Here is a 136,910-nt window from a genome sequence, read left to right as displayed (position 1 = left end):
ACAGCCCGGCGACCATATGGGCTTGAACACCGCCACAGCCTGCACTATCGCCATGATGCGCACCAGTCCAGCACGGCCGGCATTACGCAAACAGCTGCTTGCGGTGCGTTACACAGTGAGTGTGGTGTCAGTGTGAAGCAGTACACTACACTCCCTGATTGATGTATACACATGCAAGATGTTTGAAAGTACTTTAGGCCTGCAATTTAGCATTCAATGTGATTTTTGCCCTTAAAACGCTGTTTTGCGCCAAATCCATATTTAATTTTTTTTCTCCGGGACTTTTGGCATCTAACCCACTCATCCCATGCCCCCCTCCAGGTGTTAGACCCCTTGAAACATCTTTTCAATGGGGAGGCGAATTTTGAAAACTAGAAAAATATTATGCTGGCCACAAGTGATGGAAGTCTACTGCAGTTTGCATGTTTGCGGAGATTCGTGCCATCTCTATCCACCACCAAAAAAAAAAAAAAAAAACCTGAGTGTCTACGAGCATTGAGATATAGCTAGTTAGAGATATATATTCCTGTTACTGTAGAAGGCCTTACTGGCAGGATCTGTATTTTTTGAGGTGATTGGAAAGAAAGAGAAGCAGCAATCAATGAACACACACTAGAGATGTCGCGAACCTCCAATTTTTGGTTCGCGAACCTCCGTGAAAGGTTCGGTTCGCGAAAAAGTTCGCGAACCGCAATACACTTCAATGGGGAGGTGAACTTTGTAAAAAAAAGAAAAAAATCTGACACCTAGAAAATTGATGGAAAACATGTTTCAAAGGCTCTAATACCTGGAGGCAGACATGATTAAGTGAAATACACATCAAACATCCCAGGCTAACATGTAGGTTTCACACAGACCCCTATTTTAGCCCTCCTCCCTACCTTCACCCTCCTCCCTTCCTCCACCCTCCTCCCTTCCTCCACCCTCCTCCCTTCCTCCACCCTCCTCCCTTCCTCCACCCTCCTCCCTTCTACCTATTCCCTCTTCCCTCCTCCCTCCTACCGGAGGGAGGAGGGTCTCATCTGCCAGGGAATTCCAGTATTTCAAAAACCAGCTTATATACCATGATAGGGATTTGAACCCAGGCAACTAACATATCCATTGTACCACCAACACTACTAGCTGAAAGTAGCTGAAAGTAGCCTAGCATGTACCATTTATGCTTAATGCAAGAGAAAAATTAGACAAGACAAATAACATTTATATCACACTTTTCTCCTGGCAGACTCAAAGCACCAGAGCTGCAGCCACTAGGGCACATTCTATATAGGCAGTAGCACAGATATGTAGCCAGACATGGCCTTGAATTTTGTGTTCAACAGTTGTCAAGAGAAAAATTAGACAAGATAGCAGTGTTAGGAAGACTTGCCTAAGGTCTCCTACTGAATAGGTGCTGGCTTACTGAACAGACAGAGACAAGATTTGAACTCTGGTCTCCTGTGTCAGAGGCAGAGCCCTTCACCATTACACCATGCATCCACTGCTTACAGATCTGTAGCCAGGCATGGCCTTGTCTTTTGTGTTCAACAGTTGTCCAAAGAGAACCCCAGATAGCCAGGTAGATTCATATCTCTCTCTCTCTCTCTAGTAGGGATGGTCACCACTTTCCGCGGAATTTTTCTCTTGCATTAAGCATAAATGGTACATGCTAGGCTACTTTCAGCTACTAGTGTTGGTGGTACAATGGATATGTTAGTTGCCTACCATACACTGAGGCCTGGTTTCAAATCCCTATCATGGTATATAAGCTGGTTTTTTGAAATACTGGAATTCCCTGGCAGATGAGACCCTCCTCCCTCCGGTAGGAGGGAGGAGGGAATAGGTAGAAGGGTGGAGGGAGGAGGGTGGAGGGAGGAACCCACAAACAGGCTAATTAAAATCTCCCTAGCAGAGTGTGTAGCAGCTGTCCCTTAACTAATTAGTGTAGGCAGTATAAGGACCTTACTTGAGGGAGGGGGGGGGTGGGCCTCCAGCATTGAGAGCAGTGTGTATGGCAATAATGTGTCTGCTGGCTGTGATCTAGAGAGTCAAAGTTTTGATCAATGGGGCGAATCGAACTTCCAGGAAAGTTCGCGTTTGGTAGGCGAATGCGAACCCCCGAAGTTCGCCTGGAACCGTTCGCCGGCGAACAGTTCGCGACATCTCTAACACACACTAGAGACATGCTAGGCTGCCCATGGAAGAGGATCAAAGTGTGAAAGACGAGCTCTAGTCCCGTAAGGAGATCAGAGGCTCAATGAAGGTGCGTACACACGCACTACTAAAGAGAACGACGGGTCCGTCGGATCCTACCACTGGGCCGTCGTTCTCCCGACAGTAGTGCGTGTGTAGTCTCTGCAGACTGATGAGGCTGTTTCTGAACGATCCACTGAGCGGAGCCTTATCAGTCTTTCTGACAGTCTGTACACACGCACTACTGTTGGGAGAGCGACTGCCCAGCGGGAGGGTTTGACGGACCTGTCCTCTTTAGTAGTGCGTGTGTACGCACCTTAAAGGCTCGTACACACGTCTGAAGCCAACGATGGATCCGTCGGCACCTCCCGCTGGGCGGGTTTTCAGCAGACTGTAGTGCGTGTACGCACTGTTGGCGGACTGATAAGGCTGTTCCTGAACAATCCCCCCGGCGGATCGTTCAGAAGCAGCCTTATCAGTCCGCCGACAGACTATACACACGCTGTACTTTGTGCTGAAAACCCGCCCAGCGGCAGGTGCCGTCGGACCCGTAGTTGGCTTCAGTCAGACGTGTGTATGAGCCTTTTGGCAGTGAAAGAGATAAGCCAGATAAGGCTGATAAAGAACACTGGAAATGCACGAGACCAGAGAGCTGTGGTGTCACAAACAAGTAGAAGCTCACCAGCTCTGATCTGGTCTCCCGGGAAGCTGCAGCATGTCAGGGTTGCTGCTCTCTCCAGCACAAGCACCCCTCCTTCTCCACTGGTTAGCATTCAGGAGGAGCTATAGACTGATCTCCTGTGAGCGCTTTACAGCCAATCAAACCATGAAATGTCATGCACATGTGCAGCAGTTAATTCACGGAGAGATGGGATTTTTCTTTTACCGGCACTGAACTTTAATTATGGGTATTACAGACAGCTTAAACTGCCTGACTTTTTCACAGGCAGTCTGTAAATAAACAGGCAACACTCAGGAAGGTGACAAGCAGGCTGCACAGTGTTGGTGTCTGTATGGAGAGGGAGCAAGACAGTCTGGCAGGGGGAAGGAAAGCTGGATTTGACAGGCAGGATCAGGGGGCATAAACTGGGATAGTCCCGCCCAAGTCAGGACTCTTAACTATGCCCTACTGCTGCTGTCTTTTGTGAGTTGTCAGTTGGAAATGAAGTAGCTGATGATGACGATGTGGCACTGGCAGACAGCATGTATCGGCACCTGGGGTCAGCCAGCCAACACACCCTTCAACGCATGCTGTTACCACCACCAGAATGCTGTCATTCTAAAGCTCACTAGTGTGGTATTTTTTTTGTTTGTGTGCCTCTGATACCAGCAATGCCACCTGCAACCTCTGCCAAAAGAAACTGAATCGCGGGAAGCCTAACACCAACCTAGAGATAAGAGCGCTTCCAAGCAGCTCCTGCCTTATAAATAGAGATGGCCCGAACTGTTCGTCGGCAGACAGTTCCCAGCGAAGAATGTGTTTTCACGTCAGCAGGAAACACATGGTGCATTTGACCTGCCCCCTATAGAGCCAAACTTTGACCCCCCCATAAAAAACACCAGCACAGCAGCCATGTACACTCTATCTGTGTGCTGTGTGAAGGAGACTAGGGAGAAAGCTGTGCTGCCGATGGGGATAGCAACAGCGGAGTTTCTTGCCACTAGTACAGCGTCCTGAACACCCAAAAGCCCTTTTAAGGGCTGGTACACTAGTTTTCTTGCTATTGTTATATTGCAATTGTGTGTGTCTACTGACTGTCCACAGTGCACTGACTTTAGCTGTTGGACACAGGCGTGTACACTGCTGCTAGTGGTGGTAAAATACCTTGCATAATAGCCCTCATAAGTGCTGTTTTATTGTTGTTATTGCTATTTTTATATTGCATCCCTCTGTGTCCAGTGCACACATTGGCCATTGGAGACCAGTCTGCTGGTCCTAGTAGTGCACCGACTAGATAACCCAACAAACTTTCACCACCACTACTGGCATTATCTAGTATTTACTACTGCCCCCTGTATAGGGCCTATATTGTAAAGTGATTGTTGCAGATAGTATAAACCCATCTGTCACCTGACCTGCGTGAAGTGACATTTAGTTTCACAAAAAAAAAAAAAAAACAGCTGAGTATCCAGAACCACTACTGGCATCTAGTATCCACTACTGCCCCGTATAAGGCCTCACAGGCAGGGTCTATATTTTTAAAGTGATTGCTGCAGATAGTATTAGCCCATCTGTCATCTGACCTGCGTGAAGTGACAATCAGTTCCTCACTGGCAGGATATTTATTTTTGATATTTTAATATTATGTAGTAAAAAAATGACAGGCAGGGGTCATTTGGGTCGTGCTGGTGTGAATTCCTGTGGCCCTAGAACAAGGGTATGGAAGCCATGGCTCGGGAGCCAGATGTGGCTCTTTTGATGGCTGCATCTGGCTCACAGGCAAATCAGTAGGGGTTGATTCACTAAGCTACACTGCTCAAGCAGCTCAGCTTAGTGTGGCAGCGCAAGTAACATTTTCTGCTGTAGCATGCACTACTAACTTACTTGCGCTACCCCAAAACAAACGGCTGCTCCAATTGTTTCACTCTGGACCCTGTTCGTTCCAGTGACTTTGTAGAGTGAGATCCCCGCACTTTGGCCCAATAGCCTATTGGGGCCATAGTGCGGGGATGTCGTCCTACAAAGCGAATCAACCCCCAAGTCAGCTAGCTAATTGTACAAGCTGTTAGTCTGTATTTCTCCTGTCTGGCTCTCGGGGAAATTGCTGATGTTGCTGAAACCCAAGAGAAGCTGAAGACGTGTCGGACACTTCCGCTGCCCGGAGAATCAACTGTATACACATCACCATGGCAACAGGGATGTGAGCCCTTCTGTCCCAGTTTGAAACATATATTGTATGGCTCTTACAGAATTACATTTTAAAATGTGGCGTTTATGGCTCTCTCAGCCAAAAAGGTTCCTGACCCCTGCCCTAGAATAATGCCCAGTTTTCAAGGGGCACGCAGACGCAGCCTGAACTCCCAAAATGCTGATGACATAGTTAATTGGCTAACACAACAGCACACCCCATTTTCTACTGCTTCCAATCAGAACTTGCCGCACCATCCTCATCCTGCTCTTATTCTGGCACCCCACGACTTACCACTCGCCCCACCACCACTACCACGGGCACCCCACGACTTACCACTCACCCCACCACCACTAGCCACTACCACAGGCACCCCATGACTTACCACTCGCCCGACTGATTACCACTCGCCCCACCACCACTAGCCACTACCACGAACACCCCACGACTTGCCACTCACCCCACCACCACTAGCCACTACCACGGGCACCCCACGACTTACCCCTCACCCCACCTCCACTAGCCACTACCACGAACACCCCACGACTTGCCACTAGCCACTACCACGGGCACCCCACGACTTACCCCTCACCCCACCTCCACTAGCCACTACCACGAACACCCCACGACTTGCCACTCACCCCACCACCACTAGCCACTACCACGAACACCCCACAACTTGCCACTCACCCCACCACCACTAGCCACTACCACGGGCACCCCACGACTTACCCCTCACCCCACCTCCACTAGCCACTACCATGGGCACCCCACGACTTACCACTCGCTCCACCACCATTAGCCACTACCACGGGCACACCACAACTTGCCACTCACCCCACCACCACTAGCCACTACCACGGGCACCCCACGACTTACCACTCGCCCCACCACCACTAGCCACTACCACAGACACCCCACGACTCACCACTCGCCCCACCACCACTAGCCACTACCACGGGCACACCACAACTTACCCCTCGCACCACCACCACAGTCGCTTCACTTGATATGTCAGGAGTTATTTACACATCAGTTTGTGGAAATTAGTGATGCACAAGCATTATTGGATGGATAAGGATGGAGATAAACCTTGTTACTCTTACTGTTAACGTTATTTCTTCAAGTCCCTCAGGATGGGCACAAGAGAGAGAAATGCGATGCTCCTCCCCCAAGGAAACAAGCCGAAAGCATTGAAATAGCCCCTCCTCTTCCCCTTACCTTCAGTTTTACCGAAAAGAGGAACACCAATAACACTAATAAGTGCTAATAAAAATCCTTAAGACAAAAAAACCCATAAAGGTGGGATGTAGTCTGCCACCAAACAAGAGAATTCCTCACTTCTGTTCTTATCTGAATCTTGCAGTCCAATGCTTCCAATATTCTGTTCCAATGTTTCAATATGAATAGCTGGAGGACCCCGGCATGGGATTGAGCCCATTCCAAAGCTGGAATTGCTTACGCCATCAGGCCCACAACAGACATTAAAGCTCGAATCGAAAGTCTGCTTATCCTTTGGACTTGTTCTACTGACAACATTAGTTTTGATACTTTCTCTTGGGTCAGAAGAATTGACTCCAGATTTGTGTCTATCCAGTAACTTGGGAATTTCATCCTTTGGCATTGAACTAGATCCAATTTTTTCGGATTCATGATCCATCCCACAAAATGTATCGCCCTCACACAGAACCAACAATCTTTCTCGACTTGCTCCTTGTCTTGGCCTAAGATCAAGAAGTCGTCCAGATAGGGAATTATATTCACACCTTGAAAATAAAAAAAGGCCACCATCTCTGCCACACTACTAGAGTTGGGCCGAACCTCCGATTTTAGGTTCGCGAACTTTCGCGGAACGTTCGGTTCGCGTTAAAGTTCGCGAACCGCAATAGACTTCAATGGGGATGCGAACTTTGAAAAAAAAAAATTATGCTGGCCACAAAAGTGATGGAAAAGATGTTTCAAGGGGTCTAACACCTGGAGGGGGGCATGGCGGAGTGGGATACACGCCAAAAGTCCCGGGGAAAAATCTGGATTTGACGCAAAGCAGCGTTTTAAGGGCAGAAATCACAATGAATGCTAAATGACAGGCCTAAAGTGCTTTAAAACATCTTGCATGTGTATACATCAATCAGGTAGTGTAATTAAGGTACTGCTTCACACTGACACACCAAACTCACCATGTTACGCACCGCAAACAGCTGTTTGTGTAGTGACGGCCGTGCTGGACTGGTGCGCACCATGGCGAGAGTGCAGGTTTTGGTGGCTTTACAGCCCATATGGTCGCCTGGCTGATGTAGCTGAATGACAGAACAGTGACTGTCCAGCTGATCAAATTTGGTCTGACCACAATGAAGCAACGACCTTATTATCTTTTGTGTGCCCCCCGAGACACTCATCTAGGCGCCGGTCATTGCTTCATTGTGATACGCAAGCCCCTTCACCACGGCAAGGTAATGATCACGAAGGGGAATGGGCGCATGTACATGCCTTTTCTTTTGTTGTTGCAGCTGCCCGCAGTGCAGCCAGAAAAATTAGGCAGTCATGTACACGCACCAGAAAAATTATTACAGCGGCTGCTGCTAGCAGCGGCCTAAAAAATTCAGCAATCCGCCTGGAGTCCCGGACCCTGTTGGTGGTGGCGGAGAAGGTAGTCAAGCAGCCTGCAGGCAGACATGCTGTGTGGAGGGACTGGGAGCGACTTAGTCTTCTTGGGGCAGGCCAGGCAGCCAGTCACACAGCGTGCAGGCAGAGATGCTGTGTGTGCGGGGACTGACTTAGTCTTGGGGCGAGCAGCAGCCCTCCGGGATCCATGCCTCATTCATTTTGATAAAGGTGAGGTACTTAACACTTTTGTGACTTAGGCGACTTCTCTTCTCAGTGACAATGCCTCCAGCTGCGCTGAAGGTCCTTTCTGACAGGACGCTTGCAGCAGGGCAGGAGAGAAGTTGGATGGCAAATTGGGACAGCTCTGGCCACAGGTCAAGCCTGCGCACCCAGTAGTTCAAGGGTTCCTCATCGCTGTTCACAGCAGTGTCTACATCCACACTTAAGGCCAGGTAGTCGACTACCTGCCGTTCCAGGCGTTGGTGGAGGGTGGATCCGGAAGGGCTACGGCGAGGCGTTGGACTAAAGAACGTCCGCATGTCCGACATCACCATGAGATCGCTGGAGCGTCCTGTCTTTGACTGCGTGGACACGGGAGGAGAATTAGTGGCAGTGGTACCTTGCTGGCGTTGTGCTGTCACATCACCCTTAAAGGCATTGTAAAGCATAGTTGACAGCTGGTTCTGCATGTGCTGCATCCTTTCCACCTTCAGGTGAGTTGGTAACAGGTCGGCCACTTTGTGCCTGTACCGAGGGTCTAGTAGTGTGGCCACCCAGTACAGCTCATTCCCCTTGAGGTTTTTTATACGGGGGTCCCTCAACAGGCAGGACAGCATAAAAGACGACATCTGCACAAAGTCGGATCCAGTACCCTCCATCTCCTCTTGCTCTTCCTCAGTGACGTCACGTAAGTCAACCTCCTCCCCCCAGCTGCGAACAATACCACGGGAAGGTTGAGCAGCACAAGCCCCCTGCGAGGCCTGCTGCGGGTGTTCTCCTGCCGCCGTCCCCTCCTCCTCCTCCTCCCCCAAAGAAACACCTTGCTCATCATCCTCTGAGTCTGACTCATCTTCTGCACACGACTTCTCTTCTTCCTCCTCCTCCCCCCTCTGTGCTGCCGCAGGTGTTGAGGAAACAGCTGGGTCTGATGAAGAAGTAAGCGTAGGGAATTAAGTCGCTGATGGTGCCCTCACTGCGGCTCACCAGGTTGGTCACCTCCTCAAATGGCCGCATGAGCCTGCATGCATTTTTCATCAGTGTCCAGTTGTCGGGCCAGAACATCCCCATCTTCCCAGACTGTTTCATTCTACTGTAGTTGTAGAGGTACTGGGTGACGGCTTTCTTCTGTTCTAGCAGGCGGGAGAACATGAGCAGGGTCGAATTCCAGCGAGTCGGGCTATCGCAAATCAGGCGTCTCACCGGCATGTTGTTTTTCCGCTGAATTTCCGCAAAGCGTGCCATGGCTGTGTAAGACCGCCTCAAATGCCCACAGAACTTCCTGGCCTGCTTCAGGACATCCGCTAAGCCAGGGTACTTTGCCACAAATCTTTAAACAACTAGATTCATGACATGTGCCATGCAGGGTATGTGTGTCAGCTTCCCCATATGCAAAGCGGCAAGCAGATTGCTGCCGTTGTCGCACACCACGTTGCCTATCTCCAGGTGGTGCGGGGTCAGCCACTCATCCACCTGTTTCTTAAGAGCAGCCAGGAGATCTGCTCCAGTGTGACTCTCCGCTTTGAGACAAGACATGTCTAAGATGGCGTGACACCGTCGTACCTGGCATGCAGCATAGGCCCTTCGGAGCTGGGGCTGTGTAGCTGGAGAGGAGAACTGCCACTCAGCCAAGGAGGAGGAGGACAGCGAAGAGCATGTAGCAGGAGGAGAGGAGGTGGCAGGAGGCCTGCCTGCAAGCCGTGGAGGTGTCACAATTTGGTCCGCTGCGCCCTGCTTGCCATCGTTCACCACCAGGTTGACCCAATGGGCTGTGTACGTAATGTAGCGGCCCTGCCCGTGCTTGGCAGACCAGGCATCCGTGGTCAGGTGTACCCTTGACCCAACGCTCTTCGCAAGAGATGACACCACTTGCCTCTCAACTTCACGGTGCAGTTGGGGTATGGCCTTTCTCGAAAAATAAGTGCGGCCTGGCATCTTCCGCTGCGGTGTTCCGATGGCCACAAATTTACGGAAGGCCTCAGAGTCCACCAGCCGATATGGTAACAGCTGGCGAGCTAACAGTTCCGCCACGCCAGCTGTCAGACGCCGGGCAAGGGGGTGATTGATCGAAATTGGCTTCTTCCGCTCAAACATTTCCTTCACGGACACCTGACTGCTGCTGTGGGCAGAGGAGCAGGAAGCGCTCAAGGGCAGAGGCGGAGTGGAGGAGGGTGCCTGTGAAGGTGGAAGGGAGAAAGCGGCAGAAGCAGATGATGCACCTGAAGGAGGAAGAGGAGAAGGAGGGTGACTTTTCTTTTGTGTGCTGCTGCTGCTTTTGCTCAGGTGGCCATCCCATTGCTGTTTGTGCCTTTTCTCCAGGTGCCTTCGTAAGGCACTTGTCCCTACGTGAGTGTTGGCCTTTCCACGGCTCAATTTTTGTTGGCAGAGCGAACAGATGGCTTTGGTCCGATCTGAGGCACACACATTAAAAAATTTCCACACCGCTGAGCCACCCTGGGATGTGGGCACTATGGGGACCTCAGCAGCTGATGCTGAAGGGCAAGTTGGCTGGCTGTACATAGGTGGCGATACATGGTGCCGGACACTGCCACCAGCTGTTTCTGACGAAGAGCTGCCCCAGCTTCTTTCAGCAACTTCTCTCCTCCTACTACTCTCTAACTCCCCCTCTGAACTGTCCCCCTCTTCATCTCCTCTATTGGGAACATACAGAGGATCCCTATCATCGTCATCATCGTAATCATCCTGCCCAGCTTCGCTTGCCTCAGACAAATCCAAACATGCACCATCAGTAGGTCCTTCATCCTCCTTACACGTTACATCCATAGTGTTGCCGCGTAACTCAGACATATGAGCTGGTGAAAATTCATCTGGTTGTAACAACAATGGCTGTGCATCAGTGATTTCAACACTAAATAATTCTTGCGAAGTGTCAAATGCAGCGGAAGTGGTGCTAGTAGTAGCGCTGGTGGCTGAGCAAGATGAGGTGTTCTGTGTCGCTAAATACTCAACCACGTCTTGACAATCTTGGGAGGTGATGGGACGTGCCTTCTTCCGAGCACTGTACTGTGGGCCAGGTCCACACGAAATTACATTTACACGACCTCGCGCAGACCTGCCGGGTGGCCTTCCTCTGGCTCTGGCACTACCTCTTCCTCTACCTGTTTTGTCCATATCGGGTATGCACGGAGTGGTATATCACACTGCGTGCACTCACATAGGTAGGTGGGTTCACTTAACTGCACAGGTATGCGCACTGATGCGGTACAGGTATACAGTGGCGGGTTCACAGAACAGGTATGCAGTGGCAGGTTCACTGAACAGAACAGGTATGCAGTGGCGGGTTCACTGAACAGTACAGGTATACAGTGGCGGGTTCACTGAACACAACAAGTATGCAGTGGCGGGTTCACTGAATAGAACAGGTATACAGTAGCGGGTCCACTGAACAGAACAGGTATGCTGTGGCGGGTTCACTGAACACAACAGGTATGCAGTGGCGGGTTCACTGAACAGAACAGGTATACAGTAGTGGGTCCACTGAACAGGTATGCAGTGGCGGGTTCACTGAACAGTACAGGTATACAGTGGCGGGTTCACTGAACACAACAGGTATGCAGTGGCGGGTTCACTGAACACAACAGGTATACAGTAGTGGGTCCACTGAACAGAACTGGTATGCAGTGGCAGGTTCACTGAACAGAACAGGTATACAGTGGCGGGTTCACTGAACAGAACAGGTATACAGTAGCGGGTCCACTGAACAGTACAGGTATACAGTGGCGGGTTCACTGAACAGAACAGGTATACAGTAGTGGGTCCACTGAACAGAACAGGTATGCAGTGGCGGGTTCACTGAACAGAACAGGTATACAGTGGCGGGTTCACTGAACACAACAGGTATGCAGTGGCGGGTTCACTGAACAGAAAAGGTATACAGTAGCGGGTCCACTGAAAAGAACAGGTATGCAGTGGCGGGTTCACTGAACAGTACAGGTATACAGTGGCGGGTTCACTGAACACAACAGGTATGCAGTGGCAGGTTCACTGAACAGAACAGGTATACAGTAGCGGGTCCACTGAACAGAACAGGTATGCAGTGGCGGGTTCACTGAACAGGTATGCAGTGGCGGGTTCACTGAACAGTACAGGTATACAGTGGCGGGTTCACTGAACACAACAGGTATGCAGTGGCGGGTTCACTGAACAGTACAGGTATACAGTGGCGGGTTCACTGAACACAACAGGTATGCAGTGTCGGGTTCACTGAACAGAACAGGTATACAGTAGCGGGTCCACTGAACAGTACAGGTATACAGTGGCGGGTTCACAGAACAGGTATGCAGTGGCGGGTTCACTGAACAGTACAGGTATACAGTGGCGGGTTCACTGAACACAACAGGTATGCAGTGGCGGGTTCACTGAACAGAACAGGTATACAGTGGTGGGTTCAATGAACAGAACAGGTATACAGTAGCGGGTCCACTGAACAGTACAGGTATACAGTGGCGGGTTCACAGAACAGGTATGCAGTGGCGGGTTCACTGAACACAACAGGTATGCAGTGGCGGGTTCACTGAACAGAACAGGTATACAGTAGTGGGTCCACTGAACAGAACAGGTATGCAGTGGCGGGTTCACTGAACAGTACAGGTATACAGTGGCGGGTTCACTGAACACAACAGGTATGCAGTGGCGGGTTCACTGAACAGTACAGGTATGCAGTGGCGGGTTCACTGAACAGAACAGGTATACAGTGGCGGGTTCACTGAACAAAACAGGTATACAGTAGCGGGTCCACTGAACAGTACAGGTATACAGTGGCGGGTTCACTGAACAGAACAGGTATGCAGTGGCGGGTTCACTGAACAGAACAGGTATACAGTGGCGGGTTCACTGAACACAACAGGTATGCAGAGGCGGGTTCACTGAACAGAACAGGTATACAGTAGCGGGTCCACTGAACAGTACAGCTATACAGTGGCGGGTTCACTGAACACAACAGGTATGCAGTGGCGGGTTCACTGAACAGAACAGGTATACAGTAGCGGGTCCACTGAACAGAACAGGTATGCAGTGGCGGGTTCACTGAACAGTACAGGTATACAGTGGTGGGTTCACAGAACAGGTATGCAGTGGCAGGTTCACTGAACAGGTATGCAGTGGTGGGTTCACTGAACAGGTATGCAGTGGTGGGTTCACTGAACAGGTATGCAGTGGTGGGTTCACTGAACAGGTATGCAGTGGTGGGTTCACAGTACAGGTATGCAGTGGTGGGTTCACAGAACAGGTATGCAGTGGTGGGTTCACTGAACAGGTATGCAGTGGTGGGTTCACAGTACAGGTATGCAGTGGTGGGTTCACAGAACAGGTATGCAGCCAGGAACAAGCTAAGCCTAACTAATCTTTCCCTATGAGAGACAGTCTGCAGCAGCTCGCCCTACTCTCACTAATGCAGGCACACGAGTGACCATAATGGCCGCCGCTGCCTGCCTTATATAAGGGGGGTGAGGCTCTAATTGGCTACACTGGGCCTGCTGACTGTGATGTAGAGGGTCAAAGTTGACCCTCCATGTGCATTATGGGGCGAACCGAACTTCCGCAAAGGTTCGCCTGCGGGACGCGAACGCGAATCACGGAAGTTCGCATGGAACCGTTTGCAGGCGAACCGTTCGGCCCAACTCTACACACTACCTTCGTAAAAATTATTGGCGCTGAAGTCAAACCAAAAGGTAGTGCTCTGGTAGTAAACTACTGACCTTCCCTTCTTGTGGCAAATCTGAAATACTTTTGATGCCTCAAGTGAATGAAATATGCATCTTGAAGATCTATTGAAGCCATGAAAATCCCTCTTCACAGTACATTCCTCACTGAATAAATGTTTTCCATATTACATTTTTCTTTTCTTTTAGAAAGGGGTTCAACCTTATAAAATGTAGAATCAACCTGTGATCCCCTGACAATTTTTGGACCAGAAAAACATGGGAGCAAAGGCCTCTGGTTACCTCTTTTGGGGTCACTCTGCAAATCACCTCCTATTGTAATCTTGCTACAGCTGTCCACACATTGTTTGCTTTCACAGGATCCCTGGGCAGGTTTGTGATTAACCTTGTGTGGGGTGGAAGTTCCCGAAACCCATAAGCCCCATTTACACGATACGATTCTTTGTACGATTCGATTACGATTCTATTTATGATCCGATTAAATGCGCCATGTCCGATCGGGATTCGATTCAGATCGATTTGCCATTGCAAAACAATGGCAAATCAAATTGAATTGAATCCCAATCTGACATATCGGATTTAATCGAATTGTAAATAGAAGCGTAATTGAAATCAAAGATTTGTATCGTGTAGATGGGGCTTAACGTTCTTAGATCAATCTTAAAATAAATTTGCTTCCTGTAATCTTTTCCCACTGGTGAAATTTTTTTTTCAGTCTGCCCCCAAATGGACTTGGATAGTCATTTATCTTCTGAAGGTTTAGTGGATTTTGGTTTCCCAACCCCAATGGGTCCTCTTCCTCTACCTCTGGAGAAGGCCCATCTACTTCTGACTCTCAGCTGGACCCCTCTCACTCTGGTCTTTGGGTAAAAACTGGTCTTGGTCAGAAAGGACTTTTTAGTAGTTACCTTTTTTCTTGTCTGGAAGCTTCTTGCCTTTCTCGGTAGACCTCGTTAAGACAGACTCGGAGTTTTTTCCAAACAGAAGATTTCCCTGAAACGGCATAGCATACAATCTTTGCTTGGAAGTAATGCCACCTTCCCAGGTCTTTAACCAGATGGAACTAGTAGGAACATCTAGTTGCATTGTCTAAAGCTGCAGCTTTTGCAGAATACCTCATGGCTTCAGCTGCCGCATCTGCCAAAAAACAGCTTTCATAATCAAAGGAATACCTTAAAAAATGTTCTCATAAGGAAACCCCATAATTAAATCCTCTTCAACAGCTTCCACCCAGGACATGAGATTCCTAGCAACACAACAGATGAGATTTCAGGTTTGAAACAGAATGTAGCAGCCTCCAAAGCTCTTTTAATAACATCCACCTAACCCTTCAAAAGAAAAGATCTGCATCTTTCAAATACTGGGAAATGGCTGCATCAATCTTAGGAAATTTAACCCAACAAGCCTCGTCCTCTTCTGAGAATGGAAATTGATGCTTAAAAGTTTTCTGGATAAACAGCCTACATTCTGGTAGAGATGTCCCGAACGGTTCGCCGGCGAACTCCGGGTGGTTCGCCTTCGCAGAGAACCGGGAACCTTTTTTCAAAGTTCGGTTCGCCCATAGACTTTAATGTCCACCGACATTAGCGGTTAATAGCAAAGTCACCTTACATAGTAAAAACACCAAAATTGTTGGGAATGTTAAGTGGAATAGTGGGAACAAGAGGAAAAACATTTTTTTCAAAAAGACCTTATACTTTTGGAGAAAATCAGTTTTAACGTTTCAAAGTAAAATGAGCCGTATCATAAAAAAAGAACAGATTCATTAAAAAGAACCAGATGATTCATGAACTGTTAGTATAGCACAGAATGCGTCCTGAGCAGGATGTGAAGCTGCCGGCTCTGCTGCTGTCTCTCCCCACCTGCCCGCACCTGTCACCTTCACCTATCCTGGCACCCGGTGCAGCCATGGGTAAAAAAATTTTTTTAAGGACTTCCGAGGCCACAAATGTGAAAAAAAGTTAAATACCTTTTCATAATCCAGATCCATTGAGGACGTCATCTGCGTCCTCCCATTCATTCCGCCATGGCTCCCACACTAATAACGGCCCCAGTCGAGTCTCGACCCCTCTGAACGGGTCGGATTCTCATTCCCCCCACAATATGGCCGCCACAGATTGCCGTGGCTGCGCAGTCTGCATAGACACGATTGCGGCTGCGCAGCTCTAGGACCTCCTCCCGATGCGTCCGATGTATGCACGCATATTGATGACGTGGCGAGAGGAGGGCCTAGAGCTCCGCAGCCGCAATCCGCACCATTGAAGAGCTTATATTGAGGTTGAAAGGCCTACTAGTGGACCCCTTGGATAAGGTTAGGTGTGGGATGGGTTAAGTGTGGGGTGGGACAGATAACGATAGGTGTGGGGCAGAAATGGTTAGGGGGGGGGGGTGGATAAGGTTAGGTGTGGTCTGGATAAGGTTATTAATATTTATTGTATTTATAAAGCACCAACATATTACACAGCACTGGACAATAAATAGGGATACATACAATGTAAACAAGCGTGACAAACAGAGAGGTATCAAACAGTTATACATGCAAACGGTGTAAGATGCATGATCATGTGATTTTACAAAGACCCAGCAAATCAAGTCCGAGTTAGTCCATGAGAAGGGTGTCATTGCTGGGGTTGCAAGATTACGAAGGACACACTAAGGAGGGGCGGGGGGAGACCCTGCCAAAGGCTCACAATCTAAAGGGTGGGAAAAAGGACCCATAGGGTAGGGCTGTGGAAAAGGTGCTTGACTGAGAGAGTTAAAGTGTGGTAGATGGGGGGGTAGGCCATTTTAAAGAAATGTTTTTTGAGGGCTTGCTTGAAGGTGTTGAAGGAAGGAGCGAGTCTGAGAGGGGGTGAAAGGGAGTTCCATAGGGTGGGGGCAACTCTTGAGATGTCTTGTAGGCATGCATGAGACTAAGAAATGTGCAGGGAGGTGAGGCGGAGATCATTGGAGCACTGGAGGTGGGCAGGTATAAATCTGTGGACGAGCTCAGAAATGTAGGCTGGGCAGGTCTTGTGCACAGATTTGTAGGTAAGGCACAGAATATTAAAAATGATCCTGAAGCAGATAGGGAGCCAGTGTAGGGCTTCACAGAAGGGAGAAGTGTAAGCATATCAGCTGGAATAATAGAGACTAGCTGCTGCATTCATGACTGATTGAAGAGGTGCAATGCGTTTCAAGGAGAGGCCAGACAGTAGGTCATTGCAGTAGTCAAGGCGGGAGATGATGAGGTCATGGATGAGCAGCTTGGTAGGTTAGGCATGGGGTGGAGTGGATAAGGTTAGGCATGGGGTTGGATGGATAAGGTTAGGCATGGGGTGGGGCAGATAAGGTTAGGAGCAGTGTGAAGTGGATAAGGTTAGGAGTGGGGTGGGGCAGATAAGGTTAGGTATGGGGGTGGATGAGGTTAGGAGTGGTGTGAGGTGGATAAGGTTAGGCATGGGGTGAGGTGGATGAGAATAGGCATTGGGTGAGGTGGATGAGAATAGGCATGGGGTGCAGGGGATAGGCATGGGGTGGGATGGATAAGGTTCGGCATGGAGTGGGGCAGATAAGGTTAGGCGTGGTGTAAGGTGGAAAAGTTAGGAGTGGTGTGAGATGGAGAAGGTTAGGAGTGGGGTGGGAAAGATAAGGTTAGGAGTAGTGTGAGGTGAATAAGGTTAGGCATGGAGTGGATAAGGTTAGGCATGGGGTGGGGTGGATAAGCTGTAATAAAATATTGGTATTTATTACGGATATCATCATTAGCATGGCAGGAGTAGAGTTGTAATGAATAGCGGAGATACATGTCACTGGTTCGCCTGGTCCTTCTAGTGCACACAGATAGAGAGCTACGCGCACACGCGCCAGGCGACAGGACCTTTATGCCAGCAGAAGGGGAGTCAGCTGATCAGGCCGATCAGCTGATCCCAGCTGGACTCCGGATTGGCTGAGTGGCTGGGGCGGCGCTGCGGAGCGCTGCAAGTATAAATAGGACTTGCTTGTCAGTTGCAGGTTGTCTGCCGTTGCGAATACTCACGTGTGAGCACTCAGACCTCAGTCAGATCTTACAGTGTGTTAGAACCAGCCGGAGCTGGGAATTCACACTTAGTCAGATTCCGCTTTAGCCTCTATTGTATTATTGTAAAGTTATACTCTAGACTAGTTCCCAGGTGTTGAGACCAAGGACCTCACACCTAAGACTAGGATATTGCTGTATTGCTACTGTTATACTCTAGACTAGTTCCCAGGTGTCGAGACCAAGGACCTCACACCTAAGACTAGGATATTGCTGTGTTGCTACTGTTATACTCTAGACCAGCCTATCTCAACCTTTTTACCCTGGAGGAACCCTGCAAATAACTCTTAGATCGCAAGGAACCCCTGTAAACAATTTTTGATCCCGAGGAAGCCCTGCATTTATTTTGCAGGAGGCATGGTCTTCAAAAGTATGTGTAGCTGTTTATTTCACTACTCCCTATTACACTGCCACTCATTATACTGTCTCCTAAGCCCCTAATTTAGTGCTTCTTGTTACAGTACCACCTATTATAGTGCGCTCTATTATACTTCCCCCACGATAGGGGAAAATGCCAAGGAATCCCTGCAGAGTGCTCAAGGAACCCTGGGGTTCCTGGGAACCCTGGTTGAGAAAGCCTGCTCTAGACTAGTTCCCAGGTGTTGAGACCAAGGACCTCACACCTAAGGCTAGGATATTGCTGTGTTACTACTGTTATACTCTAGACTAGTTCCCAGGTGTTGAGACCACGGACCTCATGCCTCAGACTAGGATTGTGCTATACTATTACCTGTTAAGATCTCTGGCTTTCCTGACCACTCTCCTGCTTACTGATTCGGTACCTTGCCTATCTGTCTACCCGTTGCCAACCTTGCCTGCACCCGGATACCGTATCAGTCTCCTGTCTCTGTACTTTATCTACTCGTGTGTTGCCGACCTGGCCTGTCTGACCCTTCTGGCTGTCACTCGTCCCTTGGGTGAGCAGCCTCACTGTACTCCTTGCGACACCAGCTCTCTAGGTGTCCATTAGCTGTAAAGGCTACCTGCTCCGCAGGAAGACCTCTCTACAGTCCAGTCAGTGGACTCTACCCCATAGGGGTCCACTGGCTGCAGTACAGTCTGATTCCCAGCCCATCAGGGAATCCTTGGCTGCAGTACAGTCTGATTCCCAATCCATCAGGGAATCCCTGGCTGCAGTACAGTCTCCATCTCCTCCTCTTAAAGAGGTTAGTTTCTACACAGTCACAGGCCACCTGCACCTCAGGGGTCCACTGGCTGCGGTGCAGTCCAATTCCCTGCTCTTCAGGGAATCCTTAGCTGCAGTAGTGTCTGTATCTCCCGCTCCTCTGGAGATAACCATTCTTACTGTTGCACCAAACACTCACACTACATTAGGTGTCCTGTGTCAAGCTATACTTGTATTATTGGTGATTCTGCAGATCACCATATAATCAGGTATAACATCTGTATTATTGGTGATACTGCAGATCATCAGTAATCAGATATACTCTGTGTGCTGACACCATTCGTTACAAGAGTATTGGTAAATTTACTGATATTCTACTATGGGCTATTTCTGGGTGCCCTTTTTTCATATCTGTCAGTTACCCACCTCCAGACACATCCTGACATCAGTGCTGACACTTCAGGTATTTAGGGAAGTGAATGGAAGAGGGAGAGGAGTTATCTGAGGCTGTGTAACCTGCCTGATTACTGCTGGTATAGCAATACCATGCTCCATATCTTCTGCTAGGAAGCTGCAGTAGATGAATCATTCATTGGCCTCAGGTGCCTTTTCCAGTCCAGGCCCGTTTATGTTGGGAGTTGTAGTTCTACAGGAAGGGATTCTGTTGGACATGATGAAGGCTACAAGCTTTACCATGAGCAAGTCTCAGGCTAGGTGCACACTTAGCAGAAACGCTACCGTTGCGGAGCCCTTAAAGTGTTTTTATTGAGAGATTTTTACACACAAGGTCATTTATAAATTCATGACAATTCACAAAGATGTTTTACCTCATGCAGTATTTCATTTGGGCTTTGATGGATTATTGCAGTGGACTGAAAATGGAAGCTAGAAAGTGGTGGTGCTACATGGGAAATCCCTGCCCCTCAGTCCCCGTGATGGCTGTGCCCAGAGGTGAAGGGTTTTCACAGGAATTACCCAGTGCACGATCCGCAATACCAGTAAATGTGTGCCAGAGGATACAGAGCCAGTTCAAGTCACACAGAGCCCCCTACCCCCCTCAATGTCAGCTCCTGGGGCCTCCCCCACACTGCTCTCTCCTGTCCCGGTGGCGGCTCCGTTCCGATCTCCGTCTACAGCCCTGTTGCCTGTGTCTTCTCCATCTAGCACATGTTATGTGTAAATAACATGCACCGGCATAGAGAAGAGGCAGCTTGGCTGAAGACGGAGATCGGAACGGAGCCACCACCGGGACAGGTGAGATATTGCAAGGCAGCTGAACTACCAAATAAAATATGCGGGGGCCACAGGGAGAAGTGTGGGGGGTTACATCTGCTGAGTCCGGCAGCACGGGGACCCCGGTAGCTGACATTAATGGGGAGGTAGGGGCCCCCAAGTTACTTTTGCCTTTAGATAGTACAGCAAGATAAGCCGGGCAACTGTCTCTTTAAATGCTTTAATCCATCTTCATGCCACACATTATATGTACATCTCTGTAACATTTAGATACGTCAGACCTGTTCCAGATATCGGTGTTGGGGTGCTCAGGGTCCAGGGGAGTGAGAGAGGACGGCACTACAGCAGTTTCACGCCTAACTGGCGCTTGTTCACGTGCTCGTGTCCTGGGTACTGATGGGTATAGGGATTTTCTATGCGAATGCCTGAGGTTCGTCCTGACGCACAATGCATTTATGTTCGATGGAAGGCGGTACCACCAGACCTCTGGGACTGCCATGGGGACCTCTATGGCATGTACCTACGTTGGCCTTTTCTTGGGAGCCTGGGAGGAGGATTACATGATGGGCCCAAAAAATCTGTTCAGACAGAACATCAAAACCTGGGCCCGGTATGTGGATGGCGTGCTGGTCGTGTGGCAGGGAGGCATGGAGGAGTTTCATACTTTCATGGACTTTCTCAATAAAAATCAGGTGAACATGAGATTCACCTCAGAAAAAAAAACAGGACACAAGCACGTGAACAAGCGCCAGTTAGACGTGAAACAGCTGTAGTGCCGTCCTCTCTCACTCCCCTGGTCACCTGGACCCTGAGCACCCCAACACCGACATCTGGAACAGGTCTGATGTTTCTAAATGTTTCAGAGATGTACATACAACGTGTGGCATGAAGATGGGTTAAATCATTTAAAGAGACAGTTGCTCGGCTTATCTTGCTGTACTATTTGTATGCCAGTTCATTCGGAGTGATTTTTACTGGTGCACGTTCCTTCGCTTTTGTTGTGGAAGCCACAGTACAGGTGTGTTTTGGGTGTGAAGATTTCTTTATTGCAGGTGGCTCTGCTGATTTTTACTTCCCCCCCCCCCCCCCCCCAAAAAAAAATAGGTAAGTTAAATAGGTAAAAATAGCTAAGTACCGAGTGGTTGCAACCTTCTACAGTGTATTACTTTTGTCTTTGATGGGGGGAGCAGTCAAAGGGAGGCCACCTGTGGGGTCCATGGGGCTAGGAGGACACTTGAGCAGTAAGGGCCCTGGTGCAATGGCCCCCTTTGCTACAATGGCAGTGCCTGCCCTGAATGGATAGCAAAAAGCAGAGAGAAGCAATGGTGTGCGGTGCAGCAGGGAGGAAGAAAATGTTGGTGGCTGACATGGCAAAGCTGCTTATGGAGGAGCAGCACAGGATCAGATCGTCAGGATTCTGGGGATGAAAGTGAGTTTATTGTCACGGATGATGATGTATATAACAGGAATGACACGGATATTGATGAGGCTTCTGAAAGGGAGGAGCTTTCCCAAAGTGTGGAGGTTGCTCTTTCTCCAAGTGATCATAGAAAATGGGCAAGTTGCTCTCCTTCCAGCGATGGAGAGATGTTGTTCAAAGCATTACTGTATAAAAAACTCAGAGTAGAAGCTACTGACTTTACAAAACGGCTCCTTGTGAAAAGGATTAAGACTGTAACTATCTATATCATTCTTGAGTGTTTTTCCCTGGCAGGAGGCAAGTTCATATCTACCTCCTCTTTTTAGCATTCAAAATACACTTTATTAATAAGCATTCAGTAAAAAAAAAACACTCTTGTAAAGTTACAGACATAAAACATAAACAACAGGACTGAAAACATACTCTGGGAATACAGGTGATTTTATCTCAAGACTTAACAGTGACAGAAAATTAGTACCAGTTTCTGTAGCATACGTAAGACAACGGCAGGATCCATACCACATGTGGAGAAAAAAGTGCAAGCAAGCCTTACCCACCATTAAAGTGGACCTGAACTCTTGCACTTGACAGAAGGAAAACCTAGAGAAATGCACCCTGTATGTATTTAGAGAGATTGTAATTTAATCTCTCAACTGTGTCAGCTCAGGAATCTCCTCTGCCACGGCAGAGCAGCTAATTTGAAAACACAGGACATTAAACCTATGTCTACTTCCATGAAAGCAGGAAGAAGACACACAACAGAATTATTGCAGGATTTGTATCAGCTGTAACAAAGAAATGTTTTTCTTTAACAGTTATTATGCTCTTGCTTATCTTTTATAGCAGAGAGGAAGTTCTGAGTTCAGGTCCGCTTTAAAAGGGATAAGAATAATCTCTCAAATGTATGCCCATCCACTGAGATCATGCACAGTAGGACCCCTCTGTAATTTACCCATGGTCCCCACACACATTTCTTGTCAATTCTGTCCAAGACAGCATCAAGCATTGTTGCTTCCACTGTGAAGCAGTGTAGACTTTTGTGGAAGACACAGGGGCCCGTATGCAATTCACTTTTTCTCCTGAGTTATCGCCTATGTGATAATTTTTAGCTTCTCTTTAAAATAACTTGTCTGCGTTTTACAATTGAAAAAGTACCAAAGAGTAATGGAAAAAAAGTTCCATCAAAATTATTTTGAGTATATTCTTGCTTACTGGTGGCATAAAAGGTATTTTATTAACAAGGTGTGACAATATCCCCTAGGAGAAAACTCAGGAGAAAAAGTGAATCACATATGGGCCAATATGCTGATTCAGTTGCTGGGTGGCATGCTTCATAGTGTCAGGCTTACGCCCAACTATGAATATTTGGGGGTCTTTGGTGAAGGGACCATGGGTGATATTAGATTTCAGAATCATTTTATTCGCCAAGTATAACAGGAGTCATACTCAGAATTATTTGTGGTACACATGGCATAGGCAAACTACATAAGACAGGCAAAACAGATGTGCATGACGGACATTTACAGGTGTGCTGTGGTACATATAACAATTACATTTCCAGGAAGTCATTGTGGCCTACAAAAACACAGAAGTTAAAGACAGTTCAGATTCCGACCAAGGTGGTAGCGGCTGGGAGATTATGCTCAGCTAATCAGAGTCCCCCACTAGTTTAGATGAAGAACTGCTTGTGGGAAGGAGTTTCTGCACCTGGTAGTTTTGGATGGGATAGTTCTATAGCGGCGACCCGACGGGAGAAGCTCGAAGTACCTGCTGCCAGGGTGGGAGGGGTCGTGAGAGATCCTAGTGGCCCTCGACTTCATCCTAGCAGAGTGGAGGAGATCAAGAGGTGGCAGTGGAGATCCGATGATCTTCTCTGCGTCATTTATGACCCTTTGCAGTTTATACCTGTCGCTGGCCGTCGCACCAGCATACCAGACAATGAATGAGGAGCAGGGGATTGATTCAATGGTTGCGGTGTAGAAGATGGTCAGCAGCTCCCGCGGCATGCCAAATTTTTTAAGTTGGCGCAGAAAGAACAGTCTCTGCTGCGATTTCTTCTGAATTTTGGTGGTGTTCTGCCCCCATTTTAGGTCATTTGTGAGGGTCGTACCAAGGAACCGAACCGATGGTACTCTAGAGGCCTCGGATTCGCCTATGGTGGGAGAGGAGGGGGGGGGTGCCTCCTGAAGTCTACAATCAGTTCAACTGTCTTTGCAGCGTTAAGTACTAGGTTGTTATCCTTGCACCAGTTGCAGATTCTCTCCACTTCATGCGGGACTCTTGCTCTCCATTGCTGCCGATTAGACCTATGATGGTGGTGTCATCTGCAAATTTGATGACCTTCACAGAGCCCGCAGTTGAGGTGCAGTTGTTGGTGTATAAGGAGAACAGGAGTGGGGACAGTACACATCCTTGCGGGGCTCCAGTAGCTGCCCACCTTGACCTGTTGCGTTCTTTCCGACAGGAAGTCCTTGACCCACCAGCGGAGAGTGGGTTCGACTCCGAGCTGCGCCAGGTTGACAAGCAGGATGTCAGGGCAGATCGTGTTGAATGCTGAGCTAAAATCCAAGAACAAGATCCTTGCGTAGGAGCCGGGACTGTCCAGGTGCTCTGTGATGTATGCCAGGCTAACATTTATAGCGTCCTCAACAGACCTGTTTGCCCTATATGCAAATTGATGTGGGTCAAGGAGGGCGTTTGTGGAGCTCTTAAGGTTGGCAAGGACCAGTCTCTCAAGGATCTTAATGATGTGTGAGGTTAGGGCCACGGGTCTGAAGTTGTTGGGATCTGTGCTGCCTGATTTTTTGGGAACCGGTATAATTGTGGACCTCTTGAAGCAGGAGGAGACTGTACCTGATGTAAGAGGTGACATTCTCTGCCCATTCGTCGAGAGTGGGTGCCTCCAGGGTTGACCAGTCGGTAGAATCAAAGCAAGCTTGAAGCTCCAGTTTGGCCTCTGCAGTCCATTTCTTGACAGTTCTGGTGATGGGCTTAGCAGTCTCCAGGCGTCTCCTGTACATGGGGATCAGATGGATTGTGTTGTGGTTGGAGTTCCCCGGGGCGGCTCCTTGAGTGGCCTTGTAAGCATTCATGTGTTGGTATTTATGCACCAGGCCATGTTTATGTAGAAGCCAATGCCCCCACCTCTCTTTTTCCCAGTGAGAGCTGAGTCGCGGTCTGCGCGCAGGAGGTCGTAGCCTGGCACTTGTAAAGAGTTGTCGGGGATGCTGTCGTTCAGCCAGGTCTCAGTAAAGCAGAGAATTGGGGTGTTCTTGCCAATCAGGGGTTTGCTGCTGAGTAGTAGGAGCAGTTTGTCCACCTTGTTAGGAAGGGAGCAAACATTTGCTAGCAGGATGGCAGGGACAGGAGAGCGCAGGCCTTTCCTCTTGAGCCGCAACTGAGCCCCCGCCCTTCTCCCTCTATGGTGGCGTTTCCTCGGAGCTTGCTCTGTGGTCAGGAGCTTGATGTGGGCAGCGACTGAATCCCACAGGGGGGTTCCCACATGCGACTGGAGGCCAACTGGGGGTTTCCACTTAAGGAGGTCTTCTCGAGACAGGGTAGCAAATTGCTGTGTTGCCCGTTCCGCACCCATAGCAAGAGTACCGTAGGTAGGAGGAGGTGGAACAGAGTACTAGCAGATAATGGTGGAGCAAGGAGCATGCAGGCAGTGGCACCTACCCCAGGACAGGGGCAGTGCCAGCTAGCAGTATCTTTAAGGGCCAGGACAACCGTCCGCTCAAGCAATGCAGGGCAGACAGGCGGGCAGAGCCCTGAAAAGCAAAGCATCCTGGTCTGGCAGGTAGCAGAACACATAGAAGTGTGTTGCACACTGTTCTAGGATGGCACAGCAAGCAGGACAGTACAGTGGGTGGTACAAACTACTATGGAGCATAGGCAGCAGCAGCAGAGCAGAGACAGTAGATCTCCCATGTGTGGGCAGGCAGAACTCTGGTACATTTTATCTACAGTAGAGCCCAATACACAGTCTTAGTCCAGAGGATCAGGCAAGCAAGCCTGCTATAACCATGGGTGCCTCTAGCCATTTTGTCACTCCAGGCAAGAAAATCTGTGGCGTCTACCCCCCCTTCCCTCAAAAATAATCGTAATGTAGCCGCATTTCACCAGAAAATACACGTATTGCAGAAGCGTTTCACCAGAAAATAATCATACTGCGGCAGTGTTTCACCAGAAATTACACTTATTGTGGCAGCGGAAAAATACGTGTAAAGGCTGCAGCATTTCACCAGAAATACACAATGCAGGCAGCGTTTCACCAGAAAACACACATAGGCAGGGCTCAACTTTCATGAGGAACAAAGAGAAACAGAAGGAGGCACAGGGGGACTGAATAAGGCACACAGGATGACATAGGGAGGCACAGGGGGACAGAAGGAGGCATGAGGGTCAGAAGTCACAAAGGAGGACAGAAGGAGGCACAAGGGAACAGGAGGCACACAGGGGGGCACAAGGAGGCACAATGGGCAAAAAAAGGAGGCACAATGGGGGACAGAATGACACACAAAGGAGGACAGAAGGAGGTACACAGAGGGGCAGCGGGCGGTACAGGGGGACAGAAGAAGGCACAAAAAAGGTCAGAAGGAGGCACAAAGTGGGGCAGAAGGAGGCACAATGGGGGACAGATTAAGACACAATGGGGGACAGATTGAGGCACAAAGGGAGACAAAAGGAGGCACAGGAGGAAATAAGGAAGCACAAAGGGGGCAGAAGGAGGCACGATGGGGGACAGAAAAAAGCACAACGGGGGCAAAGGGAGGCACAGGGAGACAGTAGGAGGCACAAAGGGGAAAGGAATGATGCACAAAGGGGGACAGAAGGGGGCACAAAAGGATGACGGAGAAAGGCAGAGGGGATGTAAGAAGGCACAGGGAGACAGACAAAGCCACAGGGAGACAGAAGAAGGAACAAAGGGGCACAGAAGGAGGCACAGGGCGACAGAGGAAGGCGCAGGGGGCAGAGGTAGCACATGGGGGCAGAAGGAGGCACATGGAGACAGAATGAGGCACAAAGGGAGACAGAAGGAGGCACATGAGGACAGAAGGAGGTGTGGGACTGCAGGAGGAACAGGGGGGCAGTAGTAGCACAGGGGGACAAAGAAAGGCACAAGGGGACATAAGGAGGCACAGGGGGACAGAAGGAGGCTGAGGTGGCACAGGGGGACTGAAGGAGGCACATGAGGATAGAAGGAGGCACAAAGGGAGTCAGGAGGCAGAGAGGGAGACAGAAGAACAAACAGGGGGTCAGACATGGCACAAGGGACTGAAGGAGGCACAAGGAGACACAAAAGGGACAGAAGGAGGCACAAAGGGGGGGGGGGATGTACAAGGCACAGAAGGACACAGTGGCAGCTGCCTGCAACTTATGCTAAGCAGATGCAGCAGAAGCAAGTAATAAAACACCCGTGAGGGCAGGACTTAGTCAGCAGGCATGGTTTCAGTCAGGGGGCGTGGCTTAGGTCAGGGGGCGTGGCTTAATCCAGCAACATGGCGCCCCCAGGACCAATGGCACTCCAGGCAATGGCCTGTACTGCCTATGCCTAGAGGCTCCCCTGGCTATAACAGAACAATGGCAGTGGGTGGTAGAACTGTGGAGCATAGGCAGCAGGCAGTGGGGCATAGGCAGCAAGCAAGCAGAGGCAATGTATCTCACCGTGTGTGGTCAGGCTGGGAGAGGGTCAGCAGTTGCCTTGAAGCATGTGGCAGGCTGGGAAGCTCGTCTTGGAGGCAGATCATGGGGGCTTGCAGCACGGAAGACTTCCTCCGGTTGGTGATGGCAGCAGCATAGCAGGCTGTGCTGGGCCCCCCAAAGTCGCATCAGGCGGAGGCAGCAGACCCAGGCATGCGGGGCACGTGGAGCGGAGGCTGGTGACCGGAGGCCCCTTTAAGTATGCGCTGAGCGGCGGGGCGCAATCCGGGGTGGTGCGGAAGTTGCGCCTAGGATCTAGAGATGCTGTGTCCTGGAGCTGCCCTGATTCGCGTACCGAGGATCGGGCTGGCTGTTGGGATGGTGGAAGTTCTTGAGGAGGAGCGGCAGAGGCTGAGCGATGAGGGAGCAAAGCGGCCAGGAGCGATGAGGGTTCAGAGCGCTGAGGGCTCCAAGCGCCGTGCCTTTCCAGGATCCTGGTGGGGATCCTTGGATTCTTTTTCACCTCTCTCACTATCCTCCTGGCCAGCACAAGTGTCACTTTGGCTTCCGACCACATCCGTCTTAGCCATGACTGTCCACAAGCCAACTGCAGAGAGCTGCTGTTTTTTACCTGTTGCGTGGATTAAAACAGCTGTTCCCAATTAATCAGGGTAATTAGGATACTTTAGAACAGCTTGGACTATTTGGAATGGTATAGAACTTTGAATTTTCCCACAGGCTGTGGCTGTGACAGTTTGTGAAGGGTATGAATAATCTTGGACTGGACACTTTTTGCTCAAATGTAAATAAAAGCTGTGAACTTTTTTTCCCCCACAAGAATGCCTCTTGTACGTTGTCTTATTATCTTTTGGGAAACACCTATGTCATTTCAAGTCAAAAAATATTTGCTGGTTGAATAAAAGTAACTACCGTATTTTTCGGACTATAAGACGCTCCGGACCATAAGACGCACCTAGGTTTAGAGGACAAAAACCAAGGAAAAAAAGAATATACTAAGCCTCCATGGTGCAGGGGCATCTTATAGACTTTTCCCCCACAATTATTATGTCTCCCTTGTGCCTTCCTTGTTTCCCTGTGTTCTCCTCTGTCCCTCTGCTGCCTTTGTGTCCCCCTTGTGTCCAGTGTCTCCCTGTGCCCTCTGGTATCTTCCTGTGTCCTCTTTCCCCCTTCCTCTGACCCCATGTCATCTGTCCCCCTTCCTCTGTCTCCAATGTCCTGTTTCCTCCATATCCAGTGTCTTCTAAACCTGTTAGCCCAGTGTCTGCTATCCCTGTCCTCCGTGTTCCAGTGTCTGCATGTCCCCCTGTGTCTGTTGTTCTCCGTCTCCAGCCTGTCCTAAGGTCTGCGTGTCCCCCTGTATTAAATATATTCACGCAGCTGCAGCTGTCCTCAGGCTGTCCTGTCTTAAATACATTTTGTCTGCAATGCCCCCAGGTACTACCGTCTACAGCAACTGGAAGTCCGCACAACATACCGTACATGCTGCTAGCCTCAGGCTGTCCCCGGTTATACCTCCGCGCTGTCCCCGCTTTTATCTCCGCGCACATTCAAGTCCGTGACGTCCCCGGTATTACCGATACGTTCTTAATCAGGAAATGTCCCGCTCAGCGTTGTGGATAAATGGACCAATCAGACGGGGGACGCTGGCCCCAACCGCCAATCACGCCGCACACTGCTCCTAGCACTTCCGTTAATAGGATGAGATGGGCTAGAGGGCGGGACAGCCTCTCCGTCATTGGGACCAACCACGGAGAGTGCACAGTGATTGGTCCCAATGACGGAGAGGCTGTCCCGCCCTCTAGCCCATCTCATCCTATTAATGGAAGTGCTAGGAGCAGTGTGCGGCGTGATTGGCGGTTGGGGCCAGCGTCCCCCATCTGATTGGTCCATTTATCCACAACGCTGAGCGGGACACTTCCTGATTAAGAACGCATCGGTAATTCCGGGGACGTCACTGACTTGAATGTGCTCGGAGATAAAAGCGGGGACAGCGCGGAGGTATAACCGGGGACAGCCTGAGGCTAGCAGCATGTACGGTATGTTGTGCGGACTTCCAGTTGCTGTAGACGGTAGTACCTGGGGGCATTGCAGACAAGATATATTTAAGACATGAAGCTGCAGCTGCGTGAATATATTTAATACACGGGGACACGCAGACATTAGGACGGGAAGGAGGCGCAGGTCCCAAAATTTAGTATTCGGACTATAAGACGCACTGACTTTTCCCCCCCACTTTTGGGGGAGAAAAAGTGCGTCTTATAGTCCGAAAAATACGGTAAGTCAAAATTTGTCTTGAATAATTATGCGCAGCACTGTAGCTTGTTGCAGAGAGTGGAGGTCAGGAGGGAGAATTAATTGCTTTAGGCAGTACCCGGAAAAAGTAGGTAATACATGGAAGTGAAATTATTTTTTCTGTGGTTATTCTGCTAGATCCATTTCGGCCTCAGATCGAACTCCATTTCAACTTCCTATAAACCATCACTTCCTGTAATATAAGCACCACTTCCAGGTTCCTTTGGCTTTCTGACATTAAATGTCTATTAAACGCCAAGTAAACGTTTAACAAACACACAATGTATATTAGCAGAGTGTTCAACCAGCCAATGACACAACCTGGAAAATACCTGAGGTACCCTAGGGTTCAGCAAATACCTGCAAATCCACAGAACTTCTGGAGGAGTTTGATATAGACAGTCAAAAGCAGAAACAATCCAATGCACTGATCAGCATGAAAGAGTCCTCAAGATTCAATGTAAAAATGGTCTTGTAAGCGCGTTGCAAGAAGTAAAATGAACATTGAAAAAAAAAAACGTATGGCCAAAACATTTTTCACACTTAACACAAATGTCTCACAATCAGTGATTTATGCTCAAAACATTTCCTACACTCAGCACATGATTAGGGCTTCTCAACAGTGTGACATCTCTCATATTTGACAAGGCTTACTTTCCGTCCAAAACATTTCCCACACTCAGCACATGAATAGGGTTTTTCACCAGTGTGAAATCTCTCATGAGTGATAAGGGTTCCTTTCCGCACAAAAGATTTTCCACACTTAGCACATGAAAAGGGCTTCTCACCAGTGTGAGATCTCTCATGTGTGACAAGGTTTCCTTTATGTCCAAAACATTTCCCACACTCAGCACATGAATAGGGCTTCTCACCAGTGTGAGATCTCTTATGTCTGACAAGGCTTCCTTTCTCTCCAAAACATTTCCCACACACAGCACATGAATAGGGCTTTTCACCAGTGTGATATCTCTCATGAATGCTAAGGTATGACTTCTGAGCAAAACATTTCCCACACTGAGTGCATGAATAGGGCTTCTCACCAGTGTGAGATCTCTCGTGTATGACAAGGGTTCCTTTCCGTCCAAAAGATTTCCCACACCTAGCACATGAAAAGGGTTTCTCACCAGTGTGAGATCTTTCATGTTTGACAAGGCTTCCTTTCTCTCCAAAACATTTCCCACACTCAGCACATGAATAGGGTTTCTCACCAGTGTGAGATCTCTCATGTTTGACAAGGCTTCCTTTCTCTCCAAAACATTTCCCACACTCAGCACATGAATAGGGCTTCTCACCAGTGTGAGATCTTTTATGAGTTAAAAATTGTCCCTTCTGCCAAAAACACTTCCCACACTCAGCACATGTATAAGGCTTCTCATCAGTGTGAGCTCTCTCATGTTTGGCAAGGCTTCCTTTATGTCCAAAATATTGCCCACACTCAGCACATGAATTGGGCTTCTCACCAGTGTAAGAGCTCTCATGTTTGACAAGGTGTGATTTCCCAACAAAATCTTTCCCACATGTGGAACAGGAATAAGATCCTCCAGCAGGGGGAGAGCTGTACTGGTTAGGAGGCCCCTCGGGGTTAGACAGGTGAGTGGAGTCTGGGGGAATATTTCGGGTAACCAGGATATCTGCAGAAGACTCTTGTCCAATGACATCATCATCCATTGTACAGTCTGTGGACACAGAGGGCCGAGTCTCTGAGAGGTTCCTGATGCCAGGACTCCACCCTGCAAATAGAGAAACATCATCACTTCCTGTTAGAGAATTCTGAGGGGAGGAATTATCATTAGGGATGGTCAGTGAGCTGCTGATAATGCCAAAATAATGCAAAAATTATGCAAATTGGAAATGGACCAGATGCAGCATCTGCATAACTCTGCATATAATTAGCATATAATTTTCACCATCTCAGAGTTATTGGCATGTCATTGATCATGGCTAGTTATCAGCCTGACAGAGAACTGCAGAAGGTTGTGCTCTTTACAGGCGGCAAATCACATGACAATAACTTTGCATGCAAATTTTCTGTAAGTTGGAATCTAGACAATCAAATGAATTTCCTGAAAATATGTGATTAGCTGCATACAATTTGCATCATATTTGCATACAAGTACAGAGTTATTTGCCTCCCTACATTGACCTCCCTACATATAAAGCATTGTCCACACATTGAAAAGCAGTAAATTGTAGAGCTTGATGAGACAATGGAAGCAATGTATTAACTCTTGTGGCAACAGACCTATATGTACTTATAGCAATAAATCTGTGTTATGTTTGTAGAGCAATGTGGTGTCACTTACACATTCTTATTACCACATTATCCTCCTGTCACCCATATGCCCCTTGAAATGTACCCTTTTCTCTCTCTTGTTCCCAATTGGGCAAAAAAAGATATTGTGATATTACACAACACTAAATTATGGGAGCAGCGAGGTACATATATCTATATCTCCTACCCTCCTTCTGTCCAATGAGTAACCAAACTGCTGCATACTGCAGCTCCTATTGGACAGATCAGTGAAGGTGCAGAAGGGGGCGTGGCTAGAAATCACTGGGCCCCCTGCAAAACTTGGGATAACCCGTCCACCTTAGTAACAAACCTTTTTATATTATAGCAAAGTCCATAGAGTTGTGTGGAAGGTATTACTGCTCTGGCTGCATCCTTTGCCCATCCCATTCCCGGTTGGTGCAGAGGTCATGAATTCTGTATACAGGAAGCAGATGTGGCTGCGCATGCACAAGCTCATAACCCCTAACAGGAATGACTCATGCATGTCTTCCTTCCTTCATACACAAGCAGCTCCTGTTACTGGGCATGTACGGCTTATGAAGTCACAGGAAATGCACACACTCCCAATGTCTCCCTGTATAAAAGGATATGACTGCCTTCTACAGTACAAGTAAGGAAGTGAAAGTGTAACAGCTTCCGCACTCATCTATAAAGACAATTATTTCATTTAACAATGCCCTATGCTTTATAGTTTCCTCTGCACCTCCTGTGTGCTTCCTCTCCACCTTCTGTGTGCCCCCTTCAGTGCCTCCTCTGTACCTCATGTGTGCCCTTCTCTGCCCCTCCTGTTTGCTCCCTTCAGTGCCTTCTCTGCACCTCCTGTGTCCCCCCTTCAGTGCCCCCTCTGCACTTTCTCTGTGCTCCCTTCATTACCTCTTTTTCACCTCCTGTGTGCCCACCACAGTGCCTCCTCTGTCCCACCAGTGTGCCTCCTTCAGTGTCTTCTCTGCCTCTCCTGTGTGCCCCCTTCTGTACCTTCTCTGCACCTCCTGGGTGACCCCTTCTGTACCTTCTCTGCACCTCCTGGGTGCCCCCTTCTGTACCTTCTCTGCACCTCCTGGGTGCCCCCTTCTGTACCTTCTCTGCACCTCCTGGGTGCCCCCTTCTGTACCTTCTCTGCACCTCCTGGGTGCCCCCTTCACTACCTCCTTTGCACCTCCTGGGTGCTCCCTTTAGCGCCTCCTCTGCACCTAATGTGTGCCCAGTTCAATGCCTCCTCTGTCCCTCCTGTGTGCTCCCTTCTGTACCTCCTCTGCACCTTGTGTGTGCTTCCTTCAGTGCCTTCTTTGCACATCTTGTGTACTCCCTTCAGTGCCTCCTCTGCACCTCCTGTGTGTCCCCTTCAGTGTTTCCTCTGCACTTCCTGTGTACCCCCTTCAGTGCTTCCTCTGCCCCTCCTGTGTGACCCCTTCAGTGCCTCCTCTGCACCTTTGTCCTTCAGTGCTTCCTCTGCCCCTCCTGTGTGCCCCCTTCAGTGCCTCCTCTGCACTTCCTGTGTGCCCCCTTCAGTGCTTCCTATGCCCCTCCTGTGTGACCCCTTCAGTGCCTCCTCTGCACCTGTGTGCTTCAGTGCCTCCTCTGCACATCCTCTGTGCCCCCTTCAGTGCTTCCTCCTCACCTCCTTTGTGCCCCTTCAGTGCCGCCTCTAAACCTTCTGTGTGCCCCTTCAGTGCTTCCACTGCACCTCTTGTGTTCTCCCTTCAGTGCTTCCTCTGTACCTCCTGTGTACCCACTTAAGTGCCTCCTCTGTACCTCCTGTGTGCCCCCTTCAGTGCCGCCTCTGCCCCTCCTGTGTGTCCCTTCAGTGCCTCCTTCAGTGCCTCCTCTGCCCCCCCCCCCACTTATTTTAGTGTATCCTCTTTACCTGTGTGAGAGTCCCCTTACAAACCTCCTGTGTGAATGCCAGACTTTCGACTCCTCTTTAAAAAAAAAAAAACCAACAACCTTATTTTTGTAATCATGTCACACAGGTATTGCCATAAGAAGCTCTTCGGCTGGGCCACATTTGAGCTGGAGCATACATCTGCCTTCTCAAAACAGAAGGTATTTGCGATTATTCAGGTTGGATTGAGCATATGATGTCTCCACAATGCATCTGTAACGATTGTGGAATTATCTCCAAGGTCAGCGCACAACATGTGCGCTGACTAGGGCTGCACGATTTTAGGTAAAAAATGAAATTGCGATTTTTCTCTCAAAAATTGCGATTTCGATTTTTTCACGATTTTTTTTCAAATCGAGCTTTGGCACTAAATTCACTATGCCCCCAGTTTAGTTTAGCCAGATACTGCGGGCGGACGATTGCTTTAAGAGAAACTCCGACTCTTGAACTTTATTCCAATCAGTAGCTGATACCCCATCACAAATGGATCATCAGGGGGCTCTATATGGCTGATATTGTGGTGAAACCCCTCCCACAAGAACAAGAAAAGAACGTACTCTTGGCAGTTTGCTGTCTGTGACCTTGCTGCATTGTGGGAAATAGCCGTTACCAACTGTCAAAAACCATGCAGCAGCTACTGTCAGCAGTGTTCACTGGTGTTCCTTTTTAAGAGCCGGGCAGCGGGGGGCGGTTCACGTGAAGACGATATAGTTATTGTCACTATCTGCAGTTTTCAGAGATCCCGCCCGCTGCCCGCACGCTTGTCTGGCTGCACCGCTGTGCGCCGATTTTCCAGAGCCGCCAGAAGCAGTGAAAATGTATTGTGGTTAATGAGCGGGGGGGCGGGTCCACTCGAGAGCGGCACACACAGCTTTACCAATCGCTGGATAGCGATAGAATGACGGCAGCGGTAGGCGGAGCTGTACAGAGCGTACAGCTCCGCCTACCACTGCCGTCATTCCATCGCTATCCAGCGATTGGTAAAGCTGTGTGCCGCTCGCTCGAGTGGACCCGCCCCCCCCCCCCCCCGCTCATTAACCACAATACATATTCACTGCTTCTGGCGGCTCTGGCCAATCGGTGCACAGCGGAAGGCGGGCTAGACAAGCGTGCAGGCAGCGGGTGGGCACTCAGTGAAAACCGAGGATACTGACGATCACCAGATCGTCTTGGCACGAACCGCGGTTTCGGTTTTGAACCGAAAAAACGTGCAGCCCTAGCGCTGACACTGCGGAAACCCTCCACAATCGCTTGGAAAGGGAACCCAGCTTTGGTGCAAGTGCACCTGTAGAGTGGAATTCCAACCGGCAGATGGAGCTGTGGAGTGCAGAGGAATAAACCCTCTGCACAGCCACAGATGCCAGATAGAAATTTTGCGAATTGAAGCAATACAGGGTAAGATAGCCTCTCGAGAGAGAGTGATCACAGAGACAGAATTTATGTATGTCCGCCAATCTAGTCGCCACCCGGCGATGGTTGACATACAACAGCGAAGACCAAGTGAGAAAGCAAGCGCAAGAATGGCGATTGCTAATAGAGACACCAGACTGAGTAAAGACCGATCATAGGAAGAATAAAGACAGAACCAATTAACAAACTGTAATCCAACACGAAGGAACAGACAGGACTAGCTACACGCGGTCACCACACGTTAAGCGCAATAGCGACAAAGCGTGTGCAAGCCACGGTCACCGCACGTTAAGCGCAACAGCGTACCAAACCCTGACTAACAAATGAAACACAGAAAATGACGACAGACAAATAACGCAAATGCTTGCTAATCGGTTGCCTCACACCAGATAACAGCAAGCATTCGTGCTAGACAAGACAGACTGAAAGAGTAACCAGTAGCAACCGCTGCTCTGGCTACACTCCAAGACAGAGTACCGAGAGATCCACCACCTCTACCACTAGGGTGAATGCAATCCCAACAGACAGACAGATGGAGCAACCAGTAGCAACCGCTGCTCTGGCTTACACTCCAAGACAGAATACAGAAAGATCCACCGCCTCTACCGCTAGGGTGAATGCGTTCCAAACAGACAAAGCGATTCACTGTCAGCCGCCGTTGGAGAAAGTGCAATCGCAACAGATAAGACAGAACTAGGCAATACAGATAATAAACAACCTGACTGCGCTAGAAGGAATGCTAGTGCACTCCAGAGGATAACTACTCTAAGACAATATTTAGCAAACAATTAGCAGAGGGGCTGTAACTCAAGGTAAGTCCAGCAGAACCAAACCTTTATGGCCAGCAGGGAATTCTGGGAGGAAATGGCATTTATACTGCAAGCCTTCAAAAGAGGCAGAGCTATCAATAACCAGATGAGTGAATGCAAATCCCTCCCCAGAACAGCAAGTCTGAAAACTTGCAGAGTGAAAACAGGTCTCCTTTCCAGGGACCTGCAGCATGCTGACCTGAAAAATGGTCAAAAAGCTGACTGCCTGTGCAGACAGCAGAGCAGATCATTACAGCATCGCTGCTGAATATGTAAATCACCCCTGAAAGCTAAACACACCTCCAGAACCACTGGAATGTAATGTGTCGTCATCTTGTTTTAACTTTCAGGGACAAAAAAAATGGACGATTTGCATATTCAGCAGTGGTGCTTTGTGGGACACCTCAAATGCTCACTCCAACCTGAATAATCACAAATGCCTTCTATGCTAAGAAAGCAAATTTTTGTTTTGCATAGCATTTTAGTAAGGGGGCTTTTTGGTCCTTTTTAGCCCCTTATGCTGGGCATACATGGCACATTTCTGAGCCATTTAGATGGCTCGATAGATAATTTCCGACATGTCCGATCTCCTGCTCGATCTTGATTCTTGATAGCAGTGAATGGAAACAGATAAAAAAAATGAACAGAAGATAAGAGAATTGACTGTGGAATCGAAAAGTGAAACGATTGAACGGGAGAATCGAGCGGCAAAACTGAGCCATGTATGCCCAACATTACACACTCCTAGGAGTTCTGGTTCACCATGAGCTTGCTGGGCAATCTGTAAATGTAAGTTGGAGTAACAGGAGTCACAGCGGATGTGATGTAACATGTGCTGTAACTTTCCATCATTGTCATGGTTATCTATGCCACGTTTGATTTCTGTCACTGCAATGGACACATCATACATCTCCAAACTAGTGATGGACAAACATCATGAATGAACGTTCAGGGACTATTCACAAAGTTTTCAGCAAATGTCCACAAACCGAACGTTCACAGGGGACCCCATTGCCTTTAACCACTTGAGGACCCACCCTTTACCCCCCCTTAACGACCAGCGCTGTTGTAGCTGATCTGTGCTGGGTGGGCTCTGCAGCCCCCAGCACAGATCAGCGTGCAGGCAGAGCGACCAGATCGCCCCCCTTTTTTCCCCACTAGGGGGATGATGTGCTGGGGGGGTCTGATCGCTCCTGCCTGCGGGTGTTGCGGGGGGGGGGGGGCACCTCAAAGCCCCCCTCCGCGGCGAAATCCTCTCCTACCTGGCCCCCCCTGGAGATCCGGGCTGCACAGGACGCTATCCGTCCTGTGCAGCCAGTGACGGGACGTCCCCTGTCACATGGCGGCGATCCCCGGCCGCTGATTGGCCGGGGATCGCCGATCTGCCTTATGGCGCTGCTGCGCAGCAGCGCCGTACAAATGTAAACAAAGCGGATTATTTCCGCTTGTGTTTACATTTAGCCTGCGAGCCGCCATCGGCGGCCCGCAGGCTATTCACGGAGCCCCCCGCCGTGAATTGACAGGAAGCAGCCGCTCGCACGAGCAGGTGCTTCCTGATTAATCAGCCTGCAGCTGGCGACGCAATACTGCGTCGCTGGTCCTGCAGCTGCCACTTTGCCGACGCGCGTTATGAGTGCGCGGTCGGCAAGTGGTTAATGGCAGGTGAACTTCAAAAACCTTCAGGGCATATCTGCAGCCACATTTTCTTTTAGAAAAGGTGTTAAAACTGTCCAAAAACCAAAGCAGTGGCATGGTGAAGGGGGACCAATAGCAAAATTTTCATAAAAATATGTATTTGACAAAGGCTTTTTAACATTTGTAAACACCAAAAATTAAATTTGGCTTTCTTCTTTAGAATGGCCGCTGTGTTTACCTGCCTAAAAATGGTTATTTACAGCCACTGTAGCAGAGGCTTTAAATATTTGGCATATTCTTGCCTAAGTACACTGTGGTCACAAAATATGCTGCGTGCACAGTGTGGGCCTAACACTGCACTACAAGCTCCACAGTGTGGTAAAACGCTTTATGTGACAATGTCAGGTGACACAACATTTTTACAGTACAACACTGCCCCTCATTTGTTTTATTTTTGCACAGTGACATGCTGTAACAGTGATGCAGCCACACACTACACTGTTGGTGTATATAAGCTACAGACCACACCACAAACAAAAAGAACAGCAGGATCAGTCCTCAAAAGGAGTTTTAGGGTACCTAGTTGGTGAAATACAAGGAGCAGAACACCTATGGAAGCAGCTACACAGCACTGAATAACACAGAACACGGTCAGCAAGCTATCTCGTTGTCCCTCAATCAGCAGCACAGTTCTCCCCACACTAATTTCAGCCCTACAGTTAAATGGCTGCCAGGTTCCTCTCTCTTATGGAGGTGTGACCTGTAGGGTAAAAATGCTTAATTGGCTGTCCTGTCCCACCTGACTTGAAGGTGAAGGGTTAGAATATGGCTCCATGTTAAAGTATGGGGACAACACAAACTTCACATAAGCTTTGCGGTAAATACAAATCGCAAATGTTTGCTGTGAACTGTCCACCGATGTGAACTGCAGGCCATCACTAGTCAGAACATGCCTAGCACAGGATCTGCTGACATGTCCATTTGCCGGTTGTGGGCTTAGTGAGAACCGAGCTTTACAGCTTCCTCCTCCGTCCCAGTGGCCGGTTGGCATAGCAATTAGAAATGCTGGGTTATAGAAGCGCTCCTTTCCAGGAACAAGCACTTTTCAGCTAAGTCCATGTTTCGCCATAGCAACAGAAAGAGATGGCACTTCTGATGTCAAATCTGTTGCTTTGAAAATTGAAGGCAAAGCAGGACATCAGGCAGTTGGTGCAGGGCACTAAAGCAAGCCTGACATACCGAGGTGATGGGAGGAGTCAGGTAGTGGGTACAGGGCACTAAAGTGAGAATGACATACCGAGGTGATGGGAGGAGTCAGGCAGTGGGTACAGGGCACTAAAGCAAGAATGACATACCGAGGTGATGAGAGGAGTCTGGCAGTGGATGCAGGGCACTAAAGCAAGCCTGACAGCAGTTTCACGCTGGCGGTCACGTCTTCTGAGGCTGTATTGCTATGTAGCCATACTTCCAGGTGTTTAAACCCAGCGCTGCGTACTCAAATACGGATGATGCCACCATACTCCATCTCTGGGTCTAAGGCCGTGTGTCTCAGCTGTGTCTAATACACAGGGAAAGTTGAGATGCAGGTTATTCCCCATAGATAGCCTCCTTGGTTGCAGAAACTGGACACACAGTAGGGCAGTTGCTGAACGTTCTACCAGGCAAGTACCATAGTATCACACCTATTTATCCATTTTGTCATCTAATCAATATTACTAGCTCTCCATTTATCCATTACTGCATAAGTTTGCAACCTGAATGCAGAGCGCTATAGAACACTGGGGCAATATGCTGATTGGGAAGTAACTGTATTCTTTAGCCCTAATTAGATAGTGCATCATGTCCTTTATGCCACTGCTCCACATATAAATTAGAGCCCAATTAGTGCCCACATTTTCAATGACAGCACATTATCACTTTGAGCCCATGCTCCCATTGACAGCTTTAAGGGCAGGTCCTTTTAAAACTGCATTGTAGATTGGTTTAACCCCTTGCGTACCAGCAGTCTCTGGCCCCTTAAGGACCAGAGACTGCTTTTACCACAAAATGGCAGCTATCAACGAATCGCCGCACTTACCCACCATTACTGCCGCTCTCTCCCCGCCGTTGCTATGGCGGCAGAGCTCTGTGCGCCGGTCAGGAGCCGCTTTCGTTGGCTCTTGACCTCGTCCATGAATGTGAGCCAATGTGATTGGCTCTCCGTGATCACAAGGTGAGGAGCCAATATTAGCAGCTCCTAACCAGCTCACAAAGCTCTGCCATCATATAGATGGCAGGGGGAGTGAACTGTGGTGGAGAGCGAGAGATGAGATCAGCGGTAGTGTGTGGAAGACTAGTTGAAATCCACGTCCTGTCAGGACCGTGCAGCCACCTGCAGGACGTAGATTTCAATTAATGCAGTCTGGAAGCAGTTAATAGCATGAGTGGAATGTTTTTATTATTGTTATGTTATGACCATTTTTATTACTATTCCTTTTATGATTTATTTCAGTTTAATTGATTATTTGATGGTTTTATGATTCATTTCTGCTTAAAGAGACTCAGAGACGATAGACAGCCCAGCTCTGATACATTCCCGGGGCTTCCTCCCACCCCATAAACACGTCTAAGTCCTACGCCGTCCTCCTGTGGTCTGCCGTTCAGCCGCGGTGAGCCCCGGTAACAGGCTCAGTCGATGCCAGTCAGGGTCTACTGCGCATGCGCAGACCTCCCGCGCATGCGCAGCAGACCCGGATGACGCCACTGAGCCTGGTAACGGAGCTCACAGCGGCTGAACGTCAGACCGCAGGTCGGTGTGGGACTTAGATGTGTTTATGGGGCGGGAGGAAGTCCTGGGTAAGTATCAAAGCTGGGCTGTCTATTGTCTCTGAGTCCCTTTAATCATCTCATTCTGTTATTGATTTGTATTTATTCATATGTTTTTAAATAATAGCCACTCTCAATTGTTTTTAAATCTTTAAGTGTGGATGGGGCTGCCCGAGTTTTTGTATAACATTATGCCAACTTCCTTCTTAACAGCGCGCTGGCATCTCCCCGCCCCTTATGCTAAGTCATCTCAAGCAGAGACTGCATAGCCAGTGCCCAATAGCAGCTACATCACCTGACGAAAGCGTGGTATCGATGAAACCGGTAGTGATGTAATGGCACTGACACACAACGGAACCTCCCCGTTTCTCCCGTACCTCCCGGAGGCAGTCGTTGAAGAGACGCCACACCATCGCAACCCCAGGTCCCAGCCAGACCTAGGGACAGATGCCGCAAACGTGGGCGGCCCTGGACACGCGTATTTTTTTTTAACCCATGTAAGTGCAACTTATGAATAAAAAAAGATTAATGCACTATAGAAGCGCCTTCTTCTCTCACCTCTTTTGGTTGCTAAGCACAAAGCAAGCAAGCAAACAAACAAACACAGAACATTTATATTGCGCTTTTCTCCTGGCGGACTTAAAGCTGCAGCCACTAGGGGTCTATAGGCAGTAGCAGTGTTAGGGAGTCTTGCCCAAGGTCTCCTACTGAATAGGTGCTGGCTTACTGAACAAGCAGAGCCGAGAATCGAACCCAGGTCTCCTGTGCCAGAGGCAGCGCCCTTAACCATTACACCTTCCAGCCACTGTTCAGCCACAAAGGTGGCTGAACAATGACATATGGGCATCAGCACTGGAACTAATTAGCAGAATTGAAACACTTTATTACGTTAATCAGCGCTGCTGACACTAGCAAAAGGCCACTGCTAAAGTCTCAGAGGAAAAGAGGGCAGCCCAGTGTGAGAGAATAAAGAGACCTTTCTCTTCCTCAGGGTGTCTGTACTGCTATTGTTAGTAAGCTGTCACCAAATACTTTCATGAATGATAGTTATAGATGGCAAAATCTAACATGAGCACATAGCATAACCCCTAATATGGCCAGTCTGAGCAGTGACAGTCATAAGTGCAATACAGATACACATTATTCTAGAGTTACTGCTGATTACTCACCTGCACTACCCTCTGTTACAGTGTCCTCCTCTTTACTTGTCCTCATCATGTCACCCTCCTCCATAGACTGCTGATCACTCCTCACATACGTCTCTTCTTCCTCTTTATTTGTCCTTATCATGTCACCCTCCTCTATAGACTGCTGATCACTCCTCACATACGTTTCTTCTTCTTCCTCTTTAATTGTCCCCATTATGTCACCCTCCTCCATAGACTGCTGATCACTCATCACATATGTCTCTTCTTCCTCTTTAATTGTTCCCATCATGATACACTCTTCCACAGACTCCAGATCACTCCTCACATATGACTCTTCTTCTTCCTCTTTAAATGTCTTCATCATGTCACCCTCTTCCATTGACTGCTGATCACTGCTCACGTAAGTCTCATCTTCTTCCTCTTTAACCACAGAACTTCCATGTATCTGTTCTCCACCCTAAGTGCACAAAGTGAGAGATATTGTAAAATGGGCACACAGATAACAGCATACACAGGAGGAAATAATGTGTCATGGTTTGGAGTCTCTGGGGACCTTCAGTGCCACCTACCTGATAATGGTGGAGGGGGGTGTTATCTTCCTGTTGACAATCCTGAAAATAAAGAGGACCTGTACATCTCTCTGGTGGGTTACTGGATCCATCTGCAGGAAACACACACACTGACTGAATACACGTCAAACTCGAAAAATTATAATTTCATGCAAAACACAATTTATTTTAGTAATTTAACTTAAAAGGTGAAACTAATATATGCAATAGACTCACTACATGCAAAGCAATATATTTCAAACCTTTATTTGTTATAATTTTGATGATTATGGCTCAGAGCTTGTGCAAACCCTAAAATCCAAATTCCAGACCATTAGAATTTTAAGAAAATGTTAATATCCTAGGCTCTAAGTGTCAGGCTCTAATCAGCTAATTAATCCAACTAAATACAAAACACCTGCAAATGGTTCCCATTTCATATATTTGTTTCATCTTTTAAGATGAATTACTGAAATAAATGGATTTTCACCTGTACATTGTCTCCATGTGTTTAATTAACAAATGATGGAGGGGATCTCAGTCTGCATTCTTCTTTACAAGACATGAAAGTCTCCTCTTACCTGGTGATGTGAGGGGCGGCCGATTCTCCATCATGGTGTCCTTGTAGAGGTCCCTGTGTCGCCCTATATACTGACACTCCTCCATGGAGAAACAGACAGTAACATCCTGACCCCCTTTAGGAACCTGACACATACAATGATATAGTTAACACCCAGACACACCCCTTGCTGTTACTGGATAATATACCATAATTCCCAGCACTGCTCACCTCTCCAGTCAGCAGCTCCATCATCTTCCTGATGATTTCCAGAATCTTCTGCTTGTTGTGTCTCCCAGATATCAGGGGTTGAGGTGAGGGCACCGTGATGGTCACATGATCACCAGACTTTACTGGAGGAAAACTCTGTATAGAAAGAACAACAGTAATGTCACATGATCTCCTAAATTCCTCCTCACCTCTCCAGTCAGCTGTGTGCAGGGCCAGGACAAGGTTCCCCAGCACTAGAGGTGGAGAGTCCTCCAGTTGTGCCCCCCCCCCCCTCCTTGTGGGGTCTAATTTGTCTTAGGCAGGTTCATAAATTATGTCTCCTTGTGGGGTCTAATTTCTCTCCATGAAGGTGTTCATCTTGCAGATGTCATTGCAGCATGAATTCAGTTTAAAGTGGCCAAGAGTCCTGACCACTGATGCATACTGGGAGAAGTAGTCATTAATGTCTCGACATTTCCCAGCATGCACCAGCGGCCGGGCTCGCTACATTCCCACGCTGTGCGGCAGTGACATCTGCAAGATGGACACCTTCATGGAGGCGGGGCTATTTAGCATCCCCTGTAGGTAAGCCCCCTGAACCCTCCTTCCCACACACACACACTCACACATAAAGGATACATCACTCACACACCTCCTTTGGGGGAGGTGCGCTTCGCTGCCACCAGCAGATCTTTCACCATTCAACGTGCATAGCTTCCTCGGAAATTCATGAAAAATCAGCAGGGGGCAGTCGATGTTTTTTTTTCTGTCCACAGTATTTTTCTACTTGATCTTCCCGCCATTTACTATATATACTGTATAGTCAAAAGGCCCACCCATTAAAAAACGGGCACTAGGCCTCGGCCGCAACCCCCCCAGCAATGCGGGATAGATATATATATATATACACACACACACAGTGGGATGCGAAAGGTTGGGCAACCTTGTTAATCGTCATGATTTTTCTGTATAAATCGTTGGTTGTTATGATCAAAATGGTCAGTTAAATATATAATATAGGAGGCACACACAGTGATATTTGAGAAGTGAAATGAAGTTTATTAGATTTACAGAAAGTGCGCAATAATTGTTTAAACAAAATGAGGCAGGTGCATAAATTTGGGCCCCACAAAAAATAAATGAAATCCATATTTAGTAGATTCTCATTTTGCAGAAATTACTGCCTCTAAACACTTCCTGTAAGTTCCAATGAGAGTCTGGATTCTGGACCATTCCTCTTTACAAAAGATCTCTACTTCATTCAGGTTTGACGGTTTCCGGGCATGGACAGCTATCTTTATCTCACACCACAGATTTTCAATTATATTCAGGTCTGGGGACTGAGATGGCCATTCCAGAACGTTGTACTGTTCCTCTGCATGAATGCCTTAGTGGATTTTGAGCAGTGTTTAGGGTCGTTGTCTTGTTGAAAGATCTAGCACCGGCACAGCTTCAGCTTTGTCACGGATTCCTGGACACTGGTCTCCAGAATCTGCTTATACTGAGTGGAATCCATGCGTCCCTCAACTTTGACAAGATTCCCAGTCCCTGAACTGGCGACACAGCCCCACAGCATGATGGAACCACCACCATGTTTTACTGTAGTTAGCAGTTGTTTTTCTTGGAATGCTGTGTTCTTTTTCCACCATGCATAACGCCCCTGTTTATGCCCAAATAACTCAATTTTATTTTCATCAGTCCACAGTACCTTATTTCAAAATAAAGCTGGCTTGTCCAAATTTGCTTTAGCATACCTCAATCGGCTCTGTTTGTGCTGTGGGAGGAGAAAAGGCTTCCTCTACATCACTCTCGCATACAGCATCTCCTTATGTAAAATGCACCAAGTGTTTGAACGATGCACAGTGACTCCATCTGCAGCAAGATGATGATGTAGGTCTTTGGTGCTGGTCTGTGGGTTGACTGATTGTTCTCACCATTTGTCGCTTCTGTCTATCTGAGATGTTTCTTGGTCTGCCACTTCGAGCTTTAACTTGAACTGAGCCTGTGGTCTTCCATTTCCCCAGAATGTTCCTAACTATGGAAACAGACAGCTGAAATCTCTGAAAAAACGTTCTGTATCCTTCCCCTAAACCATGATGGTGAACAATCTTTGTCTTCAGGTCATTTGAGAGTTGTTTTGAGACCCCCATGTTGCTACTCTTTAGAGAAAATTAAAAGAGGAGGGAAACTTACAATTTACCCTCTTAAATACTCTCTCATAATTTGATTCACCTGTGTATGTAGGTCAGGGGTCACTGAGCTTACCAAACCAATTTGAGTTCCAATTATTAGCTCTAAAGGTTTTGGAATCAATAAAATGACAACAGTGCCCAAATTTATGCACCCACCTAATTTCATTTAAACAACTATTGTGCACTTTCTGTAAATCTAATAAACTTAATTTCGCTTCTCAAATATTACGGTGTGTGTCTCCTATATGATATATTTAACTACCTAAAGACCGCCCCACGCCAATGGGCGTGGACGCGGCAGGAGCCCCAGGACCGCCTAATTGGCGTCTGATTTGCAGGAGATCGCGCGCAGCCTGCGCACGCATCTCCTGCTCGGGGGCGGAGCTCCACCCCCTCTTCAGTCTCCAAGCGGTGATTGCCGCTCGGGAGACTGTTGGACGCCGTGATCGCCATCTATTTACATAGTACAGCGCTGCGATCAGCAGCAGTGCTGTACTGGGGACAGCCGTGTGACACGGCTGTCCCTCTGGGGGACAAGAGAGCAATCGGCTCTCATAGGCTGAAGCCTATGACAGTCGATCGCAGGATTGGCCAGCTGCAGGGAGGGAGGGAGGGGAATAAGGAAAAGGAAAAAAAAGTACATTTTTGCTTAAAAAACGACAAATAAATATTTAAAAAAAAAAAAAACACCTGGGGGCGATTAGACCCCACCAACAGAGAGCTCTGTTGGTGGGGGAAAGGGGAGGGGGGGGGGAAATCACTCGTGTGCTGTGTTGTGCGACCCTGCAGCTTGGCCTTAAAGCTGCAGTGGCCATTTTAGCTAAAATTGGCCTGGTCTTTAAGTGGTTAACTGACATTTTTTTATCGTAACAACAAACAATTTATACAGGAAAATCATGGCGATTAACAAGGTTGCCCGAATTTCGCATCCCACTGTATATACAATGTTAAAAAAGATCAATAAATGTATAGGTTTAAATCAATTTGTCCATTTGTCAATCTGCATATATTTGCATAAAAATTGGCATTAACTTGGAAGTATTCGCATCTCTTTGATCATCCCTACTCTCTAGTGACTAAAATAATGAGAGATGCCACTAGTGGTAGACAGAAAGAAGATGCTGCAAGCCTGTGACATAGCTGAGTTTCCGATGTGATGAGCAGCAACACTACAAGCTCTGCTCGCAACTCTGTATCAGTCAGACAAGGGTGGGCACTCGAAGGGAGGGTCATGGGTTTCGCCCTCAGGGGCTAGCGCCTTCCCCTCCTTGCCCCTGATCCGGTTGTGTGTTTCATTTATAGAGATAAGAGATATCCAGAATCCTCCTCACCTCTCCAGTCAGCAGATAGATTATCTCCAGGGTGAGGTTGAATATTCGCTCAATCATGTGACTCTGGTCATTGTCCATCCTCAGTGATGTATTCATGTGATCTGTACAAGATGCTGCTGCCTTTTGAAAAATAAAAAGAGGAAGATAATCTAGGCTGTACAGTTGTCAGTAGTGAAACCATCAATGCAAGATCCCCCTCCCCCAAGCAATCACCATACCTGTCACTTGTGGGCGAAAGGGCCATGCAGCGTATCACAGGAAAGCAGGGAAAGTTGGTTTATAGCTACCTGTGCACTATACTCACAGCATGTTCCAGTCATGTCCTCCCTCTGCCTCCTCTCCAGATGGCCTTCTCTCCTCACATCCACCTCCCACTGTTACCATTCCTGTGAGGTTACAGCAGTGCTGGTAGATGAATGAGGATATGAGGAGAGAAGAGGCAGAGAAGAGGAATGGGAGCAGAGGACTTGAGCACACTGTGACAGCTAGCTATAAACCAATGTATATCCTTCCTTTTACTACTCAGCATGGAGGTGGAGGAAGGGAGCAATACTGGGGTGGGCATGGCTATACTGGGAAAGAAATGGCATTACTGGGGTGGGGGGACTTTACATATTGGAGGATAATAGCAATGCTGGGGAGGACCCAGGGGGGATATGGCTATACTGGGAAAGCAATGACATTACTATGGGTAGCACGGTGGCATAGTGGTTAGTGCAGCGTTGGATTCCTGGTTCCAGTCCCAGCCAGGGCAACACCTGCAAGGAATTTGTATGGTTTTCCCTGTGTCTGTGTGGGTTTCCTTCGGGCACTTCAGTTTCCTCCAACATCCCAAAAATATACAGATAAGTTAATGGTCTTCCCCCTAAATTGGCCCTAGACTACTATACATACACTACAGGGAGTGCAGAATTATAAGGCAAGTTGTATTTTTGAGGAATAATTTTATTATTGAACAACAACCATGTTCCCAATGAACCCAAAAAACTCATTAATATCAAAGTTGAATATTTTTGAAAGTAGTTTTTAGTTTGTTTTTAGTTTTAGCTATTTTAGGGGGATATCTGTGTGTGCAGGTGACTATTACTGTGCATAATTATTAGGGAACTTAACAAAAAACAAATATATACCAATTTCAATTATTTATTTTTACCAGTGAAACCAATATAACATCTCAACATTCACAAATATACATTTCTGACATTCAAAAACAAAACAAAAAGAAATCAGTGACCAATATAGCCACCTTTCTTTGCAAGGACACTCAAAAGCCTGCCATCCATGGATTCTGTCAGTGTTTTGATCTGTTCACCATCAACATTGTGTGCAGCAGCAACCACAGCCTCCCAGACACTGTTCAGAGAGGTGTACTGTTTTCCCTCCTTGTAAATCTCACATTTTATGATGGACCACAGGTTCTCAATGGGGTTCAGATCAGGTGAACAAGGAGGCCATGTCATTAGTTTTTCTTCTTTTAAACCCTTTCTTGCCAGCCACGCTGTGGAGTACTTGGACGCGTGTGATGGAGCATTGTCCTGCATGAAAATCAGGTTTTTCTTGAAGGATGCAGACTTCTTCCTGTACCACTGCTTGAAGAAGGTGTCTTCCAGAAACTGGCAGTAGGACTGGGAGTTGAGCTTGACTCCATCCTCAACCTGAAAAGGCCCCACAAGCTCATCTTTGATGATACCAGCCCAAACCAGTCCTCCACCTCCACCTTGCTGGCGTCTGAGTCGGACTAGAGCTCTCTGCCCTTTACCAATGTAGCCACGGGCCCATCCATCTGGCCCATCAAGACTCACTCTCATTTCATCAGTCCATAAAACCTTAGAAAAATCAGTCTTGAAATATTTCTTGGCCCAGTCTTGACGTTTCAGCTTGTGTCTTGTTCAGTGGTGGTCGTCTTTCAGCCTTTCTTACCTTGGCCATGTCTCTGAGTATTGCACACCTTGTGCTTTCGGGCACTCCAGTGATGTTGCAGCTCTGAAATATGGCCAAACTGGTGGCAAGCGGCATCTTGGCAGCTGCACGCTTGACTTTTCTCAGTTCTTGGGCAGTTATTTTGCACCTTGGTTTTTCCACACGCTTCTTGCGACCCTGTTGACTATTTTGTAACTCTGGTTTTTATTAAAGAATTATATTAATACATGAAGACCGTATGAGTCAAATGCAAAATATGAAAAAGGTCATGACAAATAAGAACATGAATGGGTAAACAAGATCTTCTGCCAGTCTTCATGTGGCTTATACAGTAATCTACCTTGCTGTAACAGTGTCGTTTAATAGAGTAACATCTAATAAAGGGTAGAGAAAGCTATATAGTGGGGGGGAAGGCTAAGGGAAGGGGAGGAGAGGGGGGGGGGGTAGGGAGTAGAGGTAGGGGAAGGTAACTATACCTACTACATAAAGTCAATCAGAAATCTTATAACCTATGACATTATGTGAATCACGATTGCCCAGTATCCCACATAGCAGAATCTAGATTTCCATTTCAGGGGTTAGAGCAGGATGGAGAAAGTCAGAAGGGCCTAAAAAAAAAAAAAAAAAAAAAACGTGTGGAGGCTAGGGAGGTATGTGGCCTGAAGGGTTGAAGGTCCAAGGGTCCCATATTTTGTGAAATCGATCTTCAGAGTCTCTCAGGGAGGCTGTCATTTGTTCCATTGTTTTGTACCAGGTAACTTTAGATTTTACCTCCAAGATTGTGGGTGGGGCTATCTGTTTCCATGCAGCTGCTATGGAGAGTCTAGCAGCAGTCAGTATATGGTTAATTAAGCGTATTGAGTGTGTGGGAACAGCAGGCAGGGTTTTGCCTAATAACATATTGAGGGGGTCGAGTGGAACCGGGACCCCAGTAACCGATTTAATCAGTGACTGCGTGTCTTTCCATAGTTTATTAATTAGGGGGCAGAACCAGAAGATGTGTGCAAGGGTACCCTTTTCCCCACAGCCCCTCCAGCATAGATCCGAAGCTCCATTGTATATTCTGGAAAGTCTGTCTGGGGTTAAATACCAATGATAGAGGATCTTATAAATATTTTCTTTTATTTGTACACACATAGAGCTGTGTTTAGCATTTTCCCATATGTCAATCCAATCTTCTAGGGAGATAGCGGTGGAAAGACTGGACTCCCATTTGGTCATGTAAGGATGGGAAGGGGTGAGGGAGTTTGATTTGGTTTGTAAGAGGGAATAAATTTTAGTGATCAATCCTTTTTGGTATCCTCTACGTTCACATATACGTTCAAATTGTGTATAGGGAGGGATTTTGGGGGTCCCACTAATGATTTTATGTATGAAGTGTTGGACCTGGTAGTATTCCAGGAATAATTGGGGGGTGAAAGGAATTTTTCCTTCCAATGTAGGTCTGTCCCAAATTTTGCCTGTCCGTGGATCCAACCAGTCTTTAAGATTGAAGTAGCCCAGGTTAAACCAGCGGGTCATGAAATCTTTGGAGGTTCCAGGCTAAAAAGACGAGTTCCCAAGTATTGGTAATAGTGGTGAGAGGGTGGATTGAAGGTGAGCAGTAGGTGCTGCGGTCCTCCATATGCGGATGGTAAAGGAAATAGTGGGTAAAATATTAGTCAGAGAGGGTTTTGGTTGGGGTGGTGCCCAAATAAGGGAAGCCAAAGAGATTGGGAGGATATTTGTGGCTTCTATTAGGCCCCACTTAGTGTAGACTCTAGGAGTAGTCCACTCGGTCAGCTGTCTGAGGTGGGCAGCTTGATAATATAATTTGAGATGGGGAACTCCAAGGCCTCCCAATTCTCGTGGAGAGAGGAGAATCGTCTTATGTACCCTTGGGCGTTTATGGTTCCATATAAATTTGGAAAATTCAGATTGCAACCTAGACAGCTGAGCCTAGGGGACCTGTATTGGAAGGGTTTCGAATAGATATAGGAGACGTGGGAGAATATTCATTTTTAGAGAATATATTCTCCCTATCCAGGATATTTTATAGGCAGTCCATTTATGGAGGTCTTGAAGGATAGTTTGTATCAGTGAAGGGTAGTTTTGTTTATATAAGGAGGAGTATGTAGGTGTGAGGTAGATCCCTAGATATTTTAGGGCGTGAGTTTTCCATCTATAAGGGTAGTGGGCTTTTAGGGAGGCCATGAGGATTGGGGGTATTTTGATGGGCAGTGCTTCTGTTTTGTCTTGATTCAGTTTAAAGCCTGAGAGGGATTAGTATTCTTGTATAGTAGAGTGTAGTGCCGGTAGAGAGATGAGGGGTTGTGTGAGTGTAAGTAGGACGTCGTCAGCAAATAGAGATATCTTATGTTCATGCCTTCCTTGACGGACACCGTGTATATTCGGGTTTAGTCTAATTGCTGATGCTAAGGGTTCAATGCTGATGGCAAATAATAAGGGGGAGAGGGGGCACCCTTGTCGGGTGCCATTTCGTATCAGTAGGGTCGCGTGGGTGCAAGGGGGAGTTTAATTAAAGTGGATGGGGTTGAATATAAGAATTTAAGCAGAGAAAGGAAGGGTCCCTTGAAACCTTGATGCTCTAGTACCCGGAATAAATAAGGCCAAGAAAGTCTATCGAAGGCCTTCTCTGCATCCAAACTTAGGAGCAGAGAAGGCCTGCCACTTTGACTCATAAGCGAAATAAGGTTTATGGCTTTCCTGGTGTTGTCTCCGGCTTGTCGTCCTAGAATAAAGCCTACTTGGTCATTATTGATCAATGTGGTTAAGATGGGGTTTAGGCGGTTGGCCATAGCCTTTGTTATGATTTTCAGGTCTGAATTGAGGAGGGAGATAGGTCGGTAGCTTTGGGGTAATTGGGGATCCTTCCCTTCCTTAGGAATCACTGTTAATAAGGAGGCTAACATGGTAGGGGGCGGTTGTTCGCCCTGGAGTATCTTATTTGCTATTTTGACTAGTTGTGGGACTAGTACGGACTTGAAAGTTTTATAATAGGAATAGGGAAGGCCATCAGGACCAGGGCTCTTGGAGGAGGGGAGAGATTTTAGTATTTCTATGATTTCGTTTTCCGAAATGGGGGCATTAAGCTGTGCAATTTGGGTCTCTGAGAGGGTTGGAAGATTTAGTTGGGAGAGGAATGTGTCTAGTCTTTGGGAAAAGAGGGGATTATTGGATAGGTCTTGGTAAGTTATATAACTGAGAGTAATAGTCTACAAAAATGTGGGCGATTTTTTGTGGGTCATAGTGGGTTGTGCCCTCAACGTCTTTCATGGAATAAACCATTTGTTGGGATGATTTGGGGTTTAACTTTCGAGCTAATATAGTGTGTGGTTTGTTCCCCCTCTCAAAGAAAAGTTGCCTGGACCATTTTAAGCTTTTTTCAAGTTGGAGAACTTGTAGTGCCCGAATTTCTTGTTTTAAATTCTGCATTGTGATGTAGTGTTCCTGTGTGGGGGCCATTTTGTAAGATGATTGTGCCTTAGTCAGGGCAGAGTGAAGGGTAAGGAGTTTTTGGGAGGAAAGTCTTTTCCGCCTGGAGCCCTCAGCAATAAATAGTCCCCGTATGAATGCCTTATGGGATTCCCATAGAATTCCAGAGGACGATACCGTACCAGTGTTTGTGTTAAAAAATGAGCGCAATTCCTTACTTAGTCCCTCAGCAAAAGATTTGTCTCTTAGTAGGGATTCATTGAGTCTCCAATGTAGAGGTTTGTGGGGTCTGTGTAGCCAGTTCAATTGCAAGGTAACGCTTTGGTGGTCTGACCAGGCCATTGGTAGTATTTCTGATTTGTCTAGTAGGGGCAATAGTGATGAGTTGGCAAAAAAGTAGTCCAGCCGAGAGTGGGAAGCGTGGGGTGGTGAGAAAAAGGTATATTCAATGGATTTAGGATTGGCAATTCTCCATAAATCTAATAGAGTGTGTTTTCTCATGAGTGCTCTGAACCTGCGGGAATTGCGTTCATGTGTATTTCTGGAGGTGGTATTTTTAGAGTAACTTCTGTCGTTAACAGCAGAGAAAGCTAGATTGAAGTCCCCCCCTAGAATGAGGGTACCGCTCTTTACTTTTTGAAGCTTATCTAGGAAAGAGGATAAATAGGCCGTTTGGTTCTGGTTAGGGACATATATATTAGCCAGGGTAATGGGTTTGCCAGCTAAGGAACCAATGAGCAGGAGATAGTGGCCATTTGGGTCAGATATTGATTTGGTGATCTGAAGGGGGAGGTTTGACCTGCAGATAATAGCTACTCCTGCCCGTTTAGTTGAGGTAGAGGCCAAATATACCTTAGAGTAGAGTTTGTCTCCTAGTCTGATAGAATCTTGTTGCCGAAGATGGGTTTCCTGAAGCATAGCAATGTCTATGTCCAGTCTCTTTAGGTCTTTTAGTAGAGAGCGTCTTTTCTGAGGTATATTTAGGCCCTTCACATTCAAAGTTATTAATTTAACCATGATCAATGATATTATGTGGTTTGCGGAGAGCATGTGCGATAGGGTTTGGCCAATCTGATTCACAAAGGGTAAGATTCACAAGAAGAGAAAAGAACCATAACAAAGCAAACATCCATATCAACAAATGAGATATAACAGGATAAACAGTATGAACAAGCATTGGTTGATAGGTAGGTAAGTATCTGACGCCACTGTAAAGTAAGTGGCCACATGTAGTGACAACAAAAAAAAGTTGTCTAATTGAGGAAGCCTTAAAGGTCGCCAGGCTCCGGAGGAGCCAGGTCAGCTCGCGGGCAAACCTCCTGAGGTGCATGTGGAAGTCCCGGAAGGGTCAGCCCAGGGACCGGAGTCCCAGCATCTAAAGGAGTAAGGACCAAGAACAGGTGTGTAGTTGTGAAATAGATAATATCAAGTTCCATCTATGTTGGGGCTTCATAGGTAAGTATGGGGAGCATAGGGATTGCTATGCTGGGGAGTGGTTTGTTTAGTATAGAGTTCAGCTGGGTAGTGTTTCCATATCATCTTGAGGTTGTGGGAAAGTGAGGCTTCATACAGGAACACGAGTCCAGTCCGAGATATGTCGTGCTTTTCTGGGTGGTGAGGAGGTGGTAGGAGATCTAGGATTTTGAGTTAGGTGTAGGGACGGGAGTTTGAGCCCCATTTGCTTGAGGAAGAGGGGGGCGTCATCTATGTCAGTGAGAGTGAAGGTCATTCCCTGTCGGTTGACGATGAGACGAAAGGGGAAGCCCCATTTATAGGGGATGGCAGCATCTCGAAGTAGTTGTGTAACTGGTTTCAAGGCCCTGCGTTTTGCCAGGGTGATGAGAGATAGATCGTTATAAATATGAATCTCGTCCCCTTTAAAAGAGAGAGAGGGTACCTTGCGCAGTGCTTGCAACAGGGCCTCTTTAGCTTCATAATAATGCATCCGGACTATGATGTCTTTGGGCCTTTGATTGTGAGGCTGGCGTTCTCCTAGAGATCTGTGGGCTCTGTCCATGCGCCATAGTTCGTCTGAAAAGTCTGTTACTATCATTTTAAATAACTCCAACAAGTGTGATTTGATCTGATCTGGTTTAACTGACATAGAGATCCCTTTCACCCTTAGATTCTGTCTCCTTTCCCTATTTTCAAAGTCTTCCTGTGATATACGAATGGCTTTCAAATCTGACCGTATGATAGTTAGTATGATAGTTCATCTTCTATGGCAGCCTGTTTTTGGGAGAAAGTGATTGCTTTATCCTCTAGGGCGCTGGTGCGCTCTCCTAGACTTGTGATGTCGGCCTTAATGTCTTTTATGGCAGCGAGAAAAAGATTTTGTAAAGAGTCATGCATAGCTTTGCAGTGCTTGTCCAAAGTGGACTCTAGAAATGCAGCAGTGATCGGAGCGGAGTCCGAGATTATACAGGCCTGTGTGGAGTTGATGTCAGCATGCTCCGTCTGGTCGGCGCCATCTTGGATGCCCGCCGGGCGGACGAAACGATCCATCGCGCCCGGTGACTGCAGCGGTTTGGAGTGCCCTTTTGCGGCCATGGAGTGGAGGGGGCTGCCGGGTGCCTGTTCTGGTCTGAGCCGTGCGGATCTGGAGCGTAGGGGAGCGGAGAACAGCTCTTCTGTAGCGGCGGTGGGCTGGAGCTCAGGGCTTAGGCAGCCATTCCAGAGACCTCGCGCATGCGCCTCTGACCCTGTTGACTATTTTGAATGAAATGCTTGATTGTTCGATGATCACGCTTCAGAAGCTTTGCAATTTTAAGAGTGCTGCATCCCTCTGCAAGATATCTCACTATTTTTGACTTTTCTGAGCCTGTCAAGTCCTTCTTTTGACCGATTTTGCCAAAGGAAAGGAAGTTGCCTAATAATTATGCACACCTGATATAGGGTGTTGATGTCATTAGACCACACCCCTTCTCATTACAGAGATGCACATCATCTAATATGCTTAATTGGTAGTAGGCTTTCGAGCCTATACAGCTTGGAGTAAGACAACATGCATAAAGAGGATGATGTGGTCAAAATACTCATTTGCCTAATAATTCTGCACTCCCTGTATATGATGCATACATAGACATATGACTAAGGCAGGGATTAGATTTTTAGCATCTCTGATGGACAGTTAAAGGAGTTATCAGGCAAAATATTAAAAAGCTTTACTCAGCTGGGGCTTTCTCCAGCCCCTTGCAGCCAACTGTCCCACGCTGACTGCTCCGCCACCGTCCCGGTCTCCGCGCACGGTGCAGAGGCCGACCCCGAGGTCGTCCTTACTGCGCCTGCGTGAAGCACTGCTGTCAATCATGGCCATATGGTCCACGGTGTACTGAGCAGTAGTTCTGCGCCTGCGCAGTAAGCTGCGGGCCAACGTGGCCATGATTAACAGCGGCGATTCACGCAGGTGCAGTAAGGACGTCTGCACAGTGCGCGGAGACTGGGACGGCGGTGGAGAGCGGAGCGGTCAGTGTGGGACAGTCGGCTGCAAGGGACTAGAGAAAGCCAAGTGAGTAAAGCTTTTTTTTTTTTTAATTTTGCCTGATAACTCCTTTAAGTGAAAAGACAATATACTCTGTACAGCGCTGCAAAAGATGTTGACAATACATAAAGACTAAATAATAATTACCAATTATTAATAACAATAATAATTCATTGTTGGGTAACATTACATACTGGAGGATAATGGTAATTGTGGGTGACACAGGGCAGACATGGCTATACTGGGAAAGAAATGGCATTACTGGGGTAGGGGACATTACATACTGGAGGATAGTGGCAATGCTGGGGGACACAGGGAGGACATGGCTATACTGGGAAAGAAATGGCATTACTGGGGTGGGAGACATTACATACTGGAGGATAATGGAAATACTGGGAGATACGTGTGGGGGGGGGGGGGGGGGGATTGGACTGGCAGCGCTAGTCTAATTTAGGAGACTCAGCAGGAAACCTCCTAGGGAACAGTTCTATAATTACAGCACCCTGTACAGCAGCAAGCGTTGTGATTAGCCGAATAGTGTGTTTATTACAGTCTATCTGAAAAGGTTTAAGAAACCCAACCACTTTAGCAGAATTTCCCTATGAGGGTCCCCTAAAGTAGACTAGCACTGAGATGCCAACTATAATGTATGGCACATATAGGGGGACCAAACATTACAGCAGTTATATAAAAGCCTATATGATCAGGATAGTGACGTGTACCTCCTCTGTAACAAAGTATGCCCACCCGACCTCTGCTCTGCTCTATATATAACAACAATCACACAATTACCTCTTCCAACAACATATCTCCTCCTTCCCCTGCAACTTATCCCCTGTTGTGACATGATATCACGTTCTGTCTTTATGTTACATCATTTCCTCTCTTTGGTTTAATTTCTTCCTTTCTTTGCGTTCCAGCTGGGAGAGGGGAGATCGCCATCTTGTGGTAAGTAGGCTAACTGCAGCCTCTGTTTGTGGAATCACTTGTACTCAGAATATAAAGATACACTTACACTTACAGTGAATCGAAAATAAAACAAAATGCCTATTTACTTACCTGGGACTTATTTCAGCCCCCAGAAGTCCTCTTGCTCCTTCAACATCTTCCCGCACTCATCTGTTTCTATTGTTTAAATGTTTATATTCTATTTACTGTTCCTTTATAACTATGGCATTAATGATATCTGCCCAGTAAGGGTCACTATAAAGTAAAAAAAAAAAAAATATGCCTATTTACTTATTTGGATCTTCTTCCAGCCACCTGAAGCCTTCCTGGTCCTTTGCGTCATCCCACACTCCAATGTTCCTTTGGTGTTCCCCTCCAATGCTGGATGTGCAACCTAATTCTCTCTCGGGCTCCCATGACTGGGAGCACTCTGCACTTGTGCAGTAACCAAAAACTGCTACTGCACATGCGCAGACTACTCCTGCGCCGCGGGAGTGCAATAGAGGATGCACACAGCTGGGCAAATACAATATACTTCAACTGACCAGCCACTGCGCATGTGCAATACTAATTGTGCGCTTCCACTATCACACTCCTGCGCACGCATAATAGAAATTTTGGCTTACACTCCCGACCTCAGGAGTATGATAGAGGACCCACGTGGCACAGGACCGCACATCCAGCGTTGGAGGGGGACACCAGAGGAATGACTGAGTGGGGGATGGTGGTGAGGGGCCTGGAAGACTTCCGGGGGCTGGAAGAAGCTCCAGGTAAGTAAATGGGCTTTTTTTTTCACCTTAGGTTTCCTGTAAGACTTATAGTGACCCCTACTGGGCAAATATGATTAATTCCATAAATATAAAGGAACAGTAAATAGAATATAAAAATACTACAGTATATACTATATTTATAGTGGCAATTGTACTGTACTGTAAGTCCTAACAGCCATAGGTCTAGATCTTTCAGACATTGGCTAAAGCGAGAATGTGAGAAAGTGAGGGAGGATTCGTGGTACTCCAGTTAGATACAATCTGGTGAAGAGTAGCACATATAATCTGGGAAATCTCTAGGCGGTGTGGGGTGGGGATATTGTCCAGACCTACGTGCAGGATCGCAAGTTGTGGGGTTAGAGTAAAAGGGGCCCAAATACCGGTTATGATATATAAGCTTGTTTCTTTGGTCTGTACACTATATTAACCTGAGGTTGTTCTCCTATAATATTTAAGTGTATCTGACTTTATATATCATGAATGAATTTGCGTCCTATCGGTGCGCCCGGAGAAGGCTCTGCCACTATTCACACCAACCATACACAATGGCAGCCTAGGAGTGTCAACAGAAAACGAGTCCCTGCTCCCTCTATCCATCATTCCACAAATGCAATGCAGCCTAGGGGGCATTCAATGCTTCAGTCTAGGACGACTAAATTCCCTAATTTTCAAAAGGTATTATAGTTCTCCAAATAACTACACCTACAGGGGTCACCAAGTCATTCCATGGGAAGAAATAAGTCAAATATATATATATATATATACTATATATATATATATATATATATATATATATATATATATATACTATATATATATATAGATAGATAGATAGATAGATAGATAAGAACTACTAAAAGGGTTATAATGACCCCTAGTGGGGAAATAATGCTACCATATGTTTAAAATAGCAGTGAAAAGATAATAAATCTGCCAGTACCTCTAATCTCTGTAATAGTAAATCTGGCCATACAGCTAGCGATATTGCAGCCCAATCAACCATCCATTAAAATAATTTTAGCAAATCATTTAAAAATTTGTGCCCCAACAATCATGCCCAAACAATGAATCAACCACTTTGATCTGAAATCGGTCAAATGCATCGATCGAGCAAGCTGGAAAATCTTGGTCTGACATGGTGGATGAGGTGTGTGGCAGTAATGGTGTGGGATATTATGATGACCGACTAATCCAATGGACCCCATTTGACTCCAGCTACACCAACACCCGTCCCTTTCGCTGTTTCCCTTCAGTGCCGACATGTGGTGGCTATGTGTGACGGTGGCACAGGGAGACAGCGGAGGAGACCAAGAGTCAGTGCAGCTGGAGCAGGTGAGATTTACAATCCACGGGCACTGGGGGGCATTTACTTTTGTGGCGCAGACAGGCGAATGGAATCAGTGGCGTCATGAGGCCGATTCCTGAGAGATTTCATGCTGACATTGATTGGGAATCAGCCTGCAGTGTATGGGCAGCCAACAGATCTCTCTCCAACCAGATTTGCTCAGAGATAGATCTCTTAATACATTGCTAGAGTTACAACAATCACAGCACTAGGTTGCAAACCGGCAGTGCATTAGCATAACCAGAATCGTTCTATATCATTAACCATTTAAAGAAATCCTGTAATAAAAAAAATACCCCTCTGGGGAATACTTACCTCAGGAGAGAGAAGACTCTGGATTCTAACGAGGCTTCCCCCATTCTCCTCCTTTGCTCGGGTTCCCCGAAGTGCGGAGATGTAAATATTTACCTCTCCGCGATTCAGCGCAGGTGTACTAGCGGCTTTTCGTTTGGGTAAGGAGGAAATAGCCGAAACCATTCGATCCACTCTACTGCGCAGGCACAAGTCCTTTTGTGCCTGCGCAGTAGAGCGGATATGATCGCACTCAGCTATTTCCGCCTAGCCCAAAGGAAGAGCCGCTACTGTGCCTGCACGCGATCCCAGCTAGGTAAATATATCAAGCCTTGTCAGGCTTGTCGGGGGAGGATTGCGGGAGGATTCGGGCGAGCTAGTGCTGGATTCAGTGCAGCTACAGGGATGGGGGAAGCCTCATTGGGACCCTGAGGCTTCCCCCTCCGAGGTCTCTTTACGGACCACAGGTTTAAACCCCCCTAGTAACCAGGCCATTTTTTTTACAATTCAGCACTGCACAGCTTTAAAGGTTTATTGCTCGGTCATACAACTTGGCACCCAAACAAATTTTACCTCCTTTTCTTGTCACTAATACACCTTTCTTTTTGTGCTATTTGATCGCTGCTGCAATGTTTAGTTTTCATTATGTTCATCAAAAAAGACAGGAATTTTGTCAAAAATATTTTTAACTTTCTGTGGTAATTTTTTCAAATAAAATGGCTATACAAGTTTTTGTCCAAATTTATTGTTCTACATGTCTTTCATAAAAATAAAAATCCAATAAGTGTATATTTATTGGTTTGGGTAAAAGTTAGAGCGTTTACAAACTATGGTACGAAAAAGTGAATTTAAGCAGTTTGAAGCAGTTCTGACTTTTCTGAGCACCTGTCATGATTCTTGAAGTGCTAGAATGGCAGGATAGTATAAAAACCACCAAATGATGCCATTTTGGAAAGAAGACATTCCAAGGTATTGGCTGAGGGGAATAGTCCATTCATAGATTTTTTTTTGTCAATACCTTGGGGAGTCTACTTTCCAAAATTAGGTCACTTGTGGGGTACTTGTGCTACCATGGCAATTTGCACACCTAGGCAGTAAAAAATGTCACACGTGGTATCGCTGTACTCAGGAGAAGTAGTATAATGTGTTTTGGGGTGTCTTTTCACACATATCCATACTGGGTGGGAGAAATATCTCTGTAAATGGCAATTTTTTCCGATTTTTTTACAAAAAAATTGTCCAGTTACAGAGATATTTTTCCCACCCAGCAATGGTATGTGTAAAAATGCATCCCAAAACACATTATACTACTTCTAAGTATGGCAATACCACATCTGTGACACTTTTTTTGCAGCCTAGCTGTGCAAAGGGGCCCAAAATCCAATGAGTACCTTTAGGATTTTACAGGGCATTTTTAGGCATTTGGTTTTCAGACTACTTCTCACGGTTTACCCCACAAGCCACCACATTTTGGAAAGAAGACATCCCAAGGTATTCCGTGAAGCACATAGTGAGTTCATAGATTTTCTTTTTGTCACAAGTTAGCTGATATTGATTTTTTTTGTTTGTTTGTTTTTCCTCACAAAGTGTCATCTTCCACTAACGTGTGACAAAAAATAAAATCTTCTATGAACTCACCATACCCCTCACAGAATAGCTTGGGGTGTCTTCTTTCCAAAATGGAGTCACTTGTGGGGTTTCTATACTGCCCTGGCATTTTAGGGGCCCTAAACCATGAGAACTAGTCTGGAAACCAAATGCGTAAAAATGACCTGTGAAATCCGAAAGGTACTCATTGGACTTTTTTCAATGTTTTACACACAATTGTCCATTCACAGAGATATTTCTTCCACCCAGCATGGGTATGTGTAAAAATACCCCCCAAAACACATTATACTACTTCTCCTGAGTACGGTGATACCACGTGTGACACTTTTTTACAGCCTATTTGCAGGGCCCAAAGTCCAATCAGCAGCTTTAGGCTTTACAAGGGTGCTCACAATTTAGCCGCCCCCCAAATGCCAGGACAGTAACAACCCCCCCCCCCAAAAAAAAAAAACCATTTTGGAAAGAAGACACCCCAAGGTATTCCATAAGGGGGCATGGTGAGTTCATAGAAAATTTCATTTTTTGTCGCACGTTATCGGAAAATGACACTTAATGAGAAAAAAAAATCAATTTATGCTAACTTGTGACAAAAATGAAATATTCTATGAACTCACCATGCCCCTCAGCGAATACCTTGGGGTGTCATTCTTTCCAAAATGGGTCCATTTGTGGGGTCTGTCCTGGCATTTTAGGGTCTCCGCAATCATTACATGTATGGCCAGTATTAGGAGTTTCCGCTATACTCCTTATATTGGGCATACAGCTAATGCACTTTTATTCCATTCAGCCTCTGGACTGAATGGAAAAAGGAATGGCAAAGATTCCTTAATTCGCATTGATCAATGTGGATGAAAAAATATCTGCCAAATAATGTGAAAAAAGGAGAAATACGTCTGCCAGGACCTAGGAGCTCCGCCCATCGTCCAAACCCACTTTAGCTAGTTTGCCCTGGCAAACCCGATTTCTCCATTCACATCAATCGATGCAGATTAAAAAAAAAAAAAACGTTGCCAGTTTTGATACAAAGTGCTTTCCAAAGCATATGAACTCCAACACCACCTCTCAGCTCATATGCCTCGACAAACTTATTTTTTTTTACTGCAGAGGAGAAATCTCGACCTGTAGCGCTGCACACACCGACTTTGAGTAATCTGACAGACGCTCAATGCTTCTGTCAAGATACACATCAGTGCTGCAGCTGGTCGATCGGTCGTTCAGTCCATCCACCTGGAAGGGTATAGGTTGGAAAAAGAGAGAGAGAGAGAGAGAGAGAGAGAGAGAGAGAGAAAAGCAGGCAATCAATAATGCTATAAAGTCATTAACTTTTATAAACTTTATTGAACATTTTTAAACCAAACATTAACATTTGGAGACAATTTTTTTTACTTATTTGCTTACCTGTTTTTGTTTTTTTTTGTTTCTTTTTCTACTTACCTTCTGAGGACAAACCTCTCCTTCTCCAAGGGACAATGTGCAAAGCCCAAATCGCACAGAAATGTGGCGAAGTACATTATGCACTTTGTCCCAAGTGAAAGGAGAGGTTTCTGGCAGCCCTGTGTATTAAGGTCTCTTGAAACCTAATGTCTGGTTTCACACTTCATGATGGCGTATCCGGTGGGTCGTTCCTCCTGCACCACATCGCCAAAAACAGGCATTCAGGGAATACCGCGTTTGTACAAGGTATTCCCCGTTTGGCATTTGGCCAAATAGGAAGTAAAAATCTTTGCGTCGCCATAGACTAACATGACTTCCGGGCTGATGCAAATCGCCGCAGGAGCCGCGCAGTAACATAGGTATGCACTAGCGTTAAATCAGGCACTTCCAGCGTAGTGTACTGCAGTATGAACTTCCACATAGACTTTAGGCAATTTTCCAGAACGCATAGCGCCAGTGTGAAAGAGCCCCGAGAGACCCTTGTGTGCCTACTGCTATGTCTCGAGTTCCATATTCTAACAGTGTATCTGCAAGTTGTACTTCTCGAAACACTCCCCTATGCATAAGGGCAGGATATTCAGGACAGGTGGGACAGTAAACAGTGGTGTCACGCCTTATCCCACCTTTCTTGCAGACACGACAAGCTTTTCTTACCCCTCTCCTGCTTGGTGAGTTGCAGTGAAGGCACCATCAGACTTGCCCTCCATAACAGATTATCGTTAAAGGATTTAAAGTTGATTCATTTCAAATATACAACAGGGCCTCGAAAGTCCTCCTGTATTGTTATTTTTGATTTAACAGCTTGGGACGTGCATGCCATGCCTGCTGCCTTCCTTGGATGTGTGGTGGTGGTAGCGATTTCTTAGGCTCCCACTCCGGACCGGAATCGAACCAGGATGCCCCGGCCATTACCCATGGTCACTCGCAATGGCAGACTTGCCCTCCATAAGATTCTCGTTGCAGGTACTGAACAGCAAGCAGAACAAAGATTTAAAAAAATAGATGTAAGCTTTAACAATGGTAGAGAAAGAACCATTGAAAGTTGATAAGGCAGTCAGACATTACCTGACATCACTGAGTGAGAAAGAGCAATCTCGCCATGGTGCGCACCAGTCCAGCACGGCCGTCACTACGCAAACAGCTGTTTGCGGTGCGTTACACAGTGAGTTTGGTGTGTCAGTATAAAGCAGTACTCTAATTACACTCCATGATTGATGTATACACATGCAAGATGTTTTAAAGCACTTTAGGCATGCAATTTAGCATTTAATGTGATTTCTGCCCTTAAAACGCTGCTTTGCATCAAATCCAGATTTTTTCCCCGGGACTTTTGGCGTGTATCTCACTTCGCCATGCCCCTCTCCAGGTGTTAGACCCCTTGAAACATCTTTTCCATCACTTTTGTGGACATCATCATTTTTTCTAGTTTTCAAAGTTCGCCTCCCCATTGAAGTCTATTGCGGTTCGTGAAAGTTCGTGCGAACCGAACCTTTTGCGGAAGTTCGCGAACCGAAAATCGGAGGTTCGGGCCATCTCTAATAGGGTTAAAGGGAACCAGAGACGAAGCACCCTTGTGTATTTTACCATGTATATCAGTAAGAGCATTAGAGAAAACACTTACCATGCTGTCTGTTTCATCCTCACTGCTAAAAGTGTCTGTTAGCAGCAGTCACAAGAATCCCAGACTGAGCAATTAAATCTGGCTTTGCTGGGAATGATTATTGCTGAGTCATTATAGCAAAGCCACAAGGGGGCAGGCTTGGGCTTGAAATAACACCACAGAAGACAGACTTAGCTATAATCTTTCTGTAGCAAAGCTAGACGGAGCAGCCTGACTTCTCAGTCGGGGATTCTTATCAGAGGTGATTATAGTCAGATTACACAGAGAACAATGAAACAAAGGGCAGATGAGGTGTTTACTGTCATGTTCCCACTGATTTATAAGGTAAAATACAAGAGGGTGCTTCATCTCTGGTTCTCTTTAAGCTATATAAGCTTTGCCAGAGCAGGACTGGATCTACATATACTTTCAATGTATATAAAGGGAAAGACAGTCTGCTTGAGCCCGCTGGATGCTCATCATACATGGGTACCACCGGAAAAACTGTTGTGGACCTGCTTAATCCACTTCTGCGCAAAGGGTACCACTTGTACGTAGATAATTTCTACACAAGTGTACCGCTTTTTACATTTCTGTATGCAGCTGAAACTCCAGCCTGTGGTACTGTGAGGCTAAACAGAAAAAGCGATGCCTCAGCAGGCCCTACACAAAAAATTGCAAAAGGGGGAGTCCTTCAACCTCCAAAGTAAAGAACTCTTGGCCCTAAAATACAGGGACAAGAGGGACGTACTCATTTTGTTCACAATTCACACGGAGGCTACAGTGACAACGACATCCGTGCAAGAAAAACAACAGAAGCAAGTAGCCATTGAAAAGCACAGCAAGTACATGGGGGGTGTTAACCTCTCTGATCAGGTGCTTGCACCATATGAGGTCCACCGAAAAACCAAGCCGTGGTACAAAAATGTCAGAATTCATCTCCTGCAGATGACAATGTACAATGCTTTTGTCATCTACAAAGAATCGGGCAATGTGGACTCATACATCAAGTTCCAGGAGGAGGTGATTTCAGCACTGATTAGTGAATCTGCCTATACTGCCCACTAGAGATGCGGCGAACGGTTCCCGAACCGTTCACCGGCGAACATCTCCAAATCCCTGGGGCTTTTACTACTTCCGGGTCGCACTGACCCGGAGTAGTACGCCTGCGCTGCCCGTCATGAATGACGTCAAGCTCATGCGCAGAGAGTGCCTGGCAACAGGAGCGCGATCTAGGACGCACTCCGCCGGGCAGCGCAGGCGTACTACTCTGGGTCAGAGCGACCCGGAAGTAGTAAAAGCCCCAGAGATGTTCGCTGGGCGAACAGTTCGCCACATCTCTACTGCCCACCCCACAGGCTCTCTGGATTGTGAAGATTTCATAAGACTTCATGATAGGAATTTCCCTGTCCCACTCCCCTCTAATCCATTAAAAAAAATATCCTAAAAAAAGATGTAAAGCGTGTACCAAAAACCACATCAGGAAAGACTCCAGATACCACTGTCCATCAAAACCAGGCCTCTGCGTTAAAGGCTGTTTTGAAGTGTACCACAGTTCAAAATTATTAGTGATTCATTTTTTTTTAAACTGTGTTCACTATATACATTTTATCATCTGGTTTCCGATCCCTGGCTTGGCTTACAACCATTCTCTTACTTCTGACCCCTGGATTGGCTGATGACCGTTGTCCGATTTATGACCCCTGGATTGGCTGACGACCATTCTCTGGTTTCTGGCGCTTGGATTGGCTGACAATCATTCTCTGGTTTCTGACCCCTGGATTGGCCGACAACCCTTCTCCTATTTCTGACCCACGGATTGACTGATGAACATTATATATATATATATATATATATATATATATATATATATATATATATATATATATATATATATATATATATATATATATATATATATATATATATATATACTGTATATATAAATGTGTGTATGTGACATATATTAGGACTAAGGCCTATGTCACCTGACTTTATTTTCATGACAAAGTGAAAAAAAAAACTGTAAAAAAACAGCATTTTCAAAGTTATGTTCAAATTTCATAAAAACCGCACAAGTCCGACTGTTACAAAATGGCAATATCTGAGTAGATCTGGGGCTCTAGTTTTCAGAATGGTGACATTTGTTACTTGTATTGAATGTTCTGATGCTCCAGGGACTTTGATAAGAAAGAATAACAATGTTACATCTGGTGAAAAAAATGGCCTTGAAAAAGCATTTGGTGCTACTCGTGGTTAAGAGGCTGCTGTGTGCCAAATAGATACCTGATTATGTATAGAATAGAATTTGAGGTATATTAGGGCTAAGGCCTATCTCACCGGACTTTATTTTCACGACAAACTGAAGCAATACAATTATTTTCATATACTGTACACTGTGCCAAAGTAAAACATTCGTAAACAACAACAAAAAAAAAAAAAATAGAATTGAAAAGAGAATACATATGTTTTTACCTAGGGACTTAGCTTTTTAACCCTCCTGGCGTTATAAAAAAATTCGCCAGGAGGGAGTGCAGCAGTTTTTTTTAATTTTATTTTCCTATATCATGTAGCGAGCCCAGGGCTCGCTACATGATAGCCGCTGCTCAGCGGCATCCCCCCGCCCTCTTCGATCGCCTTCGGCGATCTCCGATCAGGAAATCCCGTTCAAAGAACGGGATTTCCTGGTGGGCTTCCCCCGCCGCCATGGCGACGGGGCGGGATAACGTCACTGACGTCGGGACGTCATTGGGAGTCCCGGGCCACCCCTCGGCGCTGCCTGGCACTGATTGGCCAGGCAGCGCACGGGGTCTGGGGGGGCGGGGGGCCGTGCGGCGCGACGGATAGCGGCGATCGTGCGCGGGGCGGCGGCGATCAGGGTGCTGGCGCAGCTAGCAAAGTGCTAGCTACGTCCAGCAAAAAAGAAATTAAACAAATCGGCCCAGCAGGGCCTGAGCGGCACCCTCCGGCGGCTTACCCCGAACTAAGTTCGGGGTTACCGCCAAGGAGGTTAAATACAGTATATACACCATGAGGGCGTGTTACTGTTATATAATGCAAATAATGGCTTTTAATTACTGATAAAGTACAATGAGAAAAACAAAAACAAAAACTGGAAAAAAATACACCTTTATTTCCAAATAAAATATTGTCGCCATACATTGGACTAGGAACATAATTTAAATGTTGTAATAACCAGGACACATGGTCAAATAAAATGTGAGGGTTTAAACTATAGCAGCACTTTTTATTTTCAAACTATAATGGCTGCAAACTGAGGTATAATTACTTTTTTTAAAATTTGTTCACCATATTCCCTTTAAAATGTATAGATAAAGAAAATAGATCTTAGCACAAAGTACCACCCAAAGAAAGCATAATTGTTGGCGAAAAAAAAGTTATAGATCATTTATGTGTGATAAGTACTGATAAAGTTTTTGGCTAATGAATGGGAGGAGTGTGAAATGTATAAAATTGTTCTGGGTTTTTAGGGGAAAAACCCCAGGGTAGGGAAGTAGTTAATAGAGGCAAAGCCATACTAACCAGTTATAGTATTGAAAAATAACAGAGCCTCAGCTACTCTAAGACCTGCTACCTGAGCTGTGGGGTGTATATGTTACGGCCAGAACCCGAAGTGTGGCCACTTCTAGTTCTGGCCGGCCACTTCGGGTTCTGGCCGGCCAATGTGCGAAGTGGCCGCAGCGCAGCGGCCAATGTTAGAAATGGAATGTTTCCTTTTATTATTAATGTAGTTTTCCAGCCGAAATTTAGCAAAACAGTTAGTTAATTTAATGAAATGAAGCTGGCGGCTCCGCCTCCTCTCCTCCGCCCCTGCCTCTCTCTCTTCTTCGGGCAGCCGGCCGTCGTTCATGGCGCCAGGAAAGCAGAGCGGGGAGGCTGCAGATATTGCTTCTGCCAGCACCCGCTCTGCAGGGACGAACGACAGGATTGCCTGCCGCGACGAACGACTCTGGGGGGGACACGCATGTCCCCCGCTGCCAGTATCGGGGAGGAGAGAGAGGCAGGGGCGGAGGAGAGGAGGCGGAGCGGAAGCCGGGCGGCTTCATCCTTCTACATTGCCGCCAGCTTCATTTCATTCAATTAACTAACTGTTTTGCTACATTTGGCCAGAGACGGCCGGAAAACTACATTAATAATAAAAGGAAACATTCCATTTCTAACATTGGCCGCTGTGCTGCGGCCACTTCGCACATTGGCCGGCCAGAACACGAAGTGGCCGGCCAGAACTAGAAGTGGCCACACTTCGGGTTCTGGCCGTAACATATACAAAACTCTCACCCAATCATTTCCAAGCCTGTGCTCTTATGGCATTTGGGTCACACCCCCTACTGGCCAGTCTGCTTCAAGCCTCCAGATTCATGACTCGCTAAAAATATACATCGTTATCAGCTCACACTTGGCTTTCCTAGCCTGCCCCCTTACAAAGAAATGAAATAATGTGGTTTGTGTTTGTGATATGTACACAAAAATGATATGCACAGGTCCGGCTTGATGCCAGCAACTCAGTGATATATTTTCCAGGTGAACAGAAGCATGCCACCTCTTAAAATCCAGCAAATCTGAAATGTACCTTTATGTGTTACAAGTCCAGGCACCATATGGATGTGCCATGGAGTCTGCGGGAAACTCTTACCCCATGCAGAGTTTATGGTTCTCTGTAACTGAGGGTGCAGAAGCTCTTCATAGCTATTTATTAGAAAAGCCTTTTGCTGTCCTTTGACAGAGGAAACCCCAAAGTGTCCCTACATGGTCCAATCTCATTTTGGATTGCAATCTTGATTACTTGTAGTTCTGCTTTGACAGCAGCCAATATCTATTGCACAGGTAGTCATAGTTGCCATTTTGTTTTTAACCTCTTGAAGACCAGAGGTTTATATCCCCTCTAGTGACCAGGACATTGTTTTTTTTACAATTCAGCACTTCACAGCTTTAATGGTTTATTACTCGGCCATACAACTTAGCACCCAAATGAATTTTACCTCCTTTTCTTCCAACTAATAGAGCTTTCTTTTGGTGGTCTCTGGTTGCTGCTGTAATCTTTTTTTTTTTTTTTTTTTTTTAATGTTTTATTGGTTTTTACAAAAGAAATTACAACCCTCCTCAGGGGAGACCACTACACAACATGTCATATAACTTTACTGACCACTTAACATAATTTTTCTGTTACTAAGCTTATAGCACTCACTCATCTTTTATTAGATAGGGTCCGCAATGTTAACTATTTGTCTACCCCTGGCCCTCCCCCTCCCTTTTTTTCCTCCCCTGTCGTCAGCTCTAATAGTAGAAGGAACGCCCTTCATATTTGCTGCCCAGTGTTGTAATTTGCCCGGGTTGCCTAATTCTTTTAGGCCTTTAGCTTTCCCAGGGTACCCTCCAAATCCCTAATAGCATACCACTCGGTGTATTTAAAAGGTTCCATGAGGTTGCAAATTTCCTGAGGAGAAAACAAATAGATGACCAATTTTTCCTATGTTTTAAAAAACTTCTTGGTCATCCTGTCCTTGTGCGAAAGAGTCTCTAGTTTGTCCATATATAACGTCCAGCACTGATGGAGGGGTTGGAAATATCCACCTGTTATATATAACTTTTCTTGCTGCTATTAACATCAGGTGAACTAACGACGAAGGAGGAGAAGATGTTTCTCTCTCCTGATGCTCTTCACGTTCAGCAGCCTCATAATAGTTGAAGAGTAGTAACTGGACATCGAAACTTAGATTATATTTACAAACCTTTTTGGCATATTCTTGGATATACTTCCAAAACTGCACAATGACAGGACATTCCCATAAACAGTGAAACATAGATGCATTTTGATGTTTATATTTAGGGCATTCCGGCTTATAATGGGCCGGGGGGGGGGGGGGGGGATTTGTATTTTATATTGAAGCCGTACTTGGCTTTGTGTATCATTTTAAAATGTGACTCCCTCCCCACCTCACTTATTATTAGTTTCCTAATCCTTTTATTCCCCTCAATTATGTGATCGCTCACATTTTCTACTCCTGTTTCCTTGGTCCACCCACTCAGGTTATGTCTGGCCCTTTTTTCCACTTCTCGGCCTAACAGAGAGGCTTGAATGTCGGACAGGGATTTTTTTATGCCCTGGGGCTGTAAGAATTTGTCGAAATCTGTAATTGTCATTATCTGGGTTTGATCTGCAACCAAAGACTTTACATATGATCGCAGTTGTGCATAATACAAAAAGTGATTCCTGTTTAACCACCCTGGCGTTCTATTAAGATCGCCAGGGCGGCTGCGGGAGGGTTTTTTTTAAATTAAAAAAAAACTATTTCATGCAGCCAACTGAAAGTTGGCTGCATGAAAGCCCACTAGAGGGCGCTCCGGAGGCGTTCTTCCGATCGCCTCCGGCGCCCAGAATAAACAAGGAAGGCCGCAATGAGCGGCCTTCCTTGTTTTGCTTAGATCGTCGCCATAGCGACGAGCGGAGTGACGTCATGGACGTCAGCCGACGTCCTGACGTCAGCCGCCTCCGATCCAGCCCTTAGCGCTGGCCGGAACTTTTTGTTCCGGCTACACTGGGCTCAGGCGGCTGGGGGGACCCTCTTTCGCCGCTGCTCGCGGCGAATCGCCGCAGAGCGGCGGCGATCGGGCAGCACACGCGGCTGGCAAAGTGCCGGCTGCGTGTGCTGCTCTTTATTTGAACAAAATCGGCCCAGCAGGGCCTGAGCGGCAGCCATCGGCGGTGATGGACGAGCTGAGCTCGTCCATACCGCTAAGATGGTTAATCCATATAAGCTGCATATTTCCCTGAATGTTAGCCATCTTGCTTGTGGTAGAGACCAGACATTACCTAATTTAGTTATTCCTGCTACCTCCCAATCTAAGAAACCCTTGTGGGATAAGCTTGGCGGGAATCCTGGGTGCCCCCAAAGTGGCATATATTTAGATACATGTGCTGGCAAGCCAAATTTTTTCCTCACCTCCTTCCATGTAGCCCAAGTGTCTTTCACCATTCTACTAGGTTTCATTCTTTCAGGTAAATACTTCCATTTAGTGTGCATTATTGCTAGGGGTGACCACGGCTCCATAAATGCTTTTTCTAACCCCAAATTTGAAAATCTACTGGTTTCACACACCCAATCCCTAATGTGTCTGAATAGGCATGCCAGGTTATATAAACGTATATCCGGTATACCGAGCCCTCCCCAATGCTTTGGCAATTTTAATTTGTTTAGTGCTATCCTGGTTTTCCGCCCCGCCCATAGAAACTTTGAGAACGCTCTTTCTAATGTTTGTATGTCTATGTGCTTGACCAACAAGGGTATTGTCTGTAAGGGATAAAGTAATTTCCCAAAACACATGGCTTTAATTACTGCTGCCCTCCCCATAACATTTATTGGCAGGTTTTCCCATCTTTTCAGTTTCTGTTCTATTTCCTTTATCAAGGGATTATAGTTCAGCGTGTATAGGGAATGAGGGTCTTTGCTAATTCTAATGCCCAAATATTTAACTTCTGATTTTATCTGAGCTCTAATCCCTTGATCTTGCAATGTATTTGGTGCTCGAGAGGTCAAATAGAGCAAATCGCTTTTATCTTGGTTTATTTTGAAACCACTGAATGTCCCCAGCTCTTGCACTATCTGGAATACCTTAGGCAGATCCTTGCTTGGCTGAGCCAAAAAGAGTAGCACATCGTCGGCAAAAGCTGCTAATGTGACTGTTTCGTTGCCCACCTCTATACCCTTAATTTTTTCTTGTAAGATCCTCAGCATAGGCTCTAGTGCCAAATTGAAAAGCAGAGGCGATAGGGGGCACCCCTGGCGAGTCCCCTTTTGTAGTTTAAATCTATGGGAGAGGAACCCTGGAGTATGTATTTGGGCCGTTGGGTTTATATGTGTCGTTTTTACGTAATTTGCAAAAGGGCCTGTTATATTCATTTTCTGAAGTACCCTTTTTAACCAGTCCCACCTTATGTTGTCAAATGCTTTTCCGCGTCGAGGGGCAGCATTGCCGCTCCCCGACACGAAATGGGTTAGGCCTTTGCCCAATCTAGTACAGTGAGGACTTTCCTTAGATTCATAGTAGCTGAGCGTTGGCGTATAAAGCCTGCTTGGCAAGGGCTAACTAATTTGTGCATAACCATGGCTAGCCTGTCTGACAGTATTTTACTCAGTAGTTTAATGTCTAGGTTCATCAATGACACCGGCCTATAGGCCTCTGGAAGAAGAGGGCCCCTCCCCGCTTTTAATAGGAGTTTAATATAGGCATTATTTGCGGATTGTGGCATAATTTTTTTTGGAGTATATGATTAAACATCTGGCACAAGGGGTCCGCTATTTCCTCCTTTAATAGTTTAAAAAAATTCTGATGTCAGGCCATCAGGCCCTGGTGCTTTATGGTTTGTCAATGATTTTATTATTTCTATCACGTCCCCTTTTGTTATTTCCGCATTTAGGAATTCGAGGTCTTCTTCCCCCAATGTTGGAAGTTTGGCTTCCTCTAGAATATGGTCCCTTGTTTCTATATTTATCCCTCCCATATCACCTGAGTGCTGCTGTAATCTTTAGTTTTTTTATTAATAAAAAATGATCTTTTTTTTTAAACCTATTTATTTTATCCCCTCCAAATTAGCCTTAGACTATGATACATACACTACACATACCTAGGCATCAGCCTATGATAGGGATTAGATTGTGAGCCGTTTGGGGGGACAGTTAAGTGACAGGGCTGCACCCTGTACAGTGCTGAGCTAGATTTCATTGCTGTACACATTTTTTATTATGGATTATTGAAATAGCAGCCTGCCAATTCCAAACGTAGCTGGCAGGCTGATCCCAGTGGCCCCCTGTGTTTACTGCAGGGAATGTGCGCTCGAGTGAGTGCTCGTTCCCTGCAAATCTCGCTCCTCGAGATATACTTTTTCACATAAACCAACTTTATTTACAACAGACACTAAAACACATACAGAGAAATGTGAACATGCGGCTCCACTTCACATTCACATTGTACTCCAAATGGTTTACACCAGTGATTCTCAAACTGTACTTTCCTGGGAAGCCGCAGCTCCCGTCCCTGTTACTGCCATCTGTTCATTTGTTTTGCAGATCAGCCATTGCAACGGCTGCCTTACAGAGCACACAGAAGCGTATTGCTGCGATCCCTGCTGCAGTGTCTGGTGACCCATGCTGTCATCCAATTGGATAGCAGCTGGCCACCTACCTATGCTTGTCAGAGCAGAGCTGTGGGGATTCTGGCAGCCGAAACCTTCACCGCTCACCAAGAACATGAAACAGGTGAGGAGATGGTGTCTGTGGCTTTCAGGGGCCTGGGGGGAGCCAGCACACACTCCAGCCCTCTCCATACACAGTAGAAGAAAGGTTCCTTTGTTCCTATGCTTGTCAGAGCAGAGCTGTGGGGACTCTGGCAGCCAGAACCATCACCACTCGCCAAGAACATGAAATTGGTGAGGAGATGGTGTCTATGGCTTTCAGGGGCCTGGGGGGAGCCAGCACACACTCCAGCACTTTCCATACTCTCCGCACAGTAGAAGAAAGGTTCCTTGTTCCTATGCTTGTCAAAGCAGAGCTGTGGGGATCCTGGCAGCCAGAACCATCACCGCTTGCCAAGAACATGAAACAGGTGAGGAGATGGTGTCTGTGGCTTTCAGGGGCCTGGGGGGAGCCAGCACACACTCCAGCACTTTCCATACTCTCCGCACAGTAGAAGAAAGGTTTTGGGTTCCTTTGTTCCTATGCTTGTCAGAGCAGAGCTGTGGGGATCCTGGCAGCCAGAACCATCACTGCTCGCCAAGAACATGAAACAGGTGAGGAGATGGTGCCTGGGGCTTACAGGGCCTGGGGGGAGCCAGCACACACTCCAGCACTTTCCACATTCTCTGCACAGTAGAAGAAAGTTTCAGGGTTCCTTTGGCTTTCAAAATGCCTATTAACCTCCTGGGCGTTACGCACTCCGGAGGGTTTGCAGCCAGGAGCCCCCATTATAATTTGAAGCGATCGGATAGTTCTATTATCTTCAGCTAGCACTAGGCTCGCTAGCAGTGGTGGTCAGCATCCTTAGATTACGTCTGATCCCCCCCCCCAATCGCCGCTAAATACATTACCCCCCCCTGGATCCAGCGATCGCTGCAGCCTCTCCGGACAGCTCCGCTCTTCTCTATGGGAAGGATCGAACATGACGTCATTACGTCATGCGCAGACCATATTCTCCCCATAGAGAGGACCGGAGATGTGCAGGGAGGCTGCAGCGATCGCTGTATCCAGGGGGGTAATGTATTTAGCGGCCATTGGGGGGGGGGGGATCAGACGTAATCTAAGGATGCTGACCACCACTGCTAGCTAGCCTAGTGCTAGTTAAAGATAATATAACTATCCGATCGCTTCAAATTATAATGGGGGACTCCTGGGGACAGCTGGCGGTATGCCCGACACAGTGTTGGGTATACCGCTAAGGAGGATAAACACCATTTAAACTCTCAACAAACGCACAATATATGGTAGCAGAGCGTTTAACCAGCCAATGTCACAACCTGAAAAATGCCTGACGTACACAAGGACCAACACTTACAAATGCCTGCAAACACATGCAACTGCTCGCGGAATTGAAGGAGTTTGATATAAACAATCCAATGCACTGAGCAGCATGAAAGAGTCCTCAGGATTCAGTGTAAAAATGCTGTCATGTGCGCTTTGCAAGAAGTAAAAGAAACATTGAAAAAGAAAACGTATGGTCAAAACATTTCCCACACTCAACACAAATGTTTCTCAAGCAATTTACGCTCAAAACATTTCCTACACCCAGCACTCAAAAGGGGCTTCTTACCAGTGTGACCTTGTCAGACAGACAAGGTTTAATTTATGTCCAAAACATTTCCTACACTAAGCACACGAATAGGGCTTCTCACCTGTGTGAGATCTCATGTCTGACAAGGCTTCCTTTCTCTGTATAACATTTCCCACACTCAGCACATGAATAGGGCTTCTCACCAGTGTGAGATCTCTCATGTGTAAATAGGTGTCCTTTCAGACCAAAACATTTCCCACACTCAGCACATGAATAGGGCTTCTCACCAGTGTGAGATCTCTCATGTTTGACGAGGCTTCTTTTCTCTGTATAACATTTCCCACACTCAGCACATAAATAAGGCTTCTCACCAGTGTGAGATCTCTCATGTGTTAAAAGGTGTCCTTTCCGCCCAAAACATTTTCCACACTCAGCACATGAATAGGGCTTCTCGCCAGTGTGAGATTTCTCATGTTTGATAAGGTCTGATTTCTGCCCAAAACTTTTCCCACACTCAGCACATGAATGGGGCTTATCACCAGTGTGAGATCTCTCATGCAAGACAAGTCGTGATTTCTGCCCAAAACATTTCCCACACTCAGCACATGAATAGGGCTTCTGACCAGAGTGAAATCTCTCATGTCTGACAAGGCTTCCTTTCTCTACAAAACATTTCCCACACTCATCACACGAATAGGGCTTCTGACCAGTGTGAGATCTCTCATGTATTAAAAGGTGTTCTTTCCGCCCAAAACACTTCCCACACTCAGCACATGAATAGGGTTTCTCACCAGTATGAGACCTCTCATGTATTAAAAGGTGTCCTTTCCGCCCAAAACATTTCCCACACTCAGAACATGAATAGGGCTTCTCACCCGTGTGAGATCTCTTATGTATGACAAGTTGGGATTTCTGCCCAAAACATTTCCCACACTCAACACATGAATAGGGCTTCTCACCAGTGTGACATCTCTCATGCTTGAATAGGTGTCCTTTCCGCCCAAAACACCTCCCACACTCAGCACATGAATAGGGCTTCTCACCAGTGTGACATCTCCCATGTTTGACAAGGTATGCTTTCCGCCCAAAACATTTCCCACACTCAGCACATGAATAGGGCTTCTCACCAGTGTGAGATCTCTCGTGAATGACAAGAAGTGATTTCCGTACAAAACCTTTTCCACATGTGGAACAGAAATAAGACCATCCAGCAGGGGGAGTGCTGTTTAGGGTATTGGGCCCCTGGGGCTTAGACAAGTGTGGAGAGTCTGGGGGAATATTTGGGGTAGCCATTATATCTCCAGGAGACTCTTGTTCAATGCCATCATCATCCGTTGTACAGTCTGTGGATACAGAGAGATGAGTCTCTGAGAGGTTCCTGATGCCAGGACTCCGCGCTGCAAATAAAGAAACATCATTACTTCCTGTTAGAGAATTCTGAGGGGAGAAACAATTATCATTAGGGATGGTCAGTGAGCTGCTGAGAATTTCAAACTGATGCAAAGTTGATGCAGATTGGAAATGGGCTAGATGCCGCAACTGTGTAACTTTGCATATAATTAGAATTTGCACTCTCTCAAAGTTATTTGCATATCACTGACCATCACTATCAGCTTGACAGAGAGCTGCAGAAGGTTGTGCTCATTACAGGCGGCCAATCACATGACAATAACTTTGCTTTGCATACAAATTTTCTTTATCTTCCAATTTGGACAGTGAAGATAATTTCCTGACATGTTATTTGCATCTCATTTCCCCTTCCTACACATAAAGCATTGGCCATATACGGAAAAAAAAGCAGTAAATTGTACAGATTGATCAGACAATGGAAGCAATGTGTTACTCTTGTGACAACAGACCTACATGTAATTGTACATTTATAATGTTTACACTTCCCACACATTCAAGGCATAACCTTAGACCTTAATGACAGTACTCGACTCCTGCAGGTACACCACTCCTGCAAGCCCAATGTAATGTAGTAACGGAATGGAGAATTTGAAAGCATACAGAGGCACACAACATGTTTCGGGCGTAGCCCTTCCTCACACCCAACATCAGTGACATGTAAATACTCCACCCACAGGAAATTACCCACTTGCGCGAGCATACCGGTTAGGGACAGATTTTCTTGCTTATGCTCATATGTGGTATACAGCCTCAAGTGTCCCTGCGGGTATGTGTACATTGGAGAGACATAAAGGATTGTGAAGTAGCGGACACAAGAGCATAAAAGGGATATTGCTAATTTTGCTCTAGGCAAGAATATGAAACGTTGGTATCAAGGCATTTTCTGAACCTCCGCCACAGTGCCATCGAGTTACAGTGGTTTGTTATCGAGGGGGTGCCTGAACTATGAAGCGGTGGGGATAGGAAAAAGTTGCTGTCACAATGTGAGGTGAAGTGGATTAGTAAATGTAATTGTGTTCACCCTAATGGTCTTAATCTGAGCCTGAAATGTTTCATATAAGGTTGTCCTCTCTTCCAGGCTGAATTTGATTGTACAGAGTTTCTGGAAACAGGACTGTATCAAGATAGGTATCGTTAATGATTTAAAATGCAAATTATGCAAAGTACTGTATATGCTGTTTATACGTATCTGGGTAACCTTTTCCTCAGCAAATTGTTTGGGTAGACACAGAATTGTGTAGTTCCCCAGACAGGATATGATACATTGAATAATATTGAATAATGTGGTTGAATAATTTTGTATGTACTGGTGTAGAATCATTTAACCAATTGCTACTTTCTTGTGGGTGGGGTATTTACAGGTCACTGATGTTGGGTGTGGCACACTTAAGGAAGGGCTACGCCCAAAACATGTCGTGTGCCTCTGTATGCTTTCAATACAGTTGAATTGCTGAAGCCATTTGTGTGCCGTCTCCATTCTATTACTATATCAGAATCAGAATCACTTTTATTCGCCAAGTATGACAGGAGTCATACTCGGAATTAGTTGTGGTTCACATGGCGTAGACAAGTTCATAAGAAGAACAAGCACAGAAAAGAAAGAAAAACAAGCACAGAAAAGAAAACAGGATAACACAAAACAGACAATTTAAAGTCCAAAGTTAGTTCAGATCAGTACAGTTTAGTACAGCACAGTACCAGCCAGGCTGCGGTGCCTCCAGTCTACCGTAAAGTCTGCATATAAAAGTCCAAAAGTCAGTACAAGTTCAGTTCCAGCCAGGCTGTGTTGCCTAACCAACCCGGGTGCAGTGAGGGTGAGCTGCAGAGACCCTACCCTCGTGACAGTCTGCCAATTAGTTTAGCAGCAGAATTGCTTGGGGGAAGAAGGCGTTCCTGCGCCTGGTGGTTTTGGATGGGATTGTTCTATAGCGACGACCCGACGGGAGGAGCTCAAAGTAGCGGTTGCCAGGGTGGGAGGGGTCACGAGAGATCCTGGTGGCCCTCAACTTCATCCTAGCAGAGTAGAGGAGATCGAGGGGTGGCAGCGGAGATCCGATGATCTTCTCCGCCTCAGTGATGACTCTCTGCAGTTTATACCTGTTGCTGGACGACGCACTAGCGTACCAGACAATGACTGAGGAGCAGATGATGGATTCAATGGTTGCAGTGTAGAAGCTTCTCAGAAGTTCCCGCGGCATGCCACATTTTTTCAGTTGGCGTAGGAAGAACAGCCTCTGCTGTGATTTCTTCTGAATTCTGGTGGAGTTTTGCCCCCATTTCAGGTCGTTTGTGATGGTTGTGCCAAGAAATCGGACAGATGGCACTCTCGAGACTTCAGTTTTGTCTATGTGGACTGGTGGTAGAGGAGGGGGGTGCCTCCTGAAATCTACCACCAGTTCGACCGTCTTTGCTGCGTTTAGTACTAGGTTGTTATCCCTGCACCAGTTGCAGATTCTCTCAACTTGGCTGCGGTACTCGTGTTCTCCGTTGCTGCCGATTAGGCCTAAGATGGTAGTGTCATCCGCAAATTTGATGACCTTCACAGAGCTGGCAGTGGAGGTACAGTTGTTAGTATACAAGGAGAACAGGAGTGGAGACAGTACACATCCTTGTGGGGCACCTGTATTTGTGGTTCTCACACTGGAGGAGAAGCTTCCGAGTTTGACTAGTTGCGTTCTACTCGACAGGAAGTCCTTGACCCATACGCGAAGGGAGGGATCGACTCCGAGCTGCGCCAGGTTGCTGAGCAGGATATCTGGGCAGATAGTGTTGAAAGCTGAGCTGAAGTCCAGAAACAGTATCCTGGCGTAGGAGTCAGGTCTGTCTAGGTGCTCTGTGATGTACGCCAGGCTGATGTTAATGGCGTCTTCAACGGATCTGTTAGCCCTATATGCGAATTGGAGCGGGTCAAGGAGGGCGTTGGTGGAGCACTTAAGGTGGGCGAGGACCAGTCGCTCGAGGATCTTAATGATGTTGGAGGTTAGGGCCACCGGTCTAAAGTTGTTGAGATCCGTGCTGCCTGGTTTTTTGGGGACCGGTATAATTGTCGACCTCTTGAAGCAAAAGGGCACTGTACCTTCTGACAGTGACCGCATGAATAAGGAGGTAAGCACAGGGGATAGCTGGTCTGCGCAGGTTCTTAGGCAGATCGATGACACGCCATCCGGGCCAGAGGCCTTCCTGGGGTTCAGCTTGCGGAGATGCCAGAGAACTTCAGCCTCCTGGACTATAACTGGCGCAGAGGCCTCAGGTTCCCCCACAGGTGGGACCCCGAGTTGTGCGGACTGGCGTTCAAACCTGCAGTAGAACTCGTTAAGCCTCTCTGCCAGCTGGAGGCTGGGGAGGGTCATGGGTTGGGGGGGTCGGTTTGAAGTTCGTGGCTGCTCTAAGGCCTTTCCATACCTCCCGTGTATTGTTAGATTGGAGGCAGAGCCCCACCTTTTCGGAGTAAGCCCTCTTTGCAGCCCTCAGTTCGTGTTTTAGGGCATTTCTGGCCTCCCTAAACTCCTCTGGTGAGCCGGTCTTATGGGCCTCCTCCTTGAGTTTTCGGAGCTTGCGCAGTTTGTTGTTGAACCAGGGTTTGTTATTGGGGAAGATTTTGAAGGTCTTGGTTGGGATACATGTTTCTTCGCAGAAGCTGATGTAAGAGGTGACATTTTCTGCCCATTCATCTAGAGTAGGTGCCTCCAGAGTCGTCCAGTCGGTAGAATCAAAACAGCCTTGAAGCTCCAGCTTGGACTCCGCAGTCCATTTTTTGACAGTTCTGATGGTGGGTTTGGTGGACTCCAGGAGCCTCCTGTAGGTGGGGATCAGATAGATTATGTTGTGGTCAGAGCTCCCCAGGGCTGCTCCTTGAGTGGCCTTGTATGCATTCTTATGGACCGTGTAGCAGTGGTCCAGGGTGTTGAGTTTCCTGGTGGGGCAGGTAATGTGTTGCTTATAGCGAGGCATCACCTGTTGTAGGTTCGTGGTATTGAAGTCCCCCAGGATAATGAAGAGGGCCTCCGGAAGGGCAGCTTCCCACCGCGAGATGTTGTCACTGAGTGCACTCAGAGCGGTCTTCGAGCATGCATCAGGGGGAATGTAGACCCCAACGAGAACGAGGGAAGAGAATTCCCTGGGGGAATACTGAGGTCTGCAGTTAATAGCAAGGAACTCGACATCTGGGGTGCAGATCTTGCTGAGAGTGGTGATATTGGAGCACCAGGCAGTGTTGACGTAGAAGCAGATGCCGCCACCTCTTTTTTTCCCTGAGAGATTTAAGTCCCGATCTGCACGCAGGAGGTCGTAGCCTGGCACTTCTAGAGAGTTGTCGGGGATGCACTCGCTCAGCCAGGTCTCTGTGAAGCAGAGAACTGGGGTGTTCTTGCCAATTAGGGGTCTGCTGCAAAGTAGTAGGAGCAACTCATCGACTTTGTTAGGTAGTGAGCAAACATTTGCTAGCAGTATGGCAGGGACAGGAGAACGCAGGCCTTTCCTTTTGAGCCGCACCAGGGCTCCCGCCCTTCTCCCTCTGTGGTGGCGTTTCCTTGGGGCTTGCTTGGTGATCAGATGTTTGATGTGGGTGGTGACCGAGTTCCACAGGGGAGTTCCTTCACGCGACTGGAGGCTAACCGGGGGTTCCCCCTTTAGAAGGTCTTCTCTCGACAGGGTGACAATGTGTTGTGTTGCCCGCCCCGCACCCATAGCAAGAATGTTGTAGACAGAAGGGGATGGTACGGAGTGCCGGCAGATAGTGGTGCCACAGGGAGCGTGTAGACTGTGGAGGATCTGTACAGTGGGTAGTGCCGACCAGCAATGTCTTTGGGGCCAGGACGACCAGCGACTCGAGTGGCGAAGAGCAGGCAGGTATGCGAGCCCAGAGCTGTGGCGCAACGACTGCAGATTAAAGACCAGGCCTGCAGCAAGCGACGAGCAGGGCACAGAGCAGTGGGTAGCGCACTGGGGGTGCAGGCAGCAGCAGAGCATAGACAATGTGTGTGTGCAACAGGCCAGCAGCAGGTGGAGAACCAGGCAAAAGAGTGGGTCTCAAAAACAGTGTGAGACACTTCTTGCTATATGTAATTATAGCAAGAAGTCTGGGTTATGTTTGTAGAGCAATGTGGTGTCACTTACACATTCTTACCATTGTATCCTTCTGTCACTCACATGTCCCTTGTAATGTACCTTTATCTCTCTCTTGTTCCCAATTGTGCAAATAAAGATATTGTGCTATTACAATATTATAAATTATACAGTAGGAGCTGTGAGGTACAAGAATTATCCATTTATCTCATGGAGATCTAAAAAAACGAATACTTCTGTCCTGTCCAATGAGGAACTAAATTGATGCACACTCCAGCAGTCCTATTGGACAGATCAGTGGAGGTGCGGAAGGGGGCGTGGCTAGAAATCACTAGTTCCCCTTCAAAACTTGGGATACCCCTCCAACTTTGTAACAACCCTGACATGACCAGATTTTATTTTATTCATTCATTAACATTGTACATAAAGTTGTGTGGAAAATAGTACTGCATTCGCTGCTTCCTCTGCTCCTCCCATTCCCAGTTGGCGCAGCGGTTCTGAATCCTATATACAGGAAATGGATGTGAATGAGCGGATTGTGACTGCACATGCACAAGTTAATGACCCCCGCATGCAGAGTAACAGGAAGCACTCACGCATGTCTTTTTTACTTCATTCACAAGCTGCTCCTATTACTGGGCATGTGCAGCTCATGAAGTCAAGCCTACTCACAGGAAATGCCCTTTGCAGTACAAGAGAGGAAGTGCTAACAGCTTCAGTACTTCTCTATAGACAGTCACAAATATTTAATTTAAAAAAAATTAGGTATGCTTTATTTTCTCCTCTGCCCCTCCTGTGTGCTTCCTTCAGTGCCTCCTCTGCTCTTACCAACAGATACGGTGTACATCCACGGGGCAGCTTGTGCTCCTGCCTATGCAAATCTGCACTTGGGATTTTGGGAATGCAGAGGTGTTTACAAGTATCCACTATGGCAGGAGCACGCCCCCTGTGGATTAGATGTATAGATGACATCCTGATGGTGTGGACAGGGACTATGGAGGATATCTGTGTCTTTCTTCGGGATCGGAATGATAACTTATTGAATATTAAACTCACTCATGTGCAGAGTGACACAAGTTTGCACTTTTTGGATCTTGAGGTGAGAATGGTAGAAGGGAGATTGGTCTCCTTCAGTTAAAAGAAGCCTACTGGACTGAAGGTTCGCTGCACGGGGATGGGGGGGGGGGGGGGGGGGGGGCATTTTGTAGAGAGAGGAAGACAGGACACATTTCAAAGAGGTGGAGACTTTTTAAAGAGTGTGCGATGGCAAGAACACAATGGGACCCTTTTTATTGGGAACAGGCTTAAAATAAAAAAAATAAAAAAAAGAAGAAGCAGCCTCTGCTCCTGCGCCACTTATGGTCGTGCTTACATAGATGGGAGTATTCTGCACAGACGCAGAAGTACTGTGCCTGTTCATGGCTGCGGGTGTGTGGCCCGGTGAGCAGTGCGGCCTTGCGCAGATGCAGACGTCGCCGCCCGCTATGCAGGTGACCCCGACCCACGAGATTTATCTTAATATGAAGTGCAGCCCTTGGGCAAAAAAAAGGCTGGGCACCACTGACTTAATGTGTAAACACAAACAATTCTTCAAGTTTTATTTTTTAGAATGGCCGCTCTGTTTACTTGTCTAAACATTGTTATTTGCAGTCACTGTAGCAGAAGCTTTAACCACTTCACCATTAAAGCTTCTTTTATCTTAAAAATCAGAGCATCTTTCAAATTTCAGCGCTGCTTCCACTCATTCAGCAATAACTTTATTACTACTTAATTACCTTATTTTTGTTTTGTAATTCCTAAATTTTATATGCATTTTAAAAGGGAAGCTATGGCTTTACAATAAACAATGCTACTGCAGATAAAACCCACACATTTTCCCATTTGTCCTGGTCATCCCAGCATTTAGTAAGTTCCTAGTACAATGTATGGGGACAATATATTATTTGGAAATAAAGGTGTATATTTTTGTTTTCTTGTTGTAGTCGATCAATAATTACAAGCCCATATTTGCAAAAATAACAGTAATATATGGCATACATGTTCCAAAAGCCCCAAAGGTAGCAATCTATGCATACTTTGGTACAGAATATAAGAAAATAATGTTTAATTATATTTGGCATCCCTGGGAGATGTGGAAAACTGTGGAGGATTATTGGCCTGTTACGTAACATTGCTTGAACGCTGTAGAAATTACCTCTTCACAATCATTGGTTTCTATGTCTCGGTTCGACTTATATACTCTCAAGATAACACTTGGGCCCATATGCAATTATTTTCTTCTACATGTTTTCTTCTGATATTTTCACACATTGGCCCATATGCAATTACATTTTTCACTTGAGTTATCTCCTAGGAGATAATTTTCATTTTCTTTTTAACCTAACTTTTCAGCATTTTACATTTGAAAATGTACCCAAAGGTTAGTGAAAAAGTGCTACCAAATTCATTTTGAGTGTTTTCCTGCTTGCTGGTGGCTAAAAACACATTTTGTGACAAGTTGTGAAAATATCACCTAGGAGAAAAAGTGAATTGCATATGGGCCCTTGTAAATAAAATGCCTTTTAATCTACCAAAAAGCTATAACATATTCAATAATTTTGAAAGCACTCTTTCACTTACTTTTTGGCACTTTTTCAATTGCAGATTGCTGAAAAAGTTATTTTAAAATTAAGGTTGAAGAAGTGTGTGGGGCCAGCATGACAAGATGTCCTCGCTGTGAGTGCCGTGTCTCGCTACATCACCTTTTTTAGCCTTCTGAGGGGACTTATAAGCTACCTGTTTATATCCGGAACTGGGCGATACTGTGGGTTGCAAAAGTATTCGGCCCCCTTGAAGTTTTCCACCTTTTGTCATATTACTGCCACAAACAGGAATCAATTTTATTGGAATTCCACATGAAAGACCAATACAAAGTGGTGTACACATGAGAAGTGGAACGAAAATCATACATGATTCCAAACATTTTTTACAAATAAATAACTGCAAAGTGGTTTGTGCATAATTATTCGGCCCCCTTTTGATCTGAGTGCAGTCAGTTGCCTATAGACATTGCCTGATGAGTGCTAATGACTAAATAGAGTGCACCTGTGTGTAATCTAATGTCAGTACAAATACAGCTGCTCTGTGAGGGCCTCAGAGGTTGTCTAAGAGAATATTGGCAGCAACAACACTGTGAAGTCCAAAGAACACACAAGACAGGTCCAAGACAGGTCAGGGATCAAGTTATTGAGAAATTTAAAGCAGGCTTAGGCTACAAAAAGATTTCCAAAGCCTTGAACATCCCACGGAGCACTGTTCAAGCAATCATTCAGAAATGGAAGGAGTATGGCACAACTGTAAACCTACCAAGACAAGGCCATCCACCTAAACTCACAGGCCGAACAAGGAGAGCGCTGATCAGAAATGCAGTCAAGAGGCCCATGGTGACTCTGGACGAGCTGCAGAGATCTACAGCTCAGGTGGGAGACTCTGTCCATAGGACAACTATTAGTCATGCACTGTACAAAGTTGGCCTTTATGGAAGAGTGGCAAGAAGAAAGGCATTATTAACAGAAAGCATAAGAAGTCGCGTTTGCAGTTTGCCACAACCCATGTGGGGGACACAGCAACCATGTGGAAGAAGGTGCTCTGGTCAGATGAGACCAAAATGGAACTTTTTGGCCAAAATGCAAAACGCTATGTGTGGCAGAAAACTAACACTGCACATAACTCTGAACACACCATCCCCACTGTCAAATATGGTGGTGGCAGCATCATGCTTGGGGGGTGCATCTCTTCAGCAGGGACAGGGAAGCTGGTCAGAGTTGATGGGAAGATGGATGGAGCCAAATACAGGGCAAACTTGGAAGAAAACCTCTTGGAGACTGTAAAAGACTTGAGACTGGGGCGGAGGTTCACCTTCCAGCAGGACAATGACCCTAAACATAAAGCCAGGGCAACAATGGAATGGTTTAAAACAAAACATATTTATGTGTTAGAATGGCCCAGTCAAAGTCCAGATCTAAATCCAATCAAGAATCTGTGGCAAGATCTGAAAACTGCTGTTCACAAACGCTGTCCATCTAATCTGACTGAGCTGGAGCTGTTTTGCAAAGAAGAATGGGCAAGGATTTCCGTCTCTAGATGTGCAAAGCTGGTAGATACATAACCTAAAAGACTGGCAGCTGTAATTGCAGCAAAAGGTGGTTCTACAAAGTATTAACTCAGGGGGCCGAATAAGGGGCTGAATAATTACGCACACCTCGCTTTGCAGTTATTTATTTGTAAAAAATGTTTGGAATCGTGTATGATTTTCGATCCACTTCTCACATGTACACCACTTTGTATTGGTCTTTCACGTGGAATTCCAATAAAATGGATGCATGTTTGTGGCAGTAATGTGACAAAATGTGGAAAACTTCAAGGGGGCCGAATACTTTTGCAACCCACTGTATATCCAGGAGCTCACAGAGGAAGAAACCCAGCAACAGCAATGTACCAGAGCCCATCAAATCAACTAACCTGCAGCAGCCGAAGGCCGGCCCTAGACTTTTTGCCGCCTGAGGCAAATTTAGGAGAAAATTGCTGAGGCCCCCCCCCCCGCCCATCCGTGGGTGCGGGGGGCAGCCGCCGAGCCGGAGGGGTAGCGGGCAGGTCGGGGGTATTGGGCCTAGCGTTGGGGAGGGGGGGCGCCTGGGTCCCCCGATCTGCGCTCCCCTCCAGCTGTAATTAGGAAGCAGCCGCTTGCAGATCGTAAGAGGCAACGGGCGGGGAGGACTCACCTTATCCGTGTTCCAGCGAGCGTTCCACTGACGTCACTTCCTGCATCGCCTCCCACTTACAATACAGTGAGCGGCGATGCAGGAAGTGACGTCAGTGGAGCGCTCGCTGGAACGCGGAAAAGGTGAGTCCTCCCCGCCCGTTGCCTCTTACGACCTGCAAGCGGCTGCTTCCTAATTACAGCTGGAGGGGAGCGCAGATCGGGGGACCCAGGCGAGGGAGGGGGGGGGGTTCGACCCCCCTCCCCACCGCTAGGCCCAATACCCCCGACCTGCCCGCTACCCCTCCGTCTCGGCGGCCGGCCCCCCCTAGAAGTTTTCCGCCTGAGGCAAATGTTTCACCCCGCCTCATGAGCAGGCCGGCCCTGAGGCCAACCCATTGTCCAAAATGGCCACCAGCCAAACTCCACAGAAGAGATCGGGTGAGTATGTGCCTTCTACCACGGACGAACAGATCCCTGCCATCTTCTGCACCCAGCCATCTCCCCCTGCCTGCACAGCCTCTTTGGGACCTGTGTCCAATGAGGAGCTGGTCGCCACCAGAAAGTTTTCAGGGCCGAGCGGAAAGAAGCAGTAAATAAATTCACCCAGTAGCTGCATGAACTCAGCGACAGGGTGGCAGGTCTAGACAAGCGGGGTGATGATTTGGTGACAACAATGGATGCAGACAAAGTGCAAAGCGATGACCACAAGGCTAGGATTGAAGCTCTCGAGTCCAAGATAGAAGACCTCAAGAATAGGAGTCATAGGGGAAACTGAGGATCTGAGGCCTTCCAAAATCTATTATGGATATTAAAACCACTGCTGCTAACTTATTCAGCGCCATGCTGGCACAAGCAGACCCAGCCAGCCTGTACATCACCAGAATCCATCCCTCTCTCACTAAACCCCGAAACCAGGATCTCCCATGGGATATATACGAACGCTCCACTACGAGGAGTCCCGTAACCTCCTGCTTGCCACTGCCCGGAACATGCACAATTTTCCTGGAATTCCTACCTCTGTGCAACTCTTTGCGGACCTGAGGGCCCATTTCCACTTGTTGCTGCACGCGTCAGTGACGCGCGGCGGCACTTCGGGGTGTGCGGGATCACAGGCGAATGCACGGCTATGGGATTTGCAGCCTCTCACGCGAAATCAGTGGCCAGTGTCGGCCGAATCGCTAGGATAAGCGATTTGGCCGGCGGAGCCATAGTTTCCTATGGCAGAATTTCCCCGCGCGATTTGCCTGCGGGGAAACTCTGCAGATTCTGAGCGGTTTCCGTTCCAGTGGAAACGAGCCCTTACACTATCCTGAAGAGATGCTTGTTCAGGCAAATGACCCAAGCACTTTGGGCAGCCTCGATGCATTACAGGTGGGGGTTCTCCTTTATGTTGTCCTTCCAGCACAACAGGAGATCCTACATGTGTAGAACCCTTGAGGAAGGCAGAAGGGCCCTGGTTTCTTACGCCATACCTCATGAAGTCACAAGTAGTCCGTCTCACAACAACCCCCCATAGCTGCACAGATTTGGAACTGTACTCCACCCACATGGCAGTCTCCTCGGAACACGTAAGTGATGTACCCTAATCCTGCCTTGTCCTGCACTGCTTTCCTTATGTAAGGATAAACAGGCTACCCCTTCATCAGTGTACTCTCCGGATTGGCTGCAGGCTTGAACTAACTCCCCCAATTGGTTCATGGCTGAGGGTCGCATGTGCATATACGGTTACCTGATAAGCGGATAGCTGCAGGCTACATACCCTCAACATAGCGACATTGCAGGGGCACTGAGATGATTTATATGCTGGATCACTTACAGTGGGATGCGAAAGTTTGGGCAACCTCGTTAATCGTCAAGATTTTCCTGTATAAATAGTTGGTTGTTACGATAAAAAATGTCACACACACACAGTGATATTTGAGAAATGAAATAAAGTTTATTGGATTTAAATAAAATTAGGCAGGTGCATACATTTGGGCACTGTTGACATTGTATTGTTTCCAAAACCTTTATAACTAATTATTGGATCTCAAATTGGCTTGGTAAGCTCAGTGACCCCTGACCTATATACACAGGTGAATCCAATTATGAGAAAGCTTATTTAAGGTGGTCAATTGTAAGTTTCCCTCCTCTTTTCATTTTCTCTAAAGAGTAGCAAAATGGGGGTCTCAAAACAACTCTCAAATGACCTGAAATCAAAACTTGTTCACTATCATGGTTAAAGAGAAGGATACAGAAAGCCGTGTCAGAGATTTCAGCTGTCTGTTTCCAAAGTTAGGCACATATTGAGGAAATGGAAGACCACAGACTCGGTTCAAGTTAAGGCTCGAAGTAGCAGATCAAGAACAATTTCGGAAAAACAGAAGCGACGAATGGTGAGAACAGTCAGAGTCAACCCACAGACCATAAAACCGAGAAACCGAGAGCCCAATATAGTGTAGTATGTATTGGATCAGGGAGAATTAATGTGGAGTAAGTATTATACTTACAAACATGGGTTACCGTTTAGGCAACCACTATATAGGCAGGTGGGGAGATTAGACCTGTCCCCACTCAGGATTAAGATGTCGCTCTCTGAAGAAGGAAAGGAGGGTTTGTCACCCTTCCAACCACCAAGGGTGGATATCTTGACAAGTAGATGTACAGAGGCGCCAAAAGGATAAAATATGCTAAAATGTTTAAAATATTCGGGTGGCGGCGGTGGACCGGCCACTCAGAAATAGACTCGATGCTGTCGCTTAAGATAAAGACAATTTATTCACATACTCCATGAACAGAACCGCAACGCGTTTCACGGGTATATTCCCGCTTCCTCAGGCAATAAACAGACAGGAGTACACAGTACAGTCTCAAGGTCACGAATAGCGCCTCTGTACAGAATATACGGGAATATACCCGTGAAACGCGTTGCGGTTCTGTTCATGGAGTATGTGAATAAATTGTCTTTATCTTAAGCGACAGCATCGAGTCTATTTCTGAGTGGCCGGTCCACCGCCGCCACCCGAATATTTTAAACATTTTAGCATATTTTATCCTTTTGGCGCCTCTGTACATCTACTTAACCCACAGACCAGCACCAAAGACCTACATCATCTTGCTTCACATGGAGTCATTGTGCATCGTTCCACCATTCAGGGCACTTTACACAAGGAGATGCTGTATGTGAGAGTGATGCAGAGAAAGCCTTTTCTCTGCCCACAGCACAAACAGAGCCCCTTGAGGTATGCTAAAGCACATTTTGACAAACCAGCTTCATTTTGGAATAAGGTGCTGTGGACTGATGAAAGTAAAGTTGAGTTATTTGGGCATAACAAGGGGTGATATGCACGGAGGAAAATGAACACAACATTCCAAGAAAAACACCTGCTACCTACAGTAAAATATGGTGGTGGTTCCATCATGCTGTCAAAGTTGAGGGATGCATGGATTCCACTCAGTATCAGCAGATTCTGAAGACCAATGTTCAGGAATCAGTGACAAAGCTGAAGCTGCGCCCGGGTTGGATCTTTCAACAAGACAACGACCCTAAAAACTGCTCTAAATCCACTAAGGCATTCATGCAGAGGAACAAGTACAACGTTCTGGAATAGCAATCTCAGCCCCCGGTCCGGAATATAATTGAAAATCTGTGGTGCGAGTTAGAGAGAGCTGTCCATGCTCGGAAGCCATCAAACCTGATTGAACTACAGATGTTTTGTAAAGAGGAATGGTCCAAAATACCTTCAACCAGAATCCAGACTCTCACTGGAACCTACAGGAAGCATTTAGAGACTGTAATTCCTGCAAAAGGAGGATCTATTAAATATTGATTTTTATTTCTTTTTGTGGTGCACAAATTTATGCACACTTTCTGTAAATCCAATAAACTTAATTTCACTTTATTATTATTTTCACTCAAAGATCACTGTGTGTGTATATGATATATTTAACTGACATTTTTTATAGTAACAACCAATGATTTATACAGGAAAATCTTGACGATTAACAAGGTTGCCCAAACTTTCGCATCCCCTGTATGTCTCATATGATAGCTAGCTGGGTATATACCAGGCTATTACCTCTGAAGTGTACATGTTGCTTTCTAAAGGCCATTTTTTTGCACAAAACATTTTAGAGCCATGCTTTGTATGCATAGCCCCAGAGGAGTCTGGACATCAGAAAAAGGCCATAAATACCAACATTACGGCATGCTAACAACCATGGCTCTTCAAAAGTTGTTGTTTTGTTTTGTTTTTTGTAAGCTACCGACTCATGTAGATTTGCTGAAACTTTCCCAAATTTGTTCATAATTTTGAAAATTACATTTTTCTTTAACGTTGGATAGTTTGTCCCGTCCAATTTTTTATATGTCATGAGCTCAAGCTACCAAACACATAAACAAGTATTGGATAAAGAGTGGGTGCCGGGCACTAAAGCAAGCCCGACATACCGAGGTGATGAGGAGTCAGGCAGTGGGTACAGGGCACTAAAGCAAGCCCGACATACCGAGGTGATGGGAGGAATAAGGCAGTAGGTGCAGGGCAGTAAAGTATGCCTGAAAGCTGTTTCATGCTGGCGGCCACTTCTTCTGAGGCTGTATAGCTGTAATTCTGGGTATTTTAACCTAACACTGTGTAAGATGCAGACTCTTCCCCATAGATAATGTCCTTGGTTGCTAAGCACTAAGGTGGCAAAAGGATGACATAAGGGCACCAGCGCTGGAACTAAATTAGCAGAAATGTAACACTTTATTAGGTTAATCAGTGCTGCTGACACTAGCAAAAGGCCACTGCTAAAGTCTCGGAGTAAAAAAGAGGGCAGCCCAATTTGAGAGAATAAAGAGACCATTACTGCTGATTACTTACCTGTTTTGCTCTCTGTAACAGTGCCCTCCTCTTTATTTGTCCGCATCATGTCCCCCTCCTCCATAGACTGCTGATCACTCCTCACATATGTCTTTTCTTCTTCCTCTTTACTTGTCCCCATCATGTCACCCTCCTCCATAAACTGCTGATCATTCCTCACATATGTCTCTTCTTCTTCTTCCTCTTTATTGGTCCTCATCATGTCACCCTCCTCCATATACTGCTGATCACTCCTCACATACGTCTCTTCTTCCTCTTTACTTGTCCTCATCATGCCACCTTCCTTCATAGACTGCTGATCACTCCTCACATACGTCTCTTCTTCTTCCTCTTTACTTGTCCCCATCATGTCACCCTCCTCCATAAACTGCTGATCATTCCTCACATATGTCTCTTCTTCTTCCTCTTTAATTGTCCCCATCATGTCTCCCTCCTCCATAGACTGCTGATCACCCCTCATATACATCTCTTCTTCCTCTTTAAATGCCCTCATCATGCCATCCTTCTCCATAGACTGCTGATCACTCCTCACATATGTCTCTTCTTCTTCCTCTTTAATTGTCCCCATCATGTTTCCCTCCTCCATAGACTGCTGATCACTCTTCACAAACATCTCTTCTTTTTCCTCTTTGCTTGTCCCCATCATGTCACCCTCCTTCATAGACTGCTGATCATTCCTCACATATGTCTCTTCTTCTTCCTCTTTAATTGTCCCCATCATGTCTCCCTCCTCCACAGACTGCTGATCATTCCTTACATATGTCTCTTCTTCTTCCTCTTTAATTGTCCCCATCATGTCTCCCTCCTCCATAGACTGCTGATCACTCTTCACATATCTTTCTTCTTCTTACTCTTTAACCTCAGCACTTCCATGTATGTGTTCTCCACCCTAAGTGCACAATGAGGTGAGAGATAACTTAGAATGTGAACACAGATAACAGCATACGAAGGAAGAAACAATGTCACATACAGTAGTTTGGTGTCTCTGGGGACCCTGAGTACCACCTACTTGATAATGGTGGAGAGTGGTGTGATTTTCTTGTGCACAATCACGAGAATAAAGAGGACCTGTACATCTCTCTGGTGGTTTTCTGTTGCTGGATACATCTGTAGAAAACACACACTGACTGATTACCTTGTCTATATGGGTTTATCAGATGATGGGGGGGGGATGGAAAGTCTCTTTTATTTACAAGAAATGAAAGTATCCTCTTACCCGGTGATGTGAGGGGCGGCCGATTCTCCATCATGGCATCCTTGTAGGTCCTTGTGCCCTTCTATATACTGCCACTCCTGAAGGTAGAAATACAGTGACATCCTGAAACAGTATAGGGACCTGACAATTACAATGAAACAGTCACCACCCAGACACACCCCTTGCTATTACTGGATAATATCCTATAATTACCAGCACTGCTCACCTCTCCTGCCAGCAGCTGCATCAATTTCCTAGTGATTTCCAGAATCTTCTTCTTGTTCTGTCTCTTAGATATCAAGGGATGAGTTGGGGGCACAGTGATGGTCAAATGATCACCAGACTTCACTAAAGGAAAACTGTTTAGAAAAAAAAAAAACAGTAATGTCAAATGACCTCCCAGATTATCACCGGAAAGCATAAAAAGTTTGTTTATAGCTACCTGTGCACATACTGGAGGATAGAGGCAATACTGAGGGACACAGGAACATGGCTATACTGAGAAAGAAATTGCATTACTGGGGTGGGGGACATTACATACTGGAGGGTAATGGCAATGCTGGGGGACATGGGGGTGGGGGGTGGGGAGGAGACATGGCTATACTGAGAAAGAAATGGCATTGCTGGGGTGGGGGACATTACATACTGGAGCATAATGGCAATGCTGCTGGGGTACACAGGGAGGACATGGCCATACTGTAAAAGAAATTGCACTACTGGGGTGGGAGAAATTACATATTGGAGGATAATGGCTATACTGGGGGACATAAGGAGGACATGGCTACACTGGGAAAAAATGGCATTACTAGGGTGGGGCCATTACATATTGGAGGATAATGTCAATGCTGGGGGACATGGAAGGGGGACATAGCTATATTGGGGAAAAAATGGCATTACTGGATTACTGGGGTGGGGTACATTACATACTGGAGGATAATGGCAATGCTGGGGGACACGGGGGGGGGGGGGGCATGGCTATACTGGGGAAAAAATGGCATTACTGGGGGGGGGGGGGCATTACATACTGGAGGATAATGGCAATGCTGGGGGACATGGCTATACTGGGGGAGAAATGGCATTACTAGGGTGGGGGGACATTACATACTGGAGGATAATGGCAATGCTGGGGGACATGGCTATACTGGGAAAGAGATGGCATTACTGGGGGGGGCATTACATACTGGAGGATAATGGCAATGCTGGGGGTCACGGCTATACTGGGAAAGAGATGGCATTACTGGGGTGGGGGACATTACATACTGGAGGATAATGGCTATGCTAGGGGACACAGGAGGACATGGCTATACTGTGAAAAAAATTACATTACTGGGGAGGGGGACAGTGGTGTAGCAATAAGGGATGGAGAGGTCGTGACCACACCAGAGCCCCTCGACCAGAGGAGCTCTCCTTCAATTACTTTATTAGCTCTTTTTTGGTGCTAAGCTGGTAATGATAGTCTCTATATGTGCTTTAAAGAGAAACTCCGACCAAGATTTGAACTTTATCCCAATCAGTAGCTGATATCCCCTTTTACATGAGAAATCTGTTCCTTTTCACAAACAGACCATCAGAAGGCGCTGTATGCCTGATATTGTGGCGAAACCCCTCCCACAAGAAACTCTGAGGACTGTGGTACTCCTGGCAGTTTCCTGTCAGTGAACCTTGTTGCATTGTGGGAAATAGCTGTTTACAGCTGTTTCCAACTGCCAAAAAGCATGCAGCAGCTAAATCACGTGTCAACAGTAAAAATGTCACCATGTGATAAATGTCACAATGTAAATCAGGGAGAGGAAAGATTTTACAATGGGCAAACACTGACTAAATCATTTATACATAATTATTGTAAAAATGAAGCACTTTTTTATTACATTATTTACATAATGTAAATTAGTTGTAACCATTAATAGACTGTCCATCCCCCTGCTTACACCCCTATATCACTCCAGTTATCCTTGGCAGGTTTTGGTGCTCCATATCAATTGTATATAGCCTAGTTCCCCAACCCTGTCCTCAAGGCCCACCAACAGTGCATGTTTTGCAGGAAACCACGAACATGCACAGGTGGGGTAATTTGTGTCTCAGCAGAGCTGATTAACTACTCCTGTGGATTTCCACAAAACATGGACTGTTGGTGGGCCTTGAGGACAGGTTTGGGGAACTCTGAGTACTTGAGGAGGCCCAATGTAAAACTCACACAAGGGCCCAGAGCTCCTAAGTTACGGCACTGGCAGGGGACATTACATACAGGGAGATAGTTGCTGGGGGACACAGGGGGACATGGGGAACATTATATACTGGAGGATAATGGCAATGCTGGGGACACAGGGTGGTGGACATGGCTTTACTGGGAAATAAATGCCATTACTGGGGTGGGGGGGGGGGGGAACATTACATACTGGAGGATAACAGCAACGCTGGAGGACACGAGGGGAGGGGGGGGGGCACTTGGCTATACTGGATGGGCATATTGCATTCGCTCTGTGGTGTGAATTATTACTAAGTAGGTGAGATGCCAGCCATACTCTATGGTACATGTAGGGAAGCCACTAGAAAACTGGCAAACAAGTCAAAGCAGTTATATAAAAGTCTCTTGCATGGCAATTACTGCAAGGGGGATGATCAGGATAGTGACAGGTGTACTATGACTTCCTCCTGTAACAAAGTATGTCCGGCCCCGACCTCTGCTATGCTCAATAAATAACAACAAACACTATCTGGGAGGATTTACTGGCGGTGGGTGTCTTCTTTGATCATTACTGGGTTTTTCTTCTGCTCAGTATTTGAAAGCTCTGGTTATCATATCTCCAACTGCAGTAAGTTTATGTAGTATTGTTTGTATGGTTTTATATTACATTGTTATTGTAAACCAAGCTTTCACACCAGTTATACTGTACGACTGGGTGTTTATTGTTTTCCAAATCCAAAAAAGCTTTATTGGCAGGACCAAATACATTTAGCATTGCCAAAGCAAAACCTGCCTTAATAAAGCTTAGAAGTTGCAAACAAAATCTGGCTTGGCTAGCTATACACCAGCAGTTCAGGATGGGAGCCTGGCTTGTCTAGCTATACACCAGCAGCTCTGGATGGGAGCCTGGCTTGGCTAGCTATACACCAGCAGTTATGGATGGGAGCCTGGCTTGGCTAGCTATACACCAGCAGCTCTGGATGGGAGCCTGGCTTGGCTAGCTACACACCAGCAGCTCGGGATGGGAGCCTGACTTGGCTAGCTATACACCAGTGGCTCTGGATGGGAGCCTGGCTTGGCTAGCTATACACCAGCAGCTCTGGATAGGAGCATGGCTTGGCTAGCTATACACCAGCAGTTATGGCTTGGATAGCTATACACCAGCAGCTCTGGATAGGAGCCTGGCTTAGCTAGCTATACACCAGCAGTTATGGATGGTAGCCTGGCTTGGCTAGCTATACACCAGCAGTTATGGATGGTAGCCTAGCTTGGCTAGCTACACACCAGCGGCTCTGGATGGGAGCCTGGCTTGGCTAGCTACACACCAGCGGCTCTGGATGGGAGCCTGGCTTGGCTAGCTATATACCAGTGGCTCTGGATGGGAGCCTGGCTTGGCTAGCTACACACCAGCGGCTCTGAATGGGAGCCTGGCTTGGCTAGCTACACACCAGCGGCTCTGGATGGGAGCCTGGCTTGGCTAGCTACACACCAGCGGCTCTGGATGGGAGCCTGGCTTGGCTAGCTATACACCAGCGGCTCTGGATGGAAGCCTGGCTTGGCTAGCTATACACCAGCGGCTCTGGATGGAAGCCTGGCTTGGCTAGCTATACACCAGCGGCTCTGGATGGGAGCCTGGCTAGGCTAGCTATACACCAGCAGTTATAGATGGGAGCCTGGCTTGGCTAGCTACACACCAGCGGCTCTGGATGGGAGCCTGGCTTGGCTAGCTATACACCAGTGGCTCTGGATGGGAGCCTGGCTTGTCTAGCTACACACCAGCGGCTCTGGATGGGAGCCTGGCTTGTCTAGCTATACACCAGCAGCTCTGGATGGGAGCCTGGCTTGTCTAGCTATACACCAGCAGCTCTGGATGGGAGCCTGACGAAGTCAGTGATGCCGAAACGCGTCATCACGCTAGAGGCATGCCGTAACCCAGGACACGCCCCCCGCCTGTGAGTGGAACTCCCGTACACCGGACGCCACGCTGCTGGCAGTCTCCACCATGCAGAAGTGAGGGATCAACTCTTGGCTTTGATATATGCGACATTGTTCTTTTAATCTTGTAAGTATGAATTTTACTTGCGCATATTAAACTTTTTATCTGGTAATACACTATGGAGCACTCTATCTGTTTTAGTTTTTTACTTGTTTCTACTCTATTGGAGAGCGGCTCTGCGTGCCAGATACCAACACAGAAGTGACTTGGATTGTTTTGGTTTGAGCTCTGGACATTATTTACACTGTGTAGTTTTAGATAAGAACCTGGCTTGGCTAGCTATACACCAGCAGTTATGGATGGTAGCCTGGCTTGGCTAGCTATACACCAGCAGCTCTGGGTGGGAGCCTGGCTTGGCTAGCTATACACCAGCAGCTATGAATGGGAGCCTGGCTTGGCTAGCTATACACCAGCGGCTCTGGGTGGGAGCCTGGCTTGGCTAGCTACACACCAGCAGCTCTGGATGGGAGCCTGGCTTGGCTAGCTATACACCAGCGGCTCTGGATGGGAGCCTGGCTTGGCTAGCTATACACCAGCGGCTCTGGATGGGAGCATGGCTTGGCTAGCTATACACCAGCGGCTCTGGATAGGAGCCTGGCTTGGCTAGCTATACAAAGCGGTTTTGGATGGGAGCCTGGCTTGGCTAGCTATACACCAGCAGTTATGGATGGGAGCCTGGCTTGGCTAGCTATACACCAGCAGCTCTGGATGGGAGCCTGGCTTGGCTAGCTATAAGCCAGCAGCTCTGGATAGGAGCCTGGCTTGGCTAGCTATACACCAGGGGCTATGGATGGGAGCCTGGCTTGGCTAGCTATACACCAGCAGTTATGGATGGTACACAAAGAAAGAGGATGCTGGATAAGCAGCAAATCAAGTAGCAAGCTACTTGAAACACTTTGCCGGTGCCTTGCCTCAGCTGGATTGCTCATACAGCTTGTGACCCATCAGTGGCTCTGGATAGGAGCCTGGCTTGGCTAGCTATACACCAGCGGCTCTGGATGGGAGCCTGGCTTGGCTAGCTATACACCAGCAGTTATGGATGGGAGCCTGGCTTGGCTAGCTATACACCAGCAGCTCTGGATGGGAGCCTGGCTTGGCTAGCTATACACCAGCAGTTATGGATGCTAGCCTGGCTTGGCTAGCTATACACCAGCGGCTCTGGATGGGAGCCTGGGTTGGCTAGCTACACAACAGCGGCTCTGGATGGGAGCCTGGCTTGGCTAGCTACACACCAGCGGCTCTGGATGGGAGCCTGGCTTGGCTAGCTACACACCAGCGGCTCTGGATGGGAGCCTGGCTTGCCTAGCTACACACCAGCGGCTCTGGATGGGAGCCTGGCTTGGCTAGCTACACACCAGCGGCTCTGAATGGGAGCCTGGCTTGGCTAGCTACACACCAGCGGCTCTGGATGGGAGTCTGGCTTAGCTAGCTATATACCAGTTGCTCTGGATGGGAGCCTGGCTTGGCTAGCTATACACCAGCGGCTCTGGATGGGAGCCTGGCTTGGCTAGCTATACACCAGCAGCTCTGGATAGGAGCATGGCTTGGCTAGCTATACACCAGCAGTTATGGCTTGGATAGCTATACACCAGCAGCTCTGGATAGGAGCCTGGCTTAGCTAGCTATACACCAGCAGTTATGGATGGTAGCCTGGCTTGGCTAGCTATACACCAGCAGTTATGGATGGTAGCCTAGCTTGGCTAGCTACACACCAGCGGCTCTGGATGGGAGCCTGGCTTGGCTAGCTACACACCAGCGGCTCTGGGTGGGAGCCTGGCTTGGCTAGCTACACACCAGCGGCTCTGGATGGGAGCCTGGCTTGGCTAGCTATATACCAGTGGCTCTGGATGGGAGCCTGGCTTGGCTAGCTATACGCCAGCGGCTCTGGATGGAAGCCTGGCTTGGCTAGCTATACACCAGCGGCTCTGGATGGGAGCCTGGCTTGGCTAGCTATACACCAGCAGTTATAGATGGGAGCCTGGCTAGGCTAGCTATACACCAGCAGTTATAGATGGGAGCCTGGCTTGGCTAGCTACACACCAGCGGCTCTGGATGGGAGCCTGGCTTGGCTAGCTATACACCAGTGGCTCTGGATGGGAGCCTGGCTTGTCTAGCTACACACCAGCGGCTCTGGATGGGAGCCTGGCTTGTCTAGCTATACACCAGCAGCTCTGGATGGGAGCCTGGCTTGTCTAGCTATACACCAGCAGCTCTGGATGGGAGCCTGACGAAGTCAGTGATGCCGAAACGCGTCATCACGCTAGAGGCATGCCGTAACCCAGGACACGCCCCCCGCCTGTGAGTGGAACTCCCGTACACCGGACGCCACGCTGCTGGCAGTCTCCACCATGCAGAAGTGAGGGATCAACTCTTGGCTTTGATATATGCGACATTGTTCTTTTAATCTTGTAAGTATGAATTTTACTTGCGCATATTGAACTTTTTATCTGGTAATACACTATGGAGCGCTCTATCTGTTTTAGTTTTTTACTTGTTTCTACTCTATTGGAGAGCGGCTCTGCGTGCCAGATACCAACACAGAAGTGACTTGGATTGTTTTGGTTTGAGCTCTGGACATTATTTACACTGTGTAGTTTTAGATAAGAACCTGGCTTGGCTAGCTATACACCAGCAGTTATGGATGGTAGCCTGGCTTGGCTAGCTATACACCAGCAGCTCTGGGTGGGAGCCTGGCTTGGCTAGCTATACACCAGCAGCTATGAATGGGAGCCTGGCTTGGCTAGCTATACACCAGCGGCTCTGGGTGGGAGCCTGGCTTGGCTAGCTACACACCAGCAGCTCTGGATGGGAGCCTGGCTTGGCTAGCTATACACCAGCGGCTCTGGATGGGAGCCTGGCTTGGCTAGCTATACACCAGCGGCTCTGGATGGGAGCATGGCTTGGCTAGCTATACACCAGCGGCTCTGGATAGGAGCCTGGCTTGGCTAGCTATACAAAGCGGTTTTGGATGGGAGCCTGGCTTGGCTAGCTATACACCAGCAGTTATGGATGGGAGCCTGGCTTGGCTAGCTATACACCAGCAGTTATTGATGGGAGCCTGGCTTGGCTAGCTATACACCAGCAGCTCTGGATGGGAGCCTGGCTTGGCTAGCTATAAGCCAGCAGCTCTGGATAGGAGCCTGGCTTGGCTAGCTATACACCAGGGGCTATGGATGGGAGCCTGGCTTGGCTAGCTATACACCAGCAGTTATGGATGGTACACAAAGAAAGAGGATGCTGGATAAGCAGCAAATCAAGTAGCAAGCTACTTGAAACACTTTGCCGGTGCCTTGCCTCAGCTGGATTGCTCATACAGCTTGTGACCCATCAGTGGCTCTGGATAGGAGCCTGGCTTGGCTAGCTATACACCAGCGGCTCTGGATGGGAGCCTGGCTTGGCTAGCTATACACCAGCAGTTATGGATGGGAGCCTGGCTTGGCTAGCTATACACCAGCAGCTCTGGATGGGAGCCTGGCTTGGCTAGCTATACACCAGCAGTTATGGATGCTAGCCTGGCTTGGCTAGCTATACACCAGCGGCTCTGGATGGGAGCCTGGGTTGGCTAGCTACACAACAGCGGCTCTGGATGGGAGCCTGGCTTGGCTAGCTACACACCAGCGGCTCTGGATGGGAGCCTGGCTTGGCTAGCTACACACCAGCGGCTCTGGATGGGAGCCTGGCTTGGCTAGCTACACACCAGCGGCTCTGGATGGGAGCCTGGCTTGGCTAGCTACACACCAGCGGCTCTGAATGGGAGCCTGGCTTGGCGAGCTACACACCAGCGGCTCTGGATGGGAGTCTGGCTTAGCTAGCTATATACCAGTTGCTCTGGATGGGAGCCTGGCTTGGCTAGCTATACACCAGCAGCTCTGGATGGGAGCCTGGCTTGGCTAGCTACACACCAGCGGCTCTGGATGGGAGCCTGGCTTGGCTAGCTATACACCAGCGGCTCTGGATGGGAGCCTGGCTTGGCTAGCTATACACCAACAGTTATAGATGGGAGCCTGGCTAGGCTAGCTATAAACCAGCAGTTATGGATGGGAGCCTGGCTTGGCTAGCTACACACCAGCGGCTCTGGATGGAGCCTGGCTTGGCTAGCTACACAGCAGCGGCTCTGGATGTGAGCCTGGCTTGGCTAGCTATACACCAGCGGCTCTGGATGGGAGCCTGGCTTGGCTAGCTACACACCAGCGGCTCTGGATGGGAGCCTGGCTTGGCTAGCTATACACCTGCGGCTCTGGATGGGAGCCTGGCTTGGCTAGCTATACACCAGCGGCTCTGGATGGGAGCCTGGCTTGGCTAGCTATACACCAGCAGTTATAGATGGGAGCCTGGCTTGGCTAGCTATACACCAGCAGTTATGGATGGGAGCCTGGCTTGGCTAGCTATACACCAGCAGCTATGAATGGGAGCCTGGCTTGGCTAGCTATACACCAGCGGCTCTGGATGGGAGCCTGGCTTGGCTAGCTACACACCAGTAGTTATGGATGGGAGCTTGGCTAGCTATACATCAGCAGTTATGGATGGGAGCCTGGCTTGGCTAGCTATACACCAGCAGTTATGGATGGGATCCTGGCTTGTCTAGCTATACACCAGCAGTTATGGATGGGAGCCTGTCTTGGCTAGCTACACACCAGCAGCTCTGGATGGGAGCCTGGCTTGGCTAGCTATACACCAGCAGTTATGGATAAGAGCCTGGTTTGGCTAGCTATATACCAGCAGTTATAGATGGGAGCCTGGCTTGGCTAGCTATACACCAGCAGTTATGAATGGGAGCCTGGCTTGGCTAGCTATACACCAGCGGCTCTTGATGGGAGCCTGGCTTGGCTAACTATACACCAGCAGTTATGGATGGGAGCCTGGCTTGGCTAGCTATACACCAGCAGTTATGGATGGGAGCCTGGCTTGGCTAGCTATACACCAGCGGCTCTGGATGGGAGCCTGGCTTGGCTAGCTATACACCAGCAGTTATGGATGGGAGCCTGGCTTGGCTAGCTATACACCAGCAGCTCTGGATGGGAGCCTGGCTTGGCTAGCTATACACCAGCAGTTATGGATGCTAGCCTGGCTTGGCTAGCTATACACCAGCGGCTCTGGATGGGAGCCTGGGTTGGCTAGCTACACAACAGCGGCTCTGGATGGGAGCCTGGCTTGGCTAGCTACACACCAGCGGCTCTGGATGGGAGCCTGGCTTGGCTAGCTACACACCAGCGGCTCTGGATGGGAGCCTGGCTTGGCTAGCTACACACCAGCGGCTCTGGATGGGAGCCTGGCTTGGCTAGCTACACACCAGCGGCTCTGAATGGGAGCCTGGCTTGGCTAGCTACACACCAGCGGCTCTGGATGGGAGTCTGGCTTAGCTAGCTATTTACCAGTTGCTCTGGATGGGAGCCTGGCTTGGCTAGCTATACACCAGCGGCTCTGGATGGGAGCCTGGCTTGGCTAGCTATACACCAGCAGCTCTGGATAGGAGCATGGCTTGGCTAGCTATACACCAGCAGTTATGGCTTGGATAGCTATACACCAGCAGCTCTGGATAGGAGCCTGGCTTAGCTAGCTATACACCAGCAGTTATGGATGGTAGCCTGGCTTGGCTAGCTATACACCAGCAGTTATGGATGGTAGCCTAGCTTGGCTAGCTACACACCAGCGGCTCTGGATGGGAGCCTGGCTTGGCTAGCTACACACCAGCGGCTCTGGGTGGGAGCCTGGCTTGGCTAGCTACACACCAGCGGCTCTGGATGGGAGCCTGGCTTGGCTAGCTATATACCAGTGGCTCTGGATGGGAGCCTGGCTTGGCTAGCTATACGCCAGCGGCTCTGGATGGAAGCCTGGCTTGGCTAGCTATACACCAGCGGCTCTGGATGGGAGCCTGGCTTGGCTAGCTATACACCAGCAGTTATAGATGGGAGCCTGGCTAGGCTAGCTATACACCAGCAGTTATAGATGGGAGCCTGGCTTGGCTAGCTACACACCAGCGGCTCTGGATGGGAGCCTGGCTTGGCTAGCTATACAACAGTGGCTCTGGATGGGAGCCTGGCTTGTCTAGCTACACACCAGCGGCTCTGGATGGGAGCCTGGCTTGTCTAGCTATACACCAGCAGCTCTGGATGGGAGCCTGGCTTGTCTAGCTATACACCAGCAGCTCTGGATGGGAGCCTGACGAAGTCAGTGATGCCGAAACGCGTCATCACGCTAGAGGCATGCCGTAACCCAGGACACGCCCCCCGCCTGTGAGTGGAACTCCCGTACACCGGACGCCACGCTGCTGGCAGTCTCCACCATGCAGAAGTGAGGGATCAACTCTTGGCTTTGATATATGCGACATTGTTCTTTTAATCTTGTAAGTATGAATTTTACTTGCGCATATTTAACTTTTTATCTGGTAATACACTATGGAGCACTCTATCTGTTTTAGTTTTTTACTTGTTTCTACTCTATTGGAGAGCGGCTCTGCGTGCCAGATACCAACACAGAAGTGACTTGGATTGTTTTGGTTTGAGCTCTGGACATTATTTACACTGTGTAGTTTTAGATAAGAACCTGGCTTGGCTAGCTATACACCAGCAGTTATGGATGGTAGCCTGGCTTGGCTAGCTATACACCAGCAGCTCTGGGTGGGAGCCTGGCTTGGCTAGCTATACACCAGCAGCTATGAATGGGAGCCTGGCTTGGCTAGCTATACACCAGCGGCTCTGGGTGGGAGCCTGGCTTGGCTAGCTACACACCAGCAGCTCTGGATGGGAGCCTGGCTTGGCTAGCTATACACCAGCGGCTCTGGATGGGAGCCTGGCTTGGCTAGCTATACACCAGCGGCTCTGGATGGGAGCATGGCTTGGCTAGCTATACACCAGCGGCTCTGGATAGGAGCCTGGCTTGGCTAGCTATACAAAGCGGTTTTGGATGGGAGCCTGGCTTGGCTAGCTATACACCAGCAGTTATGGATGGGAGCCTGGCTTGGCTAGCTATACACCAGCAGCTCTGGATGGGAGCCTGGCTTGGCTAGCTATAAGCCAGCAGCTCTGGATAGGAGCCTGGCTTGGCTAGCTATACACCAGGGGCTATGGATGGGAGCCTGGCTTGGCTAGCTATACACCAGCAGTTATGGATGGTACACAAAGAAAGAGGATGCTGGATAAGCAGCAAATCAAGTAGCAAGCTACTTGAAACACTTTGCCGGTGCCTTGCCTCAGCTGGATTGCTCATACAGCTTGTGACCCATCAGTGGCTCTGGATAGGAGCCTGGCTTGGCTAGCTATACACCAGCGGCTCTGGATGGGAGCCTGGCTTGGCTAGCTATACACCAGCAGTTATGGATGGGAGCCTGGCTTGGCTAGCTATACACCAGCAGCTCTGGATGGGAGCCTGGCTTGGCTAGCTATACACCAGCAGTTATGGATGCTAGCCTGGCTTGGCTAGCTATACACCAGCGGCTCTGGATGGGAGCCTGGGTTGGCTAGCTACACAACAGCGGCTCTGGATGGGAGCCTGGCTTGGCTAGCTACACACCAGCGGCTCTGGATGGGAGCCTGGCTTGGCTAGCTACACACCAGCGGCTCTGGATGGGAGCCTGGCTTGGCTAGCTACACACCAGCGGCTCTGGATGGGAGCCTGGCTTGGCTAGCTACACACCAGCGGCTCTGGATGGGAGCCTGGCTTGGCTAGCTACACACCAGCGGCTCTGAATGGGAGCCTGGCTTGGCTAGCTACACACCAGCGGCTCTGGATGGGAGTCTGGCTTAGCTAGCTATATACCAGTTGCTCTGGATGGGAGCCTGGCTTGGCTAGCTATACACCAGCGGCTCTGGATGGGAGCCTGGCTTGGCTAGCTATACACCAGCAGCTCTGGATAGGAGCATGGCTTGGCTAGCTATACACCAGCAGTTATGGCTTGGATAGCTATACACCAGCAGCTCTGGATAGGAGCCTGGCTTAGCTAGCTATACACCAGCAGTTATGGATGGTAGCCTGGCTTGGCTAGCTATACACCAGCAGTTATGGATGGTAGCCTAGCTTGGCTAGCTACACACCAGCGGCTCTGGATGGGAGCCTGGCTTGGCTAGCTACACACCAGCGGCTCTGGGTGGGAGCCTGGCTTGGCTAGCTACACACCAGCGGCTCTGGATGGGAGCCTGGCTTGGCTAGCTATATACCAGTGGCTCTGGATGGGAGCCTGGCTTGGCTAGCTATACGCCAGCGGCTCTGGATGGAAGCCTGGCTTGGCTAGCTATACGCCAGCGGCTCTGGATGGAAGCCTGGCTTGGCTAGCTATACACCAGCGGCTCTGGATGGGAGCCTGGCTTGGCTAGCTATACACCAGCAGTTATAGATGGGAGCCTGGCTAGGCTAGCTATACACCAGCAGTTATAGATGGGAGCCTGGCTTGGCTAGCTACACACCAGCGGCTCTGGATGGGAGCCTGGCTTGGCTAGCTATACACCAGTGGCTCTGGATGGGAGCCTGGCTTGTCTAGCTACACACCAGCGGCTCTGGATGGGAGCCTGGCTTGTCTAGCTATACACCAGCAGCTCTGGATGGGAGCCTGGCTTGTCTAGCTATACACCAGCAGCTCTGGATGGGAGCCTGACGAAGTCAGTGATGCCGAAACGCGTCATCACGCTAGAGGCATGCCGTAACCCAGGACACGCCCCCCGCCTGTGAGTGGAACTCCCGTACACCGGACGCCACGCTGCTGGCAGTCTCCACCATGCAGAAGTGAGGGATCAACTCTTGGCTTTGATATATGCGACATTGTTCTTTTAATCTTGTAAGTATGAATTTTACTTGCGCATATTGAACTTTTTATCTGGTAATACACTATGGAGCGCTCTATCTGTTTTAGTTTTTTACTTGTTTCTACTCTATTGGAGAGCGGCTCTGCGTGCCAGATACCAACACAGAAGTGACTTGGATTGTTTTGGTTTGAGCTCTGGACATTATTTACACTGTGTAGTTTTAGATAAGAACCTGGCTTGGCTAGCTATACACCAGCAGTTATGGATGGTAGCCTGGCTTGGCTAGCTATACACCAGCAGCTCTGGGTGGGAGCCTGGCTTGGCTAGCTATACACCAGCAGCTATGAATGGGAGCCTGGCTTGGCTAGCTATACACCAGCGGCTCTGGGTGGGAGCCTGGCTTGGCTAGCTACACACCAGCAGCTCTGGATGGGAGCCTGGCTTGGCTAGCTATACACCAGCGGCTCTGGATGGGAGCCTGGCTTGGCTAGCTATACACCAGCGGCTCTGGATGGGAGCATGGCTTGGCTAGCTATACACCAGCGGCTCTGGATGGGAGCATGGCTTGGCTAGCTATACACCAGCGGCTCTGGATAGGAGCCTGGCTTGGCTAGCTATACAAAGCGGTTTTGGATGGGAGCCTGGCTTGGCTAGCTATACACCAGCAGTTATGGATGGGAGCCTGGCTTGGCTAGCTATACACCAGCAGTTATTGATGGGAGCCTGGCTTGGCTAGCTATACACCAGCAGCTCTGGATGGGAGCCTGGCTTGGCTAGCTATAAGCCAGCAGCTCTGGATAGGAGCCTGGCTTGGCTAGCTATACACCAGGGGCTATGGATGGGAGCCTGGCTTGGCTAGCTATACACCAGCAGTTATGGATGGTACACAAAGAAAGAGGATGCTGGATAAGCAGCAAATCAAGTAGCAAGCTACTTGAAACACTTTGCCGGTGCCTTGCCTCAGCTGGATTGCTCATACAGCTTGTGACCCATCAGTGGCTCTGGATAGGAGCCTGGCTTGGCTAGCTATACACCAGCGGCTCTGGATGGGAGCCTGGCTTGGCTAGCTATACACCAGCAGTTATGGATGGGAGCCTGGCTTGGCTAGCTATACACCAGCAGCTCTGGATGGGAGCCTGGCTTGGCTAGCTATACACCAGCAGTTATGGATGCTAGCCTGGCTTGGCTAGCTATACACCAGCGGCTCTGGATGGGAGCCTGGGTTGGCTAGCTACACAACAGCGGCTCTGGATGGGAGCCTGGCTTGGCTAGCTACACACCAGCGGCTCTGGATGGGAGCCTGGCTTGGCTAGCTACACACCAGCGGCTCTGGATGGGAGCCTGGCTTGGCTAGCTACACACCAGCGGCTCTGGATGGGAGCCTGGCTTGGCTAGCTACACACCAGCGGCTCTGAATGGGAGCCTGGCTTGGCGAGCTACACACCAGCGGCTCTGGATGGGAGTCTGGCTTAGCTAGCTATATACCAGTTGCTCTGGATGGGAGCCTGGCTTGGCTAGCTATACACCAGCAGCTCTGGATGGGAGCCTGGCTTGGCTAGCTACACACCAGCGGCTCTGGATGGGAGCCTGGCTTGGCTAGCTATACACCAGCGGCTCTGGATGGGAGCCTGGCTTGGCTAGCTATACACCAACAGTTATAGATGGGAGCCTGGCTAGGCTAGCTATAAACCAGCAGTTATGGATGGGAGCCTGGCTTGGCTAGCTACACACCAGCGGCTCTGGATGGAGCCTGGCTTGGCTAGCTACACAGCAGCGGCTCTGGATGTGAGCCTGGCTTGGCTAGCTATACACCAGCGGCTCTGGATGGGAGCCTGGCTTGGCTAGCTACACACCAGCGGCTCTGGATGGGAGCCTGGCTAGCTATACACCTGCGGCTCTGGATGGGAGCCTGGCTTGGCTAGCTATACACCAGCGGCTCTGGATGGGAGCCTGGCTTGGCTAGCTATACACCAGCAGTTATAGATGGGAGCCTGGCTTGGCTAGCTATACACCAGCAGTTATGGATGGGAGCCTGGCTTGGCTAGCTATACACCAGCAGCTATGAATGGGAGCCTGGCTTGGCTAGCTATACACCAGCGGCTCTGGATGGGAGCCTGGCTTGGCTAGCTACACACCAGTAGTTATGGATGGGAGCTTGGCTAGCTATACATCAGCAGTTATGGATGGGAGCCTGGCTTGGCTAGCTATACACCAGCAGTTATGGATGGGATCCTGGCTTGTCTAGCTATACACCAGCAGTTATGGATGGGAGCCTGTCTTGGCTAGCTACACACCAGCAGCTCTGGATGGGAGCCTGGCTTGGCTAGCTATACACCAGCAGTTATGGATAAGAGCCTGGTTTGGCTAGCTATATACCAGCAGTTATAGATGGGAGCCTGGCTTGGCTAGCTATACACCAGCAGTTATGAATGGGAGCCTGGCTTGGCTAGCTATACACCAGCGGCTCTTGATGGGAGCCTGGCTTGGCTAACTATACACCAGCAGTTATGGATGGGAGCCTGGCTTGGCTAGCTATACACCAGCAGTTATGGATGGTAGCCTGGCTTGGCTAGCTATACACCAGCGGCTCTGGATGGGAGCCTGGCTTGGCTAGCTACACACCAGCGGCTCTGGATGGGAGCCTGGCTTGGCTAGCTACACACCAGCACTTCTGCATGGGAGTCTGGCTTGGCTAGCTACACACCAGCGGCTCTGGATGGGAGCCTGGCTTGGCTAGCTGTATACCAGCGGCTGTGGATGGGAGCCTAGCTTGGCTAGCTATACACCAGCGGCTCTGGATCGGAGCCTGGCTTGGCTAGCTATACACCAGCGGCTCTGGATGGGAGCCTGGCTTGGCTAGCTATACACCAGCAGTTATGGATGGGAGCCTGGCTTGGCTAGCTATACACCAGCAGTTATGGATGGGATCCTGGCTTGTCTAGCTATACACCAGCAGTTATGGATGGAAGCCTGGCTTGGCTAGCTATACACCAGCGGCTCTGGATGGGTGCCTGGCTTGGCTAGCTATACACCAGCAGTTATAGATGGGAGCCTGGCTTGGCTAGTTATACACCAGCAGTTATGGATGGGAGCCTGGCTTGGCTAGCTATACACCAGCAGCTCTGGATGGGAGCCTGGCTTGGCTAGCTACACACCAGCAGCTCTGGATGGGAGCCTGGCTTGGCTAGCTATACACCAGCGGCTCTGGATGGGAGCCTGGCTTGGCTCGCTATACACCAGCAGTTATAGATGGGAGCCTGGCTAGGCTAGCTATACACCAGCAGTTATAGATGGGAGCCTGGCTTGGCTAGCTATACACCAGCGGCTCTGGATGGGAGCCTGGCTTGGCTAGCTATACACTAGCGGCTCTGGATGGGAGCCTGGCTTGGCTAGCTACACACCAGCGGCTCTGGATGGGAGCGTGGCTTGGCTAGCTATACACCTGCGGCTCTGGATGGGAGCCTGGCTTGGCTAGCTATACATCAAAGGCTCTGGATGGGAGCCTGGCTTGGCTAGCTATACACCAGCAGTTATAGATGGGAGCCTGGCTTGGCTAGCTATACACCAGCAGTTATGGATGGGAGCCTGGCTTGGCTAGCTATACACCAGCAGCTATGAATGGGAGCCTGGCTTGGCTAGCTATACACCAGCGGCTCTGGATGGGAGCCTGGCTTGGCTAGCTATACACCAGCGGCTCTGGATGGGAGCCTGGCTTGGCTAGCTACAAACCAGTAGTTATGGATGGGAGCTTGGCTAGCTACACACCAGCAGCTCTGGATGGGAGCCTGGCTTGGCTAGCTATACACCAGCAGTTATGGATAAGAGCCTGGCTTGGCTATCTATATACCAGCAGTTATAGATGGGAGCCTGGCTTGGCTAGCTATACACCAGCAGTTATGAATGGGATCCTGGCTTGGCTAGCTATACACCAGCGGCTCTGGATGGGAGCCTGGCTTGGCTAACTATACACCAGCAGTTATGGATGGGAGCCTGGCTTGGTTAGCTATACACCAGCGGCTCTGGATGGGAGCCTGGCTTGGCTAGCTATAAACCAGCGGCTTTGGATGGGAGCCTGGCTTGGCTAACAATACACCAGCGGCTTTGGATGGGAGCCTGGCTTGGCTAGCTATACACCAGCAGTTATAGATGGGAGCCTGGCTTGGCCAGCTATACACCAGCAGTTATGGATGAGAGCCTGGCATGGTTAGCTAAAACCAACGGCTCTGGATGGGAACCTGGCTTGGCTAGCTATACATCAGAAGTTATGGATGGGAGCCTGGCTTGGCTAGCTATACACCAGCAGTTATGGATGGTAGCCTGGCTTGGCTAGCTATACACCAGCGGCTCTGGATGGGAGTCTGGGTTGGCTAGCTATACAACAGCGGTTCTGGATGGGAGCCTGGCTTGGCTAGCTACACACCAGCAGCTCTGGATGGGAGCCTGGCTTGGCTAGCTACACACCAGCAGCTCTGGATGGGAGTCTGGCTTGGCTAGCTATATACCAGTTGCTCTGGATGGGAGCCTGGCTTGGCTAGCTATACACCAGCGGCTCTGGATGGGAGCCTGGCTTGGCTAGCTATACACCAGCGGCTCTGGATGGGAGCCTGGCTTGGCTAGCTATACACCAGCAGTTATAGATGGGAGCCTGGCTTGGCTAGCTACACACCAGCAGTTATGGATGGGAGCCTGGCTTGGCTAGCTATACACCAGAAGCTCTGGATGGAAGCCTGGCTTGGCTAGCTACACACCAGCGGCTCTGGATGGGAGCCTGGCTTGGTTAGCTATATACCAGCGGCTCTGGATGGGAACCTGGCTTGGCTAGCTATACACCAGCAGTTATAGATGGGAGCCTGGCTAGGCTAGCTATACACCAGCAGTTATAGATGGGAGCCTGGCTTGGCTAGCTATACACCAGCGGCTCTGGATGGGAGCCTGGCTTGGCTAGCTATACACCAGCGGCTCTGGATGGGAGCCTGGCATGGCTAGCTACACACCAGCGGCTCTGGATGGGAGCCTGGCTTGGCTAGCTATACACCTGCGGCTCTGGATGGGAGCCTGGCTTGGCTAGCTATACACCAGCGGCTCTGGATGGGAGCCTGGCTTGGCTAGCTATACACCAGCAGTTATAGATGGGAGCCTGGCTTGGCTAGCTATACACCAGCAGTTATAGATGGGAGCCTGGCTTGGCTAGCTATACACCAGCAGTTATGGATGGGAGCCTGGCTTGGCTAGCTATACACCAACAGCTATGAATGGGAGCCTGGCTGGGCTAGCTATACACCAGCGGCTCTGGATGGGAGCCTGGCTTGGCTAGCTATACACCAGCGGCTCTGGATGGGAGCCTGGCTTGGCTAGCTACAAACCAGTAGTTATGGATGGGAGCTTGGCTAGCTATACATCAGCAGTTATGGATGGGAGCCTGGCTTGGCTAGCTATACACCAGCAGTTATGGATGGGAGCCTGTAAAGGCTAGCTACACACCAGCAGCTCTGGATGGGAGCCTGGCTTGGCTAGCTATACACCAGCAGTTATGGATAAGAGCCTGGCTTGGCTATCTATATACCAGCAGTTATAGATGGGAGCCTGGCTTGGCTAGCTATACACCAGTAGTTATGAATGGGATCCTGGCTTGGCTAGCTATACCCCAGCGGCTCTTGATGGGAGCCTGGCTTGGCTAACTATACACCAGCAGTTATGGATGGGAGCCTGGCTTGGTTAGCTATACACCAGCGGCTCTGGATGGGAGCCTGGATTGGCTAGCTATAAACCAGCGGCTTTGGATAGGAGCCTGGCTTGGCTAACTATACACCAGCGGCTTTGGATGGGAGCCTGGCTTGGCTAGCTATACACCAGCAGTTATAGATGGGAGCCTGCCTTGGCTAGCTATACACCAGCAGTTATGGATGAGAGCCTGGCATGGTTAGCTATAACCAACGGCTCTGGATGGGAACCTGGCTTGGCTAGCTATACATCAGAAGTTATGGATGGGAGCCTGGCTTGGCTTGCTATACACCAGCAGTTATGAATGGGAGCCTGGCTTGGCTAGCTATACACCAGCAGTTATGGATGGGAGCCTGGCTTGGCTAGCTATACACCAGCAGTTATGGATGGTAGCCTGGCTTGGCTAGCTATACACCAGCGGCTCTGGATGGGAGCCTGGCTTGGCTAGCTACACACCAGCACTTCTGGATGGGAGCCTGGCTTGGCTAGCTACACACCAGCGGCTCTGGATGGGAGCCTGGCTTGGCTAGCTACACACCAGCGGCTCTGGATGGGAGCCTGGCTTGGCTAGCTATATACCAGCGGCTCTGGATGGGAGCCTAGCTTGGCTAGCTATACACCAGCGGCTCTGGATCGGAGCCTGGCTTGGCTAGCTATACACCAGCGGCTCTGGATGGGAGCCTGGCTTGTCTAGCTATACACCAGCAGCTCTGGATGGGAGCCTGACGAAGTCAGTGATGCCGAAACGCGTCATCATGCTAGAGGCATGCCGTAACCCAGGACACGCCCCCCGTCTGTGAGTGGAACTCCCGTACACCGGACGCCACGCTGCTGGTAGTCTCCACCATGCAGAAGTGAGGGATCAACTCTTGGCTTTGATATATGCGACATTGTTCTTTTAATCTTGTAAGTTGGAATGTTACTTGCGCATATTAAACTTTTTATCTGGTAATACACTATGGAGCGCTCTATCTGTTTTAGTTTTTTGCTTGTTTCTACTCTATTGGAGAGCGGCTCTGCGTGCCAGATACCAACACAGAAGTGACTTGGATTGTTTTGGTTTGAGCTCTGGAGATTATTTACACTGTGTAGTTTTAGATAAGAACCTGGCTTGGCTAGCTATACACCAGCAGTTATGGATGGTAGCCTGGCTTGGCTAGCTATACACCAGCGGCTCTGGGTGGGAGCCTGGCTTGGCTAGCTACACACCAGCAGCTCTGGATGGGAGCCTGGCTTGGCTAGCTATACACCAGCGGCTCTGGATGGGAGCCTGGCTTGGCTAGCTATACACCAGCAGCTCTGGATGGGAGCAAGGCTTGGCTAGCTATACACCAGCGGCTCTGGATGGGAGCCTGGCTTGGCTAGCTATACACCAGCGGCTCTGGATAGGAGCCTGGCTTGGCTAGCTATACAAAGCGGCTCTGGATGGGAGCCTGGCTTGGATAGCTATACACCAGCAGTTATGGATGGGAGCCTGGCTTGGCTAGCTATACACCAGCAGTTATTGATGGGAGCCTGGCTTGGCTAGCTATACACCAGCAGCTCTGGATGGGAGCCTGGCTTGGCTAGCTATACGCCAGCAGCTCTGGATAGGAGCCTGGCTTGGCTAGCTATAAACCAGTGGCTATGGATGGGAGCCTGGCTTGGCTAGCTATACACCAGCAGTTATGGATGGTAGCCTGGCTTGGCTAGCTATACACCAGCGGCTCTGGATGGGAGCCTGGGTTGGCTAGCTACACAACAGCGGCTCTGGATGGGAGCCTGGCTTGGCTAGCTACACACCAGCAGCTTTGGATGGGAGCCTGGCTTGGCTAGCTACACACCAGCGGCTCTGGATGGGAGTCTGGCTTGGCTAGCTATATACCAGTTGCTCTGGATGGGAGCCTGGCTTGGCTAGCTATACACCAGCGGCTCTGGATGGGAGCCTGGCTTGGCTAGCTATACACCAGCAGTTATAGATGGGAGCCTGGCTTGGCTAACTATACACCAGCATTAAGGATGGGAGCCTGGCTTGTCTAGCTATACACCAGCAGCTCAGGATGGGAGCCTGGCTTGGCTAGCTACACACCAGCGGCTCTGGATGGGAGCCTGGCTTGGCTAGCTATACACCAGCGGCTCTGGATGGGAGCCTGGCTTGGCTAGCTATACACCAGCAGTTATAGATGGGAGCCTGGCTAGGCTAGCTATACACCAGCAGTTATAGATGGGAGCCTGGCTTGGCTAGCTATACACCAGCGGCTCTGGATGGGAGCCTGGCTTGGCTAGCTATACACCAGCGGCTCTGGATGGAAGCCTGGCTTGGCTAGCTACACACCAGCGGCTCTGGATGGGAGCCTGGCTTGGCTAGCTATACACCTGCGGCTCTGGATGGGAGCCTGGCTTGGCTAGCTATACACCAGCGGCTCTGGATGGGAGCCTGGCTTGGCTAGCTATACACCAGCAGTTATAGATGGGAGCCTGGCTTGGCTAGCTATACACTAGCAGTTATAGATGGGAGCCTGGCTTGGCTAGCTATACACCAGCAGTTATGGATGGGAGCCTGGCTTGGCTAGCTATACACCAGCGGCTCTGGATGGGAGCCTGGCTTGGCTAGCTATACACCAGCGGCTCTGGATGGGAGCCTGGCTTGGCTAGCTACAAACCAGTAGTTATGGATGGGAGCTTGGCTAGCTATACATCAGCAGTTATGGATGGGAGCCTGGCTTGGCTAGCTATACACCAGCAGTTATGGATGGGAGCCTGGCTTGGCTAGCTACACACCAGCAGCTCTGGATGGGAGCCTGGCTTGGCTAGCTATACACCAGCAGTTATGGATAAGAGCCTGGCTTGGCTAGTTATATACCAGCAGTTATAGATGGGAGCCTGGCTTGGCTAGCTATACACCAGCAGTTATGAATGGGATCCTGGCTTGGCTAGCTATACACCAGCGGTTCTTGGTGGGAGCCTGGCTTGGCTAACTATACACCAGCAGTTATGGATGGGAGCCTGGCTTGGTTAGCTATACACCAGCGGCTCTGGATGGGAGCCTGGCTTGGCTAGCTATACACCAGCAGTTATAGATGGGAGCCAGGCTAGGCTAGCTATACACCAGCAGTTATAGATGGGAGCCTGGCTTGGCTAGCTATACACCAGCAGTTATAGATGGGAGCCTGGCTTGGCTAGCTATACACCAGCAGTTATGGATGAGAGCCTGGCTTGGTTAGCTATAGCCAACGGCTCTGGATGGGAACCTGGCTTGGCTAGCTATACATCAGAAGTTATGGATGGGAGCCTGGCTTGGCTAGCTATACACCAGCAGTTATAGATGGGAACCTGGCTTGGCTAGCTATACACCAGCAGTTATGGATGGGAGCCTGGCTTGGCTAGCTATACACCAGCAGTTATGGATGGGAGCCTGGCTTGGCTAGCTATATACCAGCAGTTATGGATGGGAGCCTGGCTTGGCTAGCTATAATGAACGGCTCTGGATGGGAACCTGGCTTGACTAGCTATACACCAGAAGTTATGGATGGGAGCCTGGCTTGGCTAGCTATACACCAGCAGTTATGGATGGGAGCCTGGCTTGGCTAGCTATACACCAGCAGTTATGGATGGGAGCCTGGCTTGGCTAGCTATACACCAGCAGTTATGGATGGGAGCCTGGCTTGGCTAGCTGTCCACCAGCGGCTCTGGATGGGAACCTGGCTTGGCTAGCTATACACCAGAAGTTATGGATGGGAGCCTGGCTAGCTATACAACAGCAGTTATGGATGGGAGCCTGGCTTGGCTAGCTATACAACAGCAGTTATGGATGGGAGCCTGGCTTGGCTAGCTATACAACAGCAGTTATGAATGGGAGCCTGGCTTGGCTAGCTATACACCAGCAGTTATGGATGGGAGCCTGGCTTGGCTGGCTATACACCAGTGGCTCTGGATGGGAGCCTGGCTTGGCTAGCTATACACCAGCAGTTATGGATGGGAGCCTGGCTTGGCTAGCTATACACCAGCAGTTATGGATGGGAGCCTGGCTTGGCTAGCTATAACCAATGGCTCTGGATGGGAACCTGGCTTGGCTAGCTATACACCAGAAGTTAAGGATGGGAGCCTGGCTTGGCTAGCTATACACCAGCAGTTATGGATGGGAGCCTGGCTTGGCTAGCAATACACCAGCAGTTATGGATGGGAGCCTGGCTTGGCTAGCAATACACCAGCAGTTATGGATGGGAGCCTGGCTCGGCTAGCTATAACCAACGGCTCTGGATGGGAACCTGGCTTGGCTAGCTATACTGCAACAAACACAAACAAACAGTTAGCAATTGTGTTTGTTGCAGTTGGCATTCAGTTTAGAGGTGGTGGGGTGAGTTCCCTGGAGGTGAGAGGTCCAGGGCTTGCCCGCACTTCCCTCTAGGTGTCGCATGGTGGTTTGGGGGCCCCAGTGAGTGAGAGAGACCTGGGGCCCCTGGGCTGTCATGTGGACCAGTGTTTGTGATTTTAAATTTATTTTTTGCAGCTTCTAGGATGCGGTTGACAGGTGAGTGGTTAGGGAGGGGACCGTGTGGGAGATGTGCCTACACGGGGCGTCCCTGTAAACGACGCAATTCACGATTGCGTCCAACCAAAGCCTCCCACCTGAATGCTAATCTATGTAATTCCTGCTAGGTATGGTACAGCAGGCAAAGGGTGTATGACAGTGCACCTGATTGGCTGACTAGCGTCTGCTGGCCAGATAGAGGCAGGATATTGCTCTGACTGGAAGTTAGCAATTGTGTTTGTTGCAGTTGGCATTCAGTTTAGAGGTGGTGGGGTGAGTTCCCTGGAGGTGAGAGGTCCAGGGCTTGCCCGCACTTCCCTCTAGGTGTCGCATGGTGGTTTGGGGGCCCCAGTGAGTGAGAGAGACCTGGGGCCCCTGGGCTGTCATGTGGACCAGTGTTTGTGATTTTAAATTTATTTTTTGCAGCTTCTAGGATGCGGTTGACAGGTGAGTGGTTAGGGAGGGGACCGTGTGGGAGATGTGCCTACACGGGGCGTCCCTGTAAACGACGCAATTCACGATTGCGTCCAACCAAAGCCTCCCACCTGAATGCTAATCTATGTAATTCCTGCTAGGTATGGTACAGCAGGCAAAGGGTGTATGACAGTGCACCTGATTGGCTGACTAGCGTCTGCTGGCCAGATAGAGGCAGGATATTGCTCTGACTGGAAGTTAGCAATTGTGTTTGTTGCAGTTGGCATTCAGTTTAGAGGTGGTGGGGTGAGTTCCCTGGAGGTGAGAGGTCCAGGGCTTGCCCGCACTTCCCTCTAGGTGTCGCATGGTGGTTTGGAGGCCCCAGTGAGTGAGAGAGACCTGGGGCCCCTGGGCTGTCATGTGGACCAGTGTTTGTGATTTGGCTAGCTATACACCAGAAGTTATGGATGGGAGCCTGGCTTGGCTAGCTATACATCAGCAGTTATGGATGGGAGCATGGCTTGGCTTGCTATACACCAGCAGTTATGGATGGGAGCCTGGCTTGGCTAGCCATACACCAGCAGTTATGGATGGGAGCCTGGCTTGGCTAGCCATACACCAGCAGTTATGGATGGGAGCCTGGCTTGGCTAGCCATACACCAGCGGTTATGGATGGGAGCCTGGCTTGGCTAGCTATACACCAGCAGTTATGGATGGGAGCCTGGCTTGGCTAGCCATACACCAGCAGTTATGGATGGGAGCCTGGCTTGGCTAGCTATACACCAGCAGTTATGGATGGGAGCCTGGCTTGGCTAGCTATACACCAGCAGTTATGGATGGGAGCCTGGCTTGGCTAGCTATACACCAGCAGTTATGGATGGGAGCCTGGCTTGGCTAGCCATACACCAGCAGTTATGGATGGGAGCCTGGCTTGGCTAGCCATACACCAGCAGTTATGGATGGGAGCCTGGCTTGGCTAGCTATACACCAGCAGCTATGGATGGGAGCCTGGCTTGGCTAGCTATACACCAGCAGTTATGGATGGGAGCCTGGCTTGGCTAGCTATACACCAGCAGTTATTGATGGGAGCCTGGCTTGGCCAGCTACACACCAGCGGCTCTGGATGGGAGCCTGGCTTGGCTAGCTATACACCAGCGGCTCTGGATGGGAGCCTGGCTTGGCTAGCTATACATCAGCAGTTATGGATGGGAGCCTGGCTTGGCTAGCTATACATCAGCAGTTATGGATGGGAGCCTGGCTTGGCTAGCTATACACCAGCAGTTATGGATGGGAGCCTGGCTTGGCTAGCTATACACCAGCAGTTATGGATGGGAGCCTGGCTTGGCTAGCTATACACCAGCAGTTATGGATGGGAGCCTGGCTTGGCTAGCCATACACCAGCGGCTCTGGATGGGAGCCTGGCATGGTTAGCTATACACCAGCGGCTCTGGATGGGATCCTGGCTTGGCTAGCTATACACCAGCAGCTCTGGATGGGAGCCTGGCTTGGCTAGCTATACATCAGCAGTTATGGATGGGAGCCTGGCTTGGCTAGCTATACACCAGCAGTTATGGATGGGAGCCTGGCTTGGCTAGCCATACACCAGCGGCTCTGGATGGGAGCCTGGCATGGTTAGCTATACACCAGCGGCTCTGGATGGGAGCCTGGCTTGGCTAGCTATACACCAGCGGCTCTGGATGGGAGCCTGGCTTGGCTAGCTATACATCAGCAGTTATGGATGGGAGCCTGGCTTGGCTAGCTATACACCAGCAGTTATGGATGGGAGCCTGGCTTGGCTAGCTATACACCAGCAGTTATGGATGGGAGCCTGGCTTGGCTAGCTATACACCAGCAGTTATGGATGGGAGCCTGGCTTGGCTAGCTATACACCAGCAGTTATGGATGGGAGCCTGGCTTGGCTAGCTATACACCAGCAGTTATGGATGGGAGCCTGGCTTGGCTAGCCATACACCAGCGGCTCTGGATGGGAGCCTGGCTTCAGGGGCATAAAGAGCTGATTTGCATATTCAGGAGTGCTGCTCACTCAAAGCTAAATTATCACAAATACATTCTGTTTTCCAAAAGGCAAATTACACTCAGCGCTGCTTTTCAGTAGGAGGGCTTTTTAGTCTCTTTTAGCCCCCTACACTTTCCTAGTGGTTCTGGGTCACCCTGAGCTATCCGGGTATTCAACAGTGATATCAAAGTCTCTTGTATAGCTATTACTTCAAGGGGGATGATCAGAATAGTGACAGGTGTGCCAAGACCTCCTCTGTAACAAAGTATGTGCACCCTGACCTCTGCTCTGCTCAATATATAAAAACAAAATCACATAATTACCTCTTCCAGCCATACCTCCACTACTCCTCGTGCACTGCAACGTCTCCGCCTACTGTGACAACACTTCCTATCTTTGGTTTTATCTTTTGCCTTTCTGTGCGTTCCACCTGGGAGAGATGTCATCGCTATCTTGTGGTGAATAGGCTAACTGCAGCCTCTTTTTGTGGAATCACCTTCACTCAACCAGAAATTGAACCAGGAGTGAAAGTGATATGGAGGCTGTCATATTTATTTCCTTTTAAACAATACCTGTTGCCTGGCAGTCCTGCTGGTCTATTAGGATGCAGTAGTGTCTGAATAATGCCAGACTATAATATAATAATGCGGCTAATCTTGTCAGATCTGACGATAATGTCAGAATCACCTGAACTGCTGCATGCTTGTCCAGGGTCTATAGCTAAAAGTGTTAGAGGCAGAAGATCAGCAGGACAGCCAGGCATCTGGTATTGCTTAAAGTGGATCCAAGATAAACTTTTACTCATTGCATAATTGTGTTCCTTTCATATAGTTTATAGGGCATTCCTCAAACCAAATACTTTTTTTGTTTTGTTTTAATACTCTAATTCCCTATAAACTAAACAAACCTTGCCCACAGCTTTTTAGAGTGCATTGGCACTGTAGCAAGGGCTTATGGGAGCCCAGTCTGGGCAGGATGAGGAGGAGGTTACTAGCTAGAGATTTCAGAGGCACACGGGAGGAGGGAGGAGGAGAGGGGACTGAATTTACACACAAGAAAGCTGATTCCATCTCCAGCTCTTAGCCTGTGACAAACAGAACATGGCTGCCCTAATCGTATCACAGGAATAAATAATCATAAACTATTGAAGCTGTTTGCAGCTAGATTTGCTGTGTAAACTATGTAAACTTTAGATAAGATATATAGACAAGATACTTGTTATAGTTTTTCATCCGGATACACTTTAAGAGGAAATAAATATGGCAGCCTTGATATCCCTCTTGCTTTAGGTTTCCTATAACAGTCATGATCTGGTGCAATATGCTGTCCTTCATCTTGTGCTGCACCGCATGCGCACTACAATTATCCAATTATCTGGTGCAATGTGCTACCCTTCATCTTGTGCTGAACCGCATGTGCACTACGATTGTCCTATGATCTGATGCAATGTGTACCCTTCATCTTGCGCTGCACCAAATGCGCACAATCGTCCTATGATCTGGTTCAATGTGCTACCCTTCCTCTTGCGCTGCACCACATGCGCACAATTGTCCTATGATCTGGTGGTGCAATGTGCTGCCCTTCATCTTGTGCTGCACCACATGCGCACAATTGTCCAATGCTCTGGAGCAATGTGCTGCCCTTCATCTTGCGCTGCACCACATGCGCCCAATTGTCCTATGATTTGGTGCAATGTGCTACCCTTCATCTTGTGCTGCACCACATGCGCACAATTGTTCTATGATCCGGTGAAATGTGCTACCCTTCATCTTGTGCTGCACCGCATGCACACTACAATCATTGTTTGATCTGGAACAATGTGCTACCCTTTATCTTGTGCTGCACCGCATGTGCACTACATTTGTCCTATGATCTGGTGCAATGTGCTGCCTTTCATCATGTGCTGTACCGCATGCGCACAATTGTCCTATGATCTGGTGCAATGTGCTACCCTTCATCTTGCGCTGCACCACATGCGCCCAATTGTCCTATGATTTGGTGCAATGTGCTACCCTTCATCTTGTGCTGCACCACATGCGCACAATTGTTCTATGATCCGGTGAAATGTGCTACCCTTCATCTTGTGCTGCACCGCATGCACACTACAATCATTGTTTGATCTGGAACAATGTGCTACCCTTTATCTTGTGCTGCACCGCATGTGCACTACATTTGTCCTATGATCTGGTGCAATGTGCTGCCTTTCATCATGTGCTGTACCGCATGCGCACAATTGTCCTATGATCTGGTGCAATGTGCTGCATTTCATCTTGTGCTGCACTGAATGCGCACTACGATTGTCCTATGATCTCATGCAATGTGTTACCCTTCATCTAGTGCTGCACCGCATGCGCACTACGATTGTCCAATGATCTGGTGCAATGTGCTGCCCTTCATCTTGTGCTGCAGTGCATGCGCATTACGATTGTCCTATGTTCCGGTGCAATGTGCTACACTTTATCTTGTGCTACACCACATGCGCACTACGATTGTCCTATGATTGGGTGCAATGTGCTACCCTTCATCTTGTGCTGCACCGCATGCGCACTATGACTGTCCTATGATCTGGTGCAATGTGCTGTCCTTCATCTTGTGCTGAACCGCATGCACACTATGATTGTCCTATGATCTGGTGCACTGTGCTGCACCGCATACGCACTATGATTGTCCTATGATCCAGTGCAGTGCAATTCATCTTGTGCTGCATCGCATGCGCACTACAATTGTCCTATCTCCCGCCTGAGCACTACGGTTCTGTGTCTGAATATGTGAAATGTAGGGAGGGGGGCAGGGCCGGTTCAAGTAACAATTGGGCCCTAGGGCAAAATTAGCCTGGGGGCCCCCTAACAGACAACCCCGACCAAAAAGCGTCATTAGAGGCCCTTTGTTGCAGCCAAATTTCCCTCCTGGGCCCCTGAGCTGGCTGCTAACCCTCCCCCAATCACCTCCCACCTTAACAGACTCTGCAGAATCCCTGGGGAGCAACAGTTAAGATGGGGGAGGGACACCTTGGGGGCCCCTACAGGCTCTGGGGCCCTGGGGCAATTGCCCATTTTTTTCCTATGGTAGCTCTGGCCCTGGAGGGGGGTAATTCTAGCAGTGGGAAAGGGGGAGGTGACTGTTGGGCATCAGACAGGGGTGGAGGTTAGTGTCAGACATTTTAGATGCTGCAAAGCTTGACCTCTTGAAGGGAACCTAAACTGAGAAGGATATGGATTTTTCCTTTCAAAATAATACCAGTTCCCTGACTCTCCTGCTGATTCTGTGTCTGTAATACTTTCAGCCACAGCCCCTGTACAAGTATGAAGATCAGGTGCTCTGACTGAAGTCAGACTGGATTAGCTGCATGCTCTTTTGAAGTCTGTGATTCAGCGACTACTGCAGCCAAAGAGATCAGCAGGACTGCCAGGCAACTGGTATTGTTTAAAAGGAAACATCCATATCCCTCTCAGTTTAGGTTCCCTTTAAGGACCATGGTCTTAAACCGTCCTAGTGACCAAGCTATTTTTTACAAAATAGGCCACTGCAGCTTTAAGGCCTCACTGCAGGGCCATACAACTCAGCACACAAGTGATTTCCCCCCCCCCCCTCTTTTCTGCCCACCAACAGAACTTTCTGTTGGCGGGCTGTGATTGCTCCCAGGATGTTTCTTTAATTTTTAAAAAATATGTTTATGTTTTTTTTAACAAATGAAGAGAAAGATCCGCACCACCTTCAGAAAAGCTTAGTCTGTTTTATTGGAAAAAGACATACAAATTTAAAAAGAACTTTAAGGCAGCCGCCTAGAAAGTGCCACATGAACGCGTCCTAACTATACGCAATACTTGCGACTAAAAATACGTTTCAAAATTAACCAAACACCAAAAAATGTCAAAAAAATGCCAAATGCCAAAAAATGTCAAAAAATGTCAAAAAATGTCAAAAAAATGCCATATATGAAAAAAATCAATTCAGCAATTTCCACCAATGGTATACAAAATCAGATGATTGGTAGTATAATAAAAAATATATCCAATAAAAGAAAGCTAATAAGGCCTATAAATATATATCTACGAGTTTATGTTTTTTTAACCACTTGCAGGCCGAATCACGCCGATGGGCATGGCCGCGGCAGCTGCCCCAAGACTGCCGATCGGTGTAAGGTCCTGGAGCAGAGCGCATCGCTCAGCATCCTTTGTGACCCCCCTCCGTCATCAGCAAATTAGCAACGCCGGCGGGCTGTATGGGTACGATCTGCACGATAGTAATGTATAATACATGTTGTTTTGCAAACAATGTGTTTTTGTGTTATACAGGCTGCCTCCTCCTCTGGTGGTCACAGTGTGCCCAGATCGACCACCAGAGAGGACGGCAGCCCTGCCAAGGTAATACACTACATATCGCCGCACATTGTGCCCCCGACTACACGCTGATCACCCCTCACTGGCCCCTACCCCATTGTTTTGGCGTCTGACTGAGGTCTGATTGACATCTGGTCGCCTGTCATCAGCTCTGATTGAGGTCTGATTGGCATCTGATTGAGGTCTGAGTGACATTTGATCATCTGTGCTCTGTTGATTGACATCTGATCGCCTGTTATTTCACTCTAATTGGCATCTGATTGTCTCTGTTTGCCCGCTGATCACCACCGATTGCCGTTTACATTGTTTGGCATGTGACAGCTGCCAAATAATGCCACTCTGATTGGCATCTGATCATCTATGATTGAACAGTGATTGCCTGCTGTTTACATTTGATCGCCTGTAATCAGCTCTGATTGGCATCTGATTGAGGTCTGATTGACATCTGATGTTCTGTGCACTGTTGATTGACATCAGATCGCCTGTTATTTCACTCTGCTTGCCTACCGATCACCACTGATTGATTGTTGTTTACTTTGGCATCTGACAGTTGCAGTGATTAACATCTGATTGCCTGTAATTAGCTCTGATTGGCAACTGATTGAGGTCTGATTGACATCTGATCATCTGTGTACTGTTGATTGACATTTGATCGCCTGTTATTTCACTTTGATTGCCATCTGATTGTCTCTGATTGCCTGCTGATCACCACCGATTGCTGTTTACATTGTTTGGCATCTGACAGCTGCATCTGATTGATGTCTGAGTGACATCTCGTCATCTGTGCACTGTTGATTGACATCTGATTGCCTGTTTTCACTGTGATTGGCATCTGAGCGTCTCTGAGTGTCCATTGATTGACTGCTGTTTACATTGTTTGGCATCTGACAGCTGCAGTGTGATTGATATTTGATCGCCTGTAATCAGCTCTGATTGGCATCTGATTGAGGTCTGATTGACATCTGATCGTCTGTGCTCTGTTGATTGACATCTGATCGCATGTTAGTTCACTCTGATTGTCTCTGATTGCCAGCTGATCACCACTAATTGCTGTTTACATTGTTTGGCACCTGACAGCTGCAATGATTGACATCTGATTGCCTGTAATAAGCTCTGATTGGCGTCTGACTGACATCTGATTGTATGTGCACTGTTTATTGACATCTGATTGCCTGTTTTCACTCTGATTGGCATCGGATTGGCCTCTTGATTGCCCTGTGATTGGCTCTGATTGACCTCTGTCTGTTTTTAATTGCATCTGATTGCATTTGATTGCCTCTGATTGCATGTGATTGTTTTCCATTGCTATATGATTTCGATCTGATTGCCTCCGATTGTATCTGATTGCCCTCTAATCACCCCCCTGTCACTATCCTAGTGATCTAAAAACAATAATCAATGAAAACTGTCAATGTTTTAGTATCACTAGTGTTAACAGCTAGGCCAGTGAGTTAGCTAGGCCCCTTTGTTAGGTAGTTAGCGTCAGTTAGCGCCCAGCCCACCACACCGCAGTCACTAATTAGTCACTGATTAGCATAATCACTGCCGCTAATCAGAATTGGTACTAAATATAGTATCTGTAAGTGATCAGTACTGATCGCAGTCAGATCTATATAAGTACGTTAGGGTCACCTTAGAGTAGGCTTCACTAAAAACGCAGTGTTTTCCCGATCAGGCCTGATCATTCTGCCGCACTTGCGTTCAGCCCGCTCCACCTCAGTGACAGAAATTTTCTGACCGATTGACCAATCAGCTGCAGCACTGATGGTGCATCCTGACAGAAGCATTGTGCGTCTGTCAGGTTACACACAAGTCGGTGCATGCAGCGCTGCAGGACGAGATTTCTCCTCCGCAGTAAGATAAGTTTGCCGAGGCATATGAGCTGAGGCGCGGTATTGGAGTTCCTATGCTTTGGCAAGAACTTTGTATCAAAATTGGCAATGTTTTTTTTTCATCCACATCGATAGGAACATTTTGTGGGCGGTGCTCCTATGTCCTGCAAACGCCATGCCCCTCTTTTTTTCACATTTTTCGGCAGATATTTTTTCATCCACATTGATCAATGTGAATGAGAGAATCTTTGCCGTTCATTTTTCCTTTTATGGAAAAAAAAAGTGCATCACCCGTATGCCCAATATAAGGAGTATAGCAGAAGCTCCTAATACAGGCCATACATGTAATGATTGTGGAGACCCTAAAATGTCAGGACAGACTCCACAAATTACCCCATTTTGGAAAGAAGACACCCAAGGTATTCTTTGATTGGCATGGTGAGTTCTAGAAGATTTTATTTTTTGTCACAAGTTAGCAGAAATTAATTTTTTTCAATTTGTTTTCTGACAAAGTGTCATTTTCTGTTAACTTGTGACAAAAAATACAATTTCCTTGGGGTGTCTTTCTTCCAAAAGGGGGTTATTTGTGGGATGTGTTTACTGTCCTGGCATTGTTTGGGGGGGGGGGGGTAAATTGTGAACACCCCTGTAAAGCCTAAAGGTGCTCATTGGAATTTGGGTCCTTTTGTGCAGCTAGGCTGCAAAAAAAGTGTCACATATGTGGTATTGCTGTTCTCAGGAGTAGCAATATAATGTGTTTTGGGTTGTCTTTCCACATATACCCATCCTGGGTGGGAGAAATATCTCTGTAAATGACAACTCTGTGTAAAAACTAAAATCGAAAAAATTGTCATTTACAGAGATATTCTCACACACAGGATAGGTATGTGTGAAAAGCCACCCCAAAACACATTATACTACTTCTCCTGAGTACGGCGATACCACATGTGTGACACTTTTTTGCAGCCTAGCTGTGCAAAGGGGCCCAAAGTCCAATGAGCACCTTTAGGATATCACAGGTCAATTTTACTCATTTGGTTTCCAGACTACTCCCCACGGTAAAGGGCCTCCAAAATGTCAGGGCGGTATAGGGACCCCACAAGTGACCCCATTTTGGAAAGAAGACACCCCAAGGTATTCCGTGAGGGGTATGGTGAGTTCATAGAAAATTTTAGATTTCGCCGCCGGGCCCGCCCATTTTTGCCGCCGGGCCCGACACTTCACAACACTGGAGGGGAGAGGCAGGAAGGGGAGCACGAAGGTGAGGGATGGGGGGGGGGAGATGTCCGCCCATCCCCGCTGTCCCCATAGCTCGCCTTCTCTGCGCTGCTCCCCTCCTGCTGGGGGCAAACCTGGCTACCTATACCCCTGCCTACATATACTGGGCATATATACCCCTGACTACATATACTGGGCACATATACCCCTGCCTACATATACTGGGCACATATACCCCTGCCTACATATACTGGGCATATATACCCCTGACTACATATACTGGGCACATATACCCCTGCCTACATATACTGGGCACATATACCCCTGCCTTCATATACTGGGCATATATACCCCTGACTACATATACTGGGCACATATACCCCTGCCTACATATACTGGGGACATATACCCCTGCCTACATATACTGGGCATATGTACCCCTGACTACATATACTGGGCACGTATACCCCTGCCTACATATACTGGGGACATATACCCCTGGCTACATATACTGGGCACATATACCCCTGCCTACATATACTGGGGACATATACCCCTGGCTAAATATACTGGGCACATATACCCCTGGCTACATATACTGGGCACATATACCCCTGGCTACATATACTGGGCACATATACCCCTGGCTACATATACTAGTCCCCAGTATATGGCTACATATACTGGGGACTACTATACTCATGGCTACTTATACTGGGGACACCTATAGACCTGGCTACCTATTTTGGGGGAACTGCTGTCAGATTATCTGCATTTTTGTGGAACCGCTGTTATGTATTTTGGGGAACTGCTGCCAGATTGTGTATGTTTGGGGGACCACTACTGCCAGATTATATGTCCTTTGGGTGTTACGTGTAGTTTGGGTGATCCACTGCCAGGTTTCACGTATTTTGGGGAACTGCTTCCAAATTATGTGTATGTTTGTGGAACTGCTGCTGCCACATTTTTTTGGGGGGAACCACTTCCATATTATCTGTATCTTGGAGGAACTTCTACCAGATTATGTGTCTTTTTGGTGAAATGCTGTCAGATTACATCTCTTTTTGGGGGATACACTACGGCAGAGCTCAAACTTCCTCGGCAGACCTTTTACATCACTGCTAAGGTCATGTATATTTGGCCCCACCCATGACCACGCCCACAGTGTGCCTGACCACGCCCATTTTTTGGCGCGCCGCAGCAGTTCTCCAAGTGTGTCCACTCACTTCTTTTCCCAGGACTAGACCCCTGCCTCGGGGTATCTTCTTTCCAAAATGGGTTCCTATACTTCTCTGGTATTTTAGGGACCCTAAACCGTGAGGAGTAGTCTGTAAACCAAATAAGTAAAATTGACCTGTGAAAACCTAAAGGTACTCATTGGACTTTGGACCCCTTAGCGCAGTTAGACTGCAAAAAAAGTTTCACATGTGGTATTGCCGTACTCAGGAGAAGTAGTATAATGTGTTTTGGGGTGTATTTTAACACATACCCATGCTGAGTGAGAGAAATATCACTGTAAATGGACAATTTAGTGTAAACAAATCAAAAAAGTTGTCCTTTACAGAGATATTTCTCCCACCCAGCATGGGAATGTGTGAAAACACACCCCAAAACACATTATACTACTTCTCATGAGAACGGCGATACCACATATGTGGCACTTTTTTTGCTGTCTAGCTGCGCAAAGGGGCCCAAAGTCCAATGACCACCTTTAGGCTTTACAGCGGTGCTCAAAATTTAGCCCTCCTCCAAAATGCCAGAGCAGTACAAGTACCCCACAAGTGACTCAATTTTGGAAAGTAGACACCCCAAGGTATTCACTGAGGGGCATGGTGAGTCCGTAGATTTTTTTTATTTATTTTTTTTGTCACAAGTTAGCAGGAATGGAAACACTCTTTTTTTTTTGTCACAAAGTGTCATTTTCTGCTAACTTGTGACAAAAAATAAAATCTTTTATGAACTCACCATGCACCTCAGCAAATACATTGGAATGTCTTCTTTCCAAAATGGTGTAATTTGGGAGGTATTTATACTATCCTGGCATTCTAGCACCTCAAGAAACATGACATGTGCTCAAAAAAGTCAGAGCTGCTTCAAACTGCGCAAATTCACTTTTTTGTACCATAGTTTGTAAACACTATGGGCTCGATTCACAAAGTGGTGCTAACCCAGTTAGAGACTTTAGGCATGATAACCATTGCACCACGCTGGTGAACAGCCAGTTTAGGCATGATAAGTTTAGGCGTGATAAGTTTAGATAAGTTTAGATCGCGCGCAAAGTCCTGCACACAAAGCAGCGCCATTAAACTTTATGCAAAGCACAAAACTTTTGATCAGCTGTGCACTGCGGTGCTAACCCAGTTGGTGCTTAAACTTATCACGCCTAAACTTATCACGCCTAAACTTATCATGCCTAAACTGAGTTTAGGCATGATAAAGGGCTTTTCACCAGCGTGCTAACTGTTAGCACAGCTTTGTGAATCAGGCCCAATAACTTTTGCAAACCAATAAATCTACACTTATTGAATTTTTTTTAATCAAAGACATGTAGCACAATAAATATGGACAAAAACTTGTATAGAAATGTTACTTTATTTGAAAAATGTTACCACAGGAATTTCAAAATATCCTTTTTTTTAACAAAATTCCTGGCTTTTTTTGATGAATATAGTAAAAACTAAAAATCGCAGCAGCAATCAAACAGCACCAAAAGAAAGCTGTATTAGTGACAAGAAAAGGAGGTAAAATTCATTTGGGTGGTAAGTTGTATGACCGAGCAATAAACCATTGAAGCTGTGCAGTGCTGAATTGTAAAAAATGGTCTAGTCTTTATAGGGGTTTAACACTGCGGTCCTCAAGTGGTTAAGAAACAGAAGTAACAACACTGTTCATTCTGCATCCTAAAATTCAAAATTAAGACCCTTTAGAATTAAAATAAGGCACCAAACTTCTTTTCCAAGAAAACGTTACCACTTTTGTGGCTGAAGAATCCACCAGATGGGGGCACTTATACAGTGGCTTTCAAAAGTATTCAGCCCCCTTGAAGTTTTCCATATTTTGTCACATTACTGCCACAAACATGAATCAATTTTTTGGGAATTCCACGTGAAAGACCAATACAAAGTGGTGTACACGTGAGAAGTGGAATGAAAATCATACATGATTCCAAATATTTTTTACAAATAAATAACTTCAAAGTGGGGTGTGCGTAATTATTCAGCCCCCTGAGTCAATACTTTGTAGAACCACCTTTTGCTGCAATTACAGCTGCCAGTCTTTTAGGGTATGTCTCTACCAGCTTTGCACATCTAGACACTGAAATCCTTGCCCATTCTTCTTTGCAAAACAGCTCCAGCTCAGTCAGATTAGATGAACAGCGTTTGTGAACAGCAGTTTTCAGATCTTGCCACAGATTCTCGATTGGATTTAGATCTGGACTTTGACTGGGCCATTCTAACACATGGATATGTTTCGTTTTAAACCATTCCATTGTTGCCCTGGCTTTATGTTTAGGGTCGTTGTTGTGCTGAAAGGTGAACCTCCGCCCCAGTCTCAAGTCTTTTGCAGACTCCAAGAGGTTTTCTTCCAAGATTGCCCTGTATTTGGCTCCATCCATCTTCCCATCAACTCTGACCAGCTTCCCTGTCCCTGCTGAAGAGATGCACCCCCCGAGCATGATGTTGCCACCACCATATTTGACAGTGGGAATGGTGTGTTCAGAGTGATGTGCAGTGTTAGTTTTCCACCACACATAGCATTTTGCATTTTGGCCACAAAGTTTGATTTTGGTCTCATCTGACCAGAGCACCTTCTTCCACATGTTTGCTGTGTCCCTTACATGGCCTGTGGCAAACTGCAAACAGGACTTCTTATCCTTTTCTGTTAACAATGGCTTTCTTCTTGCCACTCTTCCATAAAGGCCAACTTTGTGCAGTGCACGACTAATAGTTGTCCTATGGACAGATTCCCCCACCTGAGCTGTAGATCTCTGCAGCACGTCCAGAGTCACCATGGGCCTCTTGACTGCATTTCTGATCAGCGCTCTCCTTGTTCGGCCTGTGAGTTTAGGTGGACGGCCTTGTCTTGGTAGGTTTACAGTTGTGCTATACTCCTTCCATTTCTGAATGATCACTTGAACAGTGCTCTGTAGGATATTCAAGACTTTGGTAATCTTTTTGTAGCCTAAGCCTGCTGTAAATTTCCCAATAACTTTATCCCTGACCTGTCTGGTGTGTTCTTTGGACTTCATGGTGTTGTTGCTCCCAATATTCTCTTAGACAACCTCTGAGGCCATCACAGAGCAGCTGTATTTGTACTGATATTAGATTACACACAGGTGCATTCTATTTAGTCATTAGCACTCATCAGGCAATGTCTTTGGGCAACTGACTGCACTCAGACCAAAGGGGGCTGAATAATTACGCACACCCCACTTTGCAGTTATTTATTTGTAGAAAATGTTTGGAATCATGTATGATTTTCGTTCCCCTTCTCATGTGTACACCACCTTGTATTGGTCTTTCACGTGGAATTCCAATAAAATTGATTCATGTTTGTGGCAGTATTGTGACAAAATGTGGAAAACTTCAAGGGGGCTAAATACTTTAGCAAGCCACTGTATACTGTACAGGAGGCGGGTGTTCTCATAATGCACTTTTGATAAGCCCGATCGGACGGTTACGTTCTTGATGCGGGCAATTTCCTCAACAGTGTGCAGAGCAAGCCCTAGGTGTGCAAATTTACACACGCTTTTTGGTACCTGTAAGACGGGGGGAGGAAATAAAAACCTGAATTAAAAAAAGGGTATTACAGGATCTTCTAAAAAAATTAGCATATTGTGATAAAGTTCATTATTTTCTGTAATGTACTGATAAACATTAGACTTTCATATATTTTAGATTCAAATACACACAACTGAAGTAGTTCAAGCCTTTTATTGTTTTAATATTGATGATTTTGGCATACAGCTCATGAAAACCCAAATTTCCTATCTCAAAAAATTTGCATATTTCATCCGACCAATAAAAGAAAAGTGTTTTTAAAACAAAAAAAAGTCAACCTTCAAATAATTATGTTCAGTTATGCACTCAATACTTGGTCTGGAAGATAAAGTTGAGAGACGCAAGACCCAACACTCTGGATGAGCTTAAGGCCGCTACCGAAGCCTCCATAACACCTGAGCAGTGCCACAGGCTGATTGCCTCCATGCCACGCCACATTGAAGCAGTCATTTCTGCAAAAGGATTCCAGACCAAGTATTGAGTGCATAACTGAACATAATTATTTGAAGGTTGACTTTTTTTTTGTTTTAAAAACACTTTTCTTTTATTGGTCGGATGAAATATGCACATTTTTTGAGATAGGAATTCTGGGTTTTCATGAGCTGTATGCCAAAATCATCAATATTAAAACAATAAAAGGCTTGAACTACTTCAGTTGTGTGTATTTGAATCTAAAATATATGAAAGTCTAATGTTTATCAGTACATTACAGAAAATAATGAACTTTATAACAATATGCTATTTTTTTGAAAAGATCCTGTACTTGATTTTTAAAGAATAGAAGTAACAGAACCATTGATCACATCCATATTGTTGATACATAGAGTACAGCATACACCACTCACACCTGCACAGACGACCAGATGCTCCGCCGCTCAGTGTGAAAACACCCAAGATGCCTAGCAGGTAATTCCTTCTGCTGGGCTGATGATACCTTAACCTCTCTGGCGCTAAGCCCGAGCTAGTTCTCCATGCTTTCCTCCGAGGCTCTGAATCACTCTGCAGTTAGATCACTGACAGTGATCTCACCAGAGTTACAGCTCCACCCGGAGGATGGAGGGAAAATTGCAGTGCTGGAGCCCAGGGAGGTGAGCGAGTGCTGAGGCTGCTGCAGGCATTCTGGCGGCATGATTTTTCTTCCTAATTTTAGGGTCAGAAACGTACTGAAAATACCCTAAACTCCAGAAATTATTATACCGCCAGAGAGGTTAAAATGTTTTGCTGCTTGGAACAGCCCAGATGAAGGCATTAACCTTCTTAGCGGTAACCCCGTGCTACACACGGGGTAGCCGCCGCGGAGGATCACATGGCCCCAGGACTTAAAAAAACAAAGAAACTGGTGCAATACGCTTTAGCTAGCGGTTCGCTAGCTAAGCGTATGCACAAAGTTGCTCCGGTCCCCCGCGATCGCCCGCAGTTACTTCCGGAATACGTACCTACGCCGGCGCAGCCGCCCAATCGGCTCCAGGCATCGCGATGGCGGCGATCGGGATTGCGGCTGACGTCATGACGTCGATGACGTCAGCTCCGATCGTCGCCATAGCAACGCCAGAAGCCGATCGGGAAACTGCGCTCTTCGTGAGATCGTGGCGAGGTACGTATAGCCGGCGGCGATCGGCGGGCATGGGGGGGACCGGAACAACCTAATACATACGCTTAGCTAGCGAAATACTAGCTAAAGCGGCTAAAAAAAATTTGGGGGTCAATAAAACCTCCCGGCAGACGCAGACTCAGAAACTGCGTCCCGCCTAGGGGGTTAAATGGCAGAAAGACAACATTGAGCCACACAGGACCAACCCCACCTGTTTAGACAATCAAAGGACAACTGAAGCAAAAGGAATATGGAGGCTGCCATATTTATTTCCTTGTGAGCAATACCAGTTTCCTGCTTGATCCTCTGCCTCTAACACTTTTAACCATAGACCCTAAACAAGCATACAGCAGATCAGGTGTCTGACAAGATGTCTTGTCTTGTGATGTCTTGTCTCTCGATGTCTAGTCTTGCAATGTCTTGTCTTGCAATGTTTTGTCTTGCAATGTCTTATGATGTCTTGTCTTGCAATATCTTGCAATGTCTTGTCTCTCGATGTCTTGTCTTGTGATGCCTTCTCATGTCTTGCGGTGTCTTTTCTTGCGATATCCTGTCTTTAGAATGTCTTGTCTTGCGATGTCTTGTCTTTTGGGGCATTGTCTTGTGATATCTTGCGATGTCTTGTCTTGCGATGTCTTGTCTTGCGATATCTTGCGATGTCTTGTCTTGCAATGTATTATGATGTCTTGTCTTGCGATGTCTTGTCTTGCGATGTCTTGCGATGTCTTTTCTTGCAGTGTCTTGTCTTGCGATATCTTGTGATGTCTTGCATTGCGATGCTTGCCTTGCGATGTCTTTTCTTGCGATGTCTTTTCTTGCGATGTCTTGTCTCTCGATGGCTTGTCTTGCGATGGCTTGTCTTGCGATGGCTTGTCTTGAGATATCTTGCAATGGCTTGTGTTGCGATGTCTTGTCTTGCGATATCTTGCAATGGCTTGTGTTGCGATGTCTTGCAATGTTTTGCAATGTCTTTTCTTGTGACGTCCTGTCTTGCGATGTCTTGTCTTGCGATGTCTTCTCATGTCTTGCGATGTCTTGTCTTGCGATGTCTTCTCATGTCTTGCAATGTCTTGTCTCTCGATGTCTTGCCTCTCGATATCTTGTCTCTCGATGTCTTGTCTTGCGATGTCTTGTCTTTTGTTGTCTTGTTTTGCTATATCTTGCAACGTCTTGTCTTGCGATGTCTTGTCTTGCAATGTATTTTCTTGTGATGTCTTGTCTCGCGATGTCTTGTCTTGCGATGACTTGTCTTGCGATGACTTGTCTTGCGATGTCTTATCTTGCGATATTTTGGGATGTCTTGTCTTGCGATGTCTTTTCCTACAATGTCTTGCCTTGTGATGTCTTGTCTTGCGATGTTCTGTCTTGCGATGTCTTACGATGTCTTGTCTTGCGATGTGTTGTCTCTCAATGTTCTGTCTCTCGACGACTTGTCTTGCGATGTCTTGTCTTTTGGTGTCTTGTCTTGCGATATCTTGCAATGTGTTGTCTCTCGATGTCTTGTCTTGTGATGTCTTGCCTTGCGGTGTCTTGTCTTGCGATGTCTTGTCTTGCGATGTCTTTCACTGTCTTGTCTTGCAATGTCTTTTCTTGCTATGTCTTCTCATGTCTTGCGATGTCTTTTCTTGTGATATCTTGTCTCTTGATCTTTTGTCTTGCGATGTCTTTTCTTGCAGTGTCTTGCCTTGCGATATCTTGCGATGTCTTGTCTTGCGATATCTTGCGATGTCTTGTCTTGCGATGTCTTTTCTTACAATGTCTTGTCTCTCGATGTCTTGTCTTATGATTTCTTGCGATGTCTTGTCTCTCGATCTCTTGTCTTGTGATATCTTGCAATGTCTTTTCTTGCGATGTCTTGTCTTGCGATGTCTTCTCATGTCTCGCGATGTCTTGTCTCTCGATGTCTTGTCTCTCGATGTCGTGTTGCGATGTCTAGTCTTGTGATATCTTCTCATGTCTTGCGATGTCTTTTCTTGCGATGTCTTGTCTCTCGATGGCTTGTCTCTCGATGGCTTGTCTTGAGATATCTTGCAATGTCTTGTCTTTCAATGTCTTGTCTTGCGATGTCTTGTCTCTCAATGTCTTGTCTTTTGGTGTCTTGTCTCTCGATGGCTTGTCTCTCGATGTCTTGTCTTGCGATGTCTTGTCTTGCGATGTCTTGTCTTGCGATGTCTTGTCTTGCGAGGTCTTCTCATGTCTTGCGATGTCTTGTCTCTCGATGTCTTGTCTCTTGATGTCTTGTCTCTCGATGCCTTGTCTCTCGATGCCTTGTCTCTCGATGTCTTGTCTCGTGATGGCTTGTCTTGCGATTTCTTGCGATGTATTGTCTCTCAATGTCTTGTCTTGTGATATCTTGCGAAGTCTTGTCTTGCGAAATCTTGTCTTGCGATGTCTTGTCTTGCAATGTCTTCTCTGTTTCAATATGTTTTATTGATTTATGTTCAAAACAATTACAACAAGGTATAACATTGCATTTAGTTCAGAACAGTAACTTAAACAGGGCTCTTTCAGAACTTAAGCCGTATACAATTTAAATTTTTAACATTTGGTATAACTGTAACCGGGAGACCCTCCGGGCTGAAAGTATCTGATGCGGTATTACTGTGGAAGAGGTTACTCCTGGTTTAGATAGGCAAGCGGGTACCTGGATAGTGTGTCAGGCAGTTCTGGGATGTGTATGTCAGAAAGGGTTCAATGTGGCGGTTGTTTATGGGTTTGGCTTTATAGACAGCTTATCTGGTGCTGCACCCATGTTACTGGGTGCAGCCGTATTCATAGTTATTGTTGTGTATGAGGTTATTGGGTTCACAGATTAGGTCTTAAGATTAGGTTGGGTGTATGCTTGGGGGTTTCCATCTGGGCTTAGGGCGACCTAGTTTGGATTTTGGGTTGGTTAGGTTAGGGTCCCCAAGTGGGTTCCTCTGGGTTGCTAGCAGACGGAGAGTGATAGTGCTTTTTTGTATTATGACGTCATACGGAGGCGAGCATGGTTTGCCTGTAAGTATCAGAGTCTTGGAATTCATACCATGTGGCCCATATGAGTGATATTTTATCAGCTTTGTCTTGGGCTAGTAAGATGTTTTCCTCTATGTCTTTAATTTTTTCCACTCTCTGTATCCATTGTTTGAAAGTTGGGGTGGTTGCGGATTTCCAGAGAGTTGGAATAAGCGCCCTGGCTGCATTAATTAGGATTGGGATTGAGGTCTTTTTGTAGGTTTTTAGTGAATCATGGGCTCCGTGTAGTAGGAATGTTTCAGGGTTAAAATGGAGATTGGCACCAGTGATCTGGTTGATTGTGTGGTGGATTTTTGTCCAGTAAGAGTGTAGCATGGGGCAATCCCATGCTATATGTTTGAGGTCGGCTTTATTGGTTTGGCATCTCCAGCAGGTGTGCTGGGTGTTGGGAAAGATTTTTTTGGAGCTTTGCTGGAGTGCGATACCAGGATGTGAGGAATTTGTAGTTTTGTTCTTGGGCTAGGACATTAAGGGAGGACTTATGAGCCTTGATGTAGAGTTGTTCCCATTGGGCGTCTGAGAGCTGTTTGCCTAAAGCTTGGTGCCATTCTTTTTGGAAGGGAAGTAGGACTTGGGTGTCCACTGGACTAAGTAGGTTATATAGCCAGGAAATGGTGTGTCTCTGGTGCTCTTGTGATCTACATTTTAGATCAAAAGCAGTGTAGTTAAGCCTTAAGTTGGTTGTTGGCCTTATTGATGAAATGTAATGTTTAATTTGCTGGTAAGACCACTCAGAAATCTGGTTTGGCGCTGTTAAGTTTTTGCATTGTTGGTAGGGGGTTACTTTAGTATTAGTTAGAAAATCTCCTATTGTGGGTGGATTTTGGGAGGTCCATCCCTTCAGGTAGTCTTTACCCATTCCAGGTATGAAATCTGGGTTATGGCAAAGGGGGATCATAGGTCCCTTTGGATGGGATAAGGAGTATTGTTTAGAGGCTTTTTGGAAGGTTTTTAACGAGGCAGTTATAAGGGGGTGGGAAGTGGGCATTTTGGCTTTGGGATTGGGTGGGCACCAGGGTAAGCTCGCTATTTGGGGTTCCACAAAGGTTTGTTCAAGGTTCACCCAGTCCTTGGTGTCTGCGTGTACAGACCAGTCAATGATTCTGGTGAGTTGTGAGGCCATATGGTATGTTTTAAAGTTTGGGAGGGCTATTCCTCCGTCTAGTTTTGTTCTCCTCAGTGTGAAAACTGCAATGCGTGGTCGTGTTTTGGCCCATATAAATTGGTGGAGTTGCTTGTGTAGATTTTTAAAAAAGGTGGGTGGGAGGTGGATAGGGAGAGCCTGACTGATGTACAAGAACTTAGGTAGAATCGACATTTTTGCAGCTGCCACTCTGCCAAACCAGGATAGGGAGGTGATAGGGTTCCAGTCCTCTAGGAGTTTCCCTAGGTTTTGTCCCAGGGGAGCATAGTTTAGTTTATACAAATCCTCTAGTCTGGAAGGTAGTTTAATCCCTAAATATGCTATTGACTCTGGGTCCCATTGGAAGGGGAAGAGACTTTGGCATGTTTCAAGAGTTTGGGGGGATAGTGACACATTGAAGGCAAAAGACTTAGAGTAATTTATTTTCAGATTTGATATTTTACCAAAGTAGGTGAAGGCTGATATTAAATTTCTGAGGGAGTTTACTGGGTCAGTTAAGAAAAACAGCAAGTCGTCAGCAAAAGCTGCAATTTTATACTCTGATTTGCCCGCCGTGACTCCTTTCACTTCTGGGTTGTCTCTTATCATGTTTAAGAAGGGCTCCAGAGTCAAGACATAGATGAGGGGTGACAGGGGACATCCCTGCCGGGTCCCATTTTTCAGGGTAAAGGACTCTGATAGTGTCCCATTTACAAGGACTCTAGCGGATGGGTTAGAGTATAAGAGTGTCATCCAGGATTGTATTGCCGGGCCTAGACCCAGGTTGGACAAAACCGCAAACATATAGTCTCATGCGACCCTGTCAAATGCCTTCTCGGCATCCGTGGACAGGAACATTCCCTCCATCGGATGCCGAGAGAGCCAAGAGTTAATCCCGATTGCCTTAATGGTGTTATCACGTGCTTCTCTTCCCATTACAAATCCCACCTGGTCGTTGTTGATCTTTTCTGCAATTATTTCTTGAAGTCTTACGGCCAATATTCTTGCTAATATTTTGGCGTCCAAGTTCAGCAGGGATATTGGCCGGTAACTTTGGCAGAGACTGGGGTCTTTCCCTGGTTTGGGAATGACCGTGATGTGAGCTTCAAGCAACTGTTTAGACGGGGATGTCCCAGGAGGGAGGCCATTGAATGCTCGTAGAAATGGGGTCGCAAGAGCAGCAGCATAAGATTTATAATATTGTGAGGTTAAGCCATCTGGGCCGGGACTTTTCCCTGGTTTTTGTGCTTTGATTGCTGCTAAAAATTCCGGTTCTGAGATGTTGTTGTCTAGTTCTTTCTGTTGGTCTAAGGTGATAGGTGTGAAGCCATGTTTTGATAGGAAAGTGTTGATGACTACCTCTCGTGATGTCTGACTGGGAGGGGAGTTAGAGTTGTCATTTAGATTATATAATTGGGAATAATACGTACTAAAAGTATTAGAGATTTCAGGCAGAGTATGGCACATTTTCCCGTTGAGGCCTTTGATTTGGTGTACTGCTCGATGTGCTTGCCGCTTCTTTAGTAGTCTGGCAAGTAGAGGACCTGCCTTATTGCTATACTCGTAGAATAGCTTAGTCTGGAGCATAAATTTGTGTTTGTGTTCCCTGTTCAGGTAGGTTAATAACTCTTCCCTTGAGAGGGTGAGTTCCTTTAGAGTTGTTTGGAGGAGTGATTTCTTATGCTGCTGCTCAAGGTTGTGGATCTTAGAGATAAGAAAGTTGTATCTCTCTAGATTCTCTCTTTTTTTCCTGGCTCCCGGTCTGAGGAGTTCCCCTCTAACAACCACTTTATGGGTTTCCCAGACTGTTAGTGGGGATATGTCGTCGGTGTTGTTGTCTCTAAAGAAGCGAGTCAGAGTTCTGTCAATTTTTTTATGTATTTCAGAGTCGGCTAGGAGCAGAGGGTTCAGTCTCCAGTTGAATTGTTTGTTTCTATGCATGGGAAACAAGATAGTCATGTAGACAGGAGCATGATCAGAGATATCAATGTTACCAATCGAGGCATCCCTAACCAAGTCCAGGTCTGGTTGTGTTATAAACAGGTAGTCTATTCTGGAGTAGCGTTTGGCTGGGTCAGAATAGTGTGTGTAGTCCCTTCCCTGTGGATGAAAAATCTGCCATGCATCCATAAGGGATAGCTCTTTTAACTTTAATTTGATTGCTTTTAATGCTTTGTAGGGGAGGACCGAGTGTCCTGTAGAGGTATCAATAATGGGGAGTAGCGGTGTGTTGAGGTCCCCACCCAAAAGTATCATCCCCTTTGCAAACGTGTGCAGTGTGTTTAAAGTTTTTAGGATAAAGCTAAGCTGGCCAACATTTGGGGCGTAGATGTTGGCAATCGTGACTTCTCTCGTGCCTATAGTTCCTTTAAGGAATATATAACGGCCTTCTGGGTCTGTCAAGACTTCTTGTTTCTGGAGTAGGCAC

General features: G+C 47.7%; 2 protein-coding genes and 1 long non-coding RNA gene across 3 annotated transcripts; all 3 read right to left on the bottom strand.

Moving 5' to 3' along the window:
* Positions 1–29,155: 29,155 nt before the first annotated feature.
* Positions 29,156–55,827, bottom strand: LOC137534245 (zinc finger protein 37-like). The gene is made up of 7 exons (XM_068255656.1): positions 55,765–55,827; positions 46,137–46,256; positions 42,635–42,769; positions 42,426–42,549; positions 41,866–41,957; positions 41,318–41,753; positions 29,156–31,044 (listed from the first exon to the last, which is right to left on the bottom strand). Exons 1-7 carry the CDS (start codon positions 55,777–55,779, stop codon positions 29,921–29,923), a joined length of 2,046 nt encoding a protein of 681 aa, XP_068111757.1. The 5' UTR covers positions 55,780–55,827; the 3' UTR covers positions 29,156–29,920.
* Positions 55,828–73,346: 17,519 nt separating this feature from the next.
* On the bottom strand, positions 73,347–90,551 carry LOC137534246 (zinc finger protein 300-like). The gene is made up of 2 exons (XM_068255657.1): positions 89,810–90,551; positions 73,347–75,147 (listed from the first exon to the last, which is right to left on the bottom strand). Exons 1-2 carry the CDS (start codon positions 90,528–90,530, stop codon positions 73,868–73,870), a joined length of 2,001 nt encoding a protein of 666 aa, XP_068111758.1. The 5' UTR covers positions 90,531–90,551; the 3' UTR covers positions 73,347–73,867.
* Positions 90,552–90,556: 5 nt separating this feature from the next.
* On the bottom strand, positions 90,557–116,954 carry LOC137534248 (uncharacterized). The gene is made up of 5 exons (XR_011024344.1): positions 116,906–116,954; positions 91,231–91,363; positions 91,026–91,102; positions 90,819–90,916; positions 90,557–90,698 (listed from the first exon to the last, which is right to left on the bottom strand). It is a non-coding gene; the product is annotated as an uncharacterized lncRNA (long non-coding RNA).
* Positions 116,955–136,910: the final 19,956 nt, after the last annotated feature.

The sequence above is a fragment of the Hyperolius riggenbachi genome, chromosome 10 (assembly GCF_040937935.1).
Source record: "Hyperolius riggenbachi isolate aHypRig1 chromosome 10, aHypRig1.pri, whole genome shotgun sequence".
Taxonomy (NCBI): domain Eukaryota; kingdom Metazoa; phylum Chordata; class Amphibia; order Anura; family Hyperoliidae; genus Hyperolius; species Hyperolius riggenbachi.
Note: the sequence above shows the minus strand (reverse complement) of the source record. Positions and strands in the feature narration are given on the sequence as shown.

Bases quoted from the DNA above. Each gene is read 5' to 3' on its own strand.
- LOC137534245 (XM_068255656.1), bottom strand. The intron at 42,550-42,634 runs GTGAGCAGTGCT...TGTATGTGTCAG, and splicing joins TGGAGCTGCTGACTGGAGAG to GTTCCTAAAGGGGGTCAGGA. The intron at 31,045-41,317 runs GTGAGTAATCAG...CTCTATTTGCAG, and splicing joins TGTAACAGAGGGTAGTGCAG to GGTGGAGTCCTGGCATCAGG.
- LOC137534246 (XM_068255657.1), bottom strand. From the start codon at position 90,530: ATGATGGGGACAATTAAAGAGGAAGAAGAAGAGACATATGTGAGGAAT. The intron at 75,148-89,809 runs GTAAGTAATCAG...CTTTATTTGCAG, and splicing joins TGTTACAGAGAGCAAAACAG to CGCGGAGTCCTGGCATCAGG.